At 46.3% G+C, this 143,194-nt stretch overlaps 4 protein-coding genes across 4 annotated transcripts; all 4 read left to right on the top strand.

The window, feature by feature from the left end:
* Positions 1-14,635: 14,635 nt before the first annotated feature.
* On the top strand, positions 14,636-20,477 carry LOC147728171 (cis-aconitate decarboxylase-like). Its single transcript, XM_086963245.1, has 6 exons — positions 14,636-14,656; positions 17,139-17,193; positions 17,766-17,953; positions 18,481-18,573; positions 18,866-19,071; positions 19,556-20,477. The coding sequence occupies exons 1-6, from the start codon at positions 14,636-14,638 to the stop codon at positions 20,475-20,477; spliced, it is 1,485 nt and encodes a 494-aa protein (XP_086819371.1).
* A 19,347-nt stretch (positions 20,478-39,824) lies between these two features.
* Positions 39,825-45,854, top strand: LOC147728170 (cis-aconitate decarboxylase-like). Its single transcript, XM_086963244.1, has 6 exons — positions 39,825-39,845; positions 41,587-41,641; positions 42,215-42,402; positions 43,833-43,925; positions 44,218-44,423; positions 44,913-45,854. Exons 1-6 carry the CDS (start codon positions 39,825-39,827, stop codon positions 45,832-45,834), a joined length of 1,485 nt encoding a protein of 494 aa, XP_086819370.1. The 3' UTR covers positions 45,835-45,854.
* A 40,565-nt stretch (positions 45,855-86,419) lies between these two features.
* On the top strand, positions 86,420-92,453 carry LOC147728169 (cis-aconitate decarboxylase-like). Its single transcript, XM_086963243.1, has 6 exons — positions 86,420-86,440; positions 88,186-88,240; positions 88,814-89,001; positions 90,432-90,524; positions 90,817-91,022; positions 91,512-92,453. Exons 1-6 carry the CDS (start codon positions 86,420-86,422, stop codon positions 92,431-92,433), a joined length of 1,485 nt encoding a protein of 494 aa, XP_086819369.1. The 3' UTR covers positions 92,434-92,453.
* Positions 92,454-126,493: 34,040 nt separating this feature from the next.
* On the top strand, positions 126,494-132,595 carry LOC147728168 (cis-aconitate decarboxylase-like). The gene is made up of 6 exons (XM_086963242.1): positions 126,494-126,514; positions 128,259-128,313; positions 129,005-129,192; positions 130,594-130,686; positions 130,979-131,184; positions 131,674-132,595. Exons 1-6 carry the CDS (start codon positions 126,494-126,496, stop codon positions 132,593-132,595), a joined length of 1,485 nt encoding a protein of 494 aa, XP_086819368.1.
* Positions 132,596-143,194: the final 10,599 nt, after the last annotated feature.

The following is a 143,194-nucleotide window of genomic DNA, read 5'->3' as shown; positions in this document are numbered from 1 at the left end:
TTTCCATCACAAAATACAAACATACACCCATCTTTCAAACCACACAAAGGAACAAACTCCAATGCCAAGGGTTCTCCCTTCCACCACACTTAACACAGATAGAGCAACACAGCAGCTCTCTTCTAACCACCTTTCATCCATTGGACAATTTAGAGCCTTCCTACATTACTCACATGCTGCACCACCGCCCTTAACTCATACACCTTCTGCCTTTAACACACGCAAAGTAAACAATATAAGCAATGTGGCACACCTCACAACTTCACTTCCTTATGTCTACTGCACAACAATGTTACACCACGAGAACAACACAGCACACCAAATCACTCTCAAACACCATCTCCAACACATGCATACATTTAACATCTATGTTACTCCGCTGGTTTTTCTGGCGGAATCATTGGGAGCTTTTGTTTTCTTGGGGTAGAGACGATAAATCAGTCGGCACAACACTGCTTTGCCTCTGTTTTCCATTGGCTGGCCCAGGCTCAGCTGCAGTGTAATGAAGGGAACTCTGAGCTTCTCTTGTATGGGACCTCTCCGGTCGATTTTAGAGCTAAGTTGTGGCCCCTAGGCTTCCCCCTGCCTAGTGCAGGGAACAATATTGCTAAAAATCTGGGTATTTGGTATTCTGAGAATCTGAATTTCTCCACACAAGTTAAAAAACTTGTAGAGACATGTTTCAGCACTTTAAAAGCCCTGAGAAAGTTTCTCCCCTTTCTTCCAGGACCTGCTAAAGAAACAATGGTCCGCGCTTTAATTCTATCCTGCCTGGACTACGCTAATGCCTTGTATGTTGACATCCCTCGTTACATCTTAGGTAAATTGCAGGTTGTGCATAACTCTGCTGCCAGACTCCTGCTAGGCTTGTCCAAAAGGTGTGCGGGCGTACTAGACCTGGCACCATTGGCGTGGGTCTTCCTTCCATTTTTCGCTGTTGTCTCCTCTGTTTTTGCTGTTATTAGATGCTCTGGGTGCTGTCCAACTGCCATTCAGTGCCACAGCCAAATGCTTCCTGTGTAAATATGACTGTGAATTGTCAGTCACTCCTATGGTAGGTGCATTGTGTGTGTAAGGTAGGACATGGCTTCATATGTGTAGCATGTCCTGGTGGTGAATCACCTTCCATTTTGTTTTCACTGCTGCAAGACTACCTATTCTCCGTAGGCTAGAATGGGCAGACTGGATATTACATCTTATGGTCCTATCTGACTCAGGGAACATGATAGAAATTAGAGTTTAGTATGCCTGAGCTCAGATTAATTAAATGTACCTTTTAGTGAAGTTGGTTTTAATATTCTGTGTTTGAAAATACCACTTTTAAAAAGTAGGTATTTTCTTGCCTAAGCCTCCTGTGTGCTCTGCTGTTATGTGTATTGGCTCTGGGATTAGAGGGGCAAGGCAGGCTGAGTCAGACCTGGGTTGAATAGAGAAATCTGCATTGAGTAATGGGGAGGGGTAGATCCTTGTCATGATAGGGCTGTGCCTGGCAGGTGAATGCTGGCTCCACCTCCTACTGTGCGTCTGATGGCAGACCCCCTCTTTCTGAAAGGAAGGATGCAGCCATGTAAACAAAGTGCTCCAGGCCTGACCAGAACTGGTTCTGGCTGGGTACAGTGACTAGAGAATTTTGAGAACAAAGACTTTTGGGGGATAAATATCAGTGCCCAAACCCCTGATTTTTGTATTGCTCCTGGATGTCAAGAGGAACCTCTGTCCATGTTACTGAAGGAATCTGCAGGAGAGCACTGTCCTTGTGTGCTGTTTCTTGAATTTACCTTCAGTAATTCCCCTTGGACTTGGAAGAAGAGGGAAAAGGACTTTTGAGAGACTTTTATTTTTGCTAAGCAATCACCCAAGGGCTAGAAGAGAGCTAGCCTACTGCTGGAGTCACAGGCAAATCTGACTCCCCCACCAGCCTCCTGATTCCTCCCAGCGAGGATTTCTATCTGCAGGTGAGGCCCCTGTGAGTTCCAGGGCCTCTAGTTCTACTATCTGAAAATCGTCGCTAACGCCGTTTGCGAGCCGCCGCAGTCGAAGAGCATAAAAAGAATCCACGCGCTGCTGCTGCCAATCGCTCGGAAACCAAAGATCATTGCATCGCACGCTTGCGGGCCCCAGAGTGTTTGCTAACCCCAGAGATCATTGTATCACACATTTGCGGGCATTTTGAAGACTCGCTGACCATGGAACATCGCATCGAGATCATCGCAGCGCGGACGTAGGGCGCCTGCCATTTTCCTCGCTTCGTACCCGGATCGTCGCTCCCTCGCGGGGTGCCATTTTCTTTCCTCGCAACAAGATCGAACACACAACAGGATCAGCGCATCATCCTCCCTTGCGGCAAGGATTCAACGCATCGCTGGCCTAGCGTGAGGAAATCTGTAGCTTTGTCCCGCACGCACCAGCAAACTGGCCCATCATCCTCCCTTGCGGCAAGGATTCAACGCATCGCCGGCCTATCGTGGGGAAAATCATCGATACAGCTCCTTTGCGGCATTTGATGGTTTTGCTAAGAATCCAAGTACTTTGTAAGTAAGAGGGTCGCAGAGACCACTGCTTTGAACTGAATCCCTATTTGAACCCTTTGAACTATTTTTCCAGCTTTTCAAGAGTATCCCCATTTTCCAGTATTGTGGCATTTTACCGTTATTGGTCTTGTGTTAACTCTATACATAAAGTTCCCGGGGCTGTAGGCTCCTGGATCGCGTAAGTACACTTCTCCCTCATCGCCAGTGAAGAATCCAGATTGTGAAGGAACGAGGTACACGGAAGAGTTAGTATTTATGAAGGTGTATTCTGTATCGTAAGATAACATGGACAGGAGCCCACGCCAACCGCCGCACTGGTGTACTCGGAATCCCCTAGACAGAGGGTTCCGAGTTCCAGAGACACGCAGCAGACACGAGCACACACACGAGGATACCACAGAGGGTCGCAGAGACCACTGCTTTGAACTGAATCCCTATTCTAACCCTTTGAACTCTTTTTCCAGCTTTTCAAGAGTATCCCCATTTTCCAGTATTGTGGCATTTTACCGTTATTGGTCTTGTGTTAACTCTATATATAAAGATACATATTTTTATAACTACATGTGTGGTGTCCCTTTGTAGTGTCCTTCACTGTGTTACTGTGTATGATCATAAATGCTTTACACACTGCCTCTGAGATAAGCCTAGCTGCTCGTGCTACGTTACCACAGGGTTAAGCAGGGGTTATCAAAGGGTGTAGCCCCCTTACTCAGACTTAGGAAGAAGGGTCCCTACTTGGACTGTGGCCAGCCACTGCCAACTAGAGACCCCCATTTCTAACATTGGTCATCAGCGGTGAGGATCTGGACTTGCATTTGTGATTGCATACAGTAATTATAGTGTACACTACTAGTGAGTGCAGACCATAATGCAACCACATACATTTTTGAGATTTTTTTATTCTATTTTTGATTGATATCACTAGTTATTTCTACAATGGGCAAGCCCAGATCCAATGCCTCGGAGGAGCTCTCCTGGGAAGAAGAGAGAATAGATACCTACAATGCCAAGCAGCTCGCGTTCTTTTGCAAAAAGTTCACAGTCCCTATCACAGGCCTCACTAAGAAAGAGGAATTTTACAAAGCCCTGAAGGCCTGGCTAGAGGCCAGGGATGCTCCCAAGAATGTGGGAGGGCCTGGGGAGAAGGGAGAGACTGTGGGAGAGCAGCAGGTGGAAGTAGTAGATTTGGTTGGTGAAAAAGCGCTGTCTAGCCCAGGCACGAGTGTGTCCTCAAGGGGTCTGTCTCTAGAGGAGATGAAGGACAGGGAGAGAGATAGGCGGCATAATATGGAGATGGCAAGGCTCAAGATGGAAGGTCAGAGGGACCTAGAGAACAAGAAGTTAGAATTTGAGAAGATGAAGATGAAATTTGAACATGAGAGAGTATTGAGGGAGTTGGAGATCAAGGCCAAGTGTGTAGAGATCTCCCCTTCTGGTGGCAGTATACCTGTAGTGCATACTGAGAGTAGAGTGTATATACCCAAAGAGGTTATTAAGGATTTCCATAAAAGTGAAGATATTGGACAGTGGTTTGCAGCATATGAGTTAACTATGGTGTCCCACCGGGTCCCTGAGAAGGACTGGGAAGCGGGGTTGTGGGGTCGCTTTGTTAGTGAGGGGAGGGATACCTTGTTGGACCTACCTCAGGAAAGTAGAATGGTTTATGCCCACATGAAGGAGGCTTTGATGGCCCGCTATGGTTTAACCCCTGAAATGTATAGGCAGAGGTTTAGGACCTGCAAGAAGTCAGAGGGTACCACGTGGGTTGAATATGTGTCTTTTTTTTGCAGAGCAAAGGAGCGCTGGGTAAAAGGTAGCAAAGTAGAAACTTTTGAGCAACTGTATGATTTGATTGCATGGGAGCATTTATCTAGTAACTGTTTTCCTGAGCTACGCCAGCACCTGATTGATTGCAAGCTAACTAACCCTAGGAAGCTTGCTGAGGAGGCGGACCGCAGGGTGAGCACCAGGATTCGCAAGGGTCCAGTGGGAGACTTCGCCAAAGGTGGGCAGGGTCCCCAGCAGAGAAGTGGGGGGATAGTGGTAAACCCAGGGAGTTTCCAAGAGGGCCCCAAAGTAATTCCCAAGGGAACCAAGCAGTGGTATCCCAGCCTCCCCAAGAGCAGAGGTCAGTGCCCCCGACAGGTAGGCCTGTTCAGAGGTGGGCATTTTCATGTTTCAAGTGTGGTCAAACGGGCCACCAGTATTTTGATCCCCAGTGTCACATGAGGGACCACCCTGCACCAACCATTGCACCACCCCCGCCAGCTTGCTAGTGTAGCCCAGGGAGAGGAAGAGATGGGTGCCCCAGAGGATGGGCCACGTAGAATTGACCCTTGTTTACTTAGGAGACTTTGAGATGGTCCCTAAACCCGCACTGCCTGAAAACACTAAGAAGTACCGGCAGTGGGTGACCATAGATGGCCATAGAGTGGAGGCTCTAAGGGACACAGGACCCAGTGTAACTGCTGTCAGCTCCCGGTTGGTGTCCAAAGAGCAGGTTGTCTCTCATGCATTCTACCCTGTAGTGTCAGCAGACAACTCAGAGAGCCAATGTGAGGTGGCTCAGGTTCCCTTTGAGTGGGGGGGTCTCAGGAACTCTTCAGGTAGCTGTGAGGCCCGCCATGCCTGTAGACTGTCTGCTGGGCAATGATTTAGAGTACTCCCGTGGGCTACGGTGGAGAGGAGAGCTCACTTACAAATGTTGGGTCTGCCTGAGTGGGCGTGTGCTACCACTAGGTCCATGGCAGCCAAGGAGGGTGTTGAGAAAGATCTGGGACCTGAGAGTACGGCCCAGATCCCTGCCTAAGAGAGAAGGGGCAGGGTGTACGTGAATCCGGCCCTCTTGGTGCCCACGGCCCAGGAAGGAGCAGACCCCGAGGGGGATGCCCTGAAGCCTACCGGGGAACAGAGTGCCAACCTGGGGGACCTACCTGAGCTGACCCATTCACAGCAGGAAGGAGGGCCCACCAGGGAGGAGTTTTGTCAGCAGCAAAGAGTGTGCCCTTCTCTTGAGGGTATGCGGCAACAGGCTGCAGCCCAGGCAGCAGGTGACCAGTCTGGTTCACATCTGATTTATTGGGAGAATATAGCGAGCCTAAGACTGCTGAGCTGGGGTCAGCCTGTGTGCTGGTGGTGCCCGCATGCCGCAGAGCCTTCCTACTGGGGTTGGCTCATAAACATTCCATTGGCAGGACATCTAGGGCAGACTAAGACCTTTGAAAGGCTGGTCACCCACTTTTATTGGCCCCAGACACGCTTACATCGCTGTACGCCTCGCACTGAAAGCCCTGTACGCTTCGCATCAGACGCCGCACCACGGACGAATGCGTCCGCGAGGTGCGTGAGGTTTGGCAAGGCCCCCGTCCGAAGCGCACTGAACGAAGCAAAGACAGCGTACGACAGCGCTACGAAGAGCAGGTAGTGAGAAAACACTGCCCAACAGAGCAGACTTGGTAATTAAAGCACCTGGAAGCAACCTAACTGCCTAGTAAGAACTTTTAAGGAACACTTGCCTATTTTCTAAATCTTGTGGCATCATAGTACGTGTTATAATGGTCTTGTGATAATTGTGCCTAAGCTACATATATTTTTACATAAAGATTACGTATTTTTATACAAGTACAACGCCTGGTGTCTATTTGTGGAGGAATCAGTGTTTTTACTGTGTGTGATTACAAATGCTTAACTAACTTAGCGCTTCTGAGATTATCCTTGACTGCTCGCACCACGCAACCTAAAGGGTGAGCAGGGGTTACTCTTAAGGGGTAATTCCCTTGCCCTGACTAAAGGAGAGGGTCCCTGTTCCTCACAAGTGCATTGAGGAACCGGGATTGATTTCCGGTTATGTGAAGCATATAATCGATGTTTTAGAATTAGCATGATGTATCTAAATTACTTACCGCAAGTACGCAAACACTAGCATAAACCCGAATTGCAGTAATTTAGAGTTCTAACATACACTGCTTTGCACGTTTTACACTTGCTTGACTTGACCGACGTCATTTTGTGGCCTCACTCGAAGCCCTACATTAGCAGACTCCATTCATTTATTGCTCCATTCATTTACTGCACCTAAGTGGTTCTCCTGAGAAATAGCCCAACTGTTGCAATACTGCTGTCTCAGCTCGTTAGGCTTGTCAAGATTATAGGTAGCAGGAGGAGGCCGATAGGCACATTCCGGTAGGGGTGCGGAGCGGTCTCCCTCGGAGTTAGCAGAAGGGAGTCACCCGTACGACCTTGCTAATCTAGCATGAGCTAAACCAAGAGCGCTTTGTCTCCCATATATGGTCTTTCCTGCTGCACCAACCTGTACCAACTTGTATTTTTCCATCTTAGGTAACGGTTTCAAGAATGTAACTGTATATATGTGATGTTCTGATAATGTGCCAGCAGTCTTCTTGGCGGACCTCGTGGGGTTAGGTCGCAAGGAGCTCCTCTGGCAGAGTTTGTTTGTTATAATAAACGATTGGACCTTCTGCACTGACAACCGACTGATTATTGGTAATGGGAATGTGATTGGTTGTGAAAATGACTCTAATTGGGAGGTGGTAAATATTTTTCGGTACTTCAGTTGGCGACTCCGCCGGGACTCCGCGTTGGGGTCGTCCCTCTGTAATCAGAAGAGAAGCGGGACATTGAAAGGGGTGATCTTGATCGGGGGTTGAAGAATAGGCCAAAAGAATTCGGGGTCTGCTCCGCTCTCCCGATCGCGAGAACCCCAGCTACTAGTGGCCCCATGCCGGAGTCCTTTGGGTGTAACCCGAGAACCAGCCACGTTGGCCTTAGCGGGAGTTGGCAGTGAAGAATGTACAATCTGACCTGCGTGCACCAGGAGAGTGTCTTGTCTCGTTTTGTGTTGGATATCGTTTTTTGCAATTTTGGACTTGGAACTTGGCATTTGGTGACCTGTGGTCACGGAAAAACTTTGGAAATAGGGGGTCTGACGGGGCAACATTGAAATTGCACTTGCAGATGCCTCTGGTTTGGTCTGTGAACTAGAGATAGAGACTAGACGCCTTTGTGGGAATTGCGGTTTTCACTTGGCTGGACTGCTCTCGGGAACGCCGGCAGTTGAGATTGGGTAGCACCCGGACAGATCTGGAGCGGCGATTGAAAAAGCGGGCTTAGCCAGAATAGTTCGGGAGGTGAACCATGAATGCTGTCGGATGGCCCGTAGGTCGGTCTGTGGTTTAGAAACCTGTGTAGCTATCTCTAGGTAGTCTAAGAACAAGACTAGACTGTTATAAGAAGACGTTTTGCTGCTTTGAAGATTGAGAAGTATTCTCCATAGGTGGGAGTCGACGGGCTCCACCTCTTGTTTGCAAATATCTGTGTTTCTGTTTGGTGATGTCAAATTGAAGATTTGTTTTTCGATTAAAGAATGACTTTGAATGAAAACATGGCCATGTGTATGAGAGCGAGATGATTAATGACTATTGATTCTTCTGCGTTATGAACAATAATCCTTGATTCCTTTTCAGTTGAAATTAGGTAGAACAGGGCAATGCCGTGCTTTAGTAAATTATGCTTTGGCTGCGTTCACCGAGGGAGCACGAGGTTGGACGAAAGCCAGCCAGCCCCTCCGGAGGGAACACCCAGCCATGATATGTACTGCAAGCACGGGATAGGTCCCCTTCTTTTTAATACCTTATGGCATAAGTACACCAAAGATAATGTGGAACTACAGTGGCCGAAAACTGGGTCTTTTGACGAGAAAAAGATTCAGTATTTACAAGAGCGTCTCTTTGCTAAGCGCAGTAGACAGGCTATGTTTGACACCCTTAACAAATGGCAGAAAGAGGCAAAGAGGAGACGCATTTGGTCTGAGAAACTTCTAAAAATACAGCAAGGGCAAACTGTAACTCAGAAAGCCATTGCACATGACAAGAATAAGACAGCGAAAAATATTGAGTACGCAGATAGACAGTTCAGGTTGCAGGTGGATAAGAGTTATGTAACACGAAATGAGGCCGAAGATGAGATAGAGGATCTGTTAGATAAAAGACCTCCCCCACCGTATGCTCCACAGCGCTTATACCCTGCGGTACCCCATGTGAGAACAAAGCTTACTTTAAGCTGTCTGATTTATGGTATGGGAGTTGCTATTTTGGAATAGTATTCCCAAAGGTATACCATGTAAAAAGAATCACTGGAAGCAATGCACACGAAAATGAACTAACACGTTATAAAAGAGCTAGTTTTGAAGAATTTGTAGGTGATATATTTAGTGCATTGATACCTTCAGTGGGAGTGGTTCTGAATACTCAAAGAATTTGCAAATTGTCTACCTTCGTGGATCGCTTATCGACTGACACTGCTGGAGGATTCGTATTGATCAATACCGAATTGGTTGCGATCAGATCAATGGTTTTACAAAATCAACTTGCTATTGACATATTATTAGCAAAAGAGGGCGGGGTCTGTAGAATGTTGAAAGCGCAACATAGTTGTACTTACATATCTGATAAAGTGTTGAAATTGGAAGGTATGTTAGGAACATTACTCATTTGGAAGAAGAACTGAAACCACTGGAAGTTGATAGTGCACGGAAGAGACTTACTGATGGTCTCTCCTCTATTGGTACTTGGATATCTAATGTAGGTAGAAGTATTGTAGGTAAAGTACTGATACCAATAATGGTAATATCACTAATAATATTGGGGATAATGATTTGGTACAAATGCTGCTGAAATAGAAAAAGGTACACTATTAATGAGAAAATGAAGGAAGGAAAATTGACGAGATTCAAATGGAAGAGTTAAAGGGGGACATCTGCAAGAGAAGGGAAGTTTATCAGAATAATGATAAAAAGAAAACTCCCCAAGTAATAGAAGAAATTGAATTGGGAGAGTGTTGAAGTTGGCATCTGGTTCCTTAATTTGTGATGATATTAAATATCATCAAAGAGGGGATTGATGGAGCAAGGTTTCACATATACAGAATCTTGCTTGTACTCAGCCCCCTCTAAATAACCTATAATATATTAACCAACATTTGTGTTTACTAATATTTGCACTACACAACATTTCTAGTACCTAGGGGAAGCTTGCCTATGTGCTTTTACTAATAGTTACTCAAATGCATTAAAATGGCCGCCGAAAACGTGGGTAAACTTCTGCGGATGCGTCTGTCACATCTACGTGGCATGACGTACCCTTTGCTTGGTGGGAAATCTTTGCTTCTGCGCACTAGTGCCAGAAATGGCTGCTTTAAATTTCACATGCTAATGCTTATGCTGCAGCTTGTGCTAAACTTGTTTGTTCTGCTTAACTATTATTGCACAAGTTAAAATAAAGTAATGGGGTTAGAGTAGAGATAAGTGGTATACAGTGCATTCATTAATTTTGTATTCTAATATGTTTCTTTTTTACTTTGATACTAGCTCGTACTCTGGGCCTGAATACTGTCACATCTTCCATCTTGGAGGATGCAGCGCACGCGCACTCTGACTCTGAAATTGCTGAGGCATTGGCCTTGAACCTCGGCCAAGAAGCATCTTACCCACGATGTCCATGAGAAAACGCCCTTCTGACCTCAGTAGAAACTGAAGCTATATAAATTGTATCAAACTTGTTGAACAGTATTGTTGGGCGGAATAAAGTCATGGGAAAGTAAATTGTGTGTGGGGATTCAATCAATATGAACTGAATTGAAATTACATCATCTTGGTATGGTGTGATGACCTCTCCTTGTCTTTCCAACCAATCACTTAAGGGGAACACATAGATTTGCAACATTTATGGGTGGTACATTGCCCTCGAAATGGTATAACTAACGTAGGTTTAGATAGAGAAATTGTCTGACTTGTCTGCATAGCTGACCTGTCACTGACCCAGCGCACTCAATAGGCGATCGAGAAGCAGAGTTGCTGGCGGAGCACTCCGTCAGAAGAATCGATTACCGAATAGGGGTTCTAAATGGCTTTTTCTAGAGAGAGGGGTGTGATGCTGGCATTGCACTTAGCTGAGGTCACCTGTGCTGATCTGCACCTGTCTTATCCCGTGGGCACCTGATTACTCAGGAGCCAGGTCCGGGTCTTTTACCCCAGCCCGTGCCCAGGATTGATCATTGCACCATTCTAGGCAAATATAACCCATGTGGTATGTCCTTGTACTATTTCCCTTCGCACCCTTCCCAGGTGTTATTGTGATTTCTTACAAACTTTATGTCCTTCTGGTTATATTCTTGCTTGTAAAACTTATGGTCACAATATTGTGGCCCTTTTCATTTTGACTCAGAAAATCTCTCATAGATAAAGGTTTTAAAACTTTCCCTGAGTCTGTGGTTATTATAAGAAAGGTAAATATGTTTAAATATTGCCTGTTTATTCTAACTCCCTTTGATTCACAGGGCTTATAATAAGGTGACGAGGTTTGGGAAGTCATGGTTTACAGGTATAAGTCCTAAACTGACCTCTGGGCAAACTGATAGGGTGAATAAATTAGTAATTAGTTAGGCAGGACTGCTAGTTCAAAGTGTGAATGTTATATGGGCCCAAGGTGAGTATGGTAAAACTGAGCTAGTAGGTCCCTGCGCGCTCTATCACTGGGTCAGTTTAGTCAAATCTTGAGTAGATAATGCTTGCTAGTTTTTAAGCACATCCAAATTCCAAGACAGGAATCTGTCACGTGCTACACTGAAAGGAATCAGCCAATGGATGGTTGTGGAAGTGAGACTGATGTTGTCCAATTGGCAAATTGAGGCGGCAGAGAGTATGCCAATGCCTGTTGACAGCTCACTGTAATCAGTTTTGAACCCTTCCAGGGTGTCCATGTGTGCATGTGTACACGAGTGTCATGTGGGCAGCGGATGTGGTGTGAGCAGGATTAACCCCACTGACAGACATGTGCCCACCTCAGTGCAGATGATTCTATCTGATGCTCAGGGCTACTCCTTCACATTGATATGTATATTCGTATGATAGAAGGCTGCACCATGACGTGTGTATCCGTAGCTCTTGATTGCACACAACTGGAACCCCCCCTCAGTAATTCACTGGCATGGCGATGATGATTACATGCAGGGTCAATGTATGTATGTAAGTCCCGGAGTATCGTGCTACTCACCGAAAAAGCGCTTCAACGCCTCGTAAAGGGCAGTAAGCGCTATATAAATGCAATTACAATACAATACAATACAATACAATATGTAAATGGCATAGTAATGTGTATTTCACACTCTTGGGCATCATGGCAGTATCCGCATGAGGGTCAGTTATGACTAGCAGACCCCTGGCACTCTGAGAGAGCCCCGGCCTAGCTGAGCATCAGAGCTCATCTCTGGCAGACGTGTGTTTGAGCAGAACTCTCTCACCTCTGAGCAGCACCACAGGATGGCTGGCACATTGAGCATCATTTGAGCAGTGAGCAGACATCTGGCGCTCTGAGAAAGTCTCCGCCTTCCTCAGCATTAGTTCTCCTCACTGGCGGAACCGTACTACTACAAGCATAGGTGACAGAGCTGGGCGGCATCACAGGCATGCTGGCACACTGAGTGACATATTAGCAACACCTATGCACTGTTAGCAGACCCCTAGCACCATGACCTGGCCTCTGGTCCTCTGAGAAAGCCTCATCCTATCTGAGCATCAGCGCTCATCCCTGGCAGACTTGTGTTTAATCGGAGCTCTGCACAACTGAGAACCCCCACAGCAGGCTGTCATATTGGGCACCATATTAGCAACACTAAGGGCTATATAATTGGGAGCACGTTGGAATATTTGAGAAACACTTAGATGTATGTTGGCAGACGCCTGGCATGTATTGGCAGTGCCCAGGCATATACCAGATTAACTTCTGATAAGAATGTTTTAATGGAGGATTAACTGGCAGAGGATCAGTAATGAGCATTCAAAACTGCTGTCATTTTCCGATGGATTTTCAATGAGTATTTTCCAGTTGACACTTTATATCAGATAGGTTTTGCTTCTCCCTTGATACCAACCAATTTGCCTGTTGTGTGTCCAGGGTTTGAAAATCATAGCTCTGACCCATTTAGTTTTCAAAAGTCTTCTGCTAGGAAAACCCTGCCTTCCTCAAAATCATAGTCTTGTGGTAGAGACTTGTACAGCTAGACCCATCACTAGCCATAGACACAAGGACCCGATCTCGGTGATCTTCAAGTCACTCCATTGGCTCCTGGTCAAAGAGATATACTAATTTGATACCTTTAGTCCAGTCCCAATATCTGTCTAGGGACAGGCTCCCAGCTATATAACCAAGTCTATATATCCAAGTCTCTGAGTAGACATCTGAGATTTGCTAACTAGAAGAGAGCGACCACCCGCTTTACAAGTTCCAAGGATGTGGCAGAAGATCCCGACACGTGCCAGGCCTGACCCTCTCAAGGTCTCCGTCTCCCAAGGAACCCAAGGCATTGACTTCTAGTTAGAACTGTTGTCCTACACCCGCCCCAACTATCTCTCCTATCTGTTTACCTTTTATCTCAAAGAGCCCTGAGGCAGCGTTAATGGGCTATGTATGGCTGCTCAAAACCATAAATAACTGTATTGTCAGTGCTCAGTAATGTGACGTGTTCATGCGTCTACTGACCAGTTGTAACCCTTGTTAGAGTGTGTGTGTGTGTGTGGGGGGGGGGGGGTGTTGAGGTACAACAGCCCCTGCTCTGAAGTCTCTGCCATCAATGAACATCCCAGACTGTCTCTTTTTAGACTGAGGTGCTGTCACTTGGGGTTCCAGGTCCTTCTAAGACCTGTGGAACCAGCTCTGTGGGAGAGACAGGGAGGAGCTGTTATGATGAAACGTGCCTTAGAGAAAGTCACCCCAAATAGGTGTTTATTGTTTGGAACTTCCGGGATTTCCTAACTTCGAAAACAGACGCAGGGAGTGGAGCTCCCTGCAGGGTTGGAGGTGGGGGAGGGGGTGGGGTGGTTGGGGAGGGTGCTACTTGAAGAGAACGTCCGCCTCCAGCGCCCCCAAAAGTGATGGAACTTCCTGTTCAGATTTTTAAGATTATTATAGGGAATTAAAGTTGAATCTTCATCTCCCAGTCTATTACCCTTCCTTTTCTGAGATATGACATCATAGGTTTCAAATGATAAATTATTTATTTTACTGTTTAAAGTATATTATTAAGAATACATTCCAACCATGGAACGTACAGAGGAAATTTCGTTTTTTTTTAGTTATTTCTTATAAAAAATGATGTATGATACCCATAAATTATGAGAGCGAAGTATGAGAGAATTATTTAAAGTGGTTTCGAATGCGTGAATGTAACTGTTCTTTTGTAAACAAAAATCGCCGATATATTCTTAGAGAGATGCTAAGAATTTTAGGCACTGAGTCATATAGACAGAGATAAAGAAATAAGTACAAACACATACGCACACACGTAGAGAAATGACAATTGTAAATGGAATTATTAAACGGGTATTCGCGTGAACTATTTACTATGTTGGATTCAAATGTTTGTATGTAAATATTGTATTGTGAATACAAATGGTTGTTTCATAAATACATACATGCGCAGCTGTATAGGCATACAGAGATAGATACAGATTGCCCTGAGACCCTCGCCGGTGATTTCCCGCGCTTATGAATCCCTTGATTGATATGCTCGCGCACACGCACTCTTCATATCACTATCACTAGTATGATCTAAGTTCATCCTCCATTTTAGGAAGTCAGGTGGGGGCGACACGGACACCGTGGATCAGCCAGGGGTGTCTTCCTTGGATTTCCCACGGGCCCCTCTCTTTTTTGTCTTTTCTACGGTATTTTAGGAATTTCCCAGATTTCTCTGTGGCCTTTCCTAGAGGATGACACCTGGCGCTGGTCACACCTCGCTCGCCCCTTTTAGTGACGTCACTCTCCGCAGGGCTCGATCTCACGCGCCTCTTCAGCGTATATAACCTCTGTCAGGAGAGAGACACATCAGCCAACACCAGAAGCTCACCTGCCCTCAGCACCGGAGAAAGCGAGGCAGAGCGAACCACTGCCCCAGGACAGAGACAAAAGAGACCCCTCTCAGGTCGACAGAGATAGACTGCGGGGCACAGGAGATCCACCTCGAAAGACAGAGACTGCTCGCAGAGACAGGGGTAACTTCTCTCAGGACAGAGGCAGACACCAGTGCAGAGCATGCTTCAATGCGCCTTCCAGGTGAGCCCCGGTACAGGCATCAGGGTTTTGCAGCTTTGATGGCTGGATTTGTATATTTTTCGTCTGCTTGGGGGGGATAATTTATGTCCGTTCTCCACTTAGGTTGGTTGAAAGCATTTCTCTCGATCTCGCTATTCATGTATTGTTTTTAACAGAGAGATATTTTTTAAAATACAACAGACGGTGCATTCAGTCGTTAGATAATGTATTTGGCTATATTATTGCCTTCATTTGTTTCTTCGTTTTTTTCATCTTGGCTTTCTCATGCTTTTTATGTATTTTTTACATTCTCATATTTTTTAATAAGTATTTGTTTGGTTTCTCAATATATGTTTGTGAATAGGAGAGCCCCTTTTATTCTTACCTTGCCACGTGTTTTAATATCGCCAGTCAGGGCTTTAAGTGGGATGAAAAAAATGGGGGGTCTCTCAAAGGGGCGTGGCCAGTGCAATTAGGGGCGTTGCTTTAAAACACTTGCTAAAAATCTTTGTTTAGCATAGTGTGCTGCCCGACTTGTATTTTGGCGTTTGTCATTGCATCCAGATATGGGAGACAAGTAACATCATACCTATAAAAAGTAAAGACTATTGGCTTTGTCAATGGTTATTAGTTGCATAAAATAAATAAGCTGCAACTATGGCTCGTTACATAAATTATTGAAAAAGCTTTCGATTAAAGCCCTGGTGACCCTACCACAATGTTGATGCTCTTGCGTTTTCAGAAAGAGAAGTGAAATCCAGAAAGAAAATAACTCTCTTTAAAGGATTTCCCTTCCCCCATAACCCTCACCTGGCATTCCATCATGCTGTAACTATTGAGAAGCGAGCAGTGTGGGCAGCGCACATTGATGTGCTTGCTGGTTCGAAACGGGTCTCTATCTGGCTGTTTTGCGACCTGGCACTTTTTTCCTGACTGCAGTGACAGCATGACAGCAAACGGCTGTCACTGCAGTCCGGTAAAAAAAGGGAGAGCCTGTGCCAGGGCTCAAAACAGAGCCCGATATAGACCCGTTTCGAGGCCCCCTTTAAAAAACTGCCGGTGCTCAGACCCCTTGAGACCCGGCCCACTTAAAGCCCTGTCGCCAGTACTGAGACCATTCGCCATGTGTTCTGTGATGTTCATAATATGGGCGTCTCTGTCGTCCGTGAACATCGCAGAAGCATCCTGGGTAGTTAAGGTCTGTTATAAGATGTTCACCAATAGGGCCTTTTATCATACGGAATAATCCTCAGAAATCCGACAGTAATATTTAAAGCGTCTTCGGGTTTTGCCGCAGTCCTGTTGTTTGTAGCGCTGTTGCTGTTAAGCACAGCCAGTGAAGCATAAACTGCTGGTTAAAATGCAGAATTAGCAGCAAGAGATTGCACTGAAAGAAGTTTGAGACTTTACTGTAAGTATTTGTTTCTCAAAGTAGGTGTGATAATGCACAACGTACACAACGTAAATAGAGGTCATCAATCGCCAGAGGTTTTCGAGGCATCCCTGAAGGGGAATTTTCAAAACAACAATTTGTTTTAGCCGATCAGAAAAAAGTGCCCATATAGATACGGGGTCCCAGATCACATGCATGTTTCACCTGATACATAGTGCCTCGGTGGTGCACTGTGGCCCAAGAGACTTTGTCTTTCTCGCATCCACGGCAGGAGCAAAACAAAGTTTCATACTGTGCCAGCTGATATCATGCTTCACACTGCTTCTCTGCCAACATCCAATCAGAATGCTTGCTCCATAACAGAGACTCCTGTTGTATGTGGTGAGGCGCTAGCATCATAAGGCAGCCTGCTGGCATCACAGGCCAAAAAATTGGCATCACCTGTCATAGTGCTGCTATCAGATATATGCCAACATAAGGTGCTGGCATAATAATACACCAGAATTGTTCCTATAATGCCAGGGTACCTTCATCATATGTCAGTGCGCTGACTTCATATGCCAAGGTGCTGGCGTCATTTATCAAAGTCTTACCATCATACGTGTTCCCAGGTGCAGGCTTCATTTATCAGAGTCCTACCATCATACATGTTCCCAGGTGCGGGCATCATATGTTAGGGTGGTGCCTATCATACCTTGGTGCTGCTCTGCTGTTGGGCTCCCCTGTGATGGGGTGGCTGTGATGCCAGTCCTGCGGATCATGTGCGAGTCTATGGCTGTTTATACTCCATGCTCTACCTGCTGATATGTCAGGCAATGTGCCATGCTGGGGCAGCTCATGTTTCAACCTTGAATTGCTAAATGCCAGGCTGAGACTGCTCACGTGCCAGGAAGCAGTCCCTCGTTTGCCAGTCTTGGACTGCAGTTTGACGGATTGCACTTGCTAGCTGTGAAAACCCTCAGATCTCTCCTCTGTTATTCCCCCTTCTCTGTCCTCTTCCCTTTCTCGACTCTGTTGCCTTGTGTTCCTCTCTTTTAGCCCTGTCCACTCCCTTCTATGTTCTTATACAATGAAACAACTCGACTAATATTGCTTTCTCCCTTCTTCCAGAAACCACACGCCATCCTCAGGCTGTCCAAGCAGGTGCACACAGCGGCTGTGGAAGGTAAGTGTCTGTGTGTACTCACTGCCATTGGTCTGAGGTCACGCTGTATTTTTTGTACGCAGTTAATGGCTCTGGTGTCCCCGCCTCTGGTCTGCGATCGCTCGCTATATCTTGGTCCCAGTTACAGGTCCTGGTGTCACTCTCCCTGCTCTGATGCCTCTCAGTATACCCTGGGCCCAGTTACTTGTTCTGATGCCACTCTTGTTGGGCCTGGACCACTCTTTATCCCATGGGCCCAGTTACTGGTTCTGATGCCACTCTCCCTGCTCTGATGCCGCTCAGCATACCCTGGGCCCACTTACTGGTTCTGATGCCACTCTTGATGGGCCTGGACCGCTCTGTATCCCATGGGTCCAGTTACAGGTTCTGGTGTCACTCACCCTGACGTGGGTTCCTTATGCCATGGTTCCAGTTACTGGTTTGATTCTGCTATCAGTCTAGAACTCCAAGAGTCCTGGGTAGTGATTGTCCCATAAAAACAACATCTGGTTTTGGTCTGAATCATCTGGATTTGTGCCTGATGCCAGCCCAGAATGCTTGTAGTTCTGATCCTGTCTCTTCTCTTCCTTCAGTGTTGGAGGGGAGCCCCCTGGAGAAGGCGGTCACTAGCAGCTTTGCTTCATTCATACATGGAGTCCAGACAGATCACCTGTCCCAAACCGTGCAGCACCGAAGCAAGCGTATGATCCTGGACAGCATCGGCGTTGGACTGGTGGGAAGCGCGACCCATGTGTTCAACATCGCCCTGGGATACTGCCAGGTAAGAGGAGACCTTGAACACACTAACAATTACACTCTGCAAAATACAACAATTAAAAACCCCTGGTTATTATCCAAATCTTGGATCTAACCAAGCAACACACCTTGAACCCCTCACCCATTACATAACTCTCTAGAATGACAGCAGGACCATCTACCCAGAAGCATAGGTAAGAAGAGAGACAGACAAAGTTACAAAATCCACCATGATTAACTCATCCACCATGAAAAACTCAGATTTTAGGCAGTTCATATAGTGAGACACTAGCAGGACTGTGAGCATGGACTATGGTACCCAAATAAACCTTGGGACCTCTGATCCCCTGTACAACCGTCCTTCAGAAACACTACATCTACTCACTGAGACTCCGTACCTGCTCCTGCATTTCTTCTAATAGGTACCACCACATACGTTGAATCATCCTGTGTATAGAGTTGAGTGTTCCACATCCCCACAAGCTCTGTTGTTCCTCCACTAGGTGTCTAGGTACACTGTCCATTTCTAACTTTTAATTCTGTCTCTCACAGGACATGTACTCCTTGTCTGCCATCAGCTCTGTGTACGGAAGGAAAGGATTGCGACTCCCACCTACGCTGGCTGCATATGTCAATGGAGTAGCGGTAAGGATTTTGAAAGCTATTACTTTATCCATCAATCACAGACTAAGAGCGATGAGTTTGTGAGAAGTTTAGTTAAATGTTGTCTCCGCCAATGTTAAACCTTGTCTGTTTCCTCTCCTGTAAAGAGTCTGTATTGGGCAATGGCACAGTCACTCAACAAAATATTAGAATATGGATCCTACACTTCTGTAAATTGTGTCCATAGGTTGATGGCACTATTGCTCTGCTTATCTTCACTTCCTGACACATCCTTCTTTAAGTACCTTCTAAACCTCTACTCCTCTTTTAACAGGCTCACTCCATGGACTTCGATGACACTTGGCACCCTGCCACTCACCCGTCAGGTGCTGTGCTGCCAGCTCTAATGGCTGCCTCCCAGATGTTGCCAGTGGGCTTCCGACCCAGCGGCTCAGACTTCCTGTTAGCATTTAATGTTGGCATCGAGGTGCAAGGAAGACTCATGCGTTTCTCCAATGAAGCCAGCAATATCCCTAAAAGGTTTGTATGATGCCCACAAAAGGCAGAATTATCCTATGGCCAACACACAATACCCATAAGTGGCTCCAGTGGCTCCAGAGCAAGGCTAAGATGCTGAAAGAGAATAGAAATATTCGTTGTGTCATATGTGAGATCCATACAGAGAGAGCATGTTATGTTGTGTGCTTGATGGGGGCAAAGGGCATAAATATCCGGAAGAGGAATCTAATGCAAACACAATCATGCATGTGGATAGCACACAATATAATGTAAACATGGTAACATTTATTTTTCCGCTCACTGTAACTAGATTATTTGTTTGTGTCAAATGCTTGATTAGATCCTAGCCTTTTTTTCTACCTTTCCTCGTACTGCACGATAATGTCTGACATGCTTTAAGTATTTTACCATAATTCACACTTATTGATAGCATTGCCCCTCTTCTTAACTTATTTTGGTGTGATCACTATTCCATGTCTGACACAGTTCTTTGTATCTCCTTCAGGTTCCACCCTCCTTCTGTTGTTGGCACCATGGGCAGTGCTGCTGCTACAGCAAAGCTCCTTTCACTGAATGCAAAACAATGTGCTCATGCTTTGGCGATCGCTGCCTCTCTGGCGGGGGCACCTATGGCCAATGCTGCAACTCTTGCCAAGCCTCTCCATATTGGCAATGCGACCCGCTTTGGGATGGAAGCAGCACTCCTAGCTGCTCGTGGGATGGAAGCCAACCCACTTATCTTGGACGATGTGCCAGGCTGCTCGGGGTTCAGTGCTTTCTATGGTGACTACCAGCCCTCGTCCCTGGCAATGCCAGATCAAGATTACAGCTTTCTCTTGGAGAAGCAAGACATTGCCTTCAAGAGGTTTCCAGCTCACTTAGGCATGCACTGGGTGGCAGACGCTGCCATCTCAGTCAGAAACAGAGTCACCAATATAACGGGCTCCTTTAACCCTGCTTCCATCCGCGCTGTTCTTCTGAGGGTCCCAGTCTCCAAGTATATCAACAGGCCCTTCCCAGAGTCCGAGCACGAGGCACGACACTCCTTCCAGTTCAACGCCTGCACTGCCCTTCTGGATGGCAAGGTGGGCATTTCTTCTTTCAGTGAGGACAGCCTTAGAAGACCAGATCTCATCAACCTGTTGAGGAAGGTGGTGGTGGAGCACCCTGAAGACAATGTGGCCAACTTTGACAAGATGTACGGGGAAGTAGTGCTGCTGCTGGAGAGTGGCGAGATTGTGACTGGCAGATGTGACACCTTCTATGGACACTGGAGGAAGCCCCTCAGCCAAGAATCCCTCCATGAGAAGTTTCTCTCCAATGCTACCCATGTGCTCCACCAAGACCAGGCGCAAACAATTATTGAGGTGGTGAAGGAGATAGAAAGCCTTACAGACTGTTCACAACTGGCATCCTCTCTGCAGTAAACATGTTAAATCAAAAGTAATTCCTCTCACAATGTGGGACTGAGTAAAACTTTAAATGAACTACCAGGTGCAATCATCTTTGCATTAACTAGCTTTACACAAGATTGAAAATCTACTCAAGGAGAGGGACGTTACCAATTCATTCTATAAAACGACGAGAGTCAATTATGTCCTCTCCTTTCATGAAAGGTGATGTTATGTCTCACAGTACAGTGAGGTCCCCTTTTAACCCAATACAAATACAGATGCATCTGGCTGGCCAGAAGCAATATGCTTACGTTTCCTTGTAACTCATCAGTACTTTGTAAGGACTGTAAAATGAAATTTGTATTTATTGTTATTTAATATTTGTTAATTTATTGTTTAAAAAAATGTGACCTCATCTTACTGAAATACCATTTCCTTTTCCAACTAAGGGATTCTCCCCTAGTGGCCAAAGATAGGACGAGCTGGAACTTCAATATTGGTCTAGTACTGAATTCTCCCTGTGCAGCGCTCTCTTACATGTACTTTTCTAAAAACACAGGACAAAATAGGTCTTTCTATTTCAATCTCTCATATTCGTCAGTGAAACGTATTTGCGCTTTCTGTGGTTATTTCATTTTGAATAAAGTCTCTGAATTTATTGTACAGTGATTGTAATTTTTGATGTGTAAAGCTGCTGACATTTTAGATGCTACCTTACAGGATGGCCACGGCTTGGTGATAGTGAGACTCGATTCTCTCACACACAGACCTTACATATGAAACTCTCCTTTTCAGCTGTTGCTCAACATGTTGACCCTCCTACTAGTGTTTCACAACCTTCCTTGTTTATAGAAACTTCCCTTGCATGCGCAACTACTCATATAACAGCCAGAATATATGTATCTGAACAAGTACCAAAGATTGATCCAATCATGGCACACATTTTAAATGCCAACATTTTACGGCTGTTGCCATACAGTTTGCACCACTGGAATTTTTAAATCCCAAGTGCTCACAAACTGGTGCCATGTGTGCTGGAAAGTGGAGCATATTGTTAATCAAACGTGGAAAATACACAGACAATCAGACATTTTGCCAACCTGTTCTGTGAGCCACTCTACTCAATCAAACTTACTGACCAATATTTAGAATTGCATATAGTAAACCTTCTGATGTTAAAGAGAGGTGGGAAGTGGGGCTTTTTGATCCTCTCCTACATGCATTCGTGATTGGATTGCCCTTTGTGCTGTATGCAATCTCCTATCTCTATTGAGCTTTGTCGGGTAAATATAGACACAGTGTGCATGCTAAACTGAATGTGATTCTAGTCAGACAAACATTAGTCCTCATGTATGCAGATGATTTGTTAATTTATTTCTAATAAGTCAGCATCTCTAATACAACTTTACCTTAAGAAGCATAAAATCGTGGGTATTTGATTTACAGGGTGAGAAATTTGGAGATGAGTACTCTTTGGTGTTTCAGTTCATTGTGAATCTACTCACAATTATTGGGGAGCTTCTCAAGTTTTGTATCAAATACTTTTGTTTTAAAATATGTTGATATTTGATATGGACTGATGATGGGACTATATACTTACTGCCTCCTATAACAAAGGTTTGTTGTTTGTATTCTTCATGCCATGTGTTTGCCACTGAATTTCTTTAACTGTCTTTGCCTGTGGTTGTTACAGTTTAAAATTGTAGCTTTAACCTGCCCATGATTGCAGAATTTATCCCATTTTTTTTACTTGTGGTTTTTCCTGCCCGTGACTGCTTCCATTTAACCTGTTGAATTGTGGGATTTACAGTCCAAACTCTGTAGTTTTTCCCTCTCACTCCCCATGACTATCATTTTTTCCCTCCAAATTTCTCCTTTGCTCTGTACTAAGACATGTATGTTAAGCAGAGCACCCCCAGCCCACCATTTTGTGTTAACAAGTGAGTGAAACCAGCCCTCCTCCCCAGCAACAGGGATATTCTATATCAGAGGGTGCTCTAAAACAGCAGTAATCTGCTGTGAGCTGTTTAAGCTGCGTTTTTTGGCCAGGAGAGGGAGTAAAGTTGTATTCAAACATTATTGTTAGAGGACAAGGTTGTTAGGCCCTTACCTGCAGACGTCCAAAGTGTAGATTGAGACTGTCTCCTGGGAGATTTCTGAATAGAGCAGCAGTTTTCAATTCCCTGGCCAGCAAACCTTTGTCTGAGGTAGCTGGGACCTTTTATAGTCTGCTATTGTTTGGTACATGTGTACACTGTTTGGTGTTTCTATTGGATTAGGGTTAGTGTCCTTATTGGTTGGGTATTTTAGGGCTCTGATTGGTTTCTGGGTCTGTGATTCAATCAATGTAGGGATGGGACTAGGGCTAGGGTTAGGATTTCTATTGGCAGTAGGGCTTAGGGCTACCTCTGTTATTGGTTGTTGGGACTAGGGTGGGACTAGAGCTAGGGTTAGGTCTTTAATTGGAAGTAGCGATTAAGGCTTCTGGTGTGATTGGTTGCTGGACTTGGGTTGGGTCTACTGGTAGGGCTAGGACCTCTATTGGACGTACAGATCATTGGCGCTTGGACTGGGGTAAGATTGGCTTCAATGTCCTGGTCTCCTACTGATTCTAGATTTTAGGGGAAGTGTTGTGATTGGATGGTGTTAGGGCTAGGGTTCCCATTGGCTGAAGAGGTCACCTGATTAGTAGGGCTATAAAAGCCCAGGCTTAGGGTGTCTCAGCCAGGGGTGGGCGGAATTTGCGTAATTGCGTTTCGCAAATCTCAGCGAAACAGTAAAAAATCTCCATGAACACGCAAAAATTCCGCGAACATGCGGAATTGCTTGTTCGCAATGCTTTTTTCCTGTTCGCAATCACTGTTTGCGTGCTCAAGGGGAAATATCTTGAAAACACGCATTTTGAGAACATGAACAAGCAAAAAATTGCACGAAGTCGTAGAACGCAGAATTTTGGGCAATTTGGCGTTCTCCGTGGAACGCAAAATCTTCCAAATTCTGCAAATTCCGTGAGCAGATCGTAAGTTAACGCCCAGGCCTAGTCTCAGGACAGGCGTAGATGCTAAGGGCAGAGTGGACAAGGGCAGTTGCCTGTTTGAGCCTGTTCGAGACTGCTTGGGACCAGAGCCAGAAATGCTGCCCATGTTCCCATTCAGTGATACCCACCCCACACGATCCACATCCACAAACATAGAAATACACTCACACCAAATGTACACCACACACAACCCTATGCACAAATCAATGTACCAGCATACACTACAAACCAACCAAACGACATCTATGCACCCTTCTATGATAACTACCACACATACCCACCAGCCTCCCATCATTTGTCCAACTAATACCCTCCTCTTCCCTCTACCATAATAACACTAACACAAAATACATACAATGCACACCACCACACTTTTCAACTCTTGCAACAAACCAGTCTAAGACAAACACACTTACCTCTACTTCCTTCCCTCCTACACACAATATACACTCTACTCATAAACACATACCACCCCATCTACCTTACAGCCTCCTCTCACAAACAATACTATACAACCAAATCTATTGCAACAAATACACCAGCACCCTTTTCACTACTCCTCAAAACAAAACATATTAAGCACACAAGCACAACAAGATCATCAAAGCGCAACACAGTGCAGTGTCCCTAGAACGAAGCACTGTGACCTGGAGGTCGGGCGAAGTGTGCCCTGGCAGCGCGGTTGGGCTCTAAAGTCTGGGTGCCCACCCCAGCTGTGCAAGCGTGAAGATGCCAACGTCGAGTGTGCCCTGAGCCTCACCGGATGCCTGTGGTGCTGCTGAGGGAGAATTGTGGCGAAAAAGGGAGGCCACACCGGTTCCTAGTGCAGCCTGGATCCAGGAGCCAGTGCGTTGATCCTCACGCCGGTGAGTGCTTGTCTGCTGTCGGGGAGGCCGGGAGAGGAAGACCGGAGACCAAATCTCGAGTAAAACTAGATTTTGAGGTCGGTGGCCATCTTGGAGTCAGGCACCTGCTCCCATCCCCTATCAGGAACATTAGGCGGCCATTTTAAAGTCAGGCAAGAGATAAAGTCAACAAGCACAAGCAAGTGCAGGAACCAAATTCAACATGCATAAGCAAATGCAAATTCCGAATGCAATAATCACAGGCAAATGCAAAGTTTAAATACAACAAGCACTAGGAAAGGCAAATCCTGAACGCAACAATCACGAGCAAATATAAATCGTGAAAGCAATAAGCACGAGTAGAGACAAGACCTGAAGGCAACAAGCACAAGCAAATGCAAGTCTTAAATGCAACAAGCTCAAGCAAATTCAAGTCTCAAATGCGACAAGCACAAGCAAATGCAAGTCCGAAGTGTAACAAGCACGAGCAAGTGCAAGTCCCAAAATAAATTTTCAGCACCATGTGAAGATAAGTAACTGAAACTAAAGGGAGAACGAACATAAATGATCTAGAAACACGAGTAAACAAGTGTCAGGGAAGGTTTCTCTCATCAACCACAGTGGCTAGTAACCTTGAGAAAAAGAACAAGATGTCAACATCGCCAAGTACCAGTGCTGAGGAAGCATAAATCACCTGCAGCTGAGTGGCGACCATTTTGAACTCAGGCAATCCAAGCCTAACTCACTGAAGCCTACTGAGACCAACATAAAAGCTGGAACATCTTTATAAGGAAAGGTGAAACTGGAGGATAAAACACAGTGGTCACCTGTGAGTGAGTTTTCCCTAAATCAAAGGAAAACAACGATACGCAAGATCTCGACAGAAGAGGGCCAGCAAATAATACAGAAAGCAAAGTGAGCAGTCCTGGACATTATCATACTAGAGCTTTCCTCCATCATGTTGGTGGGAAAAGAAACACAAAAATCTAACCCCTGCATTGAAGTGCCACCCCCAGTGACACAGACCGGCATCCAGAGTTTGGGTCCCAAATGGAACCGGTGGCTGGCGTCCCTGGATTAATTTCTTGCAACAACCGGTGAGCGAAGAGATGAAAATCGTCTGCAATTACTACTTCAGCTGGTGGGTCATTAAGGCCGACGCCTAATCAGAACATTTTCAGCAAAGAACACAGAGACATATGAAAACCTTAAGGAGACACTACGTGCCAATTTCAACACAAAGGAAGATGTGGATCATGAACGCATCATCTTCAACGCAGCACAGCAGGAACCAGGGGAATCATTACCAAACTTCATTACAAGGTTGCAAAGTCTGACACAAAGCGCAAGATCCTTCAAAGGCAGTTCTCGCTAAAGGAGATCATCAGGAGGGCCGAATCTGAGAGCGGGTCAAAGCAAGAGAATTATCAAGAGAACTGCACCTTAATGCAAGAAAGTAAGATAAAAGAAAGGAGATAACTCTCATATCTGTGAATAAAGCCCAAGAAACAAACAAAACTAGACAGAGGGAGGGCAAAGGCAGATTAGAGATAAGACAGCAGGAGAGACAAAGTGACATGAAATACTCTGATTCAACAATTCAAAAGACAGTGGAGGATGGCAAACAAAAGACCGGGATGATCCAGGATTATGACAGCCTCACTGATATAACCTCAAGGAGTCATTCAACTTCAAGGAGTCATTCATCAAACGTTACAAACTATTCTAAAGAAGCATCAAGTGGGACAGACCACACAAATGGAACAGATGTCAGCCTGATCAACAAGTGTGAAGGAAAGACAAACTACAGAAGACTGGACCAGTCATGCCAACCCTGGCAACCGGTACATGAACACACCCGAGCAACTCACTGTTCATCAAATTTCGTAGACGAGTCCGAAGAAGAATCAAACAATGGAATACATCACACCCATGGCACAGACGTCAGTGCACCCAACAAGCGAGAAGAAGAAACAAACCACATAAGATGGGGTGATTAACTCAGACACCGGAAAGGGGTAGGCAAATACCCTCAAGACACCCGTGACAACAAGGAAATTGAGAGGAGACAATTAACATCATACGAGAGAGGCAGAGACAAAATGTCCTGGGATCAAACAAAAGAAATAAACGTGTGGCTATTAAACAATCTCTCCATGGCAATAACACAGAAGACCCTTCGAGAGATGCACCCAAAGAAATGTCCCAAAGATAGCTCCGACTCCAAGAGCAGTTCGTCACAGCCTACCAGCTCAAGAAATTTACCAGTCAAGACACACCCAAAATAACGTTCTCAAAGGAAACCAGTAAAAGACTCCTCCGATTCAGAAGGCATCTCTGTGCAATCACTCGGGTCCACAGAATCAAGGTCACGAAAACGCCCATGGCATCGATCACCCGAATGCACAAGGAAATCAGAGAACGTTCTCCCCGTCCAGAGCAACATATCTCATGCCAATGACTACAAATATTCAATCACCCCGCCACGCAACATGTCCTGTCAGTCACAGTTATATCAAGACATAAATAATATACCGTCACCCCTAATGGGGTCAGTGAGGCTGACTCAAAGGGCTTGCAGAAGGAAAACGAATATATGGGACATTACCCATCATGTTAGGAAAGGATTATCTCATCACTCTGCAAGGAAGGCAAAATGTGTTGACAGAGATAGATCATTCTAAAAAAAAGGGGGATGAGAGAGGAACATGCACATGCCCGGATGGTCAAAGAGTTCAACATTCCCAAAAGCGAGTGGGAGTGGGTGAGACAAACAGAGCCAGCAAATGAGTCCCAGAACCGAATCAGGATACCCACTTTAGATAATGACTCCCAATCTGAGATGCATGACTTTGAACATGAGAACCTTGCTGCCCCTAACCGGAAAAGACAAAATGAAATGAAATCACATGCGGATGCTCGGAAGAGAGCTAGAACACCACCTACTCATGAAGGAGACCAGGTGTCATTCAAACCAGAGCCACAAATGAAGACAGACTGCCGCTATCGAGCTGGGCCATTGATAATCAACCAACAAGAGAGAACTATGATCGCGTCAGAGTCTGAAATGAGTGGATCGCGATAAATGTGTCACATTTCTAAAATCGCCTATCTGCAGTCAAAGACGCCTTTGCCAATCCGGTGAGGACCCTAGTTAGTGAGAGTGACATGGCTGGTAATCTTCGGCCAAGACCCGATAATCTCGTTGAGTCTGGAGGCAAGAACTCAGAATCTTATTGGAAACTGCAACAAACCATTCGAAAATATGCACGGTCGATTGAAGAACTGTAAATATGTTCACACCCTCACTGAGGTAGCAAGCTGTCGCCAGCACGATTGACTTTGCATTTGTTCAAGAAGAGGGGAGATGTAAGAATGTGACTTAGCACTCTAGTGGTTGGTGGGAGGAGATGGGGGAGGAACAGGAAGGGGAGGAGCCATGGACGAGATAGAGGGGCAGTTAGGGTAGGGCTGGTGATAGGAATGGTCACGAATAAAGTATTGCTGCTGACACCAGCGAGTCCTGTGTCCTCATTGCCGTGAAGGACACAACAAACACCTCATAATACTTACCATCACAAAATACAAACATACAACCATCTTTCAAACCACACAAAGGAACAAACTCCAATGCCAAGCGTTCTCCCTTCCACCACACTTAACACAGATAGAGCAACACAGCAGCTCTCTTCTAACCACCTTTCATCCATTGGACAATTTAGAGCCTTCCTACATGACTCACATGCTGCACCACCACCCTTAACTCATACACTGCCTTAAACACACGCAAAGTAAACACAATAAGCAATGTGGCACACCTCACAACTTCACTTCCTTATGTCTACTGCACAACAATGTTACACCACGAGAACAACACAGCACACCAAAGCACTCTCAAGCACCATCTCCAACACATGCATACATTTAACATCTATGTTACTCCGCTGGTTTTTCTGACGGAATCATTGGGAGCTTTTGTTTTCTTGGGGTAGAGACGATAAATCAGTCGGCGCAACACTGTCTTGCCTCTGTTTTCCATTGGCTGGCCCAGGCTCAGCTGCAGTGTAACGAAGGGAAGTCTGAGCTTCTCTTGTATGGGACCTCTCCGGTCGATTTTAGAGCTAAGTTGTGACTCCCAGGCTTCCCCCTGCCTAGTGCAGGGAACAATATTGCTAAAAATCTGGGGATTTGGTACTCTGAGAATCTGAATTTCTCCACACAAGTTAAGAAACTTGTCGAGACATGTTTTGGCACTTTAAAAGCCCTGAGAAAGTTTCTCCCCTTTCTTCCAGGACCTGCTAAAGAAACAGTGGTGCGCGCTTTAATTCTATGCTGCCTGGACTACGCTAATGCCCTGTATGTTGACATCCCGCATTACCTCTTAGGTAAATTGCAGGTTGTGCAAAACATCTGCTGCCAGACTCCTGATAGGCTTGTCCAAAAGGTGCAGTGTGCAGGCGTACTAGACCTGGCACCATTGGCGTGGGTCTTCCTTCCATTTCTCGCTGTTGTCTCCTCTGTTTTTGCTGTTATTAGATGCTCTGGGCGCTGTGCACTGCCATTCAGTGCCACAGCCAAATGCTTCCTGTGTAAATATGACTGTGAATTGGTATATCCCTGATTGGCTTATTTGGTTTACCTGTTAGTCCCTAGTAGTGTGGCCTGTGTGTTCCCTAGGGCTGGTAAACCAAATGCTGCTGGTGGGCCTGCAGCGCTGGTTTGCGCCACCCACAGAAGTAGCTTGTAAAGTGTACCTCAGACCTGCCACTGCAGTGTCTGCGTGCAGTCTGGAACTGCTATCTTGGCTGTGAAGTGCCCACACTTCCCAGCCCCTGACCCTTCCCTTAGCATCATGTCAGTCACCCCTATGGTAGGTGCATTGTGTGTGTAAGGTAGGCCATGGCTTCATATGTGTAGCATGTCCTGGTAGTGAATCACCCTCCATTTTGTTTTCACTGCTGCAAGGCTACCTATTCTCCATAGGCTAGAATGGGCGACTGGCTATTACATCTTATGGTCCTATCTGACTCAGGGAACATGGTAGAAATTAGAGTTTAGTATGCCTGAGCTCAGATTAATTAAATGCACCTTTTAGTGAAGTTGGTTTTAATATTCTGTGTTTGAAAATACCACTTTTAGAAAGTAGGTATTTTCTTGCCTAAGCCTCCAGTGTGCTCTGCTGTTATGTGTATTGGCTCTGGGTTTAGAGGGGCAAGGCAGGCTGAGTCAGACCTGGGTTGAATAGAAAAATCTGCATTGAGTAATGGGGAGGGGTAACTTCTTGTCCTGAATAGGGCTGTGCCTGGCAAGGTGAATGCTGGCTCCACCTCCTACTGTGCGTCTGATGGCAGACCCCCTCTTTCTGAAAGGAAGGATGCAGCCTGGTAAACAAAGTGCTCCAGGCCTGACCAGAACTGGTTCTGGCTGGGTACAGTGACTAGAGAATTTTGAGAACAAAGACTTTTGGGGGATAAATATCAGTGCTCAAACCCCTGATTTTTGTATTGCTCCTGGATGTCAAGAGGAACCTCTGTCCGTGTTACTGAAGGAATCTGCAGGAGAGGACTGTCCTTGTGTGCTGTTTCTTGAATTTGTCTTCAGTAATTCCCCTTGGACTTGGAAGAAGAGGGAAAAAGACTTTTGAGAGACTTTTATTTTTGCTAAGCAATCACCCAAGGGCTAGGAGAGAGCTAGCCTCCTGCTGGAGTCACAGGCAAATCTGACTCCCCCACCTGCTTCCTGATTCCTCCCAGCGAGGATTTCTATCTGCAGGTGAGGCCCATGTGAGTTACAGGGCCTCTACTTCTACTACAGAGAATAGAAAGCTGAAAATCGTCGCTAACGCCTTTCTCCCGCACGCACCAGCAACCTGGCACATCATTCTCCCTTGCGGCAAGGATTCAACGCATCGCCGGCCTAGCATGGGGAAAATCATTGATACAGCTCCTTTGCGACATTTTGATGGTTTTGCTAAGAATCCACGTACCTTGTAAGTAAGAGGGTCACAGAGACCACTGCTTTGAACTGAATACCTATTTGAACCCTTTGAACTCTTTTTCCAGGTTTTCAAGAGTATCCCCATTTTCCAGTATTGTGGCATTTTACCGTTATTGGTCTTGTGTTAACTCTATGTATAAAGATACTTATTTTTGTATAAATACTTGTGTGGTGTCTCTTTGTAGTGTCCTTCACTGTGTTACTGTGTATGATCATAAATGCTTTACACACTGCCTCTGAGATAAGCCTAGCTGCTCGTTCTACGTTACCACAGGGTTAAGCAGGGGTTATCAAAGGGTGTAGCCCCCTTACTCAGACTTAGGAAGAAGGGTCCCTACTTGGACTGTGACCAGCCGCTGCCAACTAGAGACCCCCATTTCTAACATTGATCATCAGCGGTGAGGATCTGGACTTGCATTTGTGATTGCATACAGTAATTATAGTGTACACTATTAGTGAGTGCAGACCATAATGCAACCACATACATTTTTGAGAATTTTTTATTCTATTTTTGATTTATATCACTAGTTATTTCTACAATGGGCAAGCCCAGATCCAATGCATCGGAGGATCTCTCCTGGGAAGAAGAGAGAATAGATACCTACAATGCCAAGCAGCTTAAGTTCTTCTGCAAAAAGTTCACAGTCCCTATCACAGGCCTCACTAAGAGAGAGGAGTTTTACAAAGCCCTGAAGGCCTGGATAGAAGCCAGGGATGCTCCTAAGAATGTGGGAGGGCCTGGGGAGGAGGGAGAGACTGTGGGAGAGCAGCAGGTGGAAGTCGTAGATTTGGTTGGTGAAAAAGCGCTGTCTAGCCCGGGCACGAGTGTGTCCTCAAGGGGTCTGTCTCTAGAGGAGATGAAGGACAGGGAGAGAGATAGGCAGCATAATACGGAGATGGCTAGGCTCAAGATGGAAGGTAGGAGGGACCTAGAGAACAAGAAGTTAGAATTTGAGATGATGAAGATGAAATTTGAACATGAGAGAGTATTGAGGGAGTTGGAGATCAAGGCCAAGAGTGTAGAGATCTCCCCTTCTGGTGGCAGAATACCTGTAGTGCATACTGAGAGTAGAGTGTATATACCCAAAGAAGTTATTAAGGATTTCCACAAAAGTGAAGATATTGGACAGTGGTTTGCAGCACATGAGTTAACTATGGTGTCCCACCGGGTCCCTGAGAAGGATTGGGGAGTGGGGTTGTGGGGTCGCTTTGTTAGTGAGGGGAGGGATACCTTGTTGGACCTACCCCAGGAAAGTAGAATGGTTTATGCCCACATGAAGGAGGCTTTGATGGCCCGCTATGGTTTAACCCCTGAAATGTATAGGCAGAGGTTTAGGACCTGCAAGAAGTCAGAGGGTACCATGTGGGTTGAATATGTGTCTTTTTTTTGCAGAGCAATGGAGCGCTGGGTAAAAGGTAGCAAAGTGGAAACTTTTGAGCAACTGTATGATTTGATTGCATGGGAGCATTTATCTAGAAACTGTTTTCCTGAGCTACGCCAGCACCTGATTGATTGCAAGCTAACTAACCCTAGGAAGCTTGCTGAGGAGGCGGACCGCAGGGTGAGCACCAGGGTTCGCAAGGGTCCAGTGGGAGACTTCGCCAAAGGTGGGCCTGGTTCCCAGCACAGAAGTGGGGGGGACAGGGGTAAACCTAGGGAGTTTCCAAGAGGGCCCCAAAGTAATTCCCAAGCGAACCAATCAGTGGTATCCCAGCCTCCCCAAGAGCAGAGGTCAGTGCCCCCGACAGGTAGGCCTGTTCAGAGGGGGCATTTTCATGTTTCAAGTGTGGTCAAGCGGGCCACCAGTATTTTGATCCCCAGTGTCCCCTGAGGGACCATCCTGCACCAACCCGTGCACCACCCCCACCAGCTTGCTAGTGTAGCCCAGGGAGAGGAAGAGATGGGTGTCCCAGAGGATGGACCCCGTAGAATTGACCCTTGTTTCCTTAGGAGACTTTGAGATGGTCCCTAAACCCGCTCTGCCTGAAAACACTAAGAAGTACCGGCAGTGGGTGACCATCGATGGCCATAGAGTGGAGGCTATAAGGGACACAGGACCCAGTGTAACTGCTGTCAGCTCCCGGTTGGTGTCCAAAGAGCATGTTGTCTCTCATGCATTCTACCCTGTAGTGTCAGCAGACAACTCAGAGAGCCAATGTGAGGTGGCTCAGGTTCCCTTTGAGTGGAGGGGGTCTCAGGAACTCTTCAGGTAGTTGTGAGGCCCGCCATGCCTGTAGACTGTCTGCTGGGCAATGATTTAGAGAACTCCTGTGGGCTACAGCAGAGAGGAGAGCTCACTTACAAATGTTGGGTCTGCCTGAGTGGGCGTGTGCTACCACTAGGTCCATGGCAGCCAAGGAGGGTGTTGAGAAAGATCTGGGACCTGAGAGTACGGCCCAGATCCCTGCTTTAGAGAGAAGGGGCAGGGTGTACATGAATCCGGCCCTCTTGGTGCCCACGGCCCAGGAAGGAGCAGACCTCGAGGGGGATGCCCTGAAGCCTACCGGGGAACAGAGTGCCAACCTGGGGGACCTACCTGAGCTGACCCATTCGCAGCAGGAAGGAGGGCCCACCAGGGAGGAGTTTTGTGAGCAGCAAAGAGTGTGCCCTTCTCTTGAGGGTATGCGGCAACAGGTTGCAGCCAAGCAGCAGGTGACCAGTCTGGTTTCAATCTGATTTATTGGGAGAATATAGCGAGCCTAAGACTGCTGAGCTGGGGTCAGCCTGTGTGCTGGTGGTGCCCGCATGCTTCAGAGCCTTCCTACTGGGGTTGGCTCATGAACATTCCATTAGCAGGACATCTAGGGCAGACTAAGACCTTTGAAAGGCTGGTCACCCATTTTTATTGGCCCCAGATACGCTTACATCGCTGTACGCCTCGCACTGAAAGCCCTGTACGCTTCGCATCAGATGCCGCACCTCGGACGAACGCGTCCGCGAGGTGCGTGAGGTTTGGCAAGGCCCCCGTCTGAAGCGCACTGAACGAAGCAAAGACAGCGTACGACAGCGCTACGAAGAGCAGGTAGTGAGAAAACACTGCCCAACAGAGCAGACTTGGTAATTAAAGCGCCTGGAAGCAACCTAACTGCCTAGTAAGAACTTTTAAGGAACACTTGCCTATTTTCTAAACCTTGTGGCCTCATAGTATGTGTTATAATGGTCTTGTGATAACTTTGCCTAAGCTACATATATTTTTACATAAAGATTACGTATTTTTATACAAGTACAACGCCTGGTATCTATTTGTGGAGGAATCAGTGTTTTTACTGTGTGTGATTACAAATGCTTAACTAACTTAGTGCTTCTGGGATTATCCTTGACTGCTCGCGCCACGCAACCTAAAGGGTGAGCAGGGGTTACTCTTAAGGGGTAATTCCCTTGCCCTGACTAAAGGAGAGGGTCCCTGTTCCTCACAAGTGCATACTTGTGCCAACCAGAGACCCCCAATTCTAGCATGTGGGAACAAAGCTTACTTTAAGCTGCCTGATTTATGGTATGGGAGTTCCTATTTTGGAATAGTATTCCCAAAGGTATACCATGTAAAAAGAATCACTGGAAGCAATGAACACGAAAATGAACTAACACGTTATAAAAGAGCTAGTTTTGAAGAATTTGTAGGTGATATATTTAGTGCATTGATACCTTCAGTGGGAGTGGTTCTGAATACTCAAAGAATTTGCAAATTGTCTACCTTCGTGGATCGCTTATCGACTGACACTGCTGGAGGATTCTTATTGATCAATACCGAATTGGTTGCGATCAGATCAATGGTTTTACAAAATCAACTTGCTATTGACATATTATTAGCAAAAGAGGGCGGGGTCTGTAGAATGTTGAAAGCGCAACATTGTTGTACTTACATATCTGATAAAGTGTTGAAATTGGAAGGTATGTTAGGAACAATACTCATTTGGAAGAAGAACTGAAACCACTGGAAGTTGATAGTGCACGGAAGAGACTTACTGATGGTCTCTCCTCAATTGGTACTTGGATATCTAATGTAGGTAGAAGTATTGTAGGTAAAGTACTGATGCCAATAATGGGAATATCACTAATAATATTGGGGATAATGATTTGGTACAAATGCTGCAGAAATAGAAAAAGGTACACTATTAATGAGAAAATGAAAAAAAGGAAAATTGACGAGATTTAAATGGAACAGTTAAAAGGGGACATCTATAAGAGAAGGAAACAAAACTCCCCAAGTAATAGAAGAAATTGAATTGGGAGAGTGTTGAAGTTGGCATCTGGTTCCTTAATTTGTGATGATATTAAATATCATCAAAGAGGGGATTGATGGAGCAAGGTTTCACATATACAGAAACTTGCTTGTACTCAGCCCCCTCTAAATAACCTATAATATATTAACCAACATTTTTTGTTTACTAATATTTGCATTACACAACATTTCTAGTATCTAGGGGAAGCTTGCCTATGTGCTTTTACTAATAGTAACTCGAATTCATTAAAATGGCCGCTGAAAACGCCGGGAAAACTTCTGCGCATGCGTCTGTCACATCTACGTGGCATGACGTACCCTATGCTTGGTGGGAAATCTTTGCTTCTGCGCACTAGTGCCAGAAATGGATGCTTTATATTTCACATGCTAACGCTTATGCTGCAGCTTGTACTAAACTTGTTTGTTCTGCTTAACTATTATTGCACAAGTTAAAATAAAGTAATGGGGTTAGAGTAGAGATAAGTGGTATACAGTGCATTCATTTATTTTGTATTCTAATATGTTTCTTTTTGACTTTGCTACTAGCTCGTACTTTGGGACTGGATACTGTCACATCTTCCATCTTGGACAATGCAGCGCACGCGCACTCTGACTCTGAAATTGCTGAGGCATTGGCCTTGAACCTCGGCCAAGAAGCATCTTACCTACGATGTCCATGAGAAAAGGCCATTCTGACGTCAGGAGAAACTGAAGCTATATAAATTGTATCAAACTTGTTGAACAGTATTGTTGGGCGGAATAAAGTCATGGGAAAGTAAATTGTGTGTGGGGATTCGATCAATATGAACTGAATTGAAATTACATCATCTTGGTATGGTGTGATGACCTCTCCTCGTCTTTCCAACCAATCACTGAAGGGGAACACATAGATTTGCAACATTTAGGGGTGGTACATTGCCCTCGAAATGGTATAACTAAGGTAGGTTTAGATAGAGAAATTGTCTGACTTGTCTGAATAGCTGACCTGTCACTGACCCAGCGCACTCAATAGGCGATCGAGAAGCAGAGGTGCTGGCGGAGCACTCCGTCAGAAGAATCGATTACCGAATTGGGGTTCTAAATGGCTTTTCCTAGAGAGAGGGGTGTGATGCTGGCATTGCACTTAGCTGAGGTCACCTGTCCTGATCTGCACCTGTCTTGTCCCGTGGGCACCTGATTAGTCAGGAGCCTGGTCCTGGTCTTTTTACCCCAGCCCGTGGCCAGGATTGGTCATTGCACCATTCTAGGCAAATACAATCCATGTGGTATGTCCTTGTACTATTTCCCTTTCGCACCCTTCCCAGGTACCAATGTCTAAAGGTGTTATTGTGATTTCTTACAAACTTTATGTCCTTCTGGTTATATTCTTGCTTGTAAAACTTATGGTCACAATATTGTGGCCCTTTTCATTTTGACTCAGAAAATCTCTCATAGATAAAGGTTTTAAAACTTTCCCTGAGTCTGTGGTTATTATAAGAAAGGTAAATATGTTTAAATATTGCCTGTTTATTCTAACTCCCTTTGATTCACAGGACTTATAATAAGGTGACGAGGTTTGGGAAGTCATGGTTTACAGGTATAAGTCCTAAACTGACCTCTGGGCAAACTGATAGGGTGAATAAATTAGTAATTAGTTAGGCAGGACTGCTAGTTCAAAGTGTGAATGTTATATGGGCCCAAGGTGAGTATGGTAAAACTGAGCTAGTAGGTCCCTGCGCGCTCTATCACTGGGTCAGTTTAGTCAAATCTTGAGTAGATAATGCTTGCTAGTTTTTAAGCACATCAAAATTCCAAGACAGGAATCTGTCACGTGATACACTGAAAGGAATCAGCCAATGGATGGTTGTGGAAGTGAGACTGATGTTGTCCAATTGGCAAATTGAGGCGGCAGAGAGTATGCCAATGCCTGTTGACAGCTCACTGTAATCAGTTTTGAACCCTTCCAGGGTGTCCATGTGTGCATGTGTACACGAGTGTCATGTGGGCAGCGGATGTGGTGTGAGCAGGATTAACCCCACTGACAGACATGTGCCCACCTCAGTGCAGATGATTCTATCTGATGCTCAGGGCTACTCCTTCACATTGATATGTATATTCGTATGATAGAAGGCTGCACCATGACGTGTGTATCCGTAGCTCTTTAATGCACACAGCTGGAACCCCCCCCCCCCCTCAGTAATTCACTGGCATGGCGATGATGATTACATGCAGGGTCAATGTATGTATGTAAGTCCCGGAGTATCGTGCTACTCACCGAAAAAGCGCTTCAACGCCTCGTAAAGAGCAGTAAGCGCTATATAAATGCAATTACAATACAATACAATACAATATGTAAATGGCATAGTAATGTGTATTTCACACTCTTGGGCATCATGGCAGTATCAGCATGAGGGTCAGTTATGACTAGCAGACCCCTGGCACTCTGAGAGAGCCCCGGCCTAGCTGAGCATCAGAGCTAATCTCTGGCAGACGTGTGTTTGAGCAGAACTCTCTCACCTCTGAGCAGCACCACAGGATGGCTGGCACATTGAGCATCATTTGAGCAGTGAGCAGACATCTGGCGCTCTGAGAAAGTCTCCGCCTTCCTCAGCATTAGTTCTCCTCACTGGCGGAATCGTACTACTACAAGCATAGGTGATAGAGCTGGGCAGCATCACAGGCATGCTGGCACACTGAGTGACATATTAGCAACACCTATGCACTGTTAGCAGACCCCAAGCACCATGACCAGGCCTCTGGTCCTCTGAGAAAGCCTCATCCTATCTGAGCATCAGCGCTCATCCCTGGCAGACTTGTGTTTAATCTGAGCTCTGCACAACTGAGAACCCCCACAGCAGGCTGTCATATTGGGCACCATATTAGCAACACTAAGGGCTATATAATTGGGAGCACGTTGGAATATTTGAGAAACACTTAGATGTATGTTGGCAGACGCCTGGCATGTAATGGCAGTGCCCAGGCATATACCAGATTAACTTCTGATAAGAATGTTTTAATGGAGGATTAACTGGCAGAGGATCAGTAATGAGCATTCAAAACTGCTGTCATTTTCCGATGGATTTTCAATGAGTATTTTCCAGTTGACACTTTATATCAGATAGGTTTTGCTTCTCCCTTGATACCAACCAATTTGCCTGTTGTGTGTCCAGGGTTTGAAAATCATAGCTTTGACCCATTTAGTTTTCAAAAGTCTTCTGCTAGGAAAACCCTGCCTTCCTCAAAATCATAGTCTTGTGGTAGAGACTTGTACAGCTAGACCCATCACTAGCCATAGACACAAGGACCAGATCTCGGTGATCTTCAAGTCACTCCATTGGCTCCTGGTCAAAAAGAGATACTAATTTGATACCTTTAGTCCAGTCCCTATATCTGTCTAGGGACAGGCTCCCAGCTATATAACCAAGTCTATATATCCAAGTCTCTGAGTAGACATCTGAGATTTGCTAACCAGAAGAGAGCGACCACCCGCTTTACAAGTTCCAAGGATGTGGCAGAAGATCCCGACACGTGCCAGGCCTGACCCTCTCAAGGTCTCCGTCTCCCAAGGAACCCAAGGCATTGACTTCTAGTTAGAACTGTTGTCCTACACCCGCCCCAACTATCTCTCCTATCTCTCTGTTTACCTTTTATCTCAAAGCGCCCTGAGGCAGCGTTAATGGGCTATGTATGGCTGCTCAAAACCATAAATAACTGTATTGTCAGTGCTCAGTAATGTGACGTGTTCATGCGTCTACTGACCAGTTGTAACCCTTGTTAGAGTGTGTGTGTGGGGGGGGGGGGTGTTGAGGTACAACAGCCCCTGCTCTGAAGTCTCTGCCATCAATGAACATCCCAGACTGTCTCTTTTTAGACTGAGGTGCTGTCACTTGGGGTTCCAGGTCCTTCTAAGACCTGTGGAACCAGCTCTGTGGGAGAGACAGGGAGGAGCTGTTATGATGAAACGTGCCTTAGAGAAAGTCACCCCAAATAGGTGTTTATTGTTTGGAACTTCCGGGATTTCCTAACTTCGAAAACAGACGCAGGGAGTGGAGCTCCCTGCAGGGCTGGAGGTGGGCGAGGGGGTGGGGTGGTTGGGGAGGGTGCTACTTGAAGAGAACGTCCGCCTCCAGCGCCCCCAAAAGTGATGGAACTTCCTGTTCAGATTTTTAAGATTATTATAGGGAATTAAAGTTGAATCTTCATCTCCCAGGCTATTACCCTTTCTTTTCTGAGATATGACATCATAGGTTTCAAATGATAAATTATTTATTTTACTGTTTAAAGTATATTATTAAGAATACATTCCAACCATGGAACGTACAGAGGAAATTTCGTTTTTTTTTAGTTATTTCTTATAAAAAATGATGTATGATACCCATAAATGATGAGAGCGAAGTATGAGAGAATTATTTAAAGTGGTTTCGAATGCGTGAATGTAACTGTTCTTTTGTAAACAAAAATCGCCGATATATTCTTAGAGAGATGCTAAGAATTTTAGGCACTGAGACATATAGACAGAGATAAAGAAATAAGTACAAACACATACGCACACACGTAGAGAAATGACAATTGTAAATGAAATTATTAAACGGGTATTCGCGTGAACTATTTACTATGTTGGATTCAAATGTTTGTATGTAAATATTGTATTGTGAATACAAATGGTTGTTTCATAAATACATACATGCGCAGCTGTATAGGCATACAGAGATAGATACAGATTGCCCTGAGACCCTCGCTGGTGATTTCCCGCGCTTATGAATCCCTTGATTGATATGCTCGCGCACACGCACTCTTCATATCACTATCACTAGTATGATCTAAGTTCATCCTCCATTTTAGGAAGTCAGGTGGGGGCGACACGGACACCGTGGATCAGCCAGGGGTGTCTTCCTTGGATTTCCCACGGGCCCCTCTCTTTTTTGTCTTTTCTACGGTATTTTAGGAATTTCCCAGATTTCTCTGTGGCCTTTCCTAGAGGATGACACCTGGCGCTGGTCACACCTCGCTCGCCCCTTTTAGTGACGTCACTCTCCGCAGGGCTCGATCTCACGCGCCTCTTCAGGGTATATAACCTCTGTCAGGAGAGAGACACATCAGCCAACACCAGAAGCTCACCTGCCCTCACCACCGGAGAGAGCGAGGCAGAGCGAAGGACTGTGGCAGGACAGAGACAAAAGAGACCCCTCTCAGTCGACATAGATAGACTGCGGGGCACAGGAGATACACCTCGAAAGACAGAGACTGCTCGCAGAGACAGGGAAAACTTCTCTCAGGACAGAGGCAGACAGCAGTGCAGAGCATGCTTCAATGCGCCTTCCAGGTGAGCCCCGGTACAGGCATCAGGGTTTTGCAGCTTTGATGGCTGGATTTGTATATTTTTCGCCTGCTTGGGGGGGATAATTTATGTCCGTTCTCCACTTGGGTTGGTTGAAAGCATTTCTCTCGATCTCGCTATTCATGTATTGTTTTTTACAGAGAGATATTTTTTAAAATACAACAGACGGTGCATTCAGTTGTTAGATAATGTATGGGGCTTTATTATTGCCTTCATTTGTTTCTTCGTTTTTTTCATCTTGGCTTTCTCATGCTTTTTATGTATTTTTTACATTCTCATATTTTTAATAAGTATTTGCTTGGTTTCTCAATATATGTTTGTGAATAGAAGGAGAGCCCCTTTTATTCTTACCTTGCCACGTGTTTTAATATCGCCAGTTCTGAGACCATTCGCCATGTGTTGTGTGATGTTCATAATATGGACGTCTCTGTCTACTGTGAGCATAGCAGAAGCATCCTGGGTAGTTAAGGTCTGTTATAAGATGTTCACCAATAGAGGCTGTTATAATACGGAATAATCCTCAGAAATCCGACAGTAATATTTAAAGCGTCTTCGGGTTTTGCCGCAGTCCTGTTGTTTGTAGCGCTGTTGCTGTTAAGCACAGCCAGTGAAGCATAAACTGCTGGTTAAAATGCAGAATTAGCAGCAAGAGATTGCACTGAAAGAAGTTTGAGACTTTACTGTAAGTATTTGTTTCTCAAAGTAGGTCTGATAATGCACAACGTACACAACGTAAATAGAGGTCATCAATCGCCAGAGTTTTTCGAGGCATCCCTGAAGGGGAATTTTCAAAACAACAATTTATTTTAGCCGATCAGAAAACTGTGCCCATATAGATACGGGGTCCCAGATCACACGCAAGTTTCACCTGATACATAGTGCGTTCGTGGTGCACTGTGGCCCAAGAGACTTTGTCTTTCTCGCATCCACGGCAGGAGCAAAACAAAGTTTCATACTGTGCCAGCTGATATCATGCTTCACACCGCTTCTCTGCCAACATCCAATCAGAATGCTTGCTCCATAACAGAGACCCCTGTTGTATGTGGTGAGGCGCTGGCATCATACGACAGCCTGCTGGCATCACAGGCCAAAAGATTGGCATCACCTGTCATAGTGCTGCTATCAGATGTATGCCAACATAAGGTGCTGGCATAATACACCCGATTTGTTCCTATAATGCCAGGGTACTTTCATCATATGCCAGTGCGCTGACTTCATATGCCAAGGTGCTGGCGTCATTTATCAAAGTCCTACCATCATACGTGTTCCTACGTGCTGGCATCATATGTTATGGTGGTGCCTTTCATACCTGGGTGCTGCCCTGCTGTTGGGCTCCCCCTGTGATGGAGTGGCTGTAGTGCCAGTCCTGCAGATCATGTGCGAGTCTATGACTGTTTATACTCCATGCTCTACCTGCTGATATGCCAGGCAATGTGCCATGCTGGGGCAACTCATGTTTCAACCTTGAATTGCTAAATGCCAGGCTGAGACTGCTCATGTGCCAGGCTGAAGTCATTCGTTTGCCAGTCTTGGACGGCAGTTTGACAGATTGCACTTGCTAGCCGTGAAAACCCTCAGATCTCTCCTCTGTTATTCCCCCTTCTCTGTCCTCTTCTCCTTCTTGACTCTGTTGCCTTGTGTTCCACTCTTTTAGCCCTGTCCACTCCCTTCCATGTTCTTATACAATGAAACAACTCGACTAATATTGCTTTCTCCCTTTTTCCAGAATCCACACGCCGTCCTCAGGCTGTCCAGGCAGGTGCACACAGCGGCGGTGGAAGGTAAGTGTCTGTGTGCGCTCACTGCTCTTAGTTTGAGGTCCCGCTGTAATTTTTTGTGTGCAGTTAATGGCTCTGGTGTCCCCTCCACTGGTCTGAGATCGCTCGCTATATCTTGGTTCCAGTTGCTGGTTCTGGAGTCACTCTCCCTGCTCTGATGCCGCTCAGTATACCCTGGGCCCAGTTACTTGTTCTGATGCCACTCTTGTTGGGCCTGGACCACTCTTTATCCCATGGGCCCAGTTACTGGTTCTGATGCCACTCTCCCTGCTCTGATGCCGCTCTGTATACCCTGGGCCCAGTTACTGGTTCTGATGCCACTCTTGATGGGCCTGGGCCGCTCTGTATCCCATGGGCCCAGTTACAGGTTCTGGTGTCACTCAACCTGACATGGGTTCCTTATGCCATGGTTCCAGTTACTGGTTTGAGTCTGCTATCAGTCTAGAACTCCAAGAGTCCTGGGTAGTGATTGTCCCATAAAAACAACATATGGTTTTGGTCTGAATCATCTGGATCTGTGCCTGAAGCCAGCCCAGAATGCTTGTAGTTCTGATCCTGTCTCTTCTTTTCCTTCAGTGTTGGAGGGGAGCCCTCTGGAGAAGGCGGTCACTAGCAGCTTTGCTTCCTTCATACATGGAGTCCAGACAGATCACCTGTCCCAAACCGTGCGGCGCCGAAGCAAGCGTATGATCCTGGACAGCATCGGCGTTGGACTGGTGGGAAGCACGACCCATGTGTTCAACATCGCCCTGGGATACTGCCAGGTAAGAGGAGACATTGAACACACTAAGCATTACACTCTGAAAAATACAACAATTAAAAACCCCTTTTAGTCTCAGAGTGTGACTGTATTTTTGCAATCCTTCCATGTAAAAAGTTACAAGCACCACAGCATGGAACACACCAAAGAACACCAATGTAGAATCCATCCATTAAAGGCCTCTATTCCAGCAATGTCCACCATCTCCCTTTGATCCAGCCTGACACATGGGCTAAAGCAAGCACACCATTCGCCACCCAGGAATTAAAAACCTACTGGGCCATAATGTCCTTGAGACCCTATGAGTTAAAAGCAGACAGGTTCCAAGCTAAAAAGTGGGGTTTGGGGGAATTTGCATAGTCGTGCTATGCAAAGCTCTGTGAACGCTAAAAATCTCAGCGAGCAAGCTGAAATTCAGCGAACACGCGGAATTGCTTGTTTCACCCGTTCGCGATGCTTTTTTCCTGTTCGTGAACGCTGTTTGCATGCTCAGGGGGAAATATCTTGCAAACACGCATTTTGAAAGTGCGAACAAGCAAAAAATTCCACAAAGCAGTGGATCGCAAAATTTTGGGCAATTTGTCATTCTCAGGGAATGCAAAATTACCCAAATTCCGTGAGCGGAACAGAATTTACCGCCCAGGCCTACCAAAAAAACACACCAAGGACTACACGTCCATTACAACCCTGTACATCAGCAGAGTACACCATCACGCAGGAGTCATGCCTGTTAAGGTGAGTGTGGTATCAAAATGAACAGCACATCTTGTAGCACACAAGCATTAAAACACCCTGCAATGACTCAAAAAGTTAGCATGGCCTTGAGCTACTCAAAAAGAAAAGGAGACATTGACTAAAAACAACATCTCATGATTCAAACCATCCCTTGATCAAACCCCCTTTGAGACATTAGTTGTTCAGTATCACCATGAGATTTTACCAGGTTCTTATCCAAATCTTGGATCTAACCAAGCAACACACCATGAACCCCTCACCCATTAAATAACTATTTAGAATGACAGAAGGACCATCTACCAAGAAGCATAGGTAAAAAGAGAGACAGACAAAGTCACAAAATCCACCATGATTAACTCATCCACCATGAAAAACTCATCCACTAATCACACCTCAGGCTGCCTTCAGATTTTAGGCAGTTCATATAGTGAGACACTGGCAGGACTGTGAGCATGGACTATGGTACCCAAATAAACCTTGGGACCTCTGATCCCCTGTACAACCGTCCTTCAGAAACACTACATCTACTCACTGAGACTCCGTACCTGCTCCTGCATTTCTTCTAATAGGCACCACCACATAGGTTGAATCATCCTGTGTATAGAGTTGAGTAATCCACATCCCCACAAGTTCTGTTGTTCCTCCACTAGGTGTCTAGGTACACTGTCCATTTCTAACTTTTAATTCTGTCTCTCGCAGGACATGTACTCCTTGTCTGCCATCAGCTCTGTGTATGGAAGGAAAGGATTAAGACTCCCACCTACGCTGGCTGCATATGTCAATGGAGTAGCGGTAAGGATTTTGAAAGCTATCACTTTATCCATCAATCACAGACTAAGAGCGATGAGTTTGTGAATAGTTTAGTTAAATGTTGTCTCCGCCAATATTAAATCTTGTCTGTTTCCTCTTCTGTAAAGAGTCTGTATTGGGCAATGGCACAGTCACTCAACAAAATATTAGAATATGGATCCTACACTTCTGTAAATTGTGTCCATAGGTTGATGACACTATTGCTCTGCTTATCTTCACTTCCTGACACACCCTTCTTTAAGTACCTTCTAATCCTCTACTCCTCCTTTAACAGAGTCACTCCATGGACTTCGATGACACTTGGCACCCTGCCACTCACCCGTCAGGTGCTGTGCTGCCAGCTCTAATGGCTGCCTCCCAGATGTTGCCAGTGAGCTTCCGACCCAGCGGCTCAGACTTCCTTTTGGCATTCAATGTTGGCATCGAGGTGCAAGGAAGACTCATGCGTTTCTCCAATGAAGCCAGCAATATCCCTAAAAGGTTTGTATGATGCCCACAAAAGGCAGAATTATTCTATGGCCAACACACAATACCAATAAATGGCTCCAGTGTCTCCAGAGCATGGCTAAGATGCTGAAAGAGAATAGAAATATTCCATGTGTCATATGTGAGATCCATACAGAGAGAGAATGTTATGTTGTGTGCCTGATGGGGGCAAAGGGCAGAAATATCTGCAAGAGGAATCTAATGCAAACAAAATCATGCATGTGGATAGCACACAATATAATGTAAACATGGTAACAATTATTTTTCCGTTCACTGTAACTAGATTATTTGTATGTGTCAAATGCTTGATTAGATCCTAGCCTTTTTTTCTACGTTTCCTCGTACTACACGATAGCATTAATGTATGACATGCTTTAAGTATTTTACCATAATTCACACTTATTGATAGCATTACCCCTCTTTTAATCTATTTTGGTATTATCCTTATTCCATGTCTGACACCGATCTTTTTATTTCCTTCAGGTTCCACCCTCCTTCTGTTGTTGGCACCATGGGCAGTGCTGCTGCTACAGCAAAGCTCCTTTCACTGAATGCAAAACAATGTGCCCATGCTTTGGCGATCGCTGCCTCTCTGGCGGGGGCACCTATGGCCAATGCTGCAACCCTTGCCAAGCCTCTCCATATTGGCAATGCGACCCGCTTTGGGATGGAAGCAGCACTTCTAGCCGCCCGTGGGATGGAAGCCAACCCACTTATCTTGGACGATGTGCCAGGCTGCTCAGGGTTCAGTGCTTTCTATGGTGACTACCAGCCCTCGTCCCTGGCAATGCCAGATCAAGATTACAGTTTTCTCTTGGAGAAGCAAGACATCGCCTTCAAGAGGTTTCCAGCTCACTTGGGCATGCACTGGGTGGCAGACGCTGCCATCTCAGTCAGAAACAGAGTCACCAACATAACAGGCTCCTTTAACCCTGCTTCCATCCGCGCTGTTCTTCTGAGGGTCCCAGTCTCCAAGTATATCAACAGGCCCTTCCCAGAGTCTGAGCACGAGGCGCGACACTCCTTCCAGTTCAACGCCTGCACAGCCCTTCTGGATGGCGAGGTGGGCATTTCTTCCTTCAGTGAGGACAGCCTTAGTAGGCCAGATCTCATCAACCTGTTGAGGAAGGTGGTAGTGGAGCACCCTGAAGACAATGTGGCCAACTTTGACAAGATGTACGGGGAAGTGGTGCTGCTCCTGGAGAGTGGAGAGATTGTGACCGGCAGATGTGACACCTTCTATGGACACTGGAGGAAGCCCCTTAGCCAAGAAGCACTCAATGAGAAGTTCCTCTCCAATGCTACCCATGTGCTCCACCAAGACCAGGCACAAGCAATTATTGAGGTGGTGAAGGGGATAGAAAACCTTACAGACTGTTCACAACTGGCATCCTCTCTGCAGTAAACGTGTTAAACCAAAATTCAACCCTCTTACAAAATGGGAGTAAAACTTTAAATGAACTACAGGTGCAATCATCTTTGCATTAACTAGCTTTACACAAGATTGAAAATCTACTCAAGGAGAGGGACATTACCAATTCATTCTATAAAACGACGAGAGTCAATTATGTCCTCTACTTTCATGAAAGGTGATGTTATGTCTCACAGTACAGCGAGGTCCCCTTTTAACCCAATAGAAATACAGATGCATCTGGCTGGCCAGAAGCAATATGCTTACGTTTCCTAGTAACTCATCAGTACTTTGTAAGACTGTAAAATGCAATGTCTATTTATTGTTATTTATTATTTGTTAATTTATTGTTTAAAAAAATGTGACCTCATCTCACTGAAATACCATTTCCTTTTCCAACTAAGTGATTCTCCCCTAGTGGCCAAAGATAGGACGAGCTGGAACTTCAATATTGGTCTAGTACTGAATTCTCCCTGTGCAGCGCTCTCTTACATGTACTTTTCTAAAAACACAGGACAAAATAGGTCACTGCAAGGACTTTCTATTTCAATCTCTCATATTCTTCAGTGAAATGTATTTGCGCTTTCTGTGGTTATTTCATTTTGAATAAAGTCTCTAAATTTATTGTACAGTGATTGTAATTTTTGATGTGTAAAGCTGCTGACATTTTAGATGCTACCTTACACGATGGCCACGGCTTGGTGACAGTGAGACTCGATTCTCTCACACACGGACCTTACATATGAAACTCTCCTTTTCAGCTGTTGTTCAACATGTTAAATGTAAATGTACATGTATTTATATAGCGCAAATCACCGACCCAGTATCTAAGCGCTTGCTTAGGTAACCCGTCCTGGTATTCCCCTGTGAGATAACCCCAGCAGGGTATCCACAAGGTGAAAGCCAGGCATCCCACCGCGAGGGGCCGTTGTGGAGATTAGGCAAGCTATTGCCCAGAGTCGCAGAGTGTGAACCCATGAATCAAGTAGGCACCGGAGCGAGAATTGTCGAGTCCGTGGACATTTTAGGACTCAAGACCCCGCCGAGCCGGGAATTGAACTCTGGTCCCGGGCAGACCTCTGCTTCCAGGTCTGCCTCCTCTAACCAGTGAGCCACACTTCTCCACTCCAGGTCTGCCTCCTCTAACCAGTGAGCCACACTTCTCCTGTTGACCCTCCTACTAGTGTTTCACAACCTTCCCTGTTTATAGAAACCTCCCTTGCATGCGCAACTACTCTTATAACAGCCGAAATATATGTATCTGAACAAGTACCAAAGATTGATCCAATCATGGCACACATTTTAAATGTCAAAATATTACGGCTGTTGCCATACAGTTTGCACCACTGTGGAATTTCTAAATCCCTAGTGCTCACAAACTGGTGCCATGTGTGCTGGAAAGTGGAGCATATTGTTAATCAAACGTGGAAAATACACAGAAAATCAGACATTTTGCCAACCTATTCTGTGAGCCACTCTACTCAATCAAACTTACTGACCAATATTTAGAATTGCATATAGTAAACCTACTGATGATAAAGAGAGGTGGGAAGTGGGGCTTTTTGATCCTCTCCTACATGCATTCGTGATTGGATTGCCCTTTGTGCTGTATGCAATCTCCTATCTCTATTGAGCGTTGTCGGGTAAATATAGACACAGTGTGCATGCTAAACTGAATGTGATTCTAGTCAGACAAACATTAGTCTTCATGTATGCAGATGATTTGTTAATTTATTTCTAATAAGTCAGCATCTCTAATACAACTTTACCTTAAGAAGCATAAAATCGTGGGTATTTGATTTACAGTTTGAGAAATTTGGAGATGAGTACTCTTTGGTGTTTCAGTCAGGGGCGGTGGGTGACATTTTAAAGTGGTGGGGCGGAAAGTGATTTGCATACAGCACCGTAGCGAGCGAGCGCAGCGAGCGAGCCCGAACCCCAAACGGGGGGTTTCGGGGGATAACCCCCCCCCCAAGAAAATTTTGAAAAAAAAGAAGACAAATAGTGCATTTTCAAGCAAATTTGAGAAAGCAGGAAGGTTAATAAAGCAATTGTGAAAGTGCAGTTATTACATTAATAGATGGCATAACATAGGTAGCTGCTTATTCAGTATAACCACAGAGCTTCATACATTCCGTCCTATTATGCTCAGGTGCTGAATTCAGACTATAAGACTTTAAATAAATACCAGCTTGAAATACCATGTTTTAACAGTGTGGCTCACTCTCGCACCATGCACAGCTTGAGGTAATTAAATAAAGGCAGGTCAGTCGCAATGATTTAGATTCTCAGCTTTCAGAAAGTGCTAAAACAAATGCCGTCCTGAACAGTGCCGTCCTGCCGTCCTTAGCAGTGCCCACCACATATAGTGCCCAGTAACCACCTAATGTCGCAGGTCCAAAAGAAAAGGTCTCACTATTTACTACTGCACTTCTTTGCCTCTGCGCCCGCGTCTGTATTACGGCGCGGGCGCAGAGACAAAGGGATTCCCTTATTTGCATGGGGAAGGCCCCCATGCAAATGAGGACCCCCCCCCCCCGAAGTTAGCTCTGGCCCTTTATAAGGACGAGCGCTATTGGTATTACAGAAGGGGCCGCACAAGCATCTGCTGCCCCTTCTGTAATACCAAAGTGCCTCGGGGGCACGCAAAGTGGGTGCAAATGCCTGTTTCACCCCCGGGGTACTTTGTGTAGTACGGCCCCAGATGGCGTTGGCAACTTTCAGCTACGGGCACTCTCACCTGAAAACTCATTCTTCTTAAAAAATATTTTTCACAGTTACCGTGGCAGAACAGAATGTCAAGATGCATCCAACTGCTAAAGGAAGCACTTATTAAGAATGTTTCAGAAATAGAGGCTTATTCACCAAAGCACTAAAATGGGCTTCAACTCTCGCACTTGTATCAAGATGATCATTTTTAGGAATCATCTACTAGACCCGGGGCCGCATTATACATGTGGCGCATATTCCTTCACGGCTCGCACCTTTTAAAATGTGCACCTAGCGCAATGTAGGATGGTGCACCTTATTATGATGAATGCGCTGCCCTCAGGGCAGCTGCGAACACACGCTGACCTGGGGGCAGCGCATTCATGCGAAAAAAACAGAGCAGCTGCTTTGATGCCGCTCTGTGTTTTCACAGTGCAAGCGGCAGCCCGCCTGACTTTTAAAGGAAATTAGAGATCCCTTTGCAGGCGGGTGCAGTCAGTGACTGCAGCTGCCTCGAAGGGGATGTCTGAGGGATCCATAGGGCTGCTCTCAGGGGGCGCACTGTCAGTGTGTCTCCGTTTAGGTGGTGCACTGTCACTGCGCCTCCAGAAAGCTTCTTTGCCTCTGCGCCCATGTCTGTAATAGGGCGCAGGTGCAGAGGCATAGGAATTCCATTATTTGCATGGGGGACGCCCCCATACGCCCCCATACAAAGGAGGCAACGTCCCCTGAAGATAGCGCTGGTGCTCTATATGCACCAGTGCTATCGGTATTACAGAAGGGGATGCACAAGCGTCTACGGCCCCTTCTGTAATACCAAAGTGCCCAGAGGGTGCGCAAAGTGGGTGCAGATGCCCATTGTACCCTCAGGGCACTTTGTGTAATACAGCCTTAGGTTATTCTTTTGTTTAGCAGAATCAAACTCTCAAAAGAGGAGTTAATCTTCTCTAAATAAAAAGCATTTACACGTAGGGTGTTTTCTCCCAGCAGAAGCGGGGCATTCTACATGCTCCTGTCTGCCATGGTTCACATGGTGGAATCCGGTAGGGAAGATCAGTGACTGTCACTCTGCTCTATCAAGGGCAAGCAAATTGCCACTGTGGTTCAATAGTCCAGTGGTGACACCCCCGATGAAAACCCACTGCTAAATAGGAAAAAGGAACTGCGGGTTTGGAACCATGAGAGGACTGCCTGTTTGCCACATTCCTACCGGTTCCACCAAACTCTATATGAAGTGCATAATCTGAAACGTCAAGGTATGAACTCATATTCCATGCATAATAAGCTTTACGTGCCCACCCACTACCTCCACGCACAAGTAGAGCCTCCTCTTTCAGCGTACAGCCTCAGGTCACATCAAATGCCTGTGCACATTCTCTTAGAGCCTACCAGAGACTCATAAACGTTAACAGTTCATTTGTCCAAAGCTACACATGCCAAACTATAACCTCTCATGCTCAGATACCTCAATGATATGACAGGCACATCCTTCCACACCCAGACAAAGCTTCATATGCTGAGCAACAGAAATAAAGGCCCAGGTAAGAGGCATATGTACACAATCATATGCCAAAACACAGCTTCTCATGCCAGTGAACATGCTTCTCTCACCATGTTACGCCTCATATGCGTAGGGTCATTCATGTTTGCCTTGGCCAAACCTCTTTTATTATAAGAAAGGTCACAGCCTTACATGCCAAGGCACAGTCAAATATACTTGAAGAGTCTCACATGCCACAGTACTGCCATTAAACATCATGAGCCACCTAATATGGCTGGGAGCAGTCACAAATGTCCCAGAGGAGCCTCCTATGCGATTCATACTCGCATATGTCCAGGTGCAGCATCATAGGGACAGGAGTATTCTCACATGCAGAGGTTAAATCTCATAGCCCAGGGAACAGACTCTTTTATCCCCCAAGAGCACCCTTGCCACAATGAGCAAACTTGCTTCAATGTTAGGTCTTTAGACACCATTGCCATTTCAATATAGGCAACCATAGATCTGCTTCCTGCTTCAGTCATATGGGCAAAAGTTTTACCTCTTTCCCCACAGTATCTTAGTAACGCATATGCCTTCTATATTTTCTGGGAGATGTGAAGAAACAGAGGCAGCATGCAGCCGGTGCAGGTAGAGCCTGCAGGCTCCAATTCTGCACCAGGTCCTAAAGATATGGATAGAGGGCTGCTTCAGGTCTGGAGAAGGGGCCAGGGCACGAGAACCCCTGTTCGTTTTCTGTAACTGGCACTGCCTCTGAGGCACCTAACCAGAGGACAAAGGACAGTGCTAGAGGTACCATAAGGTTAGCCAGAGTTATCAGCTGTACCCTTAATACCAAATAAATGGTGCTGATATAAAACCCAGATCACTGCAAGAATCTACCAACATTTGTAGAAGTCACAGCTTTATATGAACAGGCGCTTACGAGGGTAAGGATTACCTTTTGCTCAGGTGTAACAAAACAATTAGGAAACAAGTCCACAAGTGGTCAACTCCAACCAAATCTGATACAGTCAGTGCCAAGTCTAAAACAGAAGGCTGCTATTAAAAGCACCCTACAAGAGAATAGTGTTCTTGTGCAACTACCAAGAGAAGATTAGAATGAGCTTTCCTAATGCAAGCAGGGACTGGGCTTACCATCTCACATTACTGTACCACTGAGTCAGCAGCATTATCTCCTGACTCCTGAGAAGCTAGTGATTTAGAGAAAGAAGTATGTGGAACCCATAGACTGCAGGAAATGACACATGGCAAGTGAATATCCTGAAAGCTACATAACACCAGAGGGAATGATATAGAGCTAAAGGGAAGTATTCAGAATACCGACTACGAAATAAATGTATACAGACTGATTCACTTTATCAGCTCTAGGAAGCGCATACCGTGCACCTGGCTCAAGACTTGCAAAGCCTGAGGCATGGCATCTTCCTGAGCTACTATATTCTTTTATGAAAATGCTCACTTCTGTCTAGTCAAGGCCTCAACATTAGTTTCTCATCTTCTTTCATGTAATGATAACATTGTTCCCATAAAATCCAAATGAGGGCACGTCCAGCACTGAAAATATCCAATTCTGTTTTCTTTGTGCACATTCACAATTATAGTGTATTCTGCGAAAATATCAAATAACTCATATTTTGGTGTATTATTAGTTAGTGTAAGGTAGGAATTCGGCACATGCCATTTGTGAGCAAAATGTTACTGCTCTCTATTAAGTTCCTAAAGGCTGAACCCTCTTGAGGCTCTTAAAGAAGTATCCACATTGCCCACGTCGACGCTGGAAACAGTCAAAGGAACCAGAAAACTTTGAAAATAGTATTTTGCAATTTTTCATCAGTACAGCCCTTTGATTTAGAAACTCAGGATGCTGAGCATCGTTCATAATGGACATTTCTTCATATCCAATCGAAGCATTGCACAAGAAACAAATATAAACTTTTTGTTTAGACAAACAATTGATAACATGTACAAATAAATTATGGTTTGATATTCCAACGGTTGGGGATGCTCATCTTCATCTCATCTTGAAGCTTTGATGTTATGTAGGGCTTTCAGACTGAGCCATTATTTCCAATACCAGATCCTGGATCAATTAATTTACCTCTATGACTAGCAACAGTGGAATAACAAAAGTGGCTTTCCACTGTTGCTACCTCACACTTGGAAGCACTCGCTTCCTCTGTGTTCCTCCGATCCAAGCAGCGGAATGGCAGATGGCGGTCTCAGCCACCTTTGTCTGCATTTCTCAGGTTCAACCGCCTCATCCCCTTTCAGCTGCAGTTCTCCGCAGGCAAATGCTAAAAGGGAATTTGAAACCACGTTGACCAGGACACCAGATTTAACATGGGGAGGGGGTCTGACGCTGATGAGGCCATTATTATATGGATCCCCAAGACCCCAACATGCCTTTATTGATGTTGAAATAGGGTGGGACATATATAACATACAATTGTATATAGTTAACTATGAATAAAGTGAATGTTTTTACCCCAGGGGTTCTTATTGGTGTTTCTCAGAATCCCTCGGTGAAATACTCTCCATTGTTCACAGTTACCCATTTATAATTCTATCTAGCATTGTAATTGTTCTTGGTGAACACAGAATGTAAAGGTGATTTTGAAACAAAGATGTTCAAGTTAATGAGAAAGAAATTTGTCGATTTGGAAACTGTAGAACAGAAGTCCTCATCCAAGATCTAGAAATTTGTTTTGAAACACTGCGCCTGATCTACAAAAAAAAAATAACAAAAACCGACCCAGTGGTCACATATGTTGCCACACCCACAACCCATTACGACAAGCCAGGGGCGCGCGAACAGATACACACCAAGAACACAGTCTGATAACCACTGCATGCAGTACCAGTCCCTACAAACAAAGTGAAAGTTTTATCTTGACTCTGCATAACAAAATAACTTTTAGAGGGTTACACCATTCACTTTTATGCCCCAGCCCCTATCTCTTTAAAAAGGACAGATTGATTGCAGCTTCCACTTCCCAGCATCGCCTCAAAGAAATGCTGACAAGGGGAGAAATGCATACTGCTCCTTGTCTCCAGCTGCACATGAACTAAGGTCTCAATGCTGCGGCTTGAACGCGCCTAAAGTTCCAACAAGTGCGAGATGTCAAGAACAGATCAAGTTCATGACACGGAAGGTGGTTCCGCGATAATTGTATTTTCAACACATCAAAGTACAAAAGCACCAGCAGAGCGAGGGACATAACGGACAGTGAGGGGTATGGGTAGGCCCCAGTTGTCTGAAATTATGAAAATGTCACACACTGCAATCTGAAACCTTGGCAGCTATGTTTGCATTGTACTCACTCAGCACCGGAAGGACTCGGCGGAGATCTGCTCTGCTCTTTCTCTTTCCCCCCCCCTGCACACTCCGTCCGGACCGCACCATGAATTACCATGATCATCTGTCCCTCGTCACACGCTGCGCTGGCTATGTTGCTAATTTGAAGAATTGTAATAGCTTCTTAGCTGCAGTGCCACGGTGCGTCCAGGGCTAGTGGGGCTACGCCCCAATGGACGCACCGCTGCTGGTTTCAGTTCATTGTGAATCTACTCACAATTATTGGAGAGCTTCTCAAGTTTTGTAATAAATACTTTAGTTTTAAAATATGTTGATATTTGATATGGACTGATGATGGGACTATATACTTACTGCCTCCTATAACAAAGGTTTGTTGTTTGTATTCTTCAGGCCATGTGTTTGCCACTGAATTTCTTTAACTGTCTTTGCCTTTGGTTGTTACAGTTTAAAATTGTAGCTTTAACTTGCCCATGATTGCAGAATGTATCCAATTATTTTTGTTTAAACTTGTGGTTTTTCCTGTGACTGCTTCCGTTTAACCTGTTGAATTGTGGGATTTGCAGTCCAAACTCTATAGTTTTCCCCTCTCATTCCCCATGACTATCAGTTTTTCCCTCCAAATTTCTCCTTTGCTCTGTGCTAAGACATGTATGTTAAGCAGAGCACCCCCAGCCCACCATTTTGTGTTAACAAGTCACTGAAACCAGCCCTCCTCCCCAGCAACAGGGATATTCTATAACAGAGGGTGCTCTAAAACAGCAGTAATCTGCTGTGAGCTGTTTAAGCTGCGTTTTTTGGCCAGGAGAGGGAGTAAAGTTTTATTCAAACATTATTGTTAGAGGACAAGTCTGTTAGGCCCTTACCTGCAGAAGTCCAAAGTGTAGATTGAGACTGTCTCCTAGGAGATTTCTGAATAGAGCACCAGTTTCCAACTCCCTGGCCAGCAAACCTTTGTCTGAGGTAGCTGGGACCTTTTATAGTCTGCTATTGTTTGATACATGTGTACACTGTTTGGTGTTTCTATTGGATTAGGGTTAGTGTCCTCATTGGTTGGGTATTTGAGGGCTCTGATTGGTTTCTGGGTCTGTGATTCAGTCAATGTAGGGCTGGGACTAGGGCTAGGGTTAGGATTTCTATTGGCAGTAGGGATTAGGGCTACCTCTGTTATTGGTTGTTAGGACTAGGGCTAGGGTCAGGCCTTTAATTGGAAGTAGCGATTAAGGCTTCTGGTGTGATTGGTTGCTGGACCTGGGTTGGGTCTACTGGTAGGGGTAGGGTCTCTATTGGACGTACAGATCAGGGTTTTTGAAACTGATTGGCGCTTGGACTGGGGTAAGATTGGCTTCAAGGTCCTGGTCTCCTACTGGTTCTAGATTTTAGGGGAAGTGTTGTGATTGGATGGTGTTAGGGCTAGGGTTCCCATTGGCTGAAGGGGTCACCTGATTACTAGGGCTATAAAAGCCCAGGCTTAGGGTGTCTCAGCTAGGGGTGGGCGGAATTTGCGTAATTGCGTTACGCAAATCTCAGCGAAAGAGTAAAAAATCTCCGCGAACACGCAGAAATTCCGCGAACATGCGGCATTGCTTGTTCGCAATGCTTTTTTCCTGTTCGCAATCACTGTTTGCGTGCTCAAGGGGAAATATCTTGCAACATGCATTTTGAGAAGGCGAACAAGCAAAAAATTGCGCGAAGTCGCAGAACGCAGAATTTTGGGCAATTTTGCGTTCTCCGTGGAACGCAAAATTACCCAAATTCTGCAAATTCCGTGAGCGGAACGGAATTTAACGCCCAGGCCTAGTCTCAGCCCAGGCGTAGATGCTAAGGGCAGAGTGGACCAGGGCAGTTGCCTGTTTGAGCCTGTTCGAGACTCCTTGGGACCAGAGCCAGAAATGCTGCCCATGTTCCCATTCAGTGATACCCACCCCCACACCATCCACATCCACAAACATAGAAATACACTCACACCAAATGTACACCACACACAACCCTATGCACAAATCAATGTACCAGCATACACTACAAACCAACCAAACGACATCTATACACCCTTCTATGATAACTACCACACATACACACCAGCCTCCCATCATTTGTCCAACTAATACCCTCCTCTTCCCTCTACCAGAATAACACTAACACACAACACATACAATGCACACCACCCCACTTTTCAACTCTTGCAACAAACCAGTCTAAGACAAACACTCTTACCTCTACTTCCTTCCCTCCTACACACAATATACACTCTACTCATAAACACATACCACCCCCTCTACCTTACAGCCTCCTCTCACAAACAATACTATACAACCAAATCTATTGCAACAAATACACCAGCACCCTTTTCACTACTCCTCAAAACAAAACATATTAAGCACACCAGCACAACAAGATCATCAAAGCACAACACTGTACGAATGTGACTTAACACTCTAGTGGTTGGTGGGAGGAGATGGGGGAGGAACAGGAAGGGGAGGAGCCAGGGACGAGATAGAGGGGCAGTTAGAGTAGGGCCGGGGAAAGGAATGGTCACAAATAAAGTATTGCTGCTGACACCACCGAGGCCGGTGTCCTCATTGCCGTGAAGGACACGACAACTGGCGACGAGAGTGGGATGGGAGATTGCGCTAGGCAAGTGCGCTAATCCCCGAAAGCGGTGACTTGGTTCCTGAGGTGGTGCGCGCTGAAAGTTGCAGACCCAACGAGCGTGGACCACCCTGCGCGTGTGCTGGAGAAGAATCGGCGCCGGCAGTGCAGTGTCCCCAAAACGAAGCCCTGTGACCTGGAGGTTGGGCGAAGTGTGCCCTGGCAGCGCGGTTGGGCGCTAAAGTCTGGGTGCCCACCCCAGCTGTGCAAGCATGAAGGCGCCAACGTCGAGTGTGCCCTGAGCCTCACCGGATGCATGTGGTGCTGCTGAGGGAGAATTGTGGTGAAAACGGGAGGCCACACCAGTTCCTAGTGCAGCGTGGATCCGGGAGCCAGCGCGTTGATCCTCGAAGCCGGTGAGTGCTTGTCTGCTGTCGGGGAGGCCGGGAGAGGAAGACCAAAGACCAAATCTCGAGTAAAACGAGATTTTGAGGTTGGCGGCCATCTTGGAGTCAGGCGCCTGCTTCCATCCCCTATCAGGAACATTAGGCGGCCATTTTAAAGTCAGGCAAGAGATAAAGTCAACACGCATAAGCAAGTGCAGGAGCCAAATTCAACAAGCATAAGCAAATGCAAATTCCAAATGCAATAATCACAGGCAAATGCAAAGTTTAAATACAACAAGCACTAGGAAAGGCAAATCCTGAACGCAACAAGCACGAGCAAATATAAATCGTGAAAGCAATAAGCACGAGTAGAGACAAGACCTGAAGGTAACAAGCATAAGCAAATGCAAGTCTCAAATGCAACAAGCACAAGCAAATTCATGTCTCAAATGCGACAAGCAAATGCAAGTCCCGAGTGTAACAAGCACGAGCAAGTGCAAGTCCCGAAATAAAGTTTAAGCACCAAGTGAAGATAAGTAACTGAAGCTAAAGGGAGAAAGAACATAAATGATCTAAAAACATGAGTAAACAAGTGTCAGGGAAGCTTTCTCTCATCAACCACAGTGGCTAGTAACCCGCATAAGCCTTGAGAAAAAGAACAAGATGTCGACATCGCCAAGTACCAGTGCTGAGGAAGCATAAATCACCTGCAGCTGAGTGGCGACCATTTTGAACTCAGGCAATCCAAGCCTAACTCACTGAAGCCTACTGAGACCGACATAAAAGCTGGAACATCTTAATAAGAAAAGGTGAAACTGGCGGATAAAACAAAGTGGTCAGCTGTGAGTGAGTTTTCCCAAAAACAAAGGAAAACAACGATACGCAAGATCTCGACAGAAGAGGCCCAGCGAATAATACAGAAAGCAAAGTGAGCAGTCCTGTGACATTATCATACTAGAACTTTCCTCCATCATGTTGGTGGGAAAAGAAACACAAAAATCTAAAGTTTGGGTCCTAAATGGAACCGGTGGCTGGCGTCACTGGATTAATTTCTTGCAACAACCGGTGAGCGAAGAGATGGAAATCGTCTGCTATTACTACTTCAGCTGGTGGGTCATGAAGGCCGACGCCTAATCAGAAAAATTTCAGCAGAGGACACAGAGACATATGAAAACCTTAAGGAGACACTACGTGCCCATTTCAACACAAAGGAAGACGTGGATCATGAACGCATCATCTTCAACGCAGCACGGCAGGAACCAGGGAAATCATTCCCAAAGTTCATTACAAGGTTGCAAAGTCTGGTACAATGCTGCCATTTCAACACATTCACAAATGAGGAAGCAATTCGACTCCAGGTAATTGAAGGCTGTTCAATACCTGACACAAAGCGCAAGATCCTTCAAAGGCAGTTCTCGCTAAAGGAGATCATCAGGAGGCCCGAAGCTGGAGAGCGGGTCAAAGCAAGAGAATTATCAAGAGAACTGCATCTTAATGCAAGAAAGAAAGATAAAAGAAAGGAGATATCTCTCATATCTGTGAATAAAGCCCAATAAACAAACAAAGCCAGACAGAGGGAGGGCAAAGGAAGATTAGAGATAAGACAGCAGGAAAGACAAAGTGACATGAAATACTCTGATTCAACCATACAAAAGACAGTGGAGTATGGCAAACAAAAGACCGGGATGATACAGGATTATGACAGCCTCACGGATGTAACCTCAAGGAGTCGTTCAACTTCAAGGAGTCATTCAACAAACGTTACAAACTATTCTAAAGAAGCATCAAGTGGGACAGACCACACAAATGGAACAGATGACAGCCTGCTCAACAAGTGTGAAGGAAAGACAAACTACAGAAGACTGGACCAGTCATGCCAACCCTGGCAACCGGTACATGAACACACCCGGGCAACTCACTGTTCATCAAATTTCGTAGACGAGTCCGAAGAAGCATCAAACAGTGGGATACATCACACCCATGGCACAGAAGTCAGTGCACCCAACAAGCGAGAAGAAGAAACAAACCACATAAGACGGGGTGATTAACTCAGACACCGGAAAGGGGTAGGCAAATACCGTCAAGACACCCGTGACAACAAGGAAATTGAGAGGAGACAATTAACATCATACGAGAGAGGCAGAGACAAAATGCCCTGGGATCAAACAAAAGAAATAAAGGCGTGGCTATCAAACAATCTCTCCATGGCAATAACACAGAAGACCCTTCGAGACATGCACCCAAAGAAATGTCCCAAAGATAGCTCCGACTCCAAGAGCAGTTCGTTACAGCCTACCAGCTCAAGAAATTTACCAGTCAAGACACACCCAAAAGAACCTTCTCAGAGGAAACCAGTAAAAGACTCCTCCGATTCAGAAGGTATCTCTGTACAATCACTCGGGTCAACAGAATCAAGGTCACAAAAACGCCCATGGCATTGATCACCGGAATGCACAAGGAAATCAGAGAACGTTCTCCCCGTCCAGAGCAACATATCTCATGCCGATGACTCAGAATATTCGATCACCCCGCCACGCAACATGTCCTGTCAGTCACAGTTATATGAAGACATAAATAATATACCGTCACCCCTGATGGGGTCAGCGAGGCTGACTCAAAGGGCTTGCAGAAGGAAAACTAATATACGGGACATTACCCATCATGTTAGGAAAGGACTATCTCATCACTCTGCAAGGAAGGCAAAATGTGTTGTCAGAGATAGATCAATCTAAAAAAAAGGGGATGAGAGAGGAACATGCCCATGCCCGGATGGTCAAAGAGTTCAACATTCCAAGCATGTGGCAGAAGATCCCGACACATGCCAGGCCTGACTCTCAAGGTCTCCGTCTCCCAAGGAACCCAAGGCATTGTCTTCTAGTTCAATTCAATTCAAAAGTACTTTATTTGCACAAAACCATAAAAGTTCACAATACAAAATATATTTCAGGTTTGTTAAAAGAAAGAACATGTTAAAATATATGTTGGTTAAAACAGGTTTACCGTGGCGTTAAAAGAAAAATCCATCTAATGCACAATATTAAAGGCATCATACGGTTCTATACATCCAGACATTTTCTATAGTGCATTGCACTTTTTAAAAAGCCAATCACATGGGGGTATACAATCTAATTTTAACAGTTGTGAATATAGGAGAGCGGGACGTGCTTGTACAAAGAGCGTTCTTTTTAAAATAGGTTTAAAATAAAAAGCTCTGGAGAATTCATAATATTTACAAAAAAACATAAAATGCAGCAAATCCTGCGGAGACAAACTGTTGGAGCCGCAGGGTGCTAGCACTGTTCCTCTATGACTCCCCCTTGGAACTGCTATTAAAATGTGAAACACATTAAACCTAAACCTGGCAAATAAGAAGCGCTCATACGCTGTTAATGGCAATAGTAGGTAAGGTTCCTCTCCAGGCGAGGTTTTGAGCATCAAGTGTAGATGCGCATTTTGCTTCATCGTGTCCTTTTCCTGCCTTTCCATTACTTTTCGTGTAGAGAAGGACTTTTTAATGTACACTACATAATTTATGGTGATACCTTCCGGGTTTAAAAACCAATCCAGGCGCCCCTCCTTCCCAAGTCTGGTTTTAAGATACTTCAACCAGGGAATCTTGGTCATACAATCTAAGCTCATTGTCTCCTTCAGGAGAATGTGCGTTAAACCAAGCTGCTTATTGAGTCAACATTGTAGCCCGAATATAAGAGGCCGCAAGGACAGGGTGTCGCTTATAAAAGGAAGACCAGTTCCTTCGTGCACAGACATGTTCGATGTCCCCTGTGGGACACACATTTTCAACCACCTGTAGTCCCTCAAGGTTGCAGTAACCCCATAACATTGTAGCCAGAATATAAGAGGCCGCAAGGACAGGGTGTCGCTGATAAAAGGCAGACCAGTCTCTTCGTGCACAGACATGTTCGATGTCCCCTGTGGGACACACATTTTCAACCACCCTTGCTTCATCATTCACCCAGCCATGCACCATACCATATTCTTTCCTTCCTAGCCACCTCGGGGACCAAGCAAACACATATCATTCTTCTTTGCCAGTCATCATTAAATTTTTCGTCCTTCCACACTTACTTACACCCTTCTTTCGCTTTTCGTTCATCCAATCCATCAAGTTCATCTCAGATCTGATTGGGATTCTTCTCGCCAAAAACTTCACAGCTAAGTCGAAGTACATTTAGAGGAGGCTACTACCTGGTTAATTTATAATACACCCGTGCAGATAGCACACTCTGCAGTCTTCAATCTCAATAAGTAAGGAATATATAGCTTACCTCTGCCCGCCACCACCGTGTGAACCCTCACAGGCACATTGGTGTCGTCCGGCACTTGCACCGCATCCTCCCCAGAAGTGTTCCCCTCATCCAGCACTACCACCTCCGCGCTGGCCCCGCCACCAGATGTTCCACCTACAAAGTACATTTAAGAATGTTAGAATACACCACTCACTACTATATAATATTTGGTCTAGGAATAAAGAAATGTGAAAAAAACAGAAAACAATGTAATAATTTGTGACTACTCTAAAGTATAAATGTCCCTTTTTCCAGGGAAGGCTGTTGTCTTGCTGCACTTTTTGGCACAACTGATGAATGCTTGCTTTTTATTTTTAACACGCACCACTTTTTCTCCTAACAGACAGAAGCTTGACTTCTAAGAACACGAGCAAGATCAAGTTCAAACCAGGTGAGAGCTCGACTCGACCACAAGAAATGTGTTCAATTAATCGTCAGCACTAAGCACTTTTCCATTTTCAGTTAAACATTTAGTTTTATGACAAACTTGATTTTAATAAATGTGTTTACTTTTAATAAAGCTTTAAAACTTAAATAGACTCTGTGGTTTTTGGTCCTCCAGACTAGAGTGGCTGAGCTAAAGGTATTGCAATTTTTGCAAGCATGAGTCCGTGCCTCTGACACTTCTTGACTCTGACTCCGTACTCTTGTCCTGCGTTGGATAATCATCATTGGGGATCAATCATCGGTGACTTTGGGAGCTAAATGACTCTGCCACACTATCTAGTCAGTAAGGATATTGGGGGTTCAACTACAAAGTCTGTTATCACTGAGGTATGTGGAAAGTCTAACAGCACCTATTATAATTGATAAGCTAAGCAATGCAATATTTAGTGTCCATAGTTCTGTTTGTGCAGATTTGTCCCTGCAACAGTAGTAGAATGGATTGTCCTCCTATCCAAACCAAAAGTAAAGTAGTATCCTATTCTTTCTTGATGGTCATTCACCTTTTTATTGTTGGCAATTGTCAAAGCATAAACATTTAGAAGACTTGAAAAGACATTATGGACAATCCCAGAGGACTGCACTCAGTGCATAGAGCTATTGCTGACTAGAATGGGAGTCCAATGGAATTGCCAAATGTGCAATCTTAGTTAGCTACACAGACAGACTAATAAGAATAATCTAGTAATACCACAGGGAGTCATAGTCGAGGCAGGATAAGAATTTAGATCCAGTCTACAAGAAGATCAAAGACGATTTAGAAAAAATCGAATGAGAAACGCTAGGAAAAAATAGGTACTCTATATTAAAATTAAAACTTACCGGGGCCAGCAAAGGAGCCCTCGCCTGCCCGATCCTGGCCTGCATCCTGTTGAACAGCAGCCTCCTCCTCCTGTGTCCTCTTGCCCCTGGGGGAAGCTGATGTACAACATGAAGGAAAGAAAGACCAGAAAACATGGATGACATTTGTCAACCAAATCAGCCATTTCAAAAGAACAATAACAACATATTTTGGCGAAATAGCAAATAGACAACTATTCCACGGGATATATTGACCGATCTCATGTGGTCTATTACGTTATTAGTATTGCTTGATTTGCACGCGAAGTGACAGACAAAGTCCATCGTGATTGCAGATCAGCGACAACACTAACAAGTTTCCTACTACATTAACCAGTCATTAAAATACTCAAACTATCAATCCTTCACCACTATTTCTTCTTATCGCCATGTGTACAAAGGAAGGACTGGACTTGAGTCTGTAGGGGCTGATTTAGAAGCCCCTTGCGGTTCTTTTGCTCCATTGTTGCGTGACTTATGTGACGCAGCGGCAGAACAAAAGAGGCGCCATGGTGCGGCGTATATTAACAACGTGACGCATATGGGAGATGCATTACGTTGTAAAGCCCTGCGCCATCAGGGGGCGTTCCGGCGCAAGGGAGGGCGTTCCTGCGCAGGAACGCATCCTAAAAGTGGCTGAGGGAAATCTACAAGATTTCAATCAGTCACTTTGAGGACAATGATGCGGGACTCAAACCCTGCGCCTGCTTGAAGCAGACGTACGGCTTGACGCAGCATTGGGGAGATAGGGCACCCCAGAGCATTGCTGGAGCTGCGCCATCGTTGCGACGCAACTCCAGCAATGCGCCGCCTTTACGGCACAGATGCGTAACGCTTTGGTGATGTTTTGGGCCCATGGTGCGCCGCATTGTAAATACGGCGCACCATGGGTGGTGGTGGCGTGGCGCACAATTACTGGCGCATCCCTGCTACTTTGCAGGGATGCGCCGGTAATTAAAAATCTGACCCTTAGTGTCTAGCATTACGCAGTTCTTTAAACTACACTCATACATAATTTCACAGGCCAATGAAATGAACACAAAATCGAAAACAAATAAGCATAGTAGTAACACTACTGAGAAGGAGAGCAGTGCACCTGAAATGCACAGAACATTTTGAAATATAATTTACCTACAATGTAATCAGCAGCATTAATGCTCTTGGTAAAAAAAAAAATTGCAATATAATAACACACAGAGCAGGAGAAAACGGAGTAGTAAAGAAATAGCTACTACTACTCACCAAGCCCGGGGATCTCAAGGCCGAGCAGGTCGAGCAGATCGCGCTCCCGGTCCAGGAGATCCGTCCAACGGTGGGTGGCCTGGTTGTAGGTGCGCCGGACCCGAGAGTGTTGGTACATGGCCCAGGACACCTTCTCCCACCGCTTCCGGCGCTCCCGGAGCCCGTAGCCTCTTGCGATCCTGCCGCCTGCCATGATGGTCCTGGGGAGGCGGGGCTGAACATAATAAACTTGTGCGGCCACCTCCTCCAAGATCTCCCGGGGTGCGACCTGCTCCCCCCTCAAACGCCCACACGGGAGCCGGGCACGGGGTGCGGGACCCTTCCCCTTCTCGGGATGCTTCCCGGCTCCCGTTACCATGGTCTGGGCAGAAAGGAAGCTAAATAATAAAGAAAATAGAAGAGGGAAGAAGAAAAGAAAAGAGTTTATTATTATTAATATTATTATTATTATTAAATGGAATTTATAATGCGCGCTGACACCATGAGTTTCCTGGCGCTATAGGACAAAGGTTCACAGACTGAGGTTTAGTGCAGGGTTAGCAGGGTGGGGGAAAGAGAAAAGTTTTGAGCAGCTTCCTAAAATGAAGGAGGGAGCTGCTTGATTTGATGGTCAGGGGAAGGGAGTTCCAGAGCTTCGGAGCCAAAAAGGCAAACCTTCGTCCACCAAATTTGTTGGTTCTAGTTTTGGGTGTGACGAGTGATTTAAGATGAGCAGAGCGAAGATTGCGGTTTGGACAGTAGGGAATGATAAGGGAAGACAGGAAGGCAGGACTGGGGCAGTTGAGGCCTTGGAACGTGAGGCAGCCCAACTTGAAGGCCACCCTTTGTTCAATTGGTAGCCAGTGGAGTTTGTACATCAGGGGTTTGGCAGATTGCCATTTTGGAGATTTAAAAATGATCCGGGCTGCCTGGTTTTGGACCACCTGAAGGCGGTGGAGGAGGGTTTTGGGAAGTCCGTGATAAATGCAGTTGGAAAAGTCCAAACGGGAGAGCACAAGAGACATGATAACTTGAATCAGGGCTGGTGGGGGAAGCAGGTGGCTGACCTTCCGGATCTTTCTGAGTTGGAAGGAGCAGGATGAAATCACGGAGCTGATATGGGGTCGAAGGGAGAGTTCGGTGTCGATAATTATGCCGAGGCTTTTTACAGAGGTGGAGGGGGTCGGTGGGAGGCCCAGTTCGGTGGGCCAGAACTGGGTTCCCCAGGAGGAGAGGCTGGAGCCCGGGAGAAGAAGCTGGGTTTTCCCGGGGTTCGGCTTCAATTGGTTGGAATTCATCCAATCTTGGATATGAAGCATGTCCGAGTGAAAGTTGTCTATCGCATTGGGGGAGTTGAGTGGAAAAATGATCTGCAGATCGTAGGCATAGTTATAAACTGTAATGTCACAGTTACTGAGTGAGTGGAGTAGGGGCCGGAGGTACAGATTGAACAGTAAAGGTGACAGGGAGGAGCCCTGGGGGACTCCGCAGTTGTGGAGGTCTTGGGTGCTGTGTAGGGGCCCAGCCAGACGGCTTGGGTTCTGTCAGACAAGAAAGACCGGATCCAGCTGAGGGCAGAATCCTGGATGCCAGCCTGTTTGACACGGTTGAGCAAGATGTTGTGGTCAACCGTGTCGAACGCGGCCGAGAGGTCCAGGAGGACGAGGGCCTGGGGGGGTCCCTGAGTCGGCATTTCTCCTCAGCGTGTCGAGGACAGCTAGGATGACGGCTTCAGTAGAGAATGAAGGCCTGAAGCCGGCCTGATTAGGCTCCAAGTAGCAAGAGGACTCAATAAAATTAGAGAGGCAACTGGTAACATGTGCTTCGAGGAGTTTTGAAAAATAAGGCAGAAGCGATATGGGGCGATGATTGGAGAGTTCCGCTGAGTCTGCGCCTGTTTTTTTTAGTAGTGGGACAAGGATGGCTTCTTTGAAGGGTCTCGGGACAGTGCCTGTACTGAGTGAGCTGTTCAAGAGAGGTAGAATGCATTCAGGTAGGGAATGACATACACTTCGCAGGACTGAGGGTGGGCAGCCGTCGTTTGGGGAACCAATTTTATCCGGGACGCAAGCTATACTAGGGAGATAGGATTGATGGGGGGGAATTCGGTAAGGACAGAAGGGTTATTAAAGGGAGTTTCCGGGGTGGTGATCTGAGGGACGGTGGAGATCGATGCCTTGATTTTATTAATTTTTTCGACGAAGAAAAGGTTGAGGGCGTCACAAGTTTCTTGAGTGGGGGTCTGACCTGGAAGAGTTCTATCGTCAGATGTCAGTTCGTTCATGATTTTGAAAATTTCTTTGGATTTGTTGTCGGAGGAAGAGATTCTGTCAGAGAAATGAGTAGATTTGGCAGAAACTATAGCAGTTTTATAGTCTCTGCGGGCTGAGATGTATTGTGATCTGGCTGGTTCGGAGTAGTTGCGTCTCCATGCCCTTTCTAATTGACGTACCTTCAGTTTAAGTTTTTGAGGTCATCCGAGAACCATCTGTGGGAGTTATGATGTCTGGTCGGGGGAAATTTGATAAAGGGAGCAAATTGATCACTGGCTGACTGCAGCCAGAGACAGATGTCATTTTCTAATTTATCAACGTTGGTGCACGGGACGGGGACAGGGCGGGTGTCTGAGAGGTTCGCGAGAAATCCTTCAGAGTCGTAGACGTTCCATTTGCGGGATAGACCCCTGGCCATCAGTGGGGTGGGGGAGTTGCCACTGATCGTGATAGTGGTGTCTATTGAATGGTGGTCTGACCAAGTACAGGGTGAGACGGAGGGGGGGAAAGAATAAGGTTTTGGGTCCATATTTGGTCTAGAATGTGGCCCTTGATATGTGTGGGCAAGGTAATTTGTTGGGACAGGTTGAGACTGGTGAGGGCCTCAAAGACCTCCGAGGCGTGGGGCCCGGCATTGATGTCATTAAACCAGTAATTGGTTAATCAGCTGATCGGACAAGGTGGCCGCAAAAGAAGGCATCGGTTGGGGGGGCGGTAAAGAAGAAGAAAGGTTAAGGCCCCGCTATCCGTATTTAGGCTAAAGATGAGATTGTCAACTCCCAGGAGCGAGATGGATGGAGTAGAGGTGGAGTTCAGGCGTTTGGAGATTATGGCCGCTACCCCACCCCCAGGGCGGTTTCCTGGCCGATCGGCGCAGAGGATGTAATAGTCTGGGGGGAGGGCTGCCAGGATGTCAGGGAGTGAGTCCGCAGTCAGCCAAGTTTCAGTAAGCAGGAGGACGTCAGGTTTTTCGTTAGAAAGAAGGATGAAAATATCGGCGTGATGTTTTGCTAAAGATCGGGTGTTTAGATAGAGAACTCTAATGGTGGTGTTGCTCTTGATAGGCTGGCTATGGGATGCGACCAGATTGGTGAAGTGCCAATCCGGTGGGGCGATACCGGTCGTAAGGATGCGTCTGATGGTAGAGGGGGAGGGTGTGAGGTTGGGGGACTGTAGGTCCCTCAATGAGTTGGCCGAATAAGTGATGATATGGCCGGCCTGGCTGGCTCCTGGGCCCGGTCTGGCGCGGACGGGCGCAGACGGGCTTGCCTTAGGAGCGCCTTTGGCGCGCAAATGGCGCGCCCACTGCGCTCGTCCGCTGCGCTTCCTGAAGTGGCACATTTTTATGTAGTTTAAAAGTAGTTTAAAATTAACCAAAAGTAGCAGAAAACACAAAAATATAGAGCTAGAAAAATAGAGGGATAGATAATAAGTAAAATAGATCAAAAAAAACTTCAAACAAGCAAAGGATGGCAGAGATTCAGAGAGGATAGAAAAAGCATGCCCAGAACCATAGCAATGAATAAGAAACAAGATGGCCGCGCCCGTTCACGACCGCGTGGGTAAGTTCGCGCAAGATTTTCCTCGCGAACACTTGCGAAATTGTACTAGCGCGCCGCACACTTTGCGAGATTACACATTGCGCCCGGAAACGGAAATACGTCATGCAAACAAGATGGCCGCGCCCGTGAACGACCGTGAGGGTAACTTCGCACCGTTGGGCTACAAGCGGCTCGCTAAAACGCACAAAACCTTGCAAACTAACACGCCGCAAAAAAACAAATCGCAAATTCGCACAAATTCACGGCTTCCGAATTCGGTCTCGCGCATGTTCGCGCCCCGCGAATCCCGTGAAATTGCAGAAAAACAAATTTTGCAAAACTGAAGGCACTCAGCAGGTGCAAAAGTTCAAACTCATCATTAGTAACCATTCCCTGTAGTGCTTCCTGACTGGGGCCCCTCCAGAGTTCAGTTGCTAGTTGCAATAATTGTATGACACTGCTCTGACCCTCACAGCAGGCTCATAGAATAGCTACAGGTAGGCCACAAAGGTCCTGGAAAAAAAATGCACTGCAACAGAAAGCAAATTACAGATAAGGAAGCAGGTGCCAGACTGGAATTTTAAAACAGTGACACATTAATAAATCAACCCCAAATTAATTCATGTCAGTTGAAGCAGGGCAGGTGTGCTTGCTTGCTTTCCCCCCCCAATAATCTACAGTGATGATGAACCAGAGGGTGACATTGATGTACCAGAGGGTGGCATGGGTGAAACAGAGGGTGGCAGTGGTGAAACAGAGGGTGCTGGGAACCTGTTATGATGAACCAGACGTAGAAACAACATAGTTGCGACAGTTGCGAGCCGACAAGTAAGTTCGCAATTGCGAACTGGTAAAAAACCCTTGCGAACTGGCAGAAACCCTTGCAAACACACAAAAATAAATCTGCAAATTTGCGAGAATTCGCGGATTTTGCGGATTGCGAGTTCGCAAATACGCAAATTCGCGAACGCCAGATTTGCAAAATTCGGCTATGCTTAGTGCTTTTACTAATAGTAACTCGAATGCATTAAAATGGCCGCTGAAAACGCGGGAAAACTTCTGCGCATGCGTCTGTTACATCTACGTGGCATTACGTACCCTTTGCTTGGTGGGAAATCTTTGCTTCTGCGCACTAGTGCCAGAAATGGCTGCTTTAAATTTCACATGCTAACGCTTATGCTGCAGCTTGTACCAAACTTGTTTGTTCTGCTTAACTATTATTGCACAAGTTAAAATAAAGTAATGGGGTTAGAGAAGAGATAAGTGGTATATAGTGCATTCGTTAATTTTGTATTCTAATATGTTTCTTTTTGACATTGCTACTAGCTCGTACTTTGGGCCTGAATACTGTCACATCTTCCATCTTGGACGATGCAGCGCACGCGCACTCTGACTCTGAAATTGCTGAGGCATTGGCCTTGAACCTCGGCCAAGTAGCATCTTACCCACGATGTCCATGAGAAAACGCCCTTCTGACCTCAGGAGAAGCTGAAGCTATATAAATTGTATCAAACTTGTTGAACAAATAAAGTCATGGGAAAGTAAATTGTGTGTGGGGATTCAATCAATATGAACTGAATTGAAATTACATAATCTTGGTATGGTGTGATGACCTCTCCTCGTCTTTCCAACCAATCACTGAATGGGAACACATAGATTTGCAACATTTAGGGGTGGTACATTGCCCTCGAAATGGTATAACTAAGGTAGGTTTAGATAGAGAAATTGTCTGACTTCTCTGAATAGCTGACCTGTCACTGACCCAACGCACTCAATAGGCGATCGAGAAGCAGAGGTGCTGGCGGAGCACTCCGTCAGAAGAATCGATTACCGAATTGGGGTTCTAAATGGCTTTTCCTAGAGAGAGGGGTGTGATGCTGGTGTTGCACTTAGCTGAGGTCACCTGTGCTGATCTGCACCTGTCTTATCCCGTGGGCACCTGATTAGTCAGGAGCCTGGTCCTGGTCTTTTTACCCCAGCCCGTGGCCAGGATTGGTCATTGCACTATTCTAGGCCAATATAATCCATGTGGTATGTCCTTGTACTATTTCCCTTTCGCACCCTTCCCAGGTGTTATTGTGATTTCTTACAAACTTTATGTCCTTCTGGTTATATTTTTGCTTGTAAAACTTATGGTCACGATATTGTGGCCATTTTCATTTTGACTCAGAAAATCTCTCATAGACAAGCATTAGAAATGCAATAGGTCTCGCAGCTTTAGAGTTAGTGCTTTTAGAATTGTTAATGGTTTTTTTTGTAAATCTTTAGCATGAGGTTGAGGGTGAGTGAGGGTGAGTGAGGGTGAGTGAGGGTGAGTGAGGGTGAGTGAGGGTGAGTGAGGGTGAGTGAGGGTGAGTGAGGGTGGGTGAGTGTGAGTGTGAGTGAGGGTGAGTGGGGGTGAGTGTGGGTGAGTGTGGGTGAGTGTGGGTGAGGGTGAGGGATTGAGGGTGAGGGATTGAGGGTGAGTGAGGGTGAGGGGTTGAGGGTGAGTGAGGGTGAGGGGTTGAGGGTGAATGAGGGTGAGGGAGGGTGAGGGGTTGAGGGTGAGGGGTTGAGGGTGAGTGGGGGTGAGTGAGGGTAAAGGTGAGTGAGGGTGAAGGTGAGTGAGGGTGAGGGTGAGTGAGGGTGAGTGTGGGTGAGTGTGGGTGAGTGAGGGTGAGGGATTGAGGGTGGGGGGTTGAGGGTGGGTGAGGGGTTGAGGGTGAGTGAGGGTGAGGGGTTGAGGGTGAGGGGTTGAGGGTGAGTGGGGGTGAGTGGGGGTGAGGGGTTGAGGGTGGGTGAGGGGTTGAGGGTGAGTGAGGATGAGGGGTTGATTAGGGTGAGTGAGGGTGAGTGTGAGTGAGGGTGAGTGAAGGTGGGTGAGGGTGAGGGGTTGAGGGTGAGGCGTTGAGGGTGAGTGAGGGTGAGGGGTTGAGGGTGAGTGAAGGTGAGGGTGAGGGTGAGTGAGGGTGAGTGAAGGTGAGGGTGAGGGTGAGTGAGGGTGAGGGGTTGAGGGTGAGTGAGGGTGAGTGAGGGTGAGGGGTTGAGGGTGAGTGAGGATGAGTGAGAGTGAGGGTGAGTGAGGGGTTGAGGGTGAGGGGTTGAGGGTGAGTGAGGGTGAGGTGTTGAGGGTGAGTGAGGGTGAGGTGTTGAGGGTGAGTGAGGGTGAGGGTGAGGGGTTGAGGGTGAGTGAGGGTGAGGGTAGGTGAGGGGTTGAGGGTGAGTGAGGGTGAGTGAGGGGTTGAGGGTGAGTGAGGGTGAGGGTGAGTGAGGGTGAGGGTGAGTGTGGGTGAGGGTGAGTGTGGGTGAGGGTGAGTGAGGGTGAGGGGTTGAGGGTGAGTGAGGGTGAGTGAGGGTGAGTGAGGGTGAGTGTGAGTGAGGGGTTGAGGGTGAGTGAGGGTGAGTGAGGGTGAGGGGTTGAGGGTGAGTGAGGATGAGTGAGAGTGAGGGTGAGTGAGGGGTTGAGGGTGAGGGGTTGAGGGTGAGTGAGGGTGAGGGGTTGAGGGTGAGTGAGGGTGAGGTGTTGAGGGTGAGTGAGGGTGAGGTGTTGAGGGTGAGTGAGGGTGAGGGTGAGGGGTTGAGGGTGAGTGAGGGTGAGGGTAGGTGAGGGGTTGAGGGTGAGTGAGGGTGAGTGAGGGGTTGAGGGTGAGTGAGGGTGAGGGTGAGTGAGGGTGAGGGTGAGTGTGGGTGAGGGTGAGTGTGGGTGAGGGTGAGTGAGGGTGAGGGGTTGAGGGTGAGTGAGGGTGAGTGAGGGTGAGTGAGGGTGAGTGTGAGTGAGGGGTTGAGGGTGAGTGAGGGTGAGTGTGGGTGAGGGTGAGTGAGCTACATCTAATGACTTCAGAGGACTGCTTATAGACTGTTTAAATTACAACCATTGTCGATAGTAAGTACTATTTACCCTGATAACGAAAACACACAACACCAGCTGTCACGGCAGACTGAAACACCCCTCTAACGCACGCTGGTTAATAAAATGAGGCACAACACCGAGGAATATTGACCAGATCACTAATAAGATTGGAGCGCCAATTGATTTTGAACCAAATCAATAGGAGATTAACACAATATTTGTAAAGCAGTGGAATGTGGTGGGGACGTGGCGCAAACAATAAGTGCAGCTAGATCATATACTCAAATACATCCAAGATAGGGTGTTAACGAATAGCGGGTAATTTAACTGAGTGATGCGGCTTCGCACTATGTCCTCAAAGTAAAATGGAGATTAGCAAGCTGGACAATCTGGAGGGTTACTTACATGCCGCTGGTACCAAAAGTGTCTGCCCGCTTCCCTCGATGTGTACACGGGCTTGTCTTGGCCGATTATTTTTAAATAGGTAAGCCAGAGCGCGCCAAACCAGATTGCTCGGTATTTCCAGGTCACGTGATCAGGGCATTCAAGTCTACGCAGTGCCAGACTCTATGGTGCGTGCGTGCTGGTACAGCAGGCAACACTAGAATGCTGACCCTTAAAAACAAATCAGAAGGCGCTTCGTGAAATCGGCGACACAATAATCTTCGGCACAATAGTAAAAGCAAGCACCAGTAGAGGCGTGTTTGGAAACCGAAGACTGGGTAAGGGGAGAGATGCATGGATTGGAGAGATGCAGGCTGTACTATGCAGCCCCATTAACGATCCCGCCCAAGCAACCATTTTGTATTTATTTACCTGGACAGCCGCAGTGGCGGACTGAGGAACGCTCGCGATATTTACAGGCAGCGCTACTGGATATGGAGCCTGCGTGTAGAAATAATTGGAAACAAGGCTAGCGGCAGGCAGGCAGGGGAGGAGAGGAGGAGGGGGGAGGAGAGTAGGGGAGGCACGGCCTAGCGGCCGTGCAATCAAGTAGTGAGGGGGCGGAGCTGGGGGAGGCTGTGGAAGAGAGTAGGCAAGGCGACACGGCGGGAGGGGGCGGAGCGGGTAAACAAAGACGGACATGCACGCGCCCGTGACTTTTAAGGTCAATGCGCATGCGCATAAGCTTAATGCGCATGCGCATTGACCTTAAAAGTCACGGGCACTGCAAGGAATCGCCACGATGCCCCCACCACTCGTGTTGTTCTCTCCCTTGTGAACCCAACCCACCCCCCCCCGCTTGCATTTCCCGTACTTGTCTTTATTTTTGACTAAGAAGTCCACGAGAGTGCATGTGCTTGCCTGATGTCTCCCTTGTGTGCTTCTCTCCTGTTCCTCCGTATTGCGCTCTCTCGTATGTCTGCGTCTCTGCCCCCACTCTGGACTGCGCACTTCGAAGATCCTTTGCAGAGTGTAAACGAAAATACTGCATCGTTTAAATGCATTATTTTCACATCATAGCAATACGGTACAGCACTATTAAAAGCGCATAGCAGGCTGGGATAGCTTGTTTTTTACTTGGGCAGCGTTACTTTCGTTTTGCAGGTTTCAACAAGCATTCCCATAGCCAATACGACTCGCATTAGGAAAGTGTAAGCTATTGACTTTGTAAATAACAATGCTATTAATTTCTATATTTTCAATGCCAACACATATTAAAAAAATAATTGTCATTTACAATACCAATAGCTCACACTTTCCTAATGCGAGACCTATTGGCAACACCAGTGCTTGTTTTTTTGTAGGAAGGTATCCCTTCATGCACAAAAACAATCCTGTCTTTAACACAGGCACCCTTACACAGGGAGAGACCTGAAGAGCACCATATATTGTTAGATACGGCGCTTTTTAGCTCACTCCCATTCATGCAGAGCAGTACCTTGCCTTGCTGAGCTCTGTGGTGTCAATTGTAAGTAAATATCCCCCTGAAAGTTTAACTCACACTACATGTGACAACATTGTACAGCAAGAGCATTTTCTTAATTTCCCACAGGGCACAGTCTTAGCAGATTCTCCCGGTTTGCGGGTTCTGTCGTTCAGCCTTTGGTCAGTACCCTACATATATTTGGTGAATGTTTGTCTAAGCTTTGGTGATTTAGCCCCACAGAAATACCCTAAAGGCCATTTTTACATAGAAATGACGCAACAGAGTGCATCAACTAAAGGTGCTGCACTACATTGCATGGAAGTGCGACAGCAGGAGTAGACATGGCGCTGCTGCTGTCATCCCCTACACAGACGCACATCTGGCTGGTTTGCACCACGCAACACAAGTGCCAGGGTTTGTGATGTCTAGCATAGGTTTTGTACAGTAAGATTACCCTTCCAGTACAATATACTATGCTTAGACATAGTTTAAGCTTTTTCTAACTTTGTATGTCTGTATTGCACATTTGAACACAAATACTACGCTCAAAAGGTTTTGAGACAAGAAAGCTTTAATCAGACCTTGTGCCGGCGCAGTGCCTAATTTGTAAAAAGAAAAATACGTGCCAGGGCCCTTGTCAGGAGACCACCCAGGCTTTCACCACCCATTGCCACCGCCGTACTGCCAATGACAGTACGTACACAACTACTAGCCATCACTTCTACACGCGTGACAATGTAAACTGTAGGAGGACACCCAAAGCTATAAGAATGGCTTTGGAGGCAGGAATTAGTTGTTTTAATATCTATTTGCTTAATAAACAACTATTGTGGTGGTCATCTGTATATTTCACAAATCACTTGTGGTAGCTGTCATAAGTCTGGTGGTGTCAATTAAGTGCCAGTGCTGAGCACTGGAAACCACTGTCTCAAATTAAGCACTGGGCCTGCATCCAGAAGTCACAATTTTGAAGCATATCCCCATGTACCATGTTGTATTTGATAGGGCATTGCATCAAAAGCCAAGGGTAGTTGAATGGGTGTGCCCATTTACCACCCATGGAACCCCTCTTGACGCAACCTACCTTGCACTACTTTAGGGTAACTTTCAAGTGCAAATCTTAAAATAATTCCCGCTCCAAGACTTTGCGCCAATTTGCGCCACTTTTTGTGGCACTGCACCGTCATAAAGTCTTGCTAAACATGGCCCTACAAGTTTCCATATTCGCCCATGCAGTGGGTAACATTAGAGCTTTATTCCCCCAGGTGTGTGTTTGCCACTGGATTTTGCAGTGCTATCTTAAGGCCTGCTTGAAAAACTGTATCCTTGCAATGTTTTCTGCGACTTATAGGACTTAGTTAATTGTCTTTCAGCATCTGGTGGTGACGGCACATGGGTTATTTTCCTCACCGCTTTAGCCTTTAATGATGGGCTTCTGTGCTTTGAGCAGAAGATGGAGGGTCCCAGTTCTGCCCTGCAGCTATGATGTTTGCAGTAAATCTGTGCACGCGCTGGAGTGTAAAGAACTCACGTTGCACCCACGACCCCCGTTAGCAGCTCTCGAGATGCTTTCCAGATACACCGAGGCGCACACACATCCAGGCAGGCCCCTTTAACCCCAGATATGACCGTACAAAGGGCAGATTCTTAGGGCCAGCTGGCCTCACTGGCTCACACAGTGCCGCACAAATGCCTTCAGAGACAAGGAGCTGATAGAGCGCAGCCTGCCCCTCCCTCCTCGCAGGGGTCACAGGCGCAGGACCTCTGACCTTTGGCTGTTGCCTGAAGTCCGGAGAGACTTTCTGATGGAGCGCGGGCCATTGTTTATCTTTCCAGATGCACAAAACAAACAAGAGGATCATGGGTAATATTCAATCATCATCCACACCGAAGAGGGGAAGGCGGTGGTGGTGTGAGTGGCGGGGTTGGGGGGAGGGCACGAGGAGGGTTATAATGAATACCAGGGCATATACGATCCGAGGGCACAAAAAGGCTACGTGGGAGTTTATGCAAGGTCGAGGGTGTCACAATAAGCAGGATAGCGCCTAGATTGGATGCTGGGAATACCAGAGCAGAAAGAATGATAAACGAGCACACAGAATGCGGAGGCACAAACAAAGCCAGGGGAAGAGTAGCGAGCATACCAAGACGCAGAGAGAATCGCACAAGACAATGAATCCAAGCGCACAAACAATGCAAAGGGAAGGGTTGCAAGCATACCAAAACACATAGAACCGCACAAGAGAATGAATGTCAGTGCACAGACAATGCGAGGCTGCAGAACATGCCATGGCAGACATAACAACATGTTTCAAAGAGTACCAGACACGGCGAATACCAGAGCACAATGAAGATCAAATAACCACTATATCCAGGCACAAAGCACCCCAAAGCACAAAGAATAGCAATACACAGAAAATGCCAGGGCATAAGGATAGCACCAACACACAGTACCAGATCACAAGTGATTCCATGGCATAGGAAATATCAGGCACAAAGGTCATCTGAATATAAATAAAATCTGCTCACAAATAAAACCCAAAGAATAAACAATACCAGGCCGCAAAGAATAACAACAGCAAGCCTTACCAACAGTAAAGAAAAGAAGAGCCATGTGGGTTGTAGGCACAAAGTTGGCCGCATCCCAAAGTTTACTTAATGCATGGATTGGAGAGATGCAGGCTGTACTATGCAGCCCCATTAACGATCCCGCCCAAGCAACCATTTTGTATTTATTTACCTGGACAGCCGCAGTGGCGGACTGAGGAACGCTCGCGATATTTACAGGCAGCGCTACTGGATATGGAGCCTGCGTGTAGAAATAATTGGAAACAAGGCTAGCGGCAGGCAGGCAGGGGAGGAGAGGAGGAGGGGGGAGGAGAGTAGGGGAGGCACGGCCTAGCGGCCGTGCAATCAAGTAGTGAGGGGGCGGAGCTGGGGGAGGCTGTGGAAGAGAGTAGGCAAGGCGACACGGCGGGAGGGGGCGGAGCGGGTAAACAAAGACGGACATGCACGCGCCCGTGACTTTTAAGGTCAATGCGCATGCGCATAAGCTTAATGCGCATGCGCATTGACCTTAAAAGTCACGGGCACTGCAAGGAATCGCCACGATTCCTTGCAGTGTGGATAAAGAGTGGATAACTCGCAATACTCTCGCCTTGCTCGATGCGCATGCGCATCGACAGGCGAGACCTAACAAGTAGTGAGGGGGCGGAGCTGGGGGAGGCTGTGGAAGAGAGTAGGCAAGGCGACACGGCGGGAGGGGGCGGAGCGGGTAAACAAAGACGGACATGCACGCGCCCGTGACTTTTAAGGTCAATGCGCATGCGCATAAGCTTAATGCGCATGCGCATTGACCTTAAAAGTCACGGGCACTGCAAGGAATCGCCACGATTCCTTGCAGTGTGGATAAAGAGTGGATAACTCGCAATACTCTCGCCTTGCTCGATGCGCATGCGCATCGACAGGCGAGACCTAATAAAGGTTTTAAAACTTTCCCTGAGTCTGTGAATATTATAAGAAAGGTAAATATGTTTAAATATTGCCTGTTTATTCTAACTCCCTTTGATTCACAGGACTTATAATAAGGTGAAGAGGATTGGGAAGTCATGGTTTACAGGTATAAGTCCTAAACTGACCTCTGGGCAAACTGATAGCGTGAATAAATTAGTAATTAGTTAGGCAGGACTGCTAGTTCAAAGTGTGAATGTTATATGGGCCCAAGGTGAGTATAGTAAAACTGAGCTAGTAGGTCCCTGCGCGCTCTATCACTGGGTCAGTTTAGTCAATTTCAATTTATAATCTTTATTCGGTTCTTAAAAAGACACCATAAAAGCACAAATGCAACAAACGCATAAAAAATATTTAAGAAACATCAGTTAATTTCCATAAAAAGGGTATAAATGTTAAAATTTATCTGACACTCTAAAAAAGACAGGGGGATCGTCAGTTTAAATGTTCAACGGGACAAGTGATATTAGGGGCCAGTTTCTCTAGTGTTCCTCAGTCTTATTGCTATTCGAATAAAGTTTATGGTGCAAAAAAGAGTGTAAGCGTCCTCCGCTTCCTGTAGGAACCTCAAGGCCAGTCTTGCGTGTTTAAACTTTATGTCTTTCAGGATCCCCACCAGGAACTTGCGTCTTGGCATAGTGTACAATGGGCACAGTAGGACAAAGTGAAGGGTATCCTGCGGAGACCTATGGTCGCAGCCGCAGGTACCCTTCTCCTCCACGGTGTGAGTGAACCCAGCCGGAACCGCGAGGAGGTGATGGAGCATGTTAAGTCTAAAGCGGGTCATGACAAAGCGATCTTGGGCGTTAAACATGACCCTTAAATAAGGTTCCATGCCATGCTTCACTGTGAGTTCATTATAGGAAAGGTTGGTGGGTTTGTGGTTTTCTTTTCCGGCCCTTGCCAACTTCAGCTGTGCGGAGAAGAGTTTTTTCACCAGGGCCTTGCTCTCTGGTGTGATGGAGTCTGGGGATGTGAAGAGGTTAGAACAATCAATTTCTACTAGAGATTTCTTGACAAATTTCAGCCAGGGGATGGTTTGCCCTTTATCTCTTTTGAGGCAGTCCCCTATGATTTGTCTTGTTAGGGCCGCCTCTGGGTTGGTCCATACTTTAACCCATGCCAGGAGAGGTTTGATTTTAATTTTGTCTTCTATGAAGGTTTCTCCTTGGATGATGTGGGCTGATACGCTCTGCGGGACTTTCAGAATTCTCCTCAAAAATGTATTTTCTTCAGTCTGGATCTGCTGTACTTTATTGTCCAGGAAGCCCCACACTTCTGCACCATAAGATACTTTCGCACAGCAGATTGACCTATATAGGTTCAGTATTTGTTCCGGGGACCATTTTCCTAGTCTCTGCCCGTACCCCATGATGGCTCCTACCGAGGCTGCCAGTTTCGTGGAATGCTTTTCTACCAGGGGTTTAAAAGTAAGATGACGGTCAAATAATACCCCCAGGTATGAAAAGGTCTTGACCTGGTCTATTTTATGTAGCCCAATGTGGTAGGAAAAAGACCCTTTTGTGGGTTGCCCTGATGACATGACATAGGATTTTTCCAGGTTGGTGGCCAGGTCTAGTTTATCCATGAACATGACGAACCCATCAATCAGTTTTTGCAGTCCTAAGGGGGTTCTGGCCAGCAAAACCACGTCATCGGCGTAGAGTAGTACAGGTACCGCACGATGACCGATTTGAGGTGAGTCCACCTTGAGTTTAAGGAGATCCTTTTCCAGCGCGTTGATGTAGATGGAGAAAAGGAAGGGCGCAAGGATACATCCCTGCCTTACTCCGCTCGAGCAAGTGAAGGGGTCGGTCTTATTTCCCTCTTGGTTGTATCTCACACTTGCAGTGGTGTTCCGGTGGAGATTTTGCAGGGTGTCTACTAGTGGTTGGTCCACCCCCAGTTCTAGTAACATGGCCCAAAGCTTACTCCTGTTTACGCGGTCGAAAGCCGCCAAAAGGTCCATGAACCCCATATGAAGGGACCCCTTCCCAGCGATGGTATATTTGGCTATCAGGAGGTATAAATTTAAGCATTGATCGGTGGTAGATCTACCTTTCCTGAAGCCATATTGCACTTCCGAGAGGACTTGGTGCTCCTCGGCCCAGTCTTGTAGTCGCTGTAGGATGACACGCCCTAGTACCTTAGCTGTCACATCTATGAGCGAGATGGGTCGATAACATTGGGGATCATCGCGGTTCCCTTTCTTGTAGATTGGAACTATGGTCGCCGTTGACCAGGACTGAGGCAGTCCTGCCACCACTGCCTCGTTTAGTACCCTGGTGAGCAGTGGCGCCCACAGGTCAGGTCTACTTAGGTATAGGTCTGGTGGAATGCCGTCCAGACCCGGGGCTTTGTTTTTGCTGAGCCCAGTTATTCCCATTTCAACTTCTTTCAAGAAGTCCAACTTGGCCGGCTGATGATCCCTGGGAGCATCCTCCCGGGTTAGATGACTTGAATGGTTATATAGTCCCTGGAAGTGGGTCTGCCATTGTTCCGGCAAGATGATGTTTATAATTTTTGGTGCCCCTTGGTCCTGAAAGCATGGGGAATTAATCACTTTCCAGAAGCTTGCGGAGTCTTTCCTTTCGGCTGCTTCCCTTAAATCTTCCCAGGCTTGATTTTGTAGACTTTGCTTGCGGTTCTTCAGAGCTTTTTTGTATTCAGCTCTGTTCTGTGCCACCATGATCTTGTCCCTAGGTTTGGAGTGGAGACTATCTTTCAGTTTTTTTAGCGCCTTGGTGCAGTTCGAATCAAACCACCGAGGGTTTGAATGTGTTTTGTTAGACCCAGTGGTCTTTAGAGAGTTATTTACGTGGTGCGCGATTTCTTCGAATGCCCTGACCACCCGAGCACCACACACACTTGGGTCCAGACTGTTGTCTATTGCAGCTGAGGCCTCTGTTAGTAATTTTTTATAAAATCTATCCCCATCGATTTTGGCCCATTTGATTCTTCTTCCCTGGTCCACTGCCTTTTCCATAATGTCAGATCTCTTTGGGCACGAGTTAAAATCAAAACCTTCAATTGTGATAGTGACCGGGTTATGATCACTAAAGCTGCTGGCCTTGACTGTAGTGTTACTAATATTTCTTTTTAGAATGGGGGAGACTAGGATAAAGTCAATATAGGAGTGGCAACCTCTTCCTTTGTATGTTGGGGTCAGTTTTCCATTTTGTCCCAGTGCCACAAGGTCTAGGGTTTGGGTTAAGTTGTGTCTTTTCGTTAGTCTCTCTAAATCCCATCCCTCTTTTGAATGTACAAAATGTGGGCCTTTCATTAGGGTGCATCTCGACCAGTCTTTGTTGAAGGATTTTAATCTATCACATAGGTGGCAGTTAAAATCTCCCATTAATATTAAACTTGGGGGGTTTGGTGTCTTGTTGAAAAGGTTCAAATTTCTTAAACATTCATCCAGTTCCTTTACAGCTATTCCCTTCTCCGTTGTTGCAGGAGCGTTATACCAATTAACTAGGAAAAGGGTTAGGCTTGGTGAGGTGAACCTTAATGCTTGAAGATTATGTGAGGCCCATTTAGTGTCGGACCAGGTGCCCTTAATGTCTAGGTTGACGTATATGGCGAGTCCTCCACTGGCTCTCCCGGAAGTTACTTTTTTGGCTGGAACGAAGAAGCTTTTATAGCCTCCCATGCTGTAATCGTTTAGGTCGGTGGCCCAGGTTTCTTGCAGGCATATGATATGGAATTTATTTATGTGGCTAAGCCATTCCTGCGATTCAAATTTGGCCGCTAGTCCTGCGATATTCCAAGATACAACAAGTAATTTTGGTTGGGTCATTTCCTTTGGGGTTCCTATCGTGTCTCCTGATGGGATCATTAAGTGTTTTCCCGCTTCCTTTGAGGAGACAAGGACGGGATGTGTGCTGCTGGGAGCAGCTAATCTGCTGTGGGCAACTGGTCTGCTCTGTTTATTGGTTGTCCTATGTTTTGGGGGATTTGTCCACTCTCCTTTTCCATGACTTGTGTTTGGTGGTTTGATACTGCCCCTTTTGCCGGGCACCAGTTCTGGACCATTGCCTACCCCGTTTCTCCTTCCTTTTGATGGTGATGAGCTTGCCTCGTTCCTCGTTGCGAACTTAGGGGATCGTCCATGTCAATCCACCCCATCCAGTGTACTGAACCTGTTCCAGTGTGCGTATTGCATTAGGGCGGAGTCATGATTTGGCATAATAAAGTTTGGTCTTTGCCATTGGGGTGGACCGTGTTGTAATGGTCCATGCCATTGGGGTGGACCGTGTTGTGATGGTCCATGCCATTGGGGTGGGCCGTGTTGTAATGGTCCATATTGAGGGCCCATGGGGGGGATACTAGTCGGTGGTGGTCTGTTGCTCTGCCTAGGTCTTTGAAATGCAAAGGGGTAAAAGTAAGATAGATGAACAGGGTGAATTTGTGAGCGAGTATAGCTCGGGGGGACATTACAGATAAAATTGACTGCTGCCATATCTCTGAAATTTACCGTGATTATGTCCCCTGCTATGGTCTTGGTGCCTTTGCCGATCCACTCCCCCCTTCTTACAGATAGAATTTCCCCGTAAATATTAGGGGGCAAGGGTCTATGTATTTGTAGCCACTGTGCACACTTGTTTTTCAGTTCTACTTGTGATTCCCGTTGACCCTCCTTTAGAGGTGGGACTCCTGTTAAGACCACTACAAAGGGCAGTGCTCCGGGCGGTAAATTGATTGTCCTGAAGCGGGTGGCTGTTATATTTTCTTTGGTAGTTGTTGTAGGGGGAGTCGGGTTTATCTTTGGGTTCGCTTTAGGTGTTTGAACATTGATTCCTTCCAATGTTTGGGAGGGTCCCGGGGGTAATTTGTAATTTTCAGTAGTTTTTTGTTTGTTGCTTTTACCTGTGTTTGGTGTGGGAGCCGCTTTTTGCGTATCTTTGATGCTTTTTTGGGTATCTCTATTGGAGATCTTCGCCGCCGCGACGGGAATTGTGGAGGCCTTGTCTTTAGTTAGGCTTTTGGATGTGGCGTCATTCTGTTTTATTGGGCCGCCTTCTTGCACTAGCTGGGTTTTTTGGCCAACCCCCCTATTATTTACAAGTGATGTTAATCTGTCTATTTTGGCTATGAGGGGTTTTAGCAGCGTTAATGCTCAAGGTCCGTTTTGAGGTCTGCCACCATGTTGGTGATCCAACAGGGTATTCCCGGTGTAGGTGGGTTTATGGGCGTTACCAGGTTGTGGTTTCTGGTTTTTGATGGTCCTTTTTTGCCCCCGCGTTTAGGGCCTTCCTTGTGCAAAATTTTCTCTGTGCTATGAGAGTTATTATTATGGTTATTTGATTGTGCGCCGGATCTCTCGCTGCTAGTTTCAGCAGGTGCCTGGGCGCAAGGTAGGTCAACGAAAGAAGAGGCAGAGAGGGGCAGGCTAGAATCCAGTTCCTCTGCCAGCTCTCGCTCTCAGGAAGCCTCCGATAGGTTGATAAGGGATTCCTGGGTTTCCAGAATGATTGTCACCGGTGGTAAGGACATTCTCCTTTCTGTATTTGCGATGGCATTGGATACTGCCCCTATGGTTTGTTTGAGCATTTTGTCGATGGCAGTTAAAGTTGGTAAGGGCGGGGGTGGGTCCGTTTTGGCTTTTGTGTTCGATCTTAGGATAGGCATCTTGGGCTTCTTGGCGGTCTTCCTCATGGTCCGCACCTCCAAGTGCGTGAGTGGATTTGTCAGATGCAAGTGGGTCCGGATGATAACCCAATATGCAAGATGCGGTGTGCGACTTTAGGGGGGTGGCCCAGCCCGGCCTCTTCTGGCCTCTGAGGGCCACAGAGGGCCCGCCCTTTGCCCGGGCTTCGCTCGGCGTCCCGCTCGCGTCCCGCTACGCGCCTCCCTATTGTAGTTAAGCCAAGCGTTGCGGCCGGGGGGCGTGTCTTGGTGGGGGCGCGGCCGTGCACACCTGTGCAACGCAGGGACTCCTGGTCTTTGGAGTCCCTGCAGCTCGCGCCCGCTGCTAGATCTGATGCTTCCCCCTCCTCCTGCCGCTGTTGTTCCCAGTCAGCCGGCCTCAACCCCACGCCTCACGCCGCGCAGCGGCACCCGCGAAGCGGGTGCTGCAAGTTGTTACCTTGCGGCGGGGCGGTCAATCCCTCCTGGGATACGGGGAGGCCAGCTGGCTAACACGGGCAGTTCTGCGATGTGGCGATTTGGCGAGTTCTAGGGCAACAACACCCGGTACGTTTCTTCCTCCAAGGGTTCCCGCTCAATGCTGAAAAGCGTCCTTCTTTGTAGCACTGGTCGGTCGGGGGGCGTGTCTTGGTGGGGGCGCGGCCGTGCACACCTGTGCAACGCAGGGACTCCTGGTCTTTGGAGTCCCTGCAGCTCGCGCCCTCTGCTAGATCTGATGCTTCCCCCTCCTCCTGCCGCTGTTGTTCCCAGTCAGCCGGCCTCAACCCCACGCCTCACGCCGCGCAGCGGCACCCGCGAAGCGGGTGGTGCAAGTTGTTACCTTGCGGCGGGGCGGTCAATCCCTCCTGGGATACGGGGAGGCCAGCTGGCTAACACGGGCAGTTCTGCGATGTGGCGATTTGGCGAATTCTAGGGCAACAACACCCGGTACGTTTCTTCCTCCAAGGGTTTGTGAATAAATTAGTAATTAGTTAGGCAGGACTGCTAGTTCAAAGTGTGAATGTTATATGGGTCCAAGGTGAGTATAGTAAAACTGAGCTAGTAGGTCCCTGCGCGCTCTATCACTGGGCCAGTTTAGTCAAATCTTGAGTAGATAATGCTTGCTAGTTTTTAAGCACATCCAAATTCCAAGACCGGAATCTGTCACGTGCTACACTGAAAGGAATCAGCCAATGGATGGTTGTGGAAGTGAGACTGATGTTGTCCAATTGGCAAATTGAGGCGGCAGAGAGTATGCCAATGCCTGTTGACAGCTCACTGTAATCAGTTTTGAACCCTTCCAGGGTGTCCATGTGTGCATGTGTACACGAGTGTCATGTGGGCAGCGGATGTGGTGTGAGCAGGATTAACCCCACTGACAGACATGTGCCCACCTCAGTGCAGATGATTCTGTCTGATGCTCAGGGCTACTCCTTCACATTGATATGTATATTCGTATGATAGAAGGCTGCACCATGACGTGTGTATCCGTAGCTCTTTATTGCACACAACTGGAACCCCCCCCTCAGTAATTTACTGGCATGGCGATGATGATTACATGCAGGGTCAATGTATGTATGTAAGTCCCGGAGTATCGTGCTACTCACCGAAAACGCGCTTCAACGCCTCGTAAAGGGCAGTAAGCGCTATATAAATGCAATTACAATACAATACAATACAATATGTAAATGGCATAGTAATGTGTATTTCACACTCTTGGGCATCATGGCAGTATCAGCATGAGGGTCAGTTATGACTAGCAGACCCCTGGCACTCTGAGAGAGTGCCGGCCTAGCTGAGCATCAGAGCTAATCTCTGGCAGACGTGTGTTTGAGCAGAACTCTCTCACCTCTGAGCAGCACCACAGGATGGCTGGCACATTGAGCATCATTTGAGCAGTGAGCAGACATCTGGCGCTCTGAGAAAGTCTTCGCCTTCCTCAGCATTAGTTCTCCTCACTGGCGGAATCGTACTACTACAAGCATAGGTGATAGAGCTGGGCAGCATCACAGGCATGCTGGCACACTGAGTGACATATTAGCAACACCTATGCACTGTTAGCAGACCCCAAGCACCATGACCAGGCCTCTGGTCCTCTGAGAAAGCCTCATCCTATCTGAGCATCAGCGCTCATCCCTGGCAGACTTGTGTTTAATCTGAGCTCTGCACAACTGAGAACCCCCACAGCAGGCTGTCATATTGGGCACCATATTAGCAACACTAAGGGCTATATAATTGGGAGCACGTTGGAATATTTGAGAAACACTTAGATGTATGTTGGCAGACGCCTGGCATGTAATGGCAGTGCCCAGGCATATACCAGATTAACTTCTGATAAGAATGTTTTAATGGAGGATTAACTGGCAGAGGATCAGTAATGAGCATTCAAAACTGCTGTCATTTTCCGATGGATTTTCAATGAGTATTTTCCAGTTGACACTTTATATCAGATAGGTTTTGCTTCTCCCTTGATACCAACCAATTTGCCTGTTGTGTGTCCAGGGTTTGAAAATCATAGCTTTGACCCATTTAGTTTTCAAAAGTCTTCTCCTAGGAAAACCCTGCCTTCCTCAAAATCATAGTCTTGTGGTAGAGACTTGTACAGCTAGACCCATCACTAGCCATAGACACAAGGACCAGATCTCGGTGATCTTCAAGTCACTCCATTGGCTCCTGGTCAAAAAGAGATACTAATTTGATACCTTTAGTCCAGTCCCTATATCTGTCTAGGGACAGGCTCCCAGCTATATAACCAAGTCTATATATCCAAGTCTCTGAGTAGACATCTGAGATTTGCTAACCAGAAGAGAGCGACCACCCGCTTTACAAGTTCCAAGGATGTGGCAGAAGATCCTGACACGTGCCAGGCCTGACCCTCTCAAGGTCTCCGTCTCCCAAGGAACCCAAGGCATTGACTTCTAGTTAGAACTGTTGTCCTACACCCGCCCCAACTATCTCTCCTATCTCTCTGTTTACCTTTTATCTCAAAGCGCCCTGAGGCAGCGTTAATGGGCTATGTATGGCTGCTCAAAACCATAAATAACGGTATTGTCAGTGCTCAGTAATGTGACGTGTTCATGCTTCTACTGACCAGTTGTAACCCTTGTTAGAGTGTGTGTGTGTGGGGGGGGGGGGGTGTGTTGAGGTACAACAGCCCCTGCTCTGAAGTCTCTGCCATCAATGAACATCCCAGACTGTCTCTTTTTAGACTGAGGTGCTGTCACTTGGGGTTCCAGGTCCTTCTAAGACCTGTGGAACCAGCTCTGTGGGAGAGACAGGGAGGAGCTGTTATGATGAAACGTGCCTTAGAGAAAGTCACCCCAAATAGGTGTTTATTGTTTGGAACTTCCGGGATTTCCTAACTTCGAAAACAGACGCAGGGAGTGGAGCTCCCTGCAGGGCTGGAGGTGGGGGAGGGGGTGGGGTGGTTGGGGAGGGTGCTACTTGAAGAGAACGTCCGCCTCCAGCGCCCCCAAAAGTGATGGAACTTCCTGTTCAGATTTTTAAGATTATTATAGGGAATTAAAGTTGAATCTTCATCTCCCAGGCTATTACCCTTCCTTTTCTGAGATATGACATCATAGGTTTCAAATGATAAATTATTTATTTTACTGTTTAAAGTATATTATTAAGAATACATTCCAACCATGGAACGTACAGAGGAAATTTCGTTTTTTTTTTAGTTATTTCTTATAAAAAATGATGTATGATACCCATAAATTATGAGAGCGAAGTATGAGAGAATTATTTAAAGTGGTTTCGAATGCGTGAATGTAACTGTTCTTTTGTAAACAAAAATCGCCGATATATTCTTAGAGAGATGCTAAGAATTTTAGGCACTGAGTCATATAGACAGAGATAAAGAAATAAGTACAAACACATACGCACACACGTAGAGAAATGACAATTGTAAATGAAATTATTAAACGGGTATTCGCGTGAACTATTTACTATGTTGGATTCAAATGTTTGTATGTAAATATTGTATTGTGAATACAAATGGTTGTTTCATAAATACATACATGCGCAGCTGTATAGGCATACAGAGATAGATACAGATTGCCCTGAGACCCTCGCTGGTGATTTCCCGCGCTTATGAATCCCTTGATTGATATGCTCGCGCACACGACTCTTCATATCACTATCACTAGTATGATCTAAGTTCATCCTCCATTTTAGGAAGTCAGGTGGGGGCGACACGGACACCGTGGATCAGCCAGGGGTGTCTTCCTTGGATTTCCCACGGGCCCCTCTCTTTTTTGTCTTTTCTACGGTATTTTAGGAATTTCCCAGATTTCTCTGTGGCCTTTCCTAGAGGATGACACCTGGCGCTGGTCACACCTCGCTCGCCCCTTTTAGTGACGTCACTCTCCGCAGGGCTCGATCTCACGCGCCTCTTCAGGGTATATAACCTCTGTCAGGAGAGAGACACATCAGCCAACACCAGAAGCTCACCTGCCCTCACCACCGGAGAGAGCGAGGCCGAGCGAAGGACTGTGGCAGGACAGAGACAAAAGAGACTGCGGGGCACAGGAGGTTCACCTCGAAAGACAGAGACTGCTCACAGAGACAGGGGTAACTTCTCTCAGGACAGAGGCAGACACCAGTGCAGAGCATGCTTCAATGCGCCTTCCAGGTGAGCCCCGGTACAGGCATCAGGGTTTTGCAGCTTTGATGGCTGGATTTGTATATTTTTCGTTTGCTTGGGGGGGATAATTTATGTCCGTTCTCCACTTGGGTTGGTTGAAAGCATTTCTCTCGATCTCGCTATTCATGTATTGTTTTTAACAGAGAGATATTTTTTAAAATACAACAGACGGTGCATTCAGTTGTTAGATAATGTATGGGGCTATATTATTGCCTTCATTTGTTTCTTCGTTTTTTTCATCTTGGCTTTCTCATGCTTTTTATGTATTTTTTACATTCTCATATTTTTTAATAAGTATTTGCTTGGTTTCTCAATATATGTTTGTGAATAGAAGGAGAGCCCCTTTTATTCTTACCTTGCCACGTGTTTTAATATCGCCAGTTCTGAGACCATTTGCCATGTGTTCTGTGATGTTCATAATATGGACGTCTCTGTCTACTGTGAGCATAGCAGAAGCATCCTGGGTAGTTAAGGTCTGTTATAAGATGTTCACCAATAGAGGCTGTTATAATACGGAATAATCCTCAGAAATCCGACAGTAATATTTAAAGCGTCTTCGGGTTTTGCCGCAGTCCTGTTGTTTGTAGCGCTGCTGCTGTTAACAAGCAGAGCCAGTGAAGCATAAACTGCTGGTTAAAATGCAGAATTAGCAGCAAGAGATTGCACTGAAAGAAGTTTGAGACTTTACTGTAAGTATTTGTTTCCCAAAGTAGGTCTGATAATGCACAACGTACACAACGTAAATAGAGGTCATCAATCGCCAGAGTTTTTCGAGGCATCCCTGAAGGGGAATTTTCAAAACAACAATTCATTTTAGCCGATCAGAAAACTGTGCCCATATAGATACGGGGTCCCAGATCACACGCAAGTTTCACCTGATACATAGTGCGTTCGTGGTGCACTGTGGCCCAAGAGACTTTGTCTTTCTCGCATCCACGGCAGGAGCAAAACAAAGTTTCATACTGTGCCAGCTGATATCATGCTTCACACCGCTTCTCTGCCAACATCCAATCAGAATGCTTGCTCCATAACAGAGACCCCTGTTGTATGTGGTGAGGCGCTGGCATCATACGACAGCCTGCTGGCATCACAGGCCAAAAGATTGGCATCACCTGTCATAGTGCTGCTATCAGATGTATGCCAACATAAGGTGCTGGCATAATACACCCGATTTGTTCCTATAATGCCAGGGTACTTTCATCATATGCCAGTGCGCTGACTTCATATGCCAAGGTGCTGGCGTCATTTATCAAAGTCCTACCATCATACGTGTTCCTACGTGCTGGCATCATATGTTATGGTGGTGCCTTTCATACCTGGGTGCTGCCCTGCTGTTGGGCTCCCCCTGTGATGGAGTGGCTGTAGTGCCAGTCCTGCAGATCATGTGCGAGTCTATGACTGTTTATACTCCATGCTCTACCTGCTGATATGCCAGGCAATGTGCCATGCTGGGGCAACTCATGTTTCAACCTTGAATTGCTAAATGCCAGGCTGAGACTGCTCATGTGCCAGGCTGAAGTCATTCGTTTGCCAGTCTTGGACGGCAGTTTGACAGATTGCACTTGCTAGCCGTGAAAACCCTCAGATCTCTCCTCTGTTATTCCCCCTTCTCTGTCCTCTTCTCCTTCTTGACTCTGTTGCCTTGTGTTCCACTCTTTTAGCCCTGTCCACTCCCTTCCATGTTCTTATACAATGAAACAACTCGACTAATATTGCTTTCTCCCTTTTTCCAGAATCCACACGCCGTCCTCAGGCTGTCCAGGCAGGTGCACACAGCGGCGGTGGAAGGTAAGTGTCTGTGTGCGCTCACTGCTCTTAGTTTGAGGTCCCGCTGTAATTTTTTGTGTGCAGTTAATGGCTCTGGTGTCCCCTCCACTGGTCTGAGATCGCTCGCTATATCTTGGTTCCAGTTGCTGGTTCTGGAGTCACTCTCCCTGCTCTGATGCCGCTCAGTATACCCTGGGCCCAGTTACTTGTTCTGATGCCACTCTTGTTGGGCCTGGACCACTCTTTATCCCATGGGCCCAGTTACTGGTTCTGATGCCACTCTCCCTGCTCTGATGCCGCTCTGTATACCCTGGGCCCAGTTACTGGTTCTGATGCCACTCTTGATGGGCCTGGGCCGCTCTGTATCCCATGGGCCCAGTTACAGGTTCTGGTGTCACTCAACCTGACATGGGTTCCTTATGCCATGGTTCCAGTTACTGGTTTGAGTCTGCTATCAGTCTAGAACTCCAAGAGTCCTGGGTAGTGATTGTCCCATAAAAACAACATATGGTTTTGGTCTGAATCATCTGGATCTGTGCCTGAAGCCAGCCCAGAATGCTTGTAGTTCTGATCCTGTCTCTTCTTTTCCTTCAGTGTTGGAGGGGAGCCCTCTGGAGAAGGCGGTCACTAGCAGCTTTGCTTCCTTCATACATGGAGTCCAGACAGATCACCTGTCCCAAACCGTGCGGCGCCGAAGCAAGCGTATGATCCTGGACAGCATCGGCGTTGGACTGGTGGGAAGCACGACCCATGTGTTCAACATCGCCCTGGGATACTGCCAGGTAAGAGGAGACATTGAACACACTAAGCATTACACTCTGAAAAATACAACAATTAAAAACCCCTTTTAGTCTCAGAGTGTGACTGTATTTTTGCAATCCTTCCATGTAAAAAGTTACAAGCACCACAGCATGGAACACACCAAAGAACACCAATGTAGAATCCATCCATTAAAGGCCTCTATTCCAGCAATGTCCACCATCTCCCTTTGATCCAGCCTGACACATGGGCTAAAGCAAGCACACCATTCGCCACCCAGGAATTAAAAACCTACTGGGCCATAATGTCCTTGAGACCCTATGAGTTAAAAGCAGACAGGTTCCAAGCTAAAAAGTGGGGTTTGGGGGAATTTGCATAGTCGTGCTATGCAAAGCTCTGTGAACGCTAAAAATCTCAGCGAGCAAGCTGAAATTCAGCGAACACGCGGAATTGCTTGTTTCACCCGTTCGCGATGCTTTTTTCCTGTTCGTGAACGCTGTTTGCATGCTCAGGGGGAAATATCTTGCAAACACGCATTTTGAAAGTGCGAACAAGCAAAAAATTCCACAAAGCAGTGGATCGCAAAATTTTGGGCAATTTGTCATTCTCAGGGAATGCAAAATTACCCAAATTCCGTGAGCGGAACAGAATTTACCGCCCAGGCCTACCAAAAAAACACACCAAGGACTACACGTCCATTACAACCCTGTACATCAGCAGAGTACACCATCACGCAGGAGTCATGCCTGTTAAGGTGAGTGTGGTATCAAAATGAACAGCACATCTTGTAGCACACAAGCATTAAAACACCCTGCAATGACTCAAAAAGTTAGCATGGCCTTGAGCTACTCAAAAAGAAAAGGAGACATTGACTAAAAACAACATCTCATGATTCAAACCATCCCTTGATCAAACCCCCTTTGAGACATTAGTTGTTCAGTATCACCATGAGATTTTACCAGGTTCTTATCCAAATCTTGGATCTAACCAAGCAACACACCATGAACCCCTCACCCATTAAATAACTATTTAGAATGACAGAAGGACCATCTACCAAGAAGCATAGGTAAAAAGAGAGACAGACAAAGTCACAAAATCCACCATGATTAACTCATCCACCATGAAAAACTCATCCACTAATCACACCTCAGGCTGCCTTCAGATTTTAGGCAGTTCATATAGTGAGACACTGGCAGGACTGTGAGCATGGACTATGGTACCCAAATAAACCTTGGGACCTCTGATCCCCTGTACAACCGTCCTTCAGAAACACTACATCTACTCACTGAGACTCCGTACCTGCTCCTGCATTTCTTCTAATAGGCACCACCACATAGGTTGAATCATCCTGTGTATAGAGTTGAGTAATCCACATCCCCACAAGTTCTGTTGTTCCTCCACTAGGTGTCTAGGTACACTGTCCATTTCTAACTTTTAATTCTGTCTCTCGCAGGACATGTACTCCTTGTCTGCCATCAGCTCTGTGTATGGAAGGAAAGGATTAAGACTCCCACCTACGCTGGCTGCATATGTCAATGGAGTAGCGGTAAGGATTTTGAAAGCTATCACTTTATCCATCAATCACAGACTAAGAGCGATGAGTTTGTGAATAGTTTAGTTAAATGTTGTCTCCGCCAATATTAAATCTTGTCTGTTTCCTCTTCTGTAAAGAGTCTGTATTGGGCAATGGCACAGTCACTCAACAAAATATTAGAATATGGATCCTACACTTCTGTAAATTGTGTCCATAGGTTGATGACACTATTGCTCTGCTTATCTTCACTTCCTGACACACCCTTCTTTAAGTACCTTCTAATCCTCTACTCCTCCTTTAACAGAGTCACTCCATGGACTTCGATGACACTTGGCACCCTGCCACTCACCCGTCAGGTGCTGTGCTGCCAGCTCTAATGGCTGCCTCCCAGATGTTGCCAGTGAGCTTCCGACCCAGCGGCTCAGACTTCCTTTTGGCATTCAATGTTGGCATCGAGGTGCAAGGAAGACTCATGCGTTTCTCCAATGAAGCCAGCAATATCCCTAAAAGGTTTGTATGATGCCCACAAAAGGCAGAATTATTCTATGGCCAACACACAATACCAATAAATGGCTCCAGTGTCTCCAGAGCATGGCTAAGATGCTGAAAGAGAATAGAAATATTCCATGTGTCATATGTGAGATCCATACAGAGAGAGAATGTTATGTTGTGTGCCTGATGGGGGCAAAGGGCAGAAATATCTGCAAGAGGAATCTAATGCAAACAAAATCATGCATGTGGATAGCACACAATATAATGTAAACATGGTAACAATTATTTTTCCGTTCACTGTAACTAGATTATTTGTATGTGTCAAATGCTTGATTAGATCCTAGCCTTTTTTTCTACGTTTCCTCGTACTACACGATAGCATTAATGTATGACATGCTTTAAGTATTTTACCATAATTCACACTTATTGATAGCATTACCCCTCTTTTAATCTATTTTGGTATTATCCTTATTCCATGTCTGACACCGATCTTTTTATTTCCTTCAGGTTCCACCCTCCTTCTGTTGTTGGCACCATGGGCAGTGCTGCTGCTACAGCAAAGCTCCTTTCACTGAATGCAAAACAATGTGCCCATGCTTTGGCGATCGCTGCCTCTCTGGCGGGGGCACCTATGGCCAATGCTGCAACCCTTGCCAAGCCTCTCCATATTGGCAATGCGACCCGCTTTGGGATGGAAGCAGCACTTCTAGCCGCCCGTGGGATGGAAGCCAACCCACTTATCTTGGACGATGTGCCAGGCTGCTCAGGGTTCAGTGCTTTCTATGGTGACTACCAGCCCTCGTCCCTGGCAATGCCAGATCAAGATTACAGTTTTCTCTTGGAGAAGCAAGACATCGCCTTCAAGAGGTTTCCAGCTCACTTGGGCATGCACTGGGTGGCAGACGCTGCCATCTCAGTCAGAAACAGAGTCACCAACATAACAGGCTCTTTTAACCCTGCTTCCATCCGCGCTGTTCTTCTGAGGGTCCCAGTCTCCAAGTATATCAACAGGCCCTTCCCAGAGTCTGAGCACGAGGCGCGACACTCCTTCCAGTTCAACGCCTGCACAGCCCTTCTGGATGGCGAGGTGGGCATTTCTTCCTTCAGTGAGGACAGCCTTAGTAGGCCAGATCTCATCAACCTGTTGAGGAAGGTGGTAGTGGAGCACCCTGAAGACAATGTGGCCAACTTTGACAAGATGTACGGGGAAGTGGTGCTGCTCCTGGAGAGTGGAGAGATTGTGACCGGCAGATGTGACACCTTCTATGGACACTGGAGGAAGCCCCTTAGCCAAGAAGCACTCAATGAGAAGTTCCTCTCCAATGCTACCCATGTGCTCCACCAAGACCAGGCACAAGCAATTATTGAGGTGGTGAAGGGGATAGAAAACCTTACAGACTGTTCACAACTGGCATCCTCTCTGCAGTAAACGTGTTAAACCAAAATTCAACCCTCTTACAAAATGGGAGTAAAACTTTAAATGAACTACAGGTGCAATCATCTTTGCATTAACTAGCTTTACACAAGATTGAAAATCTACTCAAGGAGAGGGACATTACCAATTCATTCTATAAAACGACGAGAGTCAATTATGTCCTCTACTTTCATGAAAGGTGATGTTATGTCTCACAGTACAGCGAGGTCCCCTTTTAACCCAATAGAAATACAGATGCATCTGGCTGGCCAGAAGCAATATGCTTACGTTTCCTAGTAACTCATCAGTACTTTGTAAGACTGTAAAATGCAATGTCTATTTATTGTTATTTATTATTTGTTAATTTATTGTTTAAAAAAATGTGACCTCATCTCACTGAAATACCATTTCCTTTTCCAACTAAGTGATTCTCCCCTAGTGGCCAAAGATAGGACGAGCTGGAACTTCAATATTGGTCTAGTACTGAATTCTCCCTGTGCAGCGCTCTCTTACATGTACTTTTCTAAAAACACAGGACAAAATAGGTCACTGCAAGGACTTTCTATTTCAATCTCTCATATTCTTCAGTGAAATGTATTTGCGCTTTCTGTTGTTATTTCATTTTGAATAAAGTCTCTAAATTTATTGTACAGTGATTGTAATTTTTGATGTGTAAAGCTGCTGACATTTTAGATGCTACCTTACACGATGGCCACGGCTTGGTGACAGTGAGACTCGATTCTCTCACACACGGACCTTACATATGAAACTCTCCTTTTCAGCTGTTGTTCAACATGTTAAATGTAAATGTACATGTATTTATATAGCGCAAATCACCGACCCAGTATCTAAGCGCTTGCTTAGGTAACCCGTCCTGGTATTCCCCTGTGAGATAACCCCAGCAGGGTATCCACAAGGTGAAAGCCAGGCATCCCACCGCGAGGGGCCGTTGTGGAGATTAGGCAAGCTATTGCCCAGAGTCGCAGAGTGTGAACCCATGAATCAAGTAGGCACCGGAGCGAGAATTGTCGAGTCCGTGGACATTTTAGGACTCAAGACCCCGCCGAGCCAGGAATTGAACTCTGGTCCCGGGCAGACCTCTGCTTCCAGGTCTGCCTCCTCTAACCAGTGAGCCACACTTCTCCACTCCAGGTCTGCCTCCTCTAACCAGTGAGCCACACTTCTCCTGTTGACCCTCCTACTAGTGTTTCACAACCTTCCCTGTTTATAGAAACCTCCCTTGCATGCGCAACTACTCTTATAACAGCCGAAATATATGTATCTGAACAAGTACCAAAGATTGATCCAATCATGGCACACATTTTAAATGTCAAAATATTACGGCTGTTGCCATACAGTTTGCACCACTGTGGAATTTCTAAATCCCTAGTGCTCACAAACTGGTGCCATGTGTGCTGGAAAGTGGAGCATATTGTTAATCAAACGTGGAAAATACACAGAAAATCAGACATTTTGCCAACCTATTCTGTGAGCCACTCTACTCAATCAAACTTACTGACCAATATTTAGAATTGCATATAGTAAACCTACTGATGATAAAGAGAGGTGGGAAGTGGGGCTTTTTGATCCTCTCCTACATGCATTCGTGATTGGATTGCCCTTTGTGCTGTATGCAATCTCCTATCTCTATTGAGCTTTGTCGGGTAAATATAGACACAGTGTGCATGCTAAACTGAATGTGATTCTAGTCAGACAAACATTAGTCTTCATGTATGCAGATGATTGGTTAATTTATTTCTAATAAGTCAGCATCTCTAATACAACTTTACCTTAAGAAGCATAAAATCGTGGGTATTTGATTTACAGTTTGAGAAATTTGGAGATGAGTACTCTTTGGTGTTTCAGTCAGGGGCGGTGGGTGACATTTTAAAGTGGTGGGGCGGAAAGTGATTTGCATACAGCACCGTAGCGAGCGAGCGCAGCGAGCGAGCCCGAACCCCAAACGGGGGGTTTGGGGGGATAACCCCCCCCAAGAAAATTTTGAAAAAAAAGAAGACAAATCGTGCATTTTCAAGCAAATTTGAGAAAGCAGGAAGGTTAATAAAGCAATTGTGAAAGTGCAGTTATTACATTAATAGATGGCATAACATAGGTAGCTGCTTATTCAGTATAACCACAGAGCTTCATACATTCCGTCCTATTATGCTCAGGTGCTGAATTCAGACTATAAGACTTTAAATAAATACCAGCTTGAAATACCATGTTTTAACAGTGTGGCTCACTCTCGCACCATGCACAGCTTGAGGCAATTAAATAAAGGCAGGTCAGTTGCAATGATTTAGATTCTCAGCTTTCAGAAAGTGCTAAAACAAATGCCGTCCTGAACAGTGCCGTCCTGCCGTCCTTAGCAGTGCCCACCACATATAGTGCCCAGTAACCACCTAATGTCGCAGGTCCAAAAGAAAAGGTCTCACTATCTACTACTGCACTTCTTTGCCTCTGCGCCCGCGTCTGTATTACGGCGCGGGCGCAGAGACAAAGGGATTCCCTTATTTGCATGGGGAAGGCCCCAATGCAAATGAGGACCCACCCCCCCGAAGTTAGCTCTGGCCCTTTATAAGCACGAGCGCTATTGGTATTACAGAAGGGGCCGCACAAGCATCTGCTGCCCCTTCTGTAATACCAAAGTGCCTCGGGGGCACGCAAAGTGGGTGCAAATGCCTGTTTCACCCCCGGGGTACTTTGTGTAGTACGGCCCCAGATGGCGTTGGCAACTTTCAGCTACGGGCACTCTCACCTGAAAACTCATTCTTCTTAAAAAATATTTTTCACAGTTACCGTGGCAGAACAGAATGTCAAGATGCATCCAACTGCTAAAGGAAGCACTTATTAAGAATGTTTCAGAAATAGAGGCTTATTCACCAAAGCACTAAAATGGGCTTCAACTCTCGCACTTGTATCAAGATGATCATTTTTAGGAATCATCTACTAGACCCGGGGCCGCATTATACATGTGGCGCATATTCCTTCACGGCTCGCACCTTTTAAAATGTGCACCTAGCGCAATGTAGGATGGTGCACCTTATTATGATGAATGCGCTGCCCTCAGGGCAGCTGCGAACACACGCTGACCTGGGGGCAGCGCATTCATGCGAAAAAAACAGAGCAGCTGCTTTGATGCCGCTCTGTGTTTTCACAGTGCAAGCGGCAGCCCGCCTGACTTTTAAAGGAAATTAGAGATCCCTTTGCAGGCGGGTGCAGTCAGTGACTGCAGCTGCCTCGAAGGGGATGTCTGAGGGATCCATAGGGCTGCTCTCAGGGGGCGCACTGTCAGTGTGTCTCCGTTTAGGTGGTGCACTGTCACTGCGCCTCCAGAAAGCTTCTTTGCCTCTGCGCCCATGTCTGTAATAGGGCGCAGGTGCAGAGGCATAGGAATTCCATTATTTGCATGGGGGACGCCCCCATACGCCCCCATACAAAGGAGGCAACGTCCCCTGAAGATAGCGCTGGTGCTCTATATGCACCAGTGCTATCGGTATTACAGAAGGGGATGCACAAGCGTCTACGGCCCCTTCTGTAATACCAAAGTGCCCAGAGGGTGCGCAAAGTGGGTGCAGATGCCCATTGTACCCTCAGGGCACTTTGTGTAATACAGCCTTAGGTTATTCTTTTGTTTAGCAGAATCAAACTCTCAAAAGAGGAGTTAATCTTCTCTAAATAAAAAGCATTTACACGTAGGGTGTTTTCTCCCAGCAGAAGCGGGGCATTCTACATGCTCCTGTCTGCCATGGTTCACATGGTGGAATCCGGTAGGGAAGATCAGTGACTGTCACCCTGCTCTATCAAGGGCAAGCAAATTGCCACTGTGGTTCAATAGTCCAGTGGTGACACCCCCGATGAAAACCCACTGCTAAATAGGAAAAAGGAACTGCGGGTTTGGAACCATGAGAGGACTGCCTGTTTGCCACATTCCTACCGGTTCCACCAAACTCTATATGAAGTGCATAATCTGAAACGTCAAGGTATGAACTCATATTCCATGCATAATAAGCTTTACGTGCCCACCCACTACCTCCACGCACAAGTAGAGCCTCCTCTTTCAGCGTACAGCCTCAGGTCACATCAAATGCCTGTGCACATTCTCTTAGAGCCTACCAGAGACTCATAAACGTTAACAGTTCATTTGTCCAAAGCTACACATGCCAAACTATAACCTCTCATGCTCAGATACCTCAATGATATGACAGGCACATCCTTCCACACCCAGACAAAGCTTCATATGCTGAGCAACAGAAATAAAGGCCCAGGTAAGAGGCATATGTACACAATCATATGCCAAAACACAGCTTCTCATGCCAGTGAACATGCTTCTCTCACCATGTTACGCCTCATATGCGTAGGGTCATTCATGTTTGCCTTGGCCAAACCTCTTTTATTATAAGAAAGGTCACAGCCTTACATGCCAAGGCACAGTCAAATATACTTGAAGAGTCTCACATGCCACAGTACTGCCATTAAACATCATGAGCCACCTAATATGGCTGGGAGCAGTCACAAATGTCCCAGAGGAGCCTCCTATGCGATTCATACTCGCATATGTCCAGGTGCAGCATCATAGGGACAGGAGTATTCTCACATGCAGAGGTTAAATCTCATAGCCCAGGGAACAGACTCTTTTATCCCCCAAGAGCACCCTTGCCACAATGAGCAAACTTGCTTCAATGTTAGGTCTTTAGACACCATTGCCATTTCAATATAGGCAACCATAGATCTGCTTCCTGCTTCAGTCATATGGGCAAAAGTTTTACCTCTTTCCCCACAGTATCTTAGTAACGCATATGCCTTCTATATTTTCTGGGAGATGTGAAGAAACAGAGGCAGCATGCAGCCGGTGCAGGTAGAGCCTGCAGGCTCCAATTCTGCACCAGGTCCTAAAGATATGGATAGAGGGCTGCTTCAGGTCTGGAGAAGGGGCCAGGGCACGAGAACCCCTGTTCGTTTTATGTAACTGGCACTGCCTCTGAGGCACCTAACCAGAGGACAAAGGACAGTGCTAGAGGTACCATAAGGTTAGCCAGAGTTATCAGCTGTACCCTTAATACCAAATAAATGGTGCTGATATAAAACCCAGATCACTGCAAGAATCTACCAACATTTGTAGAAGTCACAGCTTTATATGAACAGGCGCTTACGAGGGTAAGGATTACCTTTTGCTCAGGTGTAACAAAACAATTAGGAAACAAGTCCACAAGTGGTCAACTCCAACCAAATCTGATACAGTCAGTGCCAAGTCTAAAACAGAAGGCTGCTATTAAAAGCACCCTACAAGAGAATAGTGTTCTTGTGCAACTACCAAGAGAAGATTAGAATGAGCTTTCCTAATGCAAGCAGGGACTGGGCTTACCATCTCACATTACTGTACCACTGAGTCAGCAGCATTATCTCCTGACTCCTGAGAAGCTAGTGATTTAGAGAAAGAAGTATGTGGAACCCATAGACTGCAGGAAATGACACATGGCAAGTGAATATCCTGAAAGCTACATAACACCAGAGGGAATGATATAGAGCTAAAGGGAAGTATTCAGAATACCGACTACGAAATAAATGTATACAGACTGATTCACTTTATCAGCTCTAGGAAGCGCATACCGTGCACCTGGCTCAAGACTTGCAAAGCCTGAGGCATGGCATCTTCCTGAGCTACTATATTCTTTTATGAAAATGCTCACTTCTGTCTAGTCAAGGCCTCAACATTAGTTTCTCATCTTCTTTCATGTAATGATAACATTGTTCCCATAAAATCCAAATGAGGGCACGTCCAGCACTGAAAATATCCAATTCTGTTTTCTTTGTGCACATTCACAATTATAGTGTATTCTGCGAAAATATCAAATAACTCATATTTTGGTGTATTATTAGTTAGTGTAAGGTAGGAATTTGGCACATGCCATTTGTGAGCAAAATGTTACTGCTCTCTATTAAGTTCCTAAAGGCTGAACCCTCTTGAGGCTCTTAAAGAAGTATCCACATTGCCCACGTCGACGCTGGAAACAGTCAAAGGAACCAGAAAACTTTGAAAATAGTATTTTGCAATTTTTCATCAGTACAGCCCTTTGATTTAGAAACTCAGGATGCTGAGCATCGTTCATAATGGACATTTCTTCATATCCAATCGAAGCATTGCACAAGAAACAAATATAAACTTTTTGTTTAGACAAACAATTGATAACATGTACAAATAAATTATGGTTTGATATTCCAACGGTTGGGGATGCTCATCTTCATCTCATCTTGAAGCTTTGATGTTATGTAGGGCTTTCAGACTGAGCCATTATTTCCAATACCGGATCCTGGATCAATTAATTTACCTCTATGACTAGCAACAGTGGAATAACAAAAGTGGCTTTCCACTGTTGCTACCTCACACTTGGAAGCACTCGCTTCCTCTGTGTTCCTCCGATCCAAGCAGCGGAATGGCAGATGGCGGTCTCAGCCACCTTTGTCTGCATTTCTCAGGTTCAACCGCCTCATCCCCTTTCAGCTGCAGTTCTCCGCAGGCAAATGCTAAAAGGGAATTTGAAACCACGTTGACCAGGACACCAGATTTAACATGGGGAGGGGGTCTGACGCTGATGAGGCCATTATTATATGGATCCCCAAGACCCCAACATGCCTTTATTGATGTTGAAATAGGGTGGGACATATATAACATACAATTGTATATAGTTAACTATGAATAAAGTGAATGTTTTTACCCCAGGGGTTCTTATTGGTGTTTCTCAGAATCCCTCGGTGAAATACTCTCCATTGTTCACAGTTACCCATTTATAATTCTATCTAGCATTGTAATTGTTCTTGGTGAACACAGAATGTAAAGGTGATTTTGAAACAAAGATGTTCAAGTTAATGAGAAAGAAATTTGTCGATTTGGAAACTGTAGAACAGTAGTCCTCATCCAAGATCTAGAAATTTGTTTTGAAACACTGCGCCTGATCTACAAAAAAAAAATAACAAAATCCGACCCAGTGGTCACATATGTTGCCACACCCACAACCCATTACGACAAGCCAGGGGCGCGCGAACAGATACACACCAAGAACACAGTCTGATAACCACTGCATGCAGTACCAGTCCCTACAAACAAAGTGAAAGTTTTATCTTGACTCTGCATAACAAAATAACTTTTAGAGGGTTACACCATTCACTTTTATGCCCCAGCCCCTATCTCTTTAAAAAGGACAGATTGATTGCAGCTTCCACTTCCTAGCATCGCCTCAAAGAAATGCTGACAAGGGGAGAAATGCATACTGCTCCTTGTCTCCAGCTGCACATGAACTAAGGTCTCAATGCTGCGGCTTGAACGCGCCTAAAGTTCCAACAAGTGCGAGATGTCAAGAACAGATCAAGTTCATGACGCGGAAGGTGGTTCCGCGATAATTGTATTTTCAACACATCAAAGTACAAAAGCACCAGCAGAGCGAGGGACATAACGGACAGTGAGGGGTATGGGTAGGCCCCAGTTGTCTGAAATTATGAAAATGTCACACACTGCAATCTGAAACCTTGGCAGCTATGTTTGCATTGTACTCACTCAGCACCGGAAGGACTCGGCGGAGATCTGCTCTGCTCTTTCTCTTGTGTGACTGTCTCTGGCCCCTCCGCGCTGCCTGTTCATGGAATGATTCACGCCTCCCGGCGATGGCACATGAGGGGCTCTCGAGTCTCGCCGCCATCTGCTTTTCCTGCTGCCCGGGGTCGCGCCACTCTGCCCTCACCCACGCCGTGCCCCCCTAGCCAATCCTGGTGCTGCATGCAGCACCAGGATTGGCTGGTCCACCGAGCAATATCCATTATTGGATGCGCGGTGGACCAGCCAATCCTGGTGCTGCATGCAGCACCAGGATTGGCTAGGGGGTCACTCTGTGTACTCGCCCTGGGCAGCATGTATAAACCCGGCCCGGCTGAAGCCGCACCCCCCAGCCCCCAAGTGTTTATCGCACAGCAGCGCATGCGCGGGCAAGTCTCAGCCCGGAATTCTCATGCGCTGCTGCAGCAGACCAGCAGCCCATTGCCCGCACCCCCCCCCCCCTGCACACTCCGTCCGGACCGCACCATGAATTACCATGATCATCTGTCCCTCGTCACGCGCTGCGCTGGCTATGTTGCTAATTTGAAGAATTGTAATAGCTTCTTAGCTGCAGTGCCACGGTGCGTCCAGGGCTAGTGGGGCTACGCCCCTACGCCCCAATGGACGCACCGCTGCAGGTTTCAGTTCATTGTGAATCTACTCACAATTATTGGAGAGCTTCTCAAGTTTTGTAATAAATACTTTAGTTTTAAAATATGTTGATATTTGATATGGACTGATGATGGGACTATATACTTACTGCCTCCTATAACAAAGGTTTGTTGTTTGTATTCTTCAGGCCATGTGTTTGCCACTGAATTTCTTTAACTGTCTTTGCCTTTGGTTGTTACAGTTTAAAATTGTAGCTTTAACTTGCCCATGATTGCAGAATGTATCCAATTATTTTTGTTTAAACTTGTGGTTTTTCCTGTGACTGCTTCCATTTAACCTGTTGAATTGTGGGATTTGCAGTCCAAACTCTATAGTTTTCCCCTCTCATTCCCCATGACTATCAGTTTTTCCCTCCAAATTTCTCCTTTGCTCTGTGCTAAGACATGTATGTTAAGCAGAGCACCCCCAGCCCACCATTTTGTGTTAACAAGTCAGTGAAACCAGCCCTCCTCCCCAGCAACAGGGATATTCTATAACAGAGGGTGCTCTAAAACAGCAGTAATCTGCTGTGAGCTGTTTAAGCTGCGTTTTTTGGCCAGGAGAGGGAGTAAAGTTTTATTCAAACATTATTGTTAGAGGACAAGTCTGTTAGGCCCTTACCTGCAGAAGTCCAAAGTGTAGATTGAGACTGTCTCCTAGGAGATTTCTGAATAGAGCACCAGTTTCCAACTCCCTGGCCAGCAAACCTTTGTCTGAGGTAGCTGGGACCTTTTATAGTCTGCTATTGTTTGATACATGTGTACACTGTTTGGTGTTTCTATTGGATTAGGGTTAGTGTCCTCATTGATTGGGTATTTGAGGGCTCTGATTGGTTTCTGGGTCTGTGATTCAGTCAATGTAGGGCTGGGACTAGGGCTAGGGTTAGGATTTCTATTGGCAGTAGGGATTAGGGCTACCTCTGTTATTGGTTGTTAGGACTAGGGCTAGGGTCAGGCCTTTAATTGGAAGTAGCGATTAAGGCTTCTGGTGTGATTGGTTGCTGGACCTGGGTTGGGTCTACTGGTAGGGGTAGGGTCTCTATTAGACGTACAGATCAGGGTTTTTGAAACTGATTGGCGCTTGGACTGGGGTAAGATTGGCTTCAAGGTCCTGGTCTCCTACTGGTTCTAGATTTTAGGGGAAGTGTTGTGATTGGATGGTGTTAGGGCTAGAGTTCCCATTGGCTGAAGGGGTCACCTGATTACTAGGGCTATAAAAGCCCAGGCTTAGGGTGTCTCAGCTAGGGGTGGGCGGAATTTGCGTAATTGCGTTACGCAAATCTCAGCGAAAGAGTAAAAAATCTCCGCGAACACGCAGAAATTCCGCGAACATGCGGCATTGCTTGTTCGCAATGCTTTTTTCCTGTTCGCAATCACTGTTTGCGTGCTCAAGGGGAAATATCTTGCAACATGCATTTTGAGAAGGCGAACAAGCAAAAAATTGCGCGAAGTCGCAGAACGCAGAATTTTGGGCAATTTTGCGTTCTCCGTGGAACGCAAAATTACCCAAATTCTGCAAATTCCGTGAGCGGAACGGAATTTAACGCCCAGGCCTAGTCTCAGCCCAGGCGTAGATGCTAAGGGCAGAGTGGACCAGGGCAGTTGCCTGTTTGAGCCTGTTCGAGACTCCTTGGGACCAGAGCCAGAAATGCTGCCCATGTTCCCATTCAGTGATACCCACCCCCACACCATCCACATCCACAAACATAGAAATACACTCACACCAAATGTACACCACACACAACCCTATGCACAAATAAATGTACCAGCATACACTACAAACCAACCAAACGACATCTATACACCCTTCTATGATAACTACCACACATACACACCAGCCTCCCATCATTTGTCCAACTAATACCCTCCTCTTCCCTCTACCAGAATAACACTAACACACAACACATACAATGCACACCACCCCACTTTTCAACTCTTGCAACAAACCAGTCTAAGACAAACACTCTTACCTCTACTTCCTTCCCTCCTACACACAATATACACTCTACTCATAAACACATACCACCCCCTCTACCTTACAGCCTCCTCTCACAAACAATACTATACAACCAAATCTATTGCAACAAATACACCAGCACCCTTTTCACTACTCCTCAAAACAAAACATATTAAGCACACCAGCACAACAAGATCATCAAAGCACAACACTGTACGAATGTGACTTAACACTCTAGTGGTTGGTGGGAGGAGATGGGGGAGGAACAGGAAGGGGAGGAGCCAGGGACGAGATAGAGGGGCAGTTAGAGTAGGGCCGGGGAAAGGAATGGTCACAAATAAAGTATTGCTGCTGACACCACCGAGGCCGGTGTCCTCATTGCCGTGAGGGACACGACAACTGGCGACGAGAGTGGGATGGGAGATTGCGCTAGGCAAGTGCGCTAATCCCCAAAAGCGGTGACTTGGTTCCTGAGGTGGTGCGCGCTTAAAGTTGCAGACCCAACGAGCGTGGACCACCCTGCGCGTGTGCTGGAGAAGAATCGGCGCCGGCAGTGCAGTGTCCCCAAAACGAAGCCCTGTGACCTGGAGGTTGGGCGAAGTGTGCCCTGGCAGCGCGGTTGGGCGCTAAAGTCTGGGTGCCCACCCCAGCTGTGCAAGCATGAAGGCGCCAACGTTGAGTGTGCCCTGAGCCTCACCGGATGCATGTGGTGCTGCTGAGGGAGAATTGTGGTGAAAACGGGAGGCCACACCAGTTCCTAGTGCAGCGTGGATCCGGGAGCCAGCGCGTTGATCCTCGAAGCCGGTGAGTGCTTGTCTGCTGTCGGGGAGGCCGGGAGAGGAAGACCAAAGACCAAATCTCGAGTAAAACGAGATTTTGAGGTTGGCGGCCATCTTGGAGTCAGGCGCCTGCTTCCATCCCCTATCAGGAACATTAGGCGGCCATTTTAAAGTCAGGCAAGAGATAAAGTCAACACGCATAAGCAAGTGCAGGAGCCAAATTCAACAAGCATAAGCAAATGCAAATTCCAAATGCAATAATCACAGGCAAATGCAAAGTTTAAATACAACAAGCACTAGGAAAGGCAAATCCTGAACGCAACAAGCACGAGCAAATATAAATCGTGAAAGCAATAAGCACGAGTAGAGACAAGACCTGAAGGTAACAAGCATAAGCAAATGCAAGTCTCAAATGCAACAAGCACAAGCAAATTCATGTCTCAAATGCGACAAGCAAATGCAAGTCCCGAGTGTAACAAGCACGAGCAAGTGCAAGTCCCGAAATAAAGTTTAAGCACCAAGTGAAGATAAGTAACTGAAGCTAAAGGGAGAAAGAACATAAATGATCTAAAAACATGAGTAAACAAGTGTCAGGGAAGCTTTCTCTCATCAACCACAGTGGCTAGTAACCCGCATAAGCCTTGAGAAAAAGAACAAGATGTCGACATCGCCAAGTACCAGTGCTGAGGAAGCATAAATCACCTGCAGCTGAGTGGCGACCATTTTGAACTCAGGCAATCCAAGCCTAACTCACTGAAGCCTACTGAGACCGACATAAAAGCTGGAACATCTTAATAAGAAAAGGTGAAACTGGCGGATAAAACAAAGTGGTCAGCTGTGAGCGAGTTTTCCCAAAAACAAAGGAAAACAACGATACGCAAGATCTCGACAGAAGAGGCCCAGCGAATAATACAGAAAGCAAAGTGAGCAGTCCTGTGACATTATCATACTAGAACTTTCCTCCATCATGTTGGTGGGAAAAGAAACACAAAAATCTAAAGTTTGGGTCCTAAATGGAACCGGTGGCTGGCGTCACTGGATTAATTTCTTGCAACAACCGGTGAGCGAAGAGATGGAAATCGTCTGCTATTACTACTTCAGCTGGTGGGTCATGAAGGCCGACGCCTAATCAGAAAATTTTCAGCAGAGGACACAGAGACATATGAAAACCTTAAGGAGACACTACGTGCCCATTTCAACACAAAGGAAGACGTGGATCATGAACGCATCATCTTCAACGCAGCACGGCAGGAACCAGGGAAATCATTCCCAAAGTTCATTACAAGGTTGCAAAGTCTGGTACAATGCTGCCATTTCAACACATTCACAAATGAGGAAGCAATTCGACTCCAGGTAATTGAAGGCTGTTCAATACCTGACACAAAGCGCAAGATCCTTCAAAGGCAGTTCTCGCTAAAGGAGATCATCAGGAGGCCCGAAGCTGGAGAGCGGGTCAAAGCAAGAGAATTATCAAGAGAACTGCATCTTAATGCAAGAAAGAAAGATAAAAGAAAGGAGATATCTCTCATATCTGTGAATAAAGCCCAATAAACAAACAAAGCCAGACAGAGGGAGGGCAAAGGAAGATTAGAGATAAGACAGCAGGAAAGACAAAGTGACATGAAATACTCTGATTCAACCATACAAAAGACAGTGGAGTATGGCAAACAAAAGACCGGGATGATACAGGATTATGACAGCCTCACGGATGTAACCTCAAGGAGTCGTTCAACTTCAAGGAGTCATTCAACAAACGTTACAAACTATTCTAAAGAAGCATCAAGTGGGACAGACCACACAAATGGAACAGATGACAGCCTGCTCAACAAGTGTGAAGGAAAGACAAACTACAGAAGACTGGACCAGTCATGCCAACCCTGGCAACCGGTACATGAACACACCCGGGCAACTCACTGTTCATCAAATTTCGTAGACGAGTCCGAAGAAGCATCAAACAGTGGGATACATCACACCCATGGCACAGAAGTCAGTGCACCCAACAAGCGAGAAGAAGAAACAAACCACATAAGACGGGGTGATTAACTCAGACACCGGAAAGGGGTAGGCAAATACCGTCAAGACACCCGTGACAACAAGGAAATTGAGAGGAGACAATTAACATCATACGAGAGAGGCAGAGACAAAATGCCCTGGGATCAAACAAAAGAAATAAAGGCGTGGCTATCAAACAATCTCTCCATGGCAATAACACAGAAGACCCTTCGAGACATGCACCCAAAGAAATGTCCCAAAGATAGCTCCGACTCCAAGAGCAGTTCGTTACAGCCTACCAGCTCAAGAAATTTACCAGTCAAGACACACCCAAAAGAACCTTCTCAGAGGAAACCAGTAAAAGACTCCTCCGATTCAGAAGGTATCTCTGTACAATCACTCGGGTCAACAGAATCAAGGTCACAAAAACGCCCATGGCATTGATCACCGGAATGCACAAGGAAATCAGAGAACGTTCTCCCCGTCCAGAGCAACATATCTCATGCCGATGACTCAGAATATTCGATCACCCCGCCACGCAACATGTCCTGTCAGTCACAGTTATATGAAGACATAAATAATATACCGTCACCCCTGATGGGGTCAGCGAGGCTGACTCAAAGGGCTTGCAGAAGGAAAACTAATATACGGGACATTACCCATCATGTTAGGAAAGGACTATCTCATCACTCTGCAAGGAAGGCAAAATGTGTTGTCAGAGATAGATCAATCTAAAAAAAAGGGGATGAGAGAGGAACATGCCCATGCCCGGATGGTCAAAGAGTTCAACATTCCAAGCATGTGGCAGAAGATCCCGACACATGCCAGGCCTGACTCTCAAGGTCTCCGTCTCCCAAGGAACCCAAGGCATTGTCTTCTAGTTCAATTCAATTCAAAAGTACTTTATTTGCACAAAACCATAAAAGTTCACAATACAAAATATATTTCAGGTTTGTTAAAAGAAAGAACATGTTAAAATATATGTTGGTTAAAACAGGTTTACCGTGGCGTTAAAAGAAAAATCCATCTAATGCACAATATTAAAGGCATCATACGGTTCTATACATCCAGACATTTTCTATAGGGCATTGCACTTTTTAAAAAGCCAATCACATGGGGGTATACAATCTAATTTTAACAGTTGTGAATATAGGAGAGCGGGACGTGCTTGTACAAAGAGCGTTCTTTTTAAAATAGGTTTAAAATAAAAAGCTCTGGGGAATTCATAATATTTACAAAAAAACATAAAATGCAGCAAATCCTGCGGAGACAAACTGTTGGAGCCGCAGGGTGCTAGCACTGTTCCTCTATGACTCCCCCTTGGAACTGCTATTAAAATGTGAAACACATTAAACCTAAACCTGGCAAATAAGAAGCGCTCATACGCTGTTAATGGCAATAGTAGGTAAGGTTCCTCTCCAGGCGAGGTTTTGAGCATCAAGTGTAGATGCGCATTTTGCTTCATCGTGTCCTTTTCCTGCCTTTCCATTACTTTTCGTGTAGAGAAGGACTTTTTATTGTACACTACATCATTTATGGTGATACTTTCCGGGTTTAAAAACCAATCCAGGCGCCCCTCCTTCCCAAGTCTGGTTTTAAGATACTTCAACCAGGGAATCTTGGTCATACAATCTAAGCTCATTGTCTCCTTCAGGAGAATGTGCGTTAAACCAAGCTGCTTATTGAGTCAACATTGTAGCCCGAATATAAGAGGCCGCAAGGACAGGGTGTCGCTTATAAAAGGAAGACCAGTTCCTTCGTGCACAGACATGTTCGATGTCCCCTGTGGGACACACATTTTCAACCACCTGTAGTCCCTCAAGGTTGCAGTAACCCCATAACATTGTAGCCAGAATATAAGAGGCCGCAAGGACAGGGTGTCGCTGATAAAAGGCAGACCAGTCTCTTCGTGCACAGACATGTTCGATGTCCCCTGTGGGACACACATTTTCAACCACCCTTGCTTCATCATTCACCCAGCCATGCACCATACCATATTCTTTCCTTCCTAGCCACCTCGGGGACCAAGCAAACACATATCATTCTTCTTTGCCAGTCATCATTAAATTTTTCGTCCTTCCACACTTACTTACACTCTTCTTTCGCTTTTCGTTCATCCAATCCATCAAGTTCATCTCAGATCTGATTGGGATTCTTCTCGCCAAAAACTCCACAGCTAAGTCGAAGTACATTTAGAGGAGGCTACTACCTGGTTAATTTATAATACACCCGTGCAGATAGCACACTCTGCAGTCTTCAATCTCAATAAGTAAGGAATATATAGCTTACCTCTGCCCGCCACCACCGTGTGAACCCTCACAGGCACATTGGTGTCGTCCGGCACTTGCACCGCATCCTCCCCAGAAGTGTTCCCCTCATCCAGCACTACCACCTCCGCGCTGGCCCCGCCACCAGATGTTCCACCTACAAAGTACATTTAAGAATGTTAGAATACACCACTCACTACTATATAATATTTGGTCTAGGAATAAAGAAATGTGAAAAAAACAGAAAACAATGTAATAATTTGTGACTACTCTAAAGTATAAATGTCCCTTTTTCCAGGGAAGGCTGTTGTCTTGCTGCACTTTTTGGCACAACTGATGAATGCTTGCTTTTTATTTTTAACACGCACCACTTTTTCTCCTAACAGACAGAAGCTTGACTTCTAAGAACACGAGCAAGATCAAGTTCAAACCAGGTGAGAGCTCGACTCGACCACAAGAAATGTGTTCAATTAATCGTCAGCACTAAGCACTTTTCCATTTTCAGTTAAACATTTAGTTTTATGACAAACTTGATTTTAATAAATGTGTTTACTTTTAATAAAGCTTTAAAACTTAAATAGACTCTGTGGTTTTTGGTCCTCCAGACTAGAGTGGCTGAGCTAAAGGTATTGCAATTTTTGCAAGCATGAGTCCGTGCCTCTGACACTTCTTGACTCTGACTCCGTACTCTTGTCCTGCGTTGGATAATCATCATTGGGGATCAATCATCGGTGACTTTGGGAGCTAAATGACTCTGCCACACTATCTAGTCAGTAAGGATATTGGGGGTTCAACTACAAAGTCTGTTATCACTGAGGTATGTGGAAAGTCTAACAGCACCTATTATAATTGATAAGCTAAGCAATGCATTATTTAGTGTCCATAGTTCTGTTTGTGCAGATTTGTCCCTGCAACAGTAGTAGAATGGATTGTCCTCCTATCCAAACCAAAAGTAAAGTAGTATCCTATTCTTTCTTGATGGTCATTCACCTTTTTATTGTTGGCAATTGTCAAAGCATAAACATTTAGAAGACTTGAAAAGACATTATGGACAATCCCAGAGGACTGCACTCAGTGCATAGAGCTATTGCTGACTAGAATGGGAGTCCAATGGAATTGCCAAATGTGCAATCTTAGTTAGCTACACAGACAGACTAATAAGAATAATCTAGTAATACCACAGGGAGTCATAGTCGAGGCAGGATAAGAATTTAGATCCAGTCTACAAGAAGATCAAAGACGATTTAGAAAAAATCGAATGAGAAACGCTAGGAAAAAATAGGTACTCTATATTAAAATTAAAACTTACCGGGGCCAGCAAAGGAGCCCTCGCCTGCCCGATCCTGGCCTGCATCCTGTTGAACAGCAGCCTCCTCCTCCTGTGTCCTCTTGCCCCTGGGGGAAGCTGATGTACAACATGAAGGAAAGAAAGACCAGACAACATGGATGACATTTGTCAACCAAATCAGCCATTTCAAAAGAACAATAACAACATATTTTGGCGAAATAGCAAATAGACAACTATTCCACGGGATATATTGACCGATCTCATGTGGTCTATTACGTTATTAGTATTGCTTGATTTGCACGCGAAGTGACAGACAAAGTCCATCGTGATTGCAGATCAGCGACAACACTAACAAGTTTCCTACTACATTAACCAGTCATTAAAATACTCAAACTTTCAATCCTTCACCACTATTTCTTCTTATCGCCATGTGTACAAAGGAAGGACTGGACTTGAGTCTGTAGGGGCTGATTTAGAAGCCCCTTGCGGTTCTTTTGCTTCATTGTTGCGTGACTTATGTGACGCAGCGGCAGAACAAAAGAGGCGCCATGGTGCGGCGTATATTAACAACGTGGCGCATATGGGAGATGCATTACGTTGTAAAGCCCTGCGCCATCAGGGGGCGTTCCGGCGCAAGGGAGGGCGTTCCTGCGCAGGAACGCATCCTAAAAGTGGCTGAGGGAAATCTACAAGATTTCAATCAGTCACTTTGAGGACAATGATGCGGGACTCAAACCCTGCGCCTGCTTGAAGCAGACGTACGGCTTGACTTAGCATTGGGGAGATAGGGCACCCCAGAGCATTGCTGGAGCTGCGCCATCGTTGCGACGCAACTCCAGCAATGCGCCGCCTTTACGGCACAGATGCGTAACGCTTTGGTGATGTTTTGGGCCCATGGTGCGCCGCATTGTAAATACGGCGCACCATGGGTGGTGGTGGCGTGGCGCACAATTACTGGCGCATCCCTGCTACTTTGCAGGGATGCGCCGGTAATTAAAAATCTGGCCCTTAGTGTCTAGCATTACGCAGTTCTTTAAACTACACTCATACATAATTTCACAGGCCAATGAAATGAACACAAAATCGAAAACAAATAAGCATAGTAGTAACACTACTGAGAAGGAGAGCAGTGCACCTGAAATGCACAGAACATTTTGAAATATAATTTACCTACAATGTAATCAGCAGCATTAATGCTCTTGGTAAAAAAAAAAAATGCAATATAATAACACACAGAGCAGGAGAAAACGGAGTAGTAAAGAAATAGCTACTACTACTCACCAAGCCCGGGGATCTCAAGGCCGAGCAGGTCGAGCAGATCGCGCTCCCGGTCCAGGAGATCCATCCAACGGTGGGTGGCCTGGTTGTAGGTGCGCCGGACCCGAGAGTGTTGGTACATGGCCCGGCACACCTTCTCCCACCGCTTCCGGCGCTCCCGGAGCCCGTAGCCTCTTGCGATCCTGCCGCCTGCCATGATGGTCCTGGGGAGGCGGCGCTGAACATAATAAACTTGTGCGGCCACCTCCTCCAAGATCTCCTGGGGTGCGACCTGCTCCCCCCTCAAACGCCCACACGGGAGCCGGGCACGGGGTGCGGGACCCTTCCCCTTCTCGGGATGCTTCCCGGCTCCCGTTACCATGGTCTGGGCAGAAAGGAAGCTAAATAATAAAGAAAATAGAAGAGGGAAGAAGAAAAGAAAAGAGTTTATTATTATTAATATTATTATTATTATTAAATGGAATTTATAATGAGCGCTGACACCATGAGTTTCCTGGCGCTATAGGACAAAGGTTCACAGACTGAGGTTTAGTGCAGGGTTAGCAGGGTGGGGGAAAGAGAAAAGTTTTGAGCAGCTTCCTAAAATGAAGGAGGGAGCTGCTTGATTTGATGGTCAGGGGAAGGGAGTTCCAGAGCTTCGGAGCCAAAAAGGCAAACCTTCGTCCACCAAATTTGTTGGTTCTAGTTTTGGGTGTGACGAGTGATTTAAGATGAGCAGAGCGAAGATTGCGGTTTGGACAGTAGGGAATGATAAGGGAAGACAGGAAGGCAGGACTGGGGCAGTTGAGGCCTTGGAACGTGAGGCAGCCCAACTTGAAGGCCACCCTTTGTTCAATTGGTAGCCAGTGGAGTTTGTACATCAGGGGTTTGGCAGATTGCCATTTTGGAGATTTAAAAATGATCCGGGCTGCCTGGTTTTGGACCACCTGAAGGCGGTGGAGGAGGGTTTTGGGAAGTCCGTGATAAATGCAGTTGGAAAAGTCCAAACGGGAGAGCACAAGAGACATGATAACTTGAATCAGGGCTGGTGGGGGAAGCAGGTGGCTGACCGTCCGGATCTTTCTGAGTTGGAAGGAGCAGGATGAAATCACGGAGCTGATATGGGGTTGAAGGGAGAGTTCGGTGTCGATAATTACGCCGAGGCTTTTTACAGAGGTGGAGGGGGTCGGTGGGAGGCCCAGTTCGGTGGGCCAGAACTGGGTTCCCCAGGAGGAGAGGCTGGAGCCCGGGAGAAGAAGCTGGGTTTTCCCGGGGTTCGGCTTCAATTGGTTGGAATTCATCCAATCTTGGATATGGAGCATGTCCGAGTGAAAGTTGTCTATCGCATTGGGGGAGTTGAGTGGAAAAATGATCTGCAGATCGTAGGCATAGTTATAAACTGTAATGTCACAGTTACTGAGTGAGTGGAGTAGGGGCCGGAGGTACAGATTGAACAGTAAAGGTGACAGGGAGGAGCCCTGGGGGACTCCGCAGTTGTGGAGGTCTTGGGTGCTGTGTAGGGGCCCAGCCAGACGGCTTGGGTTCTGTCAGACAAGAAAGACCGGATCCAGCTGAGGGCAGAATCCTGGATGCCAGCCTGTTTGACACGGTTGAGCAAGATGTTGTGGTCAACCGTGTCGAACGCGGCCGAGAGGTCCAGGAGGACGAGGGCCTGGGGGGGTCCCTGAGTCGGCATTTCTCCTCAGCGTGTCGAGGACAGCTAGGATGACGGCTTCAGTAGAGAATGAAGGCCTGAAGCCGGCCTGATTAGGCTCCAAGTAGCAAGAGGACTCAATAAAATTAGAGAGGCAACTGGTAACATGTGCTTCGAGGAGTTTTGAAAAATAAGGCAGAAGCGATATGGGGCGATGATTGGAGAGTTCCGCTGAGTCTGCGCCTGTTTTTTTTAGTAGTGGGACAAGGATGGCTTCTTTGAAGGGTCTCGGGACAGTGCCTGTACTGAGTGAGCTGTTCAAGAGAGGTAGAATGCATTCAGGTAGGGAATGACATACACTTCGCAGGACTGAGGGTGGGCAGCCGTCGTTTGGGGAACCAATTTTATCCGGGACGCAAGCTATACTAGGGAGATAGGATTGATGGGGGGGAATTCGGTAAGGACAGAAGGGTTATTAAAGGGAGTTTCCGGGGTGGTGATCTGAGGGACGGTGGAGATCGATGCCTTGATTTTATTAATTTTTTCGACGAAGAAAAGGTTGAGGGCGTCACAAGTTTCTTGAGTGGGGGTCTGACCTGGAAGAGTTCTATCGTCAGATGTCAGTTCGTTCATGATTTTGAAAATTTCTTTGGATTTGTTGTCGGAGGAAGAGATTCTGTCAGAGAAATGAGTAGATTTGGCAGAAACTATAGCAGTTTTATAGTCTCTGCGGGCTGAGATGTATTGTGATCTGGCTGGTTCGGAGTAGTTGCGTCTCCATGCCCTTTCTAATTGACGTACCTTCAGTTTAAGTTTTTGAGGTCATCCGAGAACCATCTGTGGGAGTTATGATGTCTGGTCGGGGGAAATTTGATAAAGGGAGCAAATTGATCACTGGCTGACTGCAGCCAGAGACAGATGTCATTTTCTAATTTATCAACGTTGGTGCACGGGACGGGGACAGGGCGGGTGTCTGACAGGTTCGCGAGAAATCCTTCAGAGTCGTAGACGTTCCATTTGCGGGATAGACCCCTGGCCATCAGTGGGGTGGGGGAGTTGCCACTGATCGTGATAGTGGTGTCTATTGAATGGTGGTCTGACCAAGTACAGGGTGAGACGGAGGGGGGGAAAGAATAAGGTTTTGGGTCCATATTTGGTCTAGAATGTGGCCCTTGATATGTGTGGGCAAGGTAATTTGTTGGGACAGGTTGAGACTGGTGAGGGCCTCAAAGACCTCCGAGGCGTGGGGCCCGGCATTGATGTCATTAAACCAGTAATTGGTTGATCAGCTGATCGGACAAGGTGGCCGCAAAAGAAGGCATCGGTTGGGGGGGCGGTAAAGAAGAAGAAAGGTTAAGGCCCCGCTATCCGTATTTAGGCTAAAGATGAGATTGTCAACTCCCAGGAGCGAGATGGATGGAGTAGAGGTGGAGTTCAGGCGTTTGGAGATTATGGCCGCTACCCCACCCCCAGGGCGGTTTCCTGGCCGATCGGCGCAGAGGATGTAATAGTCTGGGGGGAGGGCTGCCAGGATGTCAGGGAGTGAGTCCGCAGTCAGCCAAGTTTCAGTAAGCAGGAGGACGTCAGGTTTTTCGTTAGAAAGAAGGATGAAAATATCGGCGTGATGTTTTGCTAAAGATCGGGTGTTTAGATAGAGAACTCTAATGGTGGTGTTGCTCTTGATAGGCTGGCTATGGGATGCGACCAGATTGGTGAAGTGCCAATCCGGTGGGGCGATACCGGTCGTAAGGATGCGTCTGATGGTAGAGGGGGAGGGTGTGAGGTTGGGGGACTGTAGGTCCCTCAATGAGTTGGCCGAATAAGTGATGATATGGCCGGCCTGGCTGGCTCCTGGGCCCGGTCTGGCGCGGACGGGCGCAGACGGGCTTGCCTTAGGAGCGCCTTTGGCGCGCAAACGGCGCGCCCACTGCGCTCGTCCGCTGCGCTTCCTGAAGTGGCACATTTTTATGTAGTTTAAAAGTAGTTTAAAATTAACCAAAAGTAGCAGAAAACACAAAAATATAGAGCTAGAAAAATAGAGGGATAGATAATAAGTAAAATAGATCAAAAAAAACTTCAAACAAGCAAAGGATGGCAGAGATTCAGAGAGGATAGAAAAAGCATGCCCAGAACCATAGCAATGAATAAGAAACAAGATGGCCGCGCCCGTTCACGACCGCGTGGGTAAGTTCGCGCAAGATTTTCCTCGCGAACACTTGCGAAATTGTACTAGCGCGCCGCACACTTTGCGAGATTACACATTGCGCCCGGAAACGGAAATACGTCACGCAAACAAGATGGCCGCGCCCGTGAACGACCATGAGGGTAACTTCGCACCGTTGGGCTACAAGCGGCTCGCTAAAACGCACAAAACCTTGCAAACTAACACGCCGCAAAAAAACAAATCGCAAATTCGCACGAATTCGCGGCTTCCGAATTCGGTCTCGCGCATGTTCGCGCCCCGCGAATCCCGTGAAATTGCAGAAAAACAAATTTTGCAAAACTGAAGGCACTCAGCAGGTGCAAAAGTTCAAACTCATCATTAGTAACCATTCCCTGTAGTGCTTCCTGACTGGGGCACCTCCAGAGTTCAGTTGCTAGTTGCAATAATTGTATGACACTGCTCTGACCCTCACAGCAGGCTCATAGAATAGCTACAGGTAGGCCACAAAGGTCCTGGAAAAAAAATGCACTGCAACAGAAAGCAAATTACAGATAAGGAAGCAGGTGCCAGACTGGAATTTTAAAACAGTGACACATTAATAAATCAACCCCAAATTAATTCATGTCAGTTGAAGCAGGGCAGGTGTGCTTGCTTGCTTTCCCCCCCCAATAATCTACAGTGATGATGAACCAGAGGGTGACATTGATGTACCAGAGGGTGGCATGGGTGAAACAGAGGGTGGCAGTGGTGAAACAGAGGGTGCTGGGAACCTGTGATGATGAACCAGACGTAGAAACAACATAGTTGCGACAGTTGCGAGCCGACAAGTAAGTTCGCAATTGCGAACTGGTAAAAAACCCTTGCGAACTGGCAGAAACCCTTGCAAACACACAAAAATAAATCTGCAAATTTGCGAGAATTCGCGGATTTTGCGGATTGCGAGTTCGCAAATACGCAAATTCGCGAACGCCAGATTTGCAAAATTCGCCCATGCTTAGTGCTTTTACTAATAGTAACTCGAATGCATTAAAATGGCCGCTGAAAACGCGGGAAAACTTCTGCGCATGCGTCTGTTACATCTACGTGGCATTACGTACCCTTTGCTTGGTGGGAAATCTTTGCTTCTGCGCACTAGTGCCAGAAATGGCTGCTTTAAATTTCACATGCTAACGCTTATGCTGCAGCTTGTACCAAACTTGTTTGTTCTGCTTAACTATTATTGCACAAGTTAAAATAAAGTAATGGGGTTAGAGAAGAGATAAGTGGTATATAGTGCATTCGTTAATTTTGTATTCTAATATGTTTCTTTTTGACTTTGCTACTAGCTCGTACTTTGGGCCTGAATACTGTCACATCTTCCATCTTGGACGATGCAGCGCACGCGCACTCTGACTCTGAAATTGCTGAGGCATTGGCCTTGAACCTCGGCCAAGTAGCATCTTACCCACGATGTCCATGAGAAAACGCCCTTCTGACCTCAGGAGAAGCTGAAGCTATATAAATTGTATCAAACTTGTTGAACAAATAAAGTCATGGGAAAGTAAATTGTGTGTGGGGATTCAATCAATATGAACTGAATTGAAATTACATAATCTTGGTATGGTGTGATGACCTCTCCTCGTCTTTCCAACCAATCACTGAATGGGAACACATAGATTTGCAACATTTAGGGGTGGTACATTGCCCTCGAAATGGTATAACTAAGGTAGGTTTAGATAGAGAAATTGTCTGACTTCTCTGAATAGCTGACCTGTCACTGACCCAACGCACTCAATAGGCGATCGAGAAGCAGAGGTGCTGGCGGAGCACTCCGTCAGAAGAATCGATTACCGAATTGGGGTTCTAAATGGCTTTTCCTAGAGAGAGGGGTGTGATGCTGGTGTTGCACTTAGCTGAGGTCACCTGTGCTGATCTGCACCTGTCTTATCCCGTGGGCACCTGATTAGTCAGGAGCCTGGTCCTAGTCTTTTTACCCCAGCCCGTGGCCAGGATTGGTCATTGCACTATTCTAGGCCAATATAATCCATGTGGTATGTCCTTGTACTATTTCCCTTTCGCACCCTTCCCAGGTGTTATTGTGATTTCTTACAAACTTTATGTCCTTCTGGTTATATTCTTGCTTGTAAAACTTATGGTCACGATATTGTGGCCATTTTCATTTTGACTCAGAAAATCTCTCATAGATAAAGGTTTTAAAACTTTCCCTGAGTCTGTGAATATTATAAGAAAGGTAAATATGTTTAAATATTGCCTGTTTATTCTAACTCCCTTTGATTCACAGGACTTATAATAAGGTGAAGAGGATTGGGAAGTCATGGTTTACAGGTATAAGTCCTAAACTGACCTCTGGGCAAACTGATAGCGTGAATAAATTAGTAATTAGTTAGGCAGGACTGCTAGTTCAAAGTGTGAATGTTATATGGGCCCAAGGTGAGTATAGTAAAACGGAGCTAGTAGGTCCCTGCGCGCTCTATCACTGGGTCAGTTTAGTCAATTTCAATTTATAATCTTTATTCGGTTCTTAAAAAGACACCATAAAAGCACAAATGCAACAAACGCATAAAAAATATTTAAGAAACATCAGTTAATTTCCATAAAAAGGGTATAAATGTTAAAATTTATCTGACACTCTAAAAAAGACAGGGGGATCGTCAGTTTAAATGTTCAACGGGACAAGTGATATTAGGGGCCAGTTTCTCTAGTGTTCCTCAGTCTTATTGCTATTCGAATAAAGTTTATGGTGCAAAAAAGAGTGTAAGCGTCCTCCGCTTCCTGTAGGAACCTCAAGGCCAGTCTTGCGTGTTTAAACTTTATGTCTTTCAGGATCCCCACCAGGAACTTGCGTCTTGGCATAGTGTACAATGGGCACAGTAGGACAAAGTGAAGGGTATCCTGCGGAGACCTGTGGTCGCAGCCGCAGGTACCCTTCTCCTCCACGGTGTGAGTGAACCCAGCCGGAACCGCGAGGAGGTGATGGAGCATGTTAAGTCTAAAGCGGGTCATGACAAAGCGATCTTGGGCGTTAAACATGACCCTTAAATAAGGTTCCATGCCATGCTTCACTGTGAGTTCATTATAGGAAAGGTTGGTGGGTTTGTGGTTTTCTTTTCCGGCCCTTGCCAACTTCAGCTGTGCGGAGAAGAGTTTTTTCACCAGGGCCTTGCTCTCTGGTGTGATGGAGTCTGGGGATGTGAAGAGGTTAGAATAATCAATTTCTACTAGAGATTTCTTGACAAATTTCAGCCAGGGGATGGTTTGCCCTTTATCTCTTTTGAGGCAGTCCCCTATGATTTGTCTTGTTAGGGCCGCCTCTGGGTTGGTCCATACTTTAACCCATGCCAGGAGAGGTTTGATTTTAATTTTGTCTTCTATGAAGGTTTCTCCTTGGATGATGTGGGCCGATACGCTCTGCGGGACTTTCAGAATTCTCCTCAAAAATTTATTTTCTTCAGTCTGGATCTGCTGTACTTTATTGTCCAGGAAGCCCCACACTTCTGCACCATAAGATACTTTCGCACAGCAGATTGACCTATATAGGTTCAGTATTTGTTCCGGGGACCATTTTCCTAGTCTCTGCCCGTACCCCATGATGGCTCCTACCGAGGCTGCCAGTTTCGTGGAATGCTTTTCTACCAGGGGTTTAAAAGTAAGATGACGGTCAAATAATACCCCCAGGTATGAAAAGGTCTTGACCTGGTCTATTTTATGTAGCCCAATGTGGTAGGAAAAAGACCCTTTTGTGGGTTGCCCTGATGACATGACATAGGATTTTTCCAGGTTGGTGGCCAGGTCTAGTTTATCCATGAACATGACGAACCCATCAATCAGTTTTTGCAGTCCTAAGGGGGTTCTGGCCAGCAAAACCACGTCATCGGCGTAGAGTAGTACAGGTACCGCACGATGACCGATTTGAGGTGAGTCCACCTTGAGTTTAAGGAGATCCTTTTCCAGCGCGTTGATGTAGATGGAGAAAAGGAAGGGCGCAAGGATACATCCCTGCCTTACTCCGCTCGAGCAAGTGAAGGGGTCGGTCTTATTTCCCTCTTGGTTGTATCTCACACTTGCAGTGGTGTTCCGGTGGAGATTTTGCAGGGTGTCTACTAGTGGTTGGTCCACCCCCAGTTCTAGTAACATGGCCCAAAGCTTACTCCTGTTTACGCGGTCGAAAGCCGCCGAAAGGTCCATGAACCCCATATGAAGGGACCCCTTCCCAGCGATGGTATATTTGGCTATCAGGAGGTATAAATTTAAGCATTGATCGGTGGTAGATCTACCTTTCCTGAAGCCATATTGCACTTCCGAGAGTACTTGGTGCTCCTCAGCCCAGTCTTGTAGTCGCTGTAGGATGACACGCCCTAGTACCTTAGCTGTCACATCTATGAGCGAGATGGGTCGATAACATTGGGGATCATCGCGGTTCCCTTTCTTGTAGATTGGAACTATGGTCGCCGTTGACCAGGACTGAGGCAGTCCTGCCACCACTGCCTCGTTTAGTACCCTGGTGAGCAGTGGCGCCCACAGGTCAGGTCTACTTAGGTATAGGTCTGGCGGAATGCCGTCCGGACCCGGGGCTTTGTTTTTGCTGAGCCCAGTTATTCCCATTTCAACTTCTTTCAAGAAGTCCAACTTGGCCGGCTGATGATCCCTGGGAGCATCCTCCCGGGTTAGATGACTTGAATGGTTATATAGTCCCTGGAAGTGGGTCTGCCATTGTTCCGGCAAGATGATGTTTATAATTTTTGGTGCCCCTTGGTCCTGAAAGCATGGGGAATTAATCACTTTCCAGAAGCTTGCGGAGTCTTTCCTTTCGGCTGCTTCCCTTAAATCTTCCCAGGCTTGATTTTGTAGACTTTGCTTGCGGTTCTTCAGAGCTTTTTTGTATTCAGCTCTGTTCTGTGCCACCATGATCTTGTCCCTAGGTTTGGAGTGGAGACTATCTTTCAGTTTTTTTAGCGCCTTGGTGCAGTTCGAATCAAACCACCGAGGGTTTGAATGTGTTTTGTTAGACCCAGTGGTCTTTAGAGAGTTATTTACGTGGTGCGCGATTTCTTCGAATGCCCTGACCACCCGAGCACCACACACACTTGGGTCCAGACTGTTGTCTATTGCAGCTGAGGCCTCTGTTAGTAATTTTTTATAAAATCTATCCCCATCGATTTTGGCCCATTTGATTCTTCTTCCCTGGTCCACTGCTTTTTCCATAATGTCAGATCTCTTTGGGCACGAGTTAAAATCAAAACCTTCAATTGTGATAGTGACCGGGTTATGATCACTAAAGCTGCTGGCCTTGACTGTAGTGTTACTAATATTTCTTTTTAGAATGGGGGAGACTAGGATAAAGTCAATATAGGAGTGGCAACCTCTTCCTTTGTATGTTGGGGTCAGTTTTCCATTTTGTCCCAGTGCCACAAGGTCTAGGGTTTGGGTTAAGTTGTGTCTTTTCGTTAGTCTCTCTAAATCCCATCCCTCTTTTGAATGTACAAAATGTGGGCCTTTCATTAGGGTGCATCTCGACCAGTCTTTGTTGAAGGATTTTAATCTATCACATAGGTGGCAGTTAAAATCTCCCATTAATATTAAACTTGGGGGGTTTGGTGTCTTGTTGAAAAGGTTCAAATTTCTTAAACATTCATCCAGTTCCTTTACAGCTATTCCCTTCTCCGTTGTTGCAGGAGCGTTATACCAATTAACTAGGAAAAGGGTTAGGCTTGGTGAGGTGAACCTTAATGCTTGAAGATTATGTGAGGCCCATTTAGTGTCGGACCAGGTGTCCTTAATGTCTAGGTTGACGTATATGGCGAGTCCTCCACTGGCTCTCCCGGAAGTTACTTTTTTGGCTGGAACGAAGAAGCTTTTATAGCCTTCCATGCTGTAATCGTTTAGGTCGGTGGCCCAGGTTTCTTGCAGGCATATGATATGGAATTTATTTATGTGGCTAAGCCATTCCTGCGATTCAAATTTGGCCGCTAGTCCTGCGATATTCCAAGATACAACAAGTAATTTTGGTTGGGTCATTTCCTTTGGGGTTCCTATCGTGTCTCCTGATGGGATCATTAAGTGTTTTCCCGCTTCCTTTGAGGAGACAAGGACGGGATGTGTGCTGCTGGGAGCAGCTAATCTGCTGTGGGCAACTGGTCTGCTCTGTTTATTGGTTGTCCTATGTTTTGGGGGATTTGTCCACTCTCCTTTTCCATGACTTGTGTTTGGTGGTTTGATACTGCCCCTTTTGCCGGGCACCAGTTCTGGACCATTGCCTACCCCGTTTCTCCTTCCTTTTGATGGTGATGAGCTTGCCTCGTTCCTCGTTGCGAACTTAGGGGATCGTCCATGTCAATCCACCCCATCCAGTGTGCTGAACCTGTTCCAGTGTGCGTATTGCATTAGGGCGGAGTCATGATTTGGCATAATAAAGTTTGGTCTTTGCCATTGGGGTGGACCGTGTTGTAATGGTCCATGCCATTGGGGTGGACCGTGTTGTGATGGTCCATGCCATTGGGGTGGGCCGTGTTGTAATGGTCCATATTGAGGGCCCATGGGGGGGATACTAGTCGGTGGTGGTCTGTTGCTCTGCCTAGGTCTTTGAAATGCAAAGGGGTAAAAGTAAGATAGATGAACCGGGTGAATTTGTGAGCGAGTATAGCTCGGGGGGACATTACAGATAAAATTGACTGCTGCCATATCTCTGAAATTTACCGTGATTATGTCCCCTGCTATGGTCTTGGTGCCTTTGCCGATCCACTCCCCCCTTCTTACAGATAGAATTTCCCCGTAAATATTAGGGGGCAAGGGTCTATGTATTTGTAGCCACTGTGCACACTTGTTTTTCAGTTCTACTTGTGATTCCCGTTGACCCTCCTTTAGAGGTGGGACTCCTGTTAAGACCACTACAAAGGGCAGTGCTTCGGGCGGTAGATTGATTGTCCTGAAGCGGGTGGCTGTTATATTTTCTTTGGTAGTTGTTGTAGGGGGAGTCGGGTTGATCTTTGGGTTCGCTTTAGGTGTTTGAACATTGATTCCTTCCAATGTTTGGGAGGGTCCCGGGGGTAATTTGTAATTTTCAGTAGTTTTTTGTTTGTTGCTTTTACCTGTGTTTGGTGTGGGAGCCGCTTTTTGCGTTTCTTTGATGCTTTTTTGGGTATCTCTATTGGAGATCTTCGCCGCCGCGACGGGAATTGTGGAGGCCTTGTCTTTAGTTAGGCTTTTGGATGTGGCGTCATTCTGTTTTATTTGGCCGCCTTCTTGCACTAGCTGGGTTTTTTGGCCAACCCCCCTATTATTTACAAGTGATGTTAATCTGTCTATTTTGGCTATGAGGGGTTTTAGCAGCGTTAATGCTCAAGGTCCGTTTTGAGGTCTGCCACCATGTTGGTGATCCAACAGGGTATTCCCGGTGTAGGTGGGTTTATGGGCGTTACCAGGTTGTGGTTTCTGGTTTTTGATGGTCCTTTTTTGCCCCCGCGTTTAGGGCCTTCCTTGTGCAAAATTTTCTCTGTGCTATGAGAGTTATTATTATGGTTATTTGATTGTGCGCCGGATCTCTCGCTGCTAGTTTCAGCAGGCGCCTGGGCGCAAGGTAGGTCAACGAAAGAAGAGGCAGAGAGGGGCAGGCTAGAATCCAGTTCCTCTGCCAGCTCTCGCTCTCGGGAAGCCTCCGATAGGTTGATAAGGGATTCCTGGGTTTCCAGAATGATTGTCACCGGTGGTAAGGACATTCTCCTTTCTGTATTTGCGATGGCATTGGATACTGCCCCTATGGTTTGTTTGAGCATTTTGTCGATGGCAGTTAAAGTTGGTAAGGGCGGGGGTGGGTCCGTTTTGGCTTTTGTGTTCGATCTTAGGATAGGCATCTTGGGCTTCTTGGCGGTCTTCCTCATGGTCCGCACCTCCAAGTGCGTGAGTGGATTTGTCAGATGCAAGTGGGTCCGGATGATAGCCCAATATGCAAGATGCGGTGTGCGACTTTAGGGGGGTGGCCCAGCCCGGCCTCTTCTGGCCTCTGAGGGCCACAGAGGGCCCGCCCTTTGCCCGGGCTTCGCTCGGCGTCCCGCTCGCGTCCCGCGACGCGCCTCCCTATTGTAGTTAAGCCAAGCGTTGCGGCCGGGGGGCGTGTCTTGGTGGGGGCGCGGCCGTGCACACCTGTGCAACGCAGGGACTCCTGGTCTTTGGAGTCCCTGCAGCTCGCGCCCGCTGCTAGATCTGATGCTTCCCCCTCCTCCTGCCGCTGTTGTTCCCAGTCAGCCGGCCTCAACCCCACGCCTCACGCCGCGCAGCGGCACCCGCGAAGCGGGTGCTGCAAGTTGTTACCTTGCGGCGGGGCGGTCAATCCCTCCTGGGATACGGGGAGGCCAGCTGGCTAACACGGGCAGTTCTGCGATGTGGCGATTTGGCGAGTTCTAGGGCAACAACACCCGGTACGTTTCTTCCTCCAAGGGTTCCCGCTCAATGCTGAAAAGCGTCCTTCTTTGTAGCACTGGTCGGTCGGGGGGCGTGTCTTGGTGGGGGCGCGGCCGTGCACACCTGTGCAACGCAGGGACTCCTGGTCTTTGGAGTCCCTGCAGCTCGCGCCCTCTGCTAGATCTGATGCTTCCCCCTCCTCCTGCCGCTGTTGTTCCCAGTCAGCCGGCCTCAACCCCACGCCTCACGCCGCGCAGCGGCACCCGCGAAGCGGGTGGTGCAAGTTGTTACCTTGCGGCGGGGCGGTCAATCCCTCCTGGGATACGGGGAGGCCAGCTGGCTAACACGGGCAGTTCTGCGATGTGGCGATTTGGCGAATTCTAGGGCAACAACACCCGGTACGTTTCTTCCTCCAAGGGTTTGTGAATAAATTAGTAATTAGTTAGGCAGGACTGCTAGTTCAAAGTGTGAATGTTATATGGGTCCAAGGTGAGTATAGTAAAACTGAGCTAGTAGGTCCCTGCGCGCTCTATCACTGGGCCAGTTTAGTCAAATCTTGAGTAGATAATGCTTGCTAGTTTTTAAGCACATCCAAATTCCAAGACCGGAATCTGTCACGTGCTACACTGAAAGGAATCAGCCAATGGATGGTTGTGGAAGTGAGACTGATGTTGTCCAATTGGCAAATTGAGGCGGCAGAGAGTATGCCAATGCCTGTTGACAGCTCACTGTAATCAGTTTTAAACCCTTCCAGGGTGTCCATGTGTGCATGTGTACACGAGTGTCATGTGGGCAGCGGATGTGGTGTGAGCAGGATTAACCCCACTGACAGACATGTGCCCACCTCAGTGCAGATGATTCTATCTGATACTCAGGGCTACTCCTTCATATTGATATGTATATTCGTATGATAGAAGGCTGCACCATGACGTGTGTATCCGTAGCTCTTTATTGCACACAACTGGAACCCCCCCCTCAGTAATTCACTGGCATGGCGATGATGATTACATGCAGGGTCAATGTATGTATGTAAGTCCCGGAGTATCGTGCTACTCACCGAAAAAGCGCTTCAACGCCTCGTAAAGGGCAGTAAGCGCTATATAAATGCAATTACAATACAATACAATACAATATGTAAATGGCATAGTAATGTGTATTTCACACTCTTGGGCATCATGGCAGTATCAGCATGAGGGTCAGTTATGACTAGCAGACCCCTGGCACTCTGAGAGAGTGCCGGCCTAGCTGAGCATCAGAGCTAATCTCTGGCAGACGTGTGTTTGAGCAGAACTCTCTCACCTCTGAGCAGCACCACAGGATGGCTGGCACATTGAGCATCATTTGAGCAGTGAGCAGACATCTGGCGCTCTGAGAAAGTCTCCGCCTTCCTCAGCATTAGTTCTCCTCACTGGCGGAATCGTACTACTACAAGCATAGGTGATAGAGCTGGGCAGCATCACAGGCATGCTGGCACACTGAGTGACATATTAGCAACACCTATGCACTGTTAGCAGACCCCAAGCACCATGACCAGGCCTCTGGTCCTCTGAGAAAGCCTCATCCTATCTGAGCATCAGCGCTCATCCCTGGCAGACTTGTGTTTAATCTGAGCTCTGCACAACTGAGAACCCCCACAGCAGGCTGTCATATTGGGCACCATATTAGCAACACTAAGGGCTATATAATTGGGAGCACGTTGGAATATTTGAGAAACACTTAGATGTATGTTGGCAGACGCCTGGCATGTAATGGCAGTGCCCAGGCATATACCAGATTAACTTCTGATAAGAATGTTTTAATGGAGGATTAACTGGCAGAGGATCAGTAATGAGCATTCAAAACTGCTGTCATTTTCCGAGGGATTTTCAATGAGTATTTTCCAGTTGACACTTTATATCAGATAGGTTTTGCTTCTCCCTTGATACCAACCAATTTGCCTGTTGTGTGTCCAGGGTTTGAAAATCATAGCTCTGACCCATTTAGTTTTCAAAAGTCTTCTGCTAGGAAAACCCCGCCTTGCTCAAAATCATAGTCTTGTGGTAGAGACTTGTACAGCTAGACCCATCACTAGCCATAGACACAAGGACCCGATCTCGGTGATCTTCAAGTCACTCCATTGGCTCCTGGTCAAAGAGAGATACTAATTTGATACCTTTAGTCCAGTCCCTATATCTGTCTAGGGACAGGCTCCCAGCTATATAACCAAGTCTATATATCCAAGTCTCCTGAGTAGACATCTGAGATTTGCTAACCAGAAGAGAGCGACCACCCGCTTTACAAGTTCCAAGGATGTGGCAGAAGATCCCAACACGTGCCAGGCCTGACCCTCTCAAGGTCTCCGTCTCCCAAGGAACCCAAGGCATTGACTTCTAGTTAGAACTGTTGTCCTACACCCGCCCCAACTATCTCTCCTATCTCTCTGTTTACCTTTTATCTCAAAGCGCCCTGAGGCAGCGTTAATGGGCTATGTATGGCTGCTCAAAACCATAAATGACTGTATTGTCAGTGCTCAGTAATGTGACGCGTTCATGCGTCTACTGACCAGTTGTAACCCTTGTTAGAGTGTGTGTGTGGGGGGGGGGGTGTTGAGGTACAACAGCCCCTGCTCTGAAGTCTCTGCCATCAATGAACATCCCAGACTGTCTCTTTTTAGACTGAGGTGCTGTCACTTGGGGTTCCAGGTCCTTCTAAGACCTGTGGAACCAGCTCTGTGGGAGAGACAGGGAGGAGCTGGTATGATGAAACGTGCCTTAGAGAAAGTCACTCCAAATAGGTGTTTATTGTTTGGAACTTCCGGGATTTCCTAACTTCGAAAACAGACGCAGGGAGTGGAGCTCCCTGCAGGGCTGGAGGTGGGGGAGGGGGTGGGGTGGTTGGGGAGGGTGCTACTTGAAGAGAACGTCCGCCTCCAGCGCCCCCAAAAGTGATGGAACTTCCTGTTCAGATTTTTAAGATTATTATAGGGAATTAAAGTTGAATCTTCATCTCCCAGTCTATTACCCTTCCTTTTCTGAGCTATGACATCATAGGTTTCAAATGATAAATTATTTATTTTACTGTTTAAAGTATATTATTAAGAATTCATTCCAACCATTGAACGTACAGAGGAAATTTCGTTTCTTTTTTAGTTATTTCTTATAAAAAATGATGTATGATACCCATAAATTATGAGAGCGAAGTATGAGAGAATTATTTAAAGTGGTTTCGAATGCGTGAATGTAACTGTTCTTTTGTAAACAAAAATCGCCGATATATTCTTAGAGAGATGCTAAGAATTTTAGGCACTGAGTCATATAGACAGAGATAAAGAAATAAGTACAAACACATACGCACACACGTAGAGAAATGACAATTGTAAATGAAATTATTAAACGGGTATTCGCGTGAACTATTTACTATGTTGGATTCAAATGTTTGAATGTAAATATTGTATTGTGAATACAAATGGTTGTTTCATAAATACATACATGCGTAGCTGTATAGGCATACAGAGATAGATACAGATTGCCCTGAGACCCTCGCCGGTGATTTCCCGCGCTTATGAATCCCTTGATTGATATGCTCGCGCACACGCACTCTTAATATCACTATCACTAGTATGATCTAAGTTCATCCTCCATTTTAAGAAGTCAGGTGGGGGCGACACGGACACCGTGGATCAGCCAGGGGTGTCTTCCTTGGATTTCCCACGGGCCCCGATCTTTTTTGTCTTTTCTACAGTATTTTAGGATTTTCCCAGATTTCTCTGTGGCCTTTCCCAGAGGATGACACCTGGCGCTGGGCACACCTCGCCCGCCCCATTTAGTGACGTCACTCTCCACAGGGCTCGATCTCACGCGCCTCTTCAGGGTATATAACCTCTGTCAGGAGAGAGACACATCAGCCAACACCAGAAGCTCACCTGCCCTCACCACCGGAGAGAGCGAGGCCGAGCGAAGGACTGTGGCAGGACAGAGACAAAAGAGACCCCTCTCAGTCGACATAGATAGACTGCGGGGCACAGGAGATACACCTCGAAAGACAGAGACTGCTTGTAGAGACAGGGAAAACTTCTCTCAGGACAGAGGCAGACATCAGTGCAGAGCATGCTTCAATGCGCCTTCCAGGTGAGCCCCGCTACAGGCATCAGGGTTCGGCCCCTCGAATGGCTGGATTTTTACATTTTTGTCTGCTTGGGATGCATAATGTATTTCCCTTCTCCACTTGGGTTGTTTGAAAGCATTTCTCTCGATCTCGCTATTCATATATTGTTTTTAACAGAGAGATATTTTTTAAAATACAACAGACGGTGCATTCAGTTGTTAGATAATGTATGGGGCTATATTATTGCCTTCATTTGTTTCTTCGTTTTTTTCATCTTGGCTTTCTCATGCTTTTTATGTATTTTTTACATTCTCATATTTTTTAATAAGTATTTGTTTGGTTTCTCAATATATGTTTGTGAATAGAAGGAGAGCCCCTTTTATTCTTACCTTGCCACGTGTTTTAATATCGCCAGTTCTGAGACCATTCGCCATGTGTTGTGTGATGTTCATAATATGGACGTCTCTGTCTACTGTGAGCATAGCAGAAGCATCCTGGGTAGTTAAGGTCTGTTATAAGATGTTCACCAATAGAGGCTGTTATAATACGGAATAATCCTCAGAAATCCGACAGTAATATTTAAAGCGTCTTCGGGTTTTGCCGCAGTCCTGTTGTTTGTAGCGCTGCTGCTGTTAACAAGCAGAGCCAGTGAAGCATAAACTGCTGGTTAAAATGCAGAATTAGCAGCAAGAGATTGCACTGAAAGAAGTTTGAGACTTTACTGTAAGTATTTGTTTCTCAAAGTAGGTGTGATAATGCACAACGTACACAACGTAAATAGAGGTCATCAATCGCCAGAGTTTTTCGAGGCATCCCTGAAGGGGAATTTTCAAAACAACAATTCATTTTAGCCGATCAGAAAACTGTGCCCATATAGATACGGGGTCCCAGATCACACGCAAGTTTCACCTGATACATAGTGCCTTCGTGGTGCACTGTGGCCCAAGAGACTTTGTCTTTCTCGCATCCACGGCAGGAGCAAAACAAAGTTTCATACTGTGCCAGCTGATATCATGCTTAACACCGCTTCTCTGCCAACATCCAATCAGAATGCTTGCTCCATAACAGAGACCCCTGTTGTATGTGGTGAGGCGCTGGCATCATACGACAGCCTGCTGGCATCACAGGCCAAAAGATTGGCATCACCTGTCATAGTGATGCTATCAGATGTATGCCAACGTAAGGTGCTGGCATAATACACCAGAATGGTTCCTATAATGCCAGGGTACTTTCATCATATGCCAGTGCGCTGACTTCATATGCCAAGGTGCTGGCGTCATTTATCAAAGTCCTACCATCATACGTGTTCCTACGTGCTGGCATCATATGTTATGGTGGTGCCTTTCATACCTGGGTGCTGCCCTGCTGTTGGGCTCCCCCTGTGATGGAGTGGCTGTGGTGCCAGTCCTGCAGATCATGTGCGAGTCTATGACTGTTTATACTCCATGCTCTACCTGCTGATATGCCAGGCAATGTGCCATGCTGGGGCAACTCATGTTTCAACCTTGAATTGCTAAATGCCAGGCTGAGACTGCTCATGTGCCAGGCTGAAGTCATTCGTTTGCCAGTCTTGGACGGCAGTTTGACAGATTGCACTTGCTAGCCGTGAAAACCCTCAGATCTCTCCTCTGTTATTCCCCCTTCTCTGTCCTCTTCTCCTTCTTGACTCTGTTGCCTTGTGTTCCACTCTTTTAGCCCTATCCACTCCCTTCCATGTTCTTATACAATGAAACAACTTGGCTAATATTGCTTTCTCCCTTTTTCCAGAATCCACACGCCGTCCTCAGGCTGTCCAGGCAGGTGCACACAGCGGCGGTGGAAGGTAAGTGTCTGTGTGCGCTCACTGCTCTTGGTTTGAGGTCACGCTGTAATTTTTTGTGCGCAGTTAAGGGCTCTGGTGTCCCCTCCACTGGTCTGAGATCGCTCGCTATATCTTGGTTCCAGTTGCTGGTTCTGGAGTCACTCTCCCTGCTCTGATGCCGCTCAGTATACCCTGGGCCCAGTTACCTGTTCTGATGCCACTCTTGATGGGCCTGGGCCGCTCTGTATCCCATGGGCCCAGTTACTGGTTCTGATGCCACTCTCCCTGCTCTGATGCCGCTCAGTATACCCTGGGCCCACTTACTGGTTCTGATGCCACTCTTGATGGGCCTGGGCTGCTCTGTATCCCATGGGTCCAGTTACAGGTTCTGATGCCACTCTCCCTGCTCTGATGCCGCTCAGTATACCCTGGGCCCACTTACTGGTTCTGATGCCACTCTTGATGGGCCTGGGCCGCTCTGTATCCCATGGGCCCAGTTACAGGTTCTGGTGTCACTCAACCTGACATGGGTTCCTTATGCCATGGTTCCAGTTACTGGTTTGAGTCTGCTATCAGTGTAGAACTCCAAGAGTCCTGGGTAGTGATTGTCCCATAAAAACAACATCTGGTTTTGGTCTGAATCATCTGGATCTGTGCCTGAAGCCAGCCCAGAATGCTTGTAGTTCTGATCCTGTCTCTTCTTTTCCTTCAGTGTTGGAGGGGAGCCCCCTGGAGAAGGCGGTCACTAGCAGCTTTGCTTCCTTCATACATGGAGTCCAGACAGATCACCTGTCCCAAACCGTGCGGCGCCGAAGCAAGCGTATGATCCTGGACAGCATCGGCGTTGGACTGGTGGGAAGCACGACCCATGTGTTCAACATCGCCCTGGGATACTGCCAGGTAAGAGGAGACATTGAACACACTAAGCATTACACTCTGAAAAATATAACAATTAAAAACCCCTTTTAGTCTCAGAGTGTGACTGTATTTTTGCAATCCTTCCATGTAAAAAGTTACAAGCACCACAGCATGGAAAACACCAAAGAACACCAATGTAAAATCCATAAATTAAAGGCCTCTATTCCAGCAATGTCCACCATCTCCCTTTGATCCAGCCTGACACATGGGCCAAAGCAAGCACACCATTCGCCACCCAGGAATTAAAAACCTACTGGGCCATAATGTCCTTGAGACCCTATGAGTTAAAAGCAGACAGGTTCCAAGCTAAAAAGTGGGGGTTGGGGTAATTTTCATAGTCGTGCTATGCAAAGCTCTGTGAACGCTAAAAATCTCAGCGAGCAAGCTGAAATTCAGCGAACACGCGGAATTGCTTGTTTCACCCGTTCGCGATGCTCTTTTCCTGTTTGTGAATGCTGTTTGCATGCTCAGGGGGAAATATCTTGCGAATACGCATTTTGAAAGTGCGAACAAGCAAAAAATTCCACAAAGCAGTGGATCGCAGAATTTTGGCCAGTTTGTCATTCTCAGGGAATGCAAAATTACCCAAATTCCGTGAGCGGAACAGAATTTACCGCCCAGGCCTACCAAAAAAGCACACCAAGGACTACACGTCCATTACAACCCTGTACATCAGCAGAGTGAACCATCACCCAGGAGTCATGCCAGTTAAGATGAGTGTGGTAGCAAAATGAACAGCACATCTTGTAGCACACAAGCATTAAAACACCCTGCAATGACTCAAAAAGTTAGCATGGCCTTGAGCTACTCAAAAAGAAAAGGAGACATTGACTAAAAACAACATCTCATGATTCAAACCATCCCTTGATCAAAACCCCTTTGAGACATTAGTTGTTCAGTATCACCATGAGATTTTACCATGTTATTATCCAAATCTTGGATCTAACCAAGCAACACACCATGAACCCCTCACCCATTAAATAACTATTTAGAATGACAGAAGGACCATCTACCAAGAAGCATAGGTAATAAGAGAGACAGACAAAGTCACAAAATCCACCATGATTAACACATCCACCATGAAAAACTCAGATTTTAGGCAGTTCATATAGTGAGACGCTAGCAGGACTGTGAGCATGGACTATGGTACCCAAATAAACCTTGGGACCTCTGATCCCCTGTACAACCGTCCTTCAGAAACACTACATCTACCCACTGAGACTCCGTACCTGCTCCTGCATTTCTTCTAATAGGCACCACCACATAGGTTGAATCATCCTGTGTATAGAGTTGAGTAATCCACATCCCCACAAGCTCTGTTGTTCCTCCACTAGGTGTCTAGGTACACTGTCCATTTCTAACTTTTAATTCTGTCTCTCGCAGGACATGTACTCCTTGTCTGCCATCAGCTCTGTGTATGGAAGGAAAGGATTGAGACTCCCACCTACGCTAGCTGCATATGTCAATGGAGTAGCGGTAAGGATTTTGAAAGCTATCACTTTATCCATCAATCACAGACTAAGAGCGATGAGTTTGTGAATAGTTTAGTTAAATGTTGTCTCCGCCAATGTTAAATCTTGTCTGTTTCCTCTTCTGTAAAGAGTCTGTATTGGGCAATGGCACAGTCACTCAACAAAATATTAGAATATGGATCCTACACTTCTGTAAATTGTGTCCATAGGTTGATGACACTATTGCTCTGCTTATCTTCACTTCCTGACACACCCTTCTTTAAGTACCTTCTAATCCTCTACTCCTCCTTTAACAGAGTCACTCCATGGACTTCGATGACACTTGGCACCCTGCCACTCACCCGTCAGGTGCTGTGCTGCCAGCTCTAATGGCTGCCTCCCAGATGTTGCCAGTGAGCTTCCGACCCAGCGGCTCAGACTTCCTTTTGGCATTCAATGTTGGCATCGAGGTGCAAGGAAGACTCATGCGTTTCTCCAATGAAGCCAGCAATATCCCTAAAAGGTTTGTATGATGCCCACAAAAGGCAGAATTATTCTATGGCCAACACACAATACCCATAAATGGCTCCAGTGTTTTCAGAGCATGGCTAAGATGCTGAAAGAGAATAGAAATATTCCATGTGTCATATGTGAGATCCATACAGAGAGAGAATGTTATGTTGTGTGCCTGATGGGGGCAAAGGGCAGAAATATCTGCAAGAGGAATCTAATGCAAACAAAATCATGCATGTGGATAGCACACAATATAATGTAAACATGGTAACAATTATTTTTCCGTTCACTGTAACTAGATTATTTGTTTGTGTCAAATGCTTGATTAGATCCTAGCCTTTTTTTCTACGTTTCCTCGTACTACACGATAGCATTAATGTATGACATGCTTTAAGTATTTTACCATAATTCACACTTATTGATAGCGTTACCCCTCTTTTAATCTATTTTGGTATTATCCTTATTCCATGTCTGACACCGATCTTTTTATTTCCTTCAGGTTCCACCCTCCTTCTGTTGTTGGCACCATGGGCAGTGCTGCTGCTACAGCAAAGCTCCTTTCACTGAATGCAAAACAATGTGCCCATGCTTTGGCGATCGCTGCCTCTCTGGCGGGGGCACCTATGGCCAATGCTGCAACCCTTGCCAAGCCTCTCCATATTGGCAATGCGACCCGCTTTGGGATGGAAGCAGCACTTCTAGCCGCCCGTGGGATGGAAGCCAACCCACTTATCTTGGACGATGTGCCAGGCTGCTCAGGGTTCAGTGCTTTCTATGGTGACTACCAGCCCTCGTCCCTGGCAATGCCAGATCAAGATTACAGTTTTCTCTTGAAGAAGCAAGACATCGCCTTCAAGAGGTTTCCAGCTCACTTGGGCATGCACTGGGTGGCAGACGCTGCCATCTCAGTCAGAAACAGAGTCACCAACATAACGGGCTCCTTTAACCCTGCTTCCATCCGCGCTGTTCTTCTGAGGGTCCCAGTCTCCAAGTATATCAACAGGCCCTTCCCAGAGTCTGAGCACGAGGCGCGACACTCCTTCCAGTTCAACGCCTGCACAGCCCTTCTGGATGGCGAGGTGGGCATTTCTTCCTTCAGTGAGGACAGCCTTAGTAGGCCAGATCTCATCAACCTGTTGAGGAAGGTGGTAGTGGAGCACCCTGAAGACAATGTAGCCAACTTTGACAAGATGTACGGGGAAGTGGTGCTGCTCCTGGAGAGTGGAGAGATTGTGACTGGCAGATGTGACACCTTCTATGGACACTGGAGGAAGCCTCTCAGCCAAGAATCATTGCATGAGAAGTTCCTCTCCAATGCTACCCATGTGCTCCACAAGGACCAGGCACAAGAAATTATTGAGGTGGTGAAGGGGATAGAAAGCCTTACAGACTGTTCACAACTGGCATCTTCCCTGCAGTAAACGTGTTAAACCAAAATTGAACCCTCTTAGAAAATGGGAGTAAAACTTTAAATGAACTACAGGGGCAATCATCTTTGCATTAACTAGCTTTACACAAGATTGAAAATCTACTCAAGGAGAGGGACATTATCAATTCATTCTATAAAACGACGAGAGTCAATTATGTCCTCTACTTTCATGATAGGTGATGTTATGTCTCACAGTACAGCGAGGTCCCCTTTTAACCCAATACAAATACAGATGCATCTGGCTGGCCAGAAGCAATATGCTTACGTTTCCTTGTAACTCATCAGTACTTTGTAAGGACTGTAAAATGAAATTTGTATTTATTGTTATTTAATATTTGTTAATTTATTGTTTAAAAAAATGTGACCTCATCTCACTGAAATACCATTTCCTTTTCCAACTATGTGATTCTCCCCTAGTGGCCAAAGATAGGACGAGCTGGAACTTCAATATTGGTCTAGTACTGAATTCTCCCTGTGCAGCGCTCTCTTACATGTACTTTTCTACAAACACAGGACAAAATAGGTCACTGCAAGGACTTTCTATTTCAATCTCTCATATTCTTCAGTGAAATGTATTTGCGCTTTCTGTGGTTATTTCATTTTGAATAAAGTCTCTAAATTTATTGTACAGTGATTGTAATTTTTGATGTGTAAAGCTGCTGACATTTTAGATGCTACCTTACACGATGGCCACGGCTTGGTGACAGTGAGACTCGATTCTCTCACACACGGACCTTACATATGAAACTCTCCTTTTCAGCTGTTGTTCAACATGTTAAATGTAAATGTACATGTATTTATATAGCGCAAATCATCGACCCGGTATCTAAGCGCTTGCTTAGGGAACCCGTCCTGGTATTCCCCTGTGAGATAACCCCAGCAGGGTATCCACAAGGTGAAAGCCAGGCATCCCACCGCGAGGGGCCGTTGTGGAGATTAAGCAAGCTATTGCCCAGAGTCGCAGAGTGTGAACCCATGAATCAAGTAGGCACCGGAGCGAAAATTGTCGATTCCGTGGACATTTTAGGACTCAAGACCCCACCGAGCCGGGAATTGAACTCTGGTCCCGGGCAGACCTCTGCTTCCAGGTCTGCCTCCTCTAACCAGTGAGCCACACTTCTCCACTCCAGGTCTGCCTCCTCTAACCAGTGAGCCACACTTCTCCTGTTGACCCTCCTACTAGTGTTTCACAACCTTCCCTGTTTATAGAAACCTCCCTTGCATGCGCAACTACTCTTATAACAGCCGAAATATATGTATCTGAACAAGTACCAAAGATTGATCCAATCATGGCACACATTTTAAATGTCAAAATTTTACGGCTGTTGCCATACAGTTTGCACCACTGTGGAATTTCTAAATCCCTAGTGCTCACAAACCGGTGCCATGTGTGCTGGAAAGTGGAGCATATTGTTAATCAAACGTGGAAAATACACAGAAAATCAGACATTTTGCCAACCTATTCTGTGAGCCACTCTACTCAATCAAACTTACTGACCAATATTTAGAATTGCATATCGTAAACCTACTGATGTTAAAGAGAGGTGGGAAGTGGGGCTTTTTGATCCTCTCCTACATGCATTCGTGATTGGATTGCCCTTTGTGCTGTATGCAATCTCCTATCTCTATTGAGCTTTGTCGGGTAAATATAGACACAGTTTGCATGCTAAACTGAATGTGATTCTAGCCACACAAACATTAGTCTTCATGTATGCAGATGATTTGTTAATTTATTTCTAATAAGTCAGCATCTCTAATACAACTTTACCTTAAGAAGCATAGCATCCTGGGTATTTGATTTACAGTTTGAGAAATTTGGAGATGAGTACTCTTTGGTGTTTCAGTTCATTGTGAATCTACTCACAATTATTGGAGAGCTTCTCAAGTTTTGTAATAAATACTTTAGTTTTAAAATATGTTGATATTTTATATGGACTGATGATGGGACTATATACTTACTGCCTCCTATAACAAAGGTTTGTTGTTTGTATTCTTCAGGCCATATGTTTGCCACTGAATTTCTTTAACTGTCTTTGCCTGTGGTTGTTACAGTTTAAAATTGTAGCTTTAACTTGCCCATGATTGCAGAATGTATCCAATTTTTTTGTTTAAACTTGTGGTTTTTCCTTTGACTGCTTCAATTTAACCTGTTGAATTGTGGGATTTGCAGTCCAAACTCTATAGTTTTTCCCTCTCATTCCCCATGACTATCAGTTTTTCCCTCCAAATTTCTCTTTTGCTCTGCGCTAAGACATGTATGTTAAGCAGAGCACCCCCAGCCCACCATTTTGTGTTAACAAGTCAGTGAAACCAGCCCTCCTCCCCAGCAACAGGGATATTCTATAACAGAGGGTGCTCTAAAACAGCAGTAATCTGCTGTGAGCTGTTTAAGCTGCGTTTTTTGGCCAGGAGAGGGAGTAAAGTTTTATTCAAACATTATTGTTAGAGGACAAGCCTGTTAGGCCCTTACCTGCAGAAGTCCAAAGTGTAGATTGAGACTGTCTCCTAGGAGATTTCTGAATAGAGCAGCAGTTTCCAACTCCCTGGCCAGCAAACCTTTGTCTGAGGTAGCTGGGACCTTTTATAGTCCGCTATTGTTTGATACATGTGTACACTGTTTGGTGTTTCTATTGGATTAGGGTTAGTGGCCTCATTGGTTGGGTATTTGAGGGCTCTGATTGGTTTCTGGGTCTGTGATTCAATCAATGTAGGGCTGGGACTAGGGCTAGGGTTAAGATTTCTATTGGCAGTAGGGACTAGGGCTACCTCTGTTATTGGTTGTTGGGACTAGGGTGGGACTAGGGCTAGGGTTAGGCCTTTAATTGGAAGTAGCGATTAAGGCTTCTGGTGTGAATGGTTGCTGGACTTGGGTTGGGTCTACTGGTAGGGCTAGGGTCTCTATTGGACGTACAGATCAGGGTTTTTGAAACTGATTGGCGCTTGGACTGGGGTAAGATTGGCTTCAATGTCCTGGTCTCCTACTGGTTCTAGATTTTAGGGGAAGTGTTGTGATTGGATGGTGTTAGGGCTAGGGTTCCCATTGGCTGAAGGGGTCACCTGATTACTAGGGCTATAAAAGCCCAGGCTTAGGGTGTCTCAGCTAGGGGTGGGCGGAATTTGCGTAATTGCGCTACGCAAATCTCAGCGAAAGAGTAAAAAATCTCAGCGAACACGCAGAAATTCCGCGAACATGCGGAATTGCTTGTTCGCAATGCTTTTTTCCTGTTCGCAATCACTGTTTGCGTGCTCAAGGGGAAATATCTTGCAACATGCATTTTGAGAAGGCGAACAAGCAAAAAATTGCGCGAAGTCGCAGAACGCAGAATTTTGGGCAATTTTGCGTTCTCCGTGGAATGCGAAATTACCCAAATTCTGCAAATTCCGTGAGTGGAACGGAATTTAACGCCCAGGCCTAGTCTCAGCCCAGGCGTAGATGCTAAGGGCAGAGTGGACCAGGGCAGTTGCCTGTTTGAGCCTGTTCGAGACTCCTTGGGACCAGAGCCAGAAATGCTGCCCATGTTCCCATTCAGTGATACCCACCCCCACACCATCCACATCCACAAACATAGAAATACACTCACACCAAATGTACACCACACACAACCCTATGCACAAATCAATGTACCAGCAAACACTACAAATCAACCAAACGACATCTATACACCCTTCTATGATAACTACCACACATACACACCAGCCTCCCATCATTTGTCCAACTAATACCCTCCTCTTCCCTCTACCATAATAACACTAACGCACAACACATACAATGTACACCACCCCACTTTTCAACTCTTGCAACAAACCAGTCTAAGACAAACACTCTTACCTCTACTTCCTTCCCTCCTACACACAATATACACTCTACTCATAAACACATACCACCCCCTCTACCTTACAGCCTCCTCTCACAAACAATACTATACAACCAAATCTATTGCAACAAATACACCAGCACCCTTTTCACTACTCCTCAAAACAAAACATATTAAGCACACCAGCACAACAAGATCATCAAAGCACAACACTGTACGAATGTGACTTAACACTCTAGTGGTTGCTGGGAGGAGATGGGGGAGGAACAGGAAGGGGAGGAGCCAGGGACGAGATAGAGGGGCAGTTAGAGTAGAGCCGGGGAAAGGAATGGTCACAAATAAAGTATTGCTGCTGACACCACCGAGGCCGGTGTCCTCATTGCCGTGAAGGACACGACAACTGGCGACGAGAGTGGGATGGGAGATTGCGCTAGGCAAGTGCGCTAATCCCCGAAAGCGGTGACTTGGTTCCTGAGGTGGTGCGCGCTTAAAGTTGCAGACCCAACGAGCGTGGACCACCCTGCGCGTGTGCTGGAGAAGAATCGGCGCCGGCAGTGCAGTGTCCCCAAAACGAAGCCCTGTGACCTGGAGGTTGGGCGAAGTGTGCCCTGGCAGCGTGGTTGGGCGCTAAAGTCTGGGTGCCCACCCCAGCTGTGCCAGCATGAAGGCGCCAACGTCGCGTGTGCCCTGAGCCTCACCGGATGCCTGTGGTGCTGCTGAGGGAGAATTGTGGTGAAAACGGGAGGCCACACCGGTTCCTAGTGCAGCGTGGATCCGGGAGCCAGCGCGTTGATCCTCAAAGCCGGTGAGTGCTTGTCTGCTGTCGGGGAGGCCGGGAGAGGAAGACCAAAGACCAAATCTCGAGTAAAACGAGATTTTGAGGTTGGCAGCCATCTTGGAGTCAGGCGCCTGCTTCCATCCCCTATCAGGAACATTAGGCGGCCATTTTAAAGTCAGGCAAGAGATAAAGTCAACAAGCATAAGCAAGTGCGGGAGCCACATTCAACAAGCATAAGAAAATGCAAATTCCAAATGCAATAATCACAGGCAAATGCAAAGTTTAAATACAACAAGCACTAGGAAAGGCAAATCCTGAACGCAACAAGCACGAGCAAATATAAATCGTGAAAGCAACAAGCACGAGTAGAGACAAGACCTGAAAGTAACAAGCATAAGCAAATGCAAGTCTCAAATGCAACAAGCACAAGCAAATTCAATTCTCAAATGCGACAAGCAAATGCAAGTCCTGAGTGTAACAAGCACGAGCAAGTGCAAGTCCCGAAATAAAGTTTAAGCACCAAGTGAAGATAAGTAACTGAAGCTAAAGGGAGAAAGAACATAAATGATCTAAAAACATGAGTAAACAAGTGTCAGGGAAGCTTTCTCTCATCAACCACAGTGGCTAGTAACCTGCATAAGCCTTGAGAAAAAGAACAAGATGTCGACATCGCCAAGTACCAGTGCTGAGGAAGCATAAATCACCTGCAGCTGAGTGGCGACCATTTTGAACTCAGGCAATCCAAGCCTAACTCACTGAAGCCTACTGAGACCGACATAAAAGCTGGAACATCTTAATAAGGAAAGGTGAAACTGGCGGATAAAACAAAGTGGTCAGCTGTGAGTGAGTTTTCCCAAAATCAAAGGAAAACAACGATACGCAAGATCTCGACAGAAGAGGGCCAGCGAATAATACAGAAAGCAAAGTGATCAGTCCTGTGACATTATCATACTAGAACTTTCCTCCATCATGTTGGTGGGAAAAGAAACACAAAAATCTAACCCCTGCATTGAAGTGCCACCCCCAGTGACACAGACCGGCATCCAGAGTTTGGGTCCTAAATGGAACCGGTGGCTGGCGTCACTGGATTAATTTCTTGCAACAACCGGTTAGCGAAGAGATGGAAATCATCTGCTATTACTACTTCAGCTGGTGGATCATGAAGGCCGACGCCTAATCAGAAAACTTTCAGCAGAGGACACAGAGACATATGAAAACCTTAAGGAGACACTACGTGCCCATTTCAACACAAAGGAAGACGTGGATCATGAACGCATCATCTGCAACGCAGCACGGCAGGAACCAGGGAAATCATTCCCAAACTTCATTACAAGGTTGCAAAGTCTGGTACAATGCTGCCATTTCAACACATTCACAAATGAGGAAGCAATTCGACTCCAGGTAATTGAAGGCTGTTCAATACCTGACACAAAGCGCAAGATCCTTCAAAGGCAGTTCTCGCTAAAGGAGATCATCAGGAGGCCCGAAGCTGGAGAGCGGGTCAAAGCAAGAGAATTATCAAGAGAACTGCACCTTAATGCAAGAAAGGAAGATAAAAGATAGGAGATATCTCTCATATCTGTGAATAAAGCCCAATAAACAAACAAAACCAGACAGAGGGAGGGCAAAGGAAGATTAGAGATAAGACAGCAGGAAAGACAAAGTGACATGAAATACTCTGATTCAACCATACAAAAGACAGTGGAGTATGGCAAACAAAAGACCGGGATGATACAGGATTATGACAGCCTCACTGATGTAACCTCAAGGAGTCGTTCAACTTCAAGGAGTCATTCAACAAACGTTACAAACTATTCTAAAGAAGCATCAAGTGGGACAGACCACACAAATGGAACAGATGACAGCCTGCTCAACAAGTGTGAAGGAAAGACAAACTACAGAAGACTGGACCAGTCATGCCAACCCTGGCAACCGGTACATGAACACACCCGAGCAACTCACTGTTCATCAAATTTCGTAGACGAGTCCGAAGAAGCATCAAACAGTAGGATACATCACACCCATGGCACAGAAGTCAGTGCACCCAACAAGCGAGAAGAAGAAACAAACCACATAAGACGGGGTGATTAACTCAGACACCGGAAAGGGGTAGGCAAATACCCTCAAGACACCCGTGACAACAAGGAAATTGAGAGGAGACAATTAACATCATAAGAGAGAGGCAGAGACAAAATGCCCTGGGATCAAACAAAAGAAATAAAGGCGTGGCTGTCAAACAATCTCTCCATGGCAATAACACAGAAGACCCTTCGAGATATGCACCCAAAGAAATGTCCCAAAGATAGCTCCGACTCCAAGAGCAGTTCGTTACAGCCTACCAGCTCAAGAAATTTACCAGTCAAGATACACCCAAAAGAACCTTCTCAAAGGAAACCAGTAAAAGACTCCTCCGATTCAGAAGGTATCTCTGTACAATCACTCGGGTCAACAGAATCAAGGTCACAAAAACGCCCATGGCATTGATCACCCGAATGCACAAGGAAATCAGAGAACGTTCTCCCCGTCCAGAGCAACATATCTCATGCTGATGACTCAGAATATTCGATCACCCCGCCACGCAACATGTCCTGTCAGTCACAGTTATATGAAAACATAAATAATATACCGTCACCCCTGATGGGGTCAGCGAGGCTGACTCAAAGGGCTTGCAGAAGGAAAACGAATATATGGGACAATACCCATCATGTTAGGAAAGGACTATCTCATCACTCTGCAAGGAAGGCAAAATGTGTTGACAGAGATAGATCAATCCAAAAAAAAGAAAAAGGGGGATGAGAGAGGAACATGCACATGCCCGGATGGTCAAAGAGTTCAACATTCCAAGCATGTGGCAGAAGATCCCGACACGTGCCAGGCCTGACCCTCTCAAGATCTCCGTCTCCTGGTTCCATTTGATACGTCGCCCTCCATTTACGGGTTGCAGCATATTACTTCCCACAAGTTTTTCCCTTTTCTTCATAAGGTTTCCTCCTAGTAGTACGCGAACTGGGTTATGGTCGCTATGTGCGCTCTATGTTATACAGAAGGCCAGGAGGAGGCTCATAATAGCTCTAGAGACTAGGATAAAATCTATGAAACTCCCGACACTTCTACCTTTAAACGTGGGATCCTTTTGTATTGATAAGGGTGGTGCAATGCTCATAGTGAACAGGACATCTTGCTCGTCTAAAATATGGTTCAACTCATTTCCCTGTTTTGTATGTTCGAAATTGTGAGAAGTTGGCCTGATATATGATGTTTCCAGTCTGGAACCACCTTGTATCAGTCCAAACAATCCCTTATGGTGTCTGGTTGTAAGTCAACCTTATAGACAAGCTATCTTAATGGTAGCATAGAGTAAGCAGCCTTAAAGGCTAAACTCAAGAGGTCGTGTTAAGCGAGCTGTTTTACCAATCATAATCCTGTAATGTCAAATGAAAGGACACCACACAAGTATATATTATAAAAATATATGTGTTTATTTCTAGAATAATCCCCAGTACTCTTTATGAGCAAAGGGGCACAAGCGTTAAATCAAAAGCACAGTATAACATACAAAGTTGCACAATTATGGATGAGGGCTGATGGCCACTCAAACCATATATTAAGAAAGTGGTATAAGAGATACCAATCGAACAGTGGTTAGGCCTAGGGCCTAGGGAATTGTTGGGAGCAGTCGGGACAAGCAATGCTGAAGTCGGGAAAAGCCCGCGGGATTCGGGTGCAGTGCTTACAGTGCACGCATGCACCAATGCAAAGTCAATGGTGCGTAAAAGTTACACAAATAGAGTTTAAGGATACTTCCGCTGAACCTAGATGGACAAAACTTTAGACACAGACCCTAGAGGTGTGTACCAGTGTGGGAACACCGGCGTTGCAATGTTACCTCACCCACAGGAAGCGGGTGCATAAGGTCGAAGTGGCGTCGGGTTTCGTCACGCAGGTTCTTGGTGCTTGAAGCTGAAGATGCTGCAGGCGATGTGAAGGAGAAATGTCCGGTGTGATCCAAGGGTGTATCAGAGTAGAAAAGTACCTGAAAGCAGAGGGGACAGAGTCTGGGTCACTCAGCAGTGACCAGGGTGGAACCAGGACGGAACCAGGCAATGTCGGGCGCAATCAGGTGGTTGTCGAGGAGCTTCTCTCCGCTGCCACGTGGGCTCTGGGGCATCTGCGAGGTCCAGGAGCGGGTCACGAGCTGTCCCACGCAGGCTTTCACCGTCGGCGCTGTCGGCTTCAAGATCGGAGCAAACAACACTTGGCAAGAGCAATCCACGCAGGACTGGAAGATTGCTTCTCACTCGGACAGAAGGGTCAGAGCGGGTGCTCCTTTTCAGAGGAGCTGGTGCAAGTCTGGAGCAACCCGAATCCCAAGTCGTATTTAGGTTTTCGCCGGCACAAGGGCCACAAGCCAGCTGGCAAGTGACCGGGCCAACGCGTCGAGCCAAAGAAAGCAGAAGGGCCCCACGAGCACTCGTCGAGTGTAGAGGGGTGAGCTTCGGTGCAAAAGTGGCTCAGGGTTGGGGCTTCTCAAACCCCAGTGTACTGCTTCGAGGGTCACTCGTGGGCTGCACGGTCAGCGTCTCGTTGTCTTTTCAAGATGGCGTGCCCCACGCTTCCAGTCGCCTCCACGGGTCTCAGCTCAGCAGGGACTGTGGATCGGGCTGTAAGAAGGCAGGCAAGTTTGATCTCGTTGATCTCTGTTGCTCGAGTTCTGGCGGGAACTGCAACAAAGCAGACATCGAGGTGCTGGATGGTGCCTGTTTGCACAGGGTGGTCACTCCTTGACCACAAGGGAGATTCTTCAGTCTTCTACATTGAGTAGGATGTCTAAGGGTCCAGAGTTTTGTTTCAAATGTTTCATCAGGATAATCTGAGTGAGTTGGCACTGCTCCCATTCTTATAGCAATCTAGGGGGCTGGATTACCTGCTAGGTCCCCTCCTATGGGTGGGACCCAGGAAGGGGGTGGATACACCCCTTTCCTTTGATCCAGGCCGCGCTGGGACAGGGGCTGGTGTGCCCCAGAACCAGTTTGGCCGGATTATGCAAGGGCAGCCTTGTGCGCCCCAGGCAGTGTCTGGTTTCTTTCAAACCTCCCTGCTACAATCCACTATCTCCTGTCTGGGGTGGTGTAACACCGCCCTGCGACAGGAAAGCCTTTGTCCAGGCCTCCTCTGCTGAGTTTCGGTCAGCAGCAGGAGGTCAGACTCGTGTCTGTGGCAGAAGCATCCATTTTGTGGATCTGAGGCTCTTTTAAAAATCAACCGCGTTTCAGTAAAGTAACATGTCTTCTCCCTCTAGAGGGGTGGAATGCTATCCCCGTCGACAGAACTGTAGAGGGGATAGTATTCCAAATCGTATGGCACCTCACACGACAGGTTTTGATAAAGCCAAACCAAAGTTGCTATATAACCGCGAGGATTATAATGCACTTAATAGTATATGGTATCGCATTATCCCGGAACAGCTTAGGGAGTTGTTCCCGACAGCTGCAGACAGGCTCAGCTCATGCTAGAGCTCCATCTCACATTAAACCACGCACTCTGCCTTCAGGATTGATAAGGCCTTCCATATGAGTGGCTCACAGGTTTATATGTGTTCAGATATAGGTTTAGATATAGGTATACTATATCTAAGCAAAGGGTGACTACACCCACTTGCCCCAGCTGAGTGATCAGCCAGTTGTGTCAATTTAAGAACCAGCCAGGGGTGGCAAAAGCTATGCTTCAGCCCCTGGTAGGCCTTGGTGGCACCTATGCCCTGAGCACCTATAGTGCATGGTACAGGGGTTGACAAGGACTCCATTTTCCAATTGGGTTATGTACCTATAGTACATGTATGTGAATTTAGATAGAGAACAGCAGGCTGGGGGTCTGATTAGCAGGCCCACAGCCTCAGTAAGTCGAAAACCAGTGAAGCAAAAAGCAAAAATTGGGGTGACCATAGGATAGCAGACCCTACTCTCCTACAGAAATGTAACCACGTTATCCGCTGGCAACC

Source organism: Lissotriton vulgaris, chromosome 3_1, assembly GCF_964263255.1.
Source record: "Lissotriton vulgaris chromosome 3_1, aLisVul1.2, whole genome shotgun sequence".
Taxonomy (NCBI): Eukaryota; Metazoa; Chordata; class Amphibia; order Caudata; family Salamandridae; genus Lissotriton; species Lissotriton vulgaris.
Note: the sequence above shows the minus strand (reverse complement) of the source record. Positions and strands in the feature narration are given on the sequence as shown.

What these genes read in the sequence shown, in the direction of transcription:
- LOC147728171 (XM_086963245.1), top strand. Translation starts at nt 14,636, where the DNA reads ATGCTTCAATGCGCCTTCCAG. An exon ending in TCGCCCTGGGATACTGCCAG is followed by an intron (nt 17,954 to 18,480) that starts GTAAGAGGAGAC and finishes TGTCTCTCACAG; the next exon opens with GACATGTACTCCTTGTCTGC. An exon ending in CATATGTCAATGGAGTAGCG is followed by an intron (nt 18,574 to 18,865) that starts GTAAGGATTTTG and finishes CTCTTTTAACAG; the next exon opens with GCTCACTCCATGGACTTCGA.
- LOC147728170 (XM_086963244.1), top strand. Translation starts at nt 39,825, where the DNA reads ATGCTTCAATGCGCCTTCCAG. An exon ending in GCACACAGCGGCGGTGGAAG is followed by an intron (nt 41,642 to 42,214) that starts GTAAGTGTCTGT and finishes CTTTTCCTTCAG; the next exon opens with TGTTGGAGGGGAGCCCTCTG. An exon ending in TCGCCCTGGGATACTGCCAG is followed by an intron (nt 42,403 to 43,832) that starts GTAAGAGGAGAC and finishes TGTCTCTCGCAG; the next exon opens with GACATGTACTCCTTGTCTGC.
- LOC147728169 (XM_086963243.1), top strand. Translation starts at nt 86,420, where the DNA reads ATGCTTCAATGCGCCTTCCAG. An exon ending in TGCTTCAATGCGCCTTCCAG is followed by an intron (nt 86,441 to 88,185) that starts GTGAGCCCCGGT and finishes CCCTTTTTCCAG; the next exon opens with AATCCACACGCCGTCCTCAG. An exon ending in CATATGTCAATGGAGTAGCG is followed by an intron (nt 90,525 to 90,816) that starts GTAAGGATTTTG and finishes CTCCTTTAACAG; the next exon opens with AGTCACTCCATGGACTTCGA.
- LOC147728168 (XM_086963242.1), top strand. Translation starts at nt 126,494, where the DNA reads ATGCTTCAATGCGCCTTCCAG. An exon ending in TGCTTCAATGCGCCTTCCAG is followed by an intron (nt 126,515 to 128,258) that starts GTGAGCCCCGCT and finishes CCCTTTTTCCAG; the next exon opens with AATCCACACGCCGTCCTCAG. An exon ending in CATATGTCAATGGAGTAGCG is followed by an intron (nt 130,687 to 130,978) that starts GTAAGGATTTTG and finishes CTCCTTTAACAG; the next exon opens with AGTCACTCCATGGACTTCGA.